Below are 144,179 nucleotides of genomic sequence, written 5' to 3'. Positions count from 1 at the left end.
AGCCTTTGTCTTCATAAAGAGAACTAAAATATTACTGCCTTTCTGAAGAACTCTTTTGCCACTGGGTGGTGGTCTAAGCACAGTAAAACTGTTCTAAATCCTAAACATTACCATCAACTCTACCTTTTTGCTACCAAATACTAAACAGGAAATATAAATAAATGTAGGTCTTTTGAGGTATGACGGGAGGGATAAGTTAATAAGTTTGATTAAGAATTAATTACAAATACTATCCCTAGGACCTAGTCTCATTACATAAGCCCGAGCGCTCTCTCTCTCTCTCTCTCTCTCTCCCCCCTCCTTCAAACTTTTCCCCAAACACTTCTTCTCTTGTTTCTGAGATTAGTAGGCTTAAAGTAATCTATGATGCTTACAGATGGAATTCAATATAAGGTCTTATTTGTATCATCCAAGGTCTTCTAAAAAGTTGAGAAGATAATAGAGAAAAGGCAGAGACTTTCCAAATACCTTTATAATAATGCCTCAGAACAAATTTGGGAGTGGCAGAATCCACAAAAGCATGGGATGAAACAGCTTATAAGATTAGCAGGAAAGGCTTGTTGCGACAGGGTGAGAGTGGAGCCCATTCCAGTGCAGGCCACAGCAGCACAATTGTTCCCCTGTAAACCAGAAACAGATTTTTTGGGAGGGACTGAATTAGCAGTGGCAGTGATTGCATCTGGAGCCCATAGACAGTAAGAATGCGAGACAACTGGTAAGGAGATTACAGATTTCTTTGCTGGTAATGGGAGCAGGACTCTTTTGCATTGCCCGTACTTGGATCTGGGTAGCAGTTCTGGGTGGCAGTCTTAGGATAAGGAGGAGCAGCACTAGAACACCAGAGCCTGTGGCTATAGTACAGCAGAGACCCTGGTCACAGTTGAAGGGCAGAAAAGTATGCTTGTGGTCACTCACAGACCAGAGTACAGGCCAGGAGAGGACTAAACATACCTCTCCTTAGATTATGCAGCCTTGGAAAAACTGAAAACTTATAGAGTCCCAGTATTAGCTCTGAAAACCGCTGCACAAAAGCCTTAAGCATGGGAAAGCACACCCTCCACCCTGGAAGCAGAACCCCACTTTAGCACAGAATTAAGAGTTGAGAAGTAGACTGGAAAAATGAGCAGACAATAGGGAAAAAAAACTGTGAAAAGTTACTATGGTGACAAGGAGGATCAAAACACACACTCAGAAGACAACAAAGTGAAAACTACTACATCCAAAGCCTCAAAGAAAATTGTTCAATTGGTCTCAGGCCATGGAAAAGCTCAAATAGAATTTTGAACATCAAGTAAGAGAGATAGAGGACAAATTGGAAGAGAAATGAGAGTGATGCAACAAAATCATGAAAAAGAGGCAACAGTTGGTAAAGGAAGCACAAAAAAAATAATGAAGAAAATAACATTTTAAAAAATAGGCTAGTCCAAATGGTAAAATAGATACAAAAATCTGATGAGGAGAAGAATGCCTTGAAAAGCACAATTGGCCAAATGGAAAAAGATCCACAAAAATTCACTGAAGAAAATAACTTCTTAAGAAGTAGAACTGTGTCAATGGGAAAAGAGATACAAAAGCTCACTGAAAAAATAAGTCCTTAAAAAATTAAAATTGGACATGTGGAAGCTAATGACTTCATGAAACATCAAGAAACAATAAAACAGAATCAAAAGAATGAAAATATAGGAAAAATGTAACATATCTCATTGGAAAAGCAACTAACCTGGAAAATATATCCAAGACAGATAACTTTTAAAATCATAGGACTACTGGAAAGCTATGATGAGAGAGAGAGAGAGAGAGAGAGAGAGAGAGAGAGAGAGAGAGAGAGAGAGCCTAGACATCATCTTTGAAGAAATAATCAAGGAAAACTGTCTGATATGCTAGAACCAGATGGCAAAATAGAAATTGAAAGACTCCACCTATCTCCTTCTGAAGGAGACATCAAAATAAAACATGCAGGATTGTAGCTAAATTCCATAGTTCCCAGTTTAAGGAGAAAATATCATAAGCAGCGAGAAAGAAATAATTCAAATATCATGGAACTACAGTCAGGATAACACAACATTTAGCAGTTTCTACCTTAAAATACCAGAAGTCTTTGAATATGATATACAATAGGTCTAAGATTAAAACCAAGAATCAGCTAACCAGCAAAACTGAGTATAATCCTTCAGGGGAAAAAATGGACATTGAATGAAATGAAAAATTTTCAAGCATTCCTAATGAAAAGACCAGCACTGAATTGAAATTTTGACTTTCAAATACAAAACTTGAGAGAGGAATAAAAAGTAAACAGGAAAGGGAAATAATAAAAGATTTAATAAGGTTAAACTGTTTACATTTTTACATGAGAAAATGATACTTGTAACTTAAAAATGTATCTTATTAGTAGGCCAGTTAGAAGCAGTGTATACACAGACAGTAGGCATGGGTGTGAATTGAATATGATGGGATAGTTAAAAAAATAATAAGTGGTGAGAATGAGCAATGCTGTGGGAGAAGGGGAAAGGGAGTGGTAGAATGGGATAAATTATCTCACATAAAAGAGGTACAAAAGCTTTTACAGTGAAGGGGATGGTGTGTGTGTGTGTAGGTGGGGAGTGAGAGAACCTTGCTCTGATCACAATTGGCTTAGAAAAGGAATAACATACGCACTCAATGGGATATAGTAATCTAATTTATCCTACAGGAAAGTGGGAGTGGAAGAAGATAAAAGATGGGAGGATAATAGAAGGGAAGGTAGATTTAGGGTAGTTAAAAGACAGAAGCAAAACACTTTCCAGGATGGACAAGGAGAAAAAAAAGTAGGAAAAACAAGGAAAATAGGATAAAATAGGAAAATAGTGATCATAACTGTAAAAACTTCACAGCAAATTTCTTTGACAAAGACCTCATTACTCAAATATATAGAGAACTGAGTAAAATTTATAAAAAATAAGAGCCATTCATCAATTTTTAAATGGTCAAAGGATACAAACATACAGTTTTCAGAGTAATCAAAGCTATCTACAATAATACAAAAATGTTCTAAATCATCATTGTTTAAAGAAATGTAAATTAAAACAACTCTGAGCTATGACACCATACCTTTAAAATTGACTAATATGACAGGAAAAGAAAATGACAAGTATTAGATAAAACGTAGGAAAATTAAAATAGCATTGGTAAAGTTGTATGCTGATTCAACCAATCAAGAACAATTTGGAATTATGCCCTAAGAGCTATAAAACTATGCATACCTTTGACCAAGCAATGCCACTACTAAGTCTGTATCTCAAAGAGATTTTTTCAAAAAAGGAAAAGGACCTATATGTACAAAAACATTGGAAATTGAGAGTATGTACATCAATGAGGGAATGGCTAAACAAGTTGTAGTATATGATTGTGATGGAATAATATTGTGCTATAAGAAATGAGTAGATCACTCTCAGAAAAACCTGAAAGGATTTCAATGAACTGATGCAAAGTGAAATAAGCAGAATGAGGAAAACATTGTGCACAGTAACAACAATATTATACAATGATCAACTATGAATGACTTGGTTATTCTCAGCAATATAATGATCCAAGAAAATTCTGAAAGACTTTCAGTGAAAAATGGCTGGCAGGACCAAAGCCAAAAGTTAGTTCTTCTATTTTTCCTCAGGTTTCCTGTGATAGATTTGTACATTAAATTAAACTTTTATTTTAAAATCTTTATGTTTTAAATTCCATATTAAATATCCCTATGTATATAAAACAAGTGGAAGCTTTGCTCTACTATTTCTCTCCATCTGGGAATTCCTTTTTCTTGTCCAATCTGCTGAAATACTACTACCTGTGAACATTCTATTGCCCAGCAAGAATTCACCTCTCCTGAATTCATAGCACTTAGACTAGACAACACAGAAATCACCTGCCACTTTGTGCCTTTTTTTACAGATGGTAGAATCATTGAACTTTAATGCTGGAAAGGGCCATTGAGATGACCCAGTCTAATGATAGATAAAGTGAGGGCCACAAAGTTTAACTGGTTAATCCAAAGTCTCATAGAAATGACAGAAATGAAGAAAATAAGCTTCCTCATTCCCAGTCTAGTTCCCTTTCCACTAAATCATAGTTTCCTACAAGACTATAAGTCTTTGATTAGAAAGAACAGTTTCTTCATCTTAAGATTCTCTACAATGCATAGCACAATGACTGGCATATACTATATTCTCTGCAAGGATTAGTAAATTCTCCATTTAAAATAAAAGCTGCTTGTTTAGCTTTTATACCCTGTCACTAACACTTAGCATAACCCCTGCCATATACTGCATGCTTAACAAATTCTTATTGATTGATTGGTTTATATTATATACCATATGAGTAAATGGATGTTTTATGTATAAGATCATTTCAAAATGTACTTATTTTACCTTGTATATTAATAACTCCCAAATGTGTGTGTGTATGTGCATATATTATACACACACTTAATATACATTTATATAATACATATATTTGATCTCATACAAACATACACACCTGTGTATGTTTCTACATATATATGTATGTATGTATGTGTGTGCATTTATATGTATTTACATAAACTTTTCTTTAGCTTTCTATTATCCATATATGAGGAGAGAAATAGAGAGAGAAGAGAGACAGAGAGAGACACATACAGAGAAAGCATGAGAGATTATGGTAAAGGAGCAAGGAATTTGCTTAGCATTTTTTTCAATCCTGTGTCCTGCTTGGGGACAAATGATAAAATTACACACACACACACACACACACACACACACACACACACTGACATTTTCTATGGAACTTATGGGCAGATAGATCATATGAAGATTGTAATTTTGAGTTCTAATTTAAACACATGAGGGAGCTATATGCCTAAACAAATTTGAAGGAAATCAGAATGAAGGAAATATCAGTCTTCTAATTCTACTATCAAGTGACTTATGCTTATCTAATTGATGATTAACTATCCAGGTAAAAATTAATAAAGTTTGAGGGGCATAAACATCTCTCCCCTTCCTCTAGTTTCCTTATTTATACTATTCTTTTCTCTCTTTTTCTTTTGTTTCCCTACATTTACTTTGATCAGTCAAACAATATCACTTAAGAATATGAAAGTGGGTAATTTTTGGAGAGCTTTCAGGAAACTTGGATTATGTAAAAATGTCTTCATTCCAGAAATTTCTTTTTAAATTAAAAGAATAGTAATAAATATTTAATCTCATTGATAATTTACTACTGTAAATATAAATTAAAATGCAAATTATTATAAGAAAAATAAAAAATCTGAACTATAGTTAATTTGTATATATTTATATGTACACTGGCATATTGTCTATCTCACAGAATCAGTCAACATAGTATTGATGCTTGACTGTATGCACTATCTTACCCTAAATTTTCCCAACTCTCTCTACCCAGAGGAAGAAAGCATGTTCTATTATATACCACCTGGAACCAAGATTAATTATTATATTGACTTTCAATTCAGATTCTTTTTAGTATTATTTTATTTTATTTTATTTGAATAGCTTCATATTATTATTCTGGTTCTGCTTTCTCCATTTAACCTTTAACATTATTCATCAACTTCCTAAGATTATAAATTAAAGAGAAAATACCAATTGTCATTTGTTCAGTGGTTTCGGTTTCAGTCATGTCCAACTCTTCATGACTCCATTAGTTTTTTTTTTTGACAAAGATGCAAGAATCATTTGCCATTTCCATTTCTATCTCATTTTACAGATGAGGAACTGGGGCAAGTAGTTTTAAATGACTTGTTCAGGTTCACACAGCTAATAAGTGTTTAAAGTCATATTTGAATTCAGGTCCTCCTGACTCCAGGGCTGAAACTCTCTCCGCTGTACCACCTAGCTACCCCATGCCACCTATTGGCTCCATTCTACAATTCCCTTCTCCAGTCAGTGGAAAGAGGTCATATGGCCCTCTGCAGGGAAGTAGAATCTTCAACTTTATAATGAATCACATCACATTTTTGGAGAGTTCTAGATGTTGGAAAGACTTTTTCCCCACTCAATTTTGCTTCTGCAATGTCATTTTTTAAAATAATTTATTTATTTTTAGTTTTTAACATTCACTTCAATAAAATTTTGAGTTTTAATTTTCTCCCCTTTTCTTGCCTCCCTCCTCCCCAAAAGGTCATGCAATCTGATATAGTCCTTGTACTTTCATATTAAGCATATTTTCACATTAGTCATGATGTAAAGAAGAATTAGAAGTAATGGGGAGAACCATGAGAAAGAAGAAAAAACAAAACAACAAAAGAAAAAGAGAGTAAATAGTATGCTTCCATCTGTATTTAGACTTAAAAGTTATTTCTCTGCACGTGGATAGAATTTTCCATTCTGAGTCATTTGCAGTTGTCTTAGATTCTTGCATTGCAAGTTAGACATCACACAAAATGGCTGTTACTATGTACAATGTATTCCTGGTTCTGCTCATTTCACTCAGCATCAGTTCATATAACTCCAGGTTTTTCTTTTCCTGAAATCCACCTGCTTATCATTTCTTACATATCTCTCATAGAGTCATTTGCTTCCATTTGCCCAATTCTAATTTTTAATGAATTGTTTACTTCTTTAAGATTTTGTACCTACTTTTCCATTTGACTATTTTACTTTTTAAGGAGTTCTTCTTTTCAGTGTGTTTTTGTGCCTCATTTTCCATTTGAACAATTCTACTTTTTAAAGAATTGTTTTCTTCACTGTACTCTTTTTTTCCCAATTGGCCAATGGTATTTTTTAGGGAATTGTTTTCTTCAGTCTACTTTTTTTTCCCAGTTTGCAAATTTTTATTTTTAAGCACTTATTTTCTGCAGTTAATTTTTGTCCTTCTTTTTCCAAGCTATTGGCTCTCTCTTGCATACCTCTCATTTTTTCCCAAATTTTTCTTCTGCCTTTCTTATTTGACTTTAAAATCTGTTTTGAGCTCCTTCAATAGGGCTTGAAACCAGGTCGTATGCCCCTTTGAGGTTTCAGATGTGGGAATATTGACAATGTTGTCCTTTTCTGAATTTGTGCCTTGATCTTCCCTATCCCCATAATATGAATCTATGGTCATTGTCCATTTCTGCTTTTTGCTCATGGTGTTTGCTTATTTTCTGATATTTATAAAAAGTTGAACTTTCCTCCTAGAATGAAAGGGACATTGACCCAAGCATCTTGGGCTACAAGCTTGGGACCCAGTCACTGGCTTTGTATGCTAACACACAAGGTGCTGGCAGTTGGAGATTGCATGGTTCTGGCAGCTTTCTGGTGCTGGGCTGGTGTCAACAACACTGGAGCTCTCAAGGTTGGGGTGGGGAGTTTGGCCCTGGAGTATGCTTGCTTACCTGGGCCTTGCAGTTGAATATTTGGCTCCTAATCACCTGTGCCTTGCACTCATATATTTGGCTGCTACAGGATGACTGTTAGCCTGGAGCTTTGCCTATTGAAGTTGTGCTTCCCAGAGTTGTGATGAGGCACTGGGAGATTTGGCTGCTGTCACATATGGTGTTTTTCTGAGCTTGTGTATTACTGGTAATCCTGCCTGTACTGAAGCACTCAGGGGTCCTGGTATTGGCACTTGCCTGCCCTACCACCCTGGGGCTCAGGACCTCCCGCTGGTATGCCAAGGTGGGGATTGCTGCTGGCTTGCTGGGAAGCCTTCTGTCCTGTACTCCTCCCTCTCCTCCAGAGTGAGAAGGGTCTTTCTAGTTAATTTCCCAAGCTTCCTGGGCTACAAGGTTGCTGTACCCCATCTTTCTGCTGGCTCAGCTGTTCTAGGATTTCTCCTGGGGCAACATTTTCTGAGGTTTCAGAGCTCAATAAACGAGGGTGTGAGCAACTTACTTCTTAATCCACCATCTTTGCTTCTAGAAGTGGAACTCCTTTTGCAACTCATAAATGTCTAATTGTTTGACCCTTTAGGGACAAACAAAACAAAAACAACTTTAGCTCTTCTTCCCATTGTAGTCTTTCAAATACTAAACAGTCACATTTCACAATGGTTAGAGCACTTGACATGGAGTTAAGAAGCCCTGAATTAGAATCCTCTGACACTTATCTAGCTGTGTGACGAATCACTTACCCTCTCTGCAAAAGAAAACTTTCCTAATCTGTAAAATCAGGATTATAATAGCACTGGCAACAGTACAATTATGAGGGTATAATTAGATTGCATATATAAAGTAGAATGAAAACCTTAAGAGTAATATAAATGCTAGTAATTATTGATATTAATAGAAAACTGTAATGTATCCTTTAAGATTCCTCTTTTCAAGACTAAATATTCTTCCCAGGGTTTTGTTTTCTTTTTTCCCAATCAATCATTGCATGTCACAATCTCCAGTAATTTAATTATCCTGGTCATCCTCCTTGAACTTAATCTAGCTTGCGATTATCCTTCATAAACTGTGGCACATAGTACTGAACCCAATGTCCTAGATTTGCCCTGACTTGGAAACTACATAAACCTCATTATGTCTACTATACTTGTTATAATGCATCCCAAGACAGCATGAGTATTTTTAGCTGCCATGCCATGCTATTGATTCATTTTGGTCATTTTCACAGGAACTATCAGTTAGCATCTTCCCCATCTTGTACTTGTGAAGTCTTAGAACTCTACATTTATCACTCCTATAAATGTATTAGATTTATATCATCTTATTAGCCTGATGAGGCAATTTTAGATCCTAACCCTGTCGCTCAAGGTGCTACCTATTTTTTCCAGCTTCCTGTCATCTACAAATTGGAAGTAATCCTATATATGTCTTTAACAGTTCAATTCAACTTCAAAAAAAGTAAGATATGCATAATAAGCCACTTCTATGTACATGGCAACTGTGCTATTTGCTAGGAATATAATGGTTTAAGTGAAGTATCTGCCCTTCAGAAATTTACTTCTTCATCCACATTATTGTTAAATTTTTAAAAAAATAAAATAAATTCATAGTACTGTGCTCCTAGAGCTCTTTCTTTAAGACAACATTAAACCAATAATTACTAGTCTTGGGGTGAAGTCATTTAATCACTTCTGAATCAATCTAACTATACTATCAGGTAGGACAGGATTGAGTTGATGCAAGCCTGTTAACAAACTCATGAAAGAATGCTAAGAGTTCTTTTTTTTGTCTTCCTAATTATCTTAGGTATCAACTGCCTATGAGCAATGTGAAAGGGTAAAACCATGATGGAAAGCCATTTAGAATTATACACAAAAAGTTAATAAAGAGCATATGACATTTGATCCAGATATACCACTACTAGCCCTATGTTCAAAAGACATTAAAGAAAGGTGAAAATGTCTTATGTGTTCAAAAATATTTATAGCAGTAGTTTTTGTGGTAGCAAATTAATTAATTAGCTAATTAATTAACAATAGGCAAATAAAACCCCTCATAAACTGGAAACAAAAGGGATATAAATCAAATGAAGAATGCCTGATTGAATTGTGATATGTGAATGTTATAAAATGTTATTGTGCTGTAAGAAATTAGTAAATATTTGATTTCAAAGAGACATGGAAATCCTTGCATTTGCTTTTGCAAAGAAAAATTACTGGAGCCAGAATCATAATTTATGCTATGATTTTGACGTTATAGAACAGAACAATTCTGAAGATACTTCCAAACTCTTGAGCAATGAAGCAAACCACACCCAGAGGGCCCTTTATATAATGAAAACAACACTGTAGAGACAAATAACTTCAAAAGCTGAAAGAACTATTATTAATGCAATGACCACTTCTGATTCCAGAGGACATCCAGAGGATGAAACATACATGTGCAGTTTGAGATGCGTGTTTATGTACATATAATATTATAATATATAACTAATATATAATAGCATAATTAAATCATATATATGTGTATATGCATACATGTATGTGTATGTTGGGGAGACAGAGAGAGAAAGAGAGAGAGAGAGTGAAAGAGAGAGAGAAAGAGAAAGAGAAACAGTGGAATTCTTTTCCCTGATTATGCATTACAGGAATTACAATAGAAGGACTTTTTTTTAAAGCATTGGGGTGGGAATGAGAAGGGAAAAAAAACAGATTTTTGGTAATTAAAGAAAACAATTGTAAATAGAGATTGGGGGCTACAGACGTAACACTTTTAAATGAGGTCACAGTATTTTTTTTTTGTTTTGTGTAATTGTTTTACTCTGTTACAAGTCCTCCCATGCCTTGAAGTAATCTGGAAATATCTGCAATGTAAAAACAAAATATGTCAATAAAACTTTTTAAAGCCTCCCTATCAGACATTTTTGTTCTGTCCTTTCCCATATGAATATCATTTTCCTTGGTGGCAAAATAAGAAGTAAAATAATAATTAAACAATTCTACTTTCTCTGCTTTGTCCAATTTCACAATCTCCCCTACCTGTTTTTCTCAATATAGGGAAAGAAAAAATAAATATTGTTTCTGTTATCCTTAGAATTTTATTGTCAGAAACCTCAGCTCATATTAAGTTTAATGTTCTTGACATTCATTTTTTAAAATGTGGCCATGTTTTATTTTTAACATTAAGCATATCTCAAAATATGTAAATTATTGCCATGTAAACACTAAAGATCAAAGACACAAAATGTTACATGATGACAACTGTGCTACAACCACAACCACCTATCTATATAGAATATGTTTCATCCTGAAGCTTCTCAGAAGACCTTAAAACCAAATAGACTTAAAGCAGTTCTCTCTCCTGTAGAATTAATAGGCATTTCATGACACTTTCTGTGTTGTGTCATGCCATGGTCTTTTAAAAAAAATCATTCCAACAACTATTTTCTCTGCATGTTTTCTCAAGTCTAAGTTTAATTCTGTAAGTGATAAAATTTTCTTTTTGTGTTTTTTTTGTAAAAGAAGACTCAATCATTTGTATTATTCTACCCGTCATCATGTATTCCCTACTATGCCCATTTATCCCCCCAAAAAATAAATTCTTGTTAATGCCTAGCAACTGATTTGACCATTCCTAAAAACCCTAACACACTTCTGAGATTATGTATAGCTACTTATACAAACTTATGACAGAATCTTAAATCCATTCTACTAATCACCAGGGCTTTCTTAAGTACATATATTTAAAGAGTATGGGGCAATTCTTAAACCAATGATATTTAGACACTTAACAAAGGAGAAACTTGTGGTTACATATTACTTTAACTGAATATCTTAATTATAAGCATGATTAAAACCAGTAGTATGACACCTTGAACAAAGAGAGATTCTCAGAAGTCACAGAATACAAGAGCATAAATGATCCTGAAATCAGTGACCCTCTCATGGCAACTTCATATGGTACTGGACACACACACTTGAGGGCAACACAAATAATTTTGCTATACCAAAGAATGTCTTGTTAATAACTGGGTAGAACATTATAATTAGGTGATAAATTTAATCTTTAAAAAAACACTACTTCAGAAAGACTGCCTCCAACTAGAGGCTTTAGGGATGATTAATGTTAAGTAAATTTTAAGTATTAGGGTTATCTTCAATTGCAAACTTTGGAGACCAAAGCTCCTAACACCTTTGATTAATTTAATTATTTCCTCCAGGTCTTCAGGGAAGGGGAGTTGTGGATCCATACTGAGTTTCTGATTACACTTTACACCCTATAGGTATCTTCTCAGTCTCTCTTTTACCTGTCAAGATTACTGAATTACATTTGTCTTTGGTGATTTAGTTCTTGGGTCTGAAGAGATAATGTGTTCTACTTTCATATATGTGAGTTTTATTTCCTCTTATAAATTTGTACTATACATAAGTTGGCTCTTCAGTATGTCTAAATGTGCAAGATTATTTTATAGAACCCAAACAGAATGATATTTTATGATCATGAAGCAAAAGCTTGAAGAGAAAGGTATAAAGGTGTTTAATATTAAGAGATAACAGTTATGTCCATAAAGTCATAGAATTTTAGATGCAGAAAGAATCTAGGAGATGAACTAATATGACTGTTAGACTTTGGGGACATCATAATTGAATGAGAGAAGTGTCAGTTGAGAGTGAAAAGGGCTCACAGCTGACATAATGGGTAGTTTCAAGAATGGCCTATGGAAGATCATTCAAATTTCTCTTGTTCAGTTGAATTTGACTAGTATAGGATGAGGAGATACAGATCCAAGGGTTTTTTTAGTAAATGTTGTACAGCAAGCTCTCTGAAAAAATAATTACACAGGACACACTTTTAAATTTAATCTATATTATCAACATTTCCCCAGTACTTTTCTTAAGTCTAGCCAAAGAACAAAACCATTGAAACCCATATTCATAACATTTGTCAATTTCCAAGTTGCAAATGCTTACACTGAAAATTTGACCATCTGCTCCAACATACCACTACTGGTCTTAGGTGAAGAGTCAAGGGTGTGTGGTGAACAGATGGGAAGATTTTGCAATTGCAGTAACTGGTTCAGAAAAGGGAATCGTAACGATGAGTAAGCAAACATTTAAGGTCAGGCAATAAGGCAAAAATCCAAAGTCTTCAAAAGGTAGTTCTGGCAGCTTGTGGGTTGTGGGAAAGTTGGTTTTCCTTACCTTGAGCTAGGGCTGAGCTCTATGACCTAGCGGCCTTTTGTATGACGGTATTAGATTTGGGGGAATGTAATTAACATTCATAAAGATGCGATATCTATCTGGTAAAATTTTAGGCCCCCAGAGTTCTTTGCATGGAAAAGTACTATCTAAGAGAGCATTAAGAAGGCAGATCTGGACAAGCAGATACAGAAATTGTAGTGTATTTGATATTAACGAGAGTTTGACCTCATCTATCTTTTTACTTCATAAATGTGAGAGCTGTACAAATTAATTAGTCCCTTAAAACCTGTGTTTTCTCATATTTTAAATGGAATGAGAAATACTCAAAACTACCTATCTCATAGGACCACTGTGAGGGAACTACTTTGTAAACTTTAAAGCACTATCTAAATCTGAAGGACAAACATTACATTGAACAAAGCATTATTCTAGATGGTAAAGAAATAATACAATCACAATTAAAGACATGTTTCAAAATGGAATGGTATGCCTCAGAAGTAAGTTTCCCATTAATGGAGGTTTGGAGGTTTTTAAGCTTACAGTAAATATTGGGAATGTTGTAAAATTGAGGAAAAGATGAAAAAAGGATAGAGAATTTTACTCCTTCATTAAAGGTTATCAATATGGGCCAGTGGGGGAAAATGTGTTCTTTAGAGTCAGAGAGTTCTTGGGTTTGTGTTACAACTCTGCTTCTCACTGTCTAAGTGATTATGGAAAAGTTCAGGCCTTAGTTTTTGAATCTGCAAATTGCTGGGGTTGATTCTTATGGTCCTTTCCAGTAGAAAAATTTATCATCTTATATGTCTTCCTTGAAATAATTGGAACAGTTCTAAAACACAGTATACAAAAGAGACCTGGTTGTAAACCAATTCTAATTTGTTTTTTTCTACCCACATTGTATGACCAGGACATAACTCTGAGCCTCAGTTTTCTCATCAGAAAAATGGAGATAACAATATCCTTAGTACATTCCTTAAAGGTAATACAAGTCTTAAATGAGATTTTACACACACACACACACACACACACACACACGTGCATATGCTCACATACTATATATGTACACATATATACATACACACATATGGCAAATTACAAGTTTAAAAGTATGATGCAATGGTGTTATTTTTATTAGAAACAGATGGAACTTGATGTCATCTGAAATCCCTTCAAAGCATGAATTTCTGTGATTCTGAATTCAAAGACCTGTTCTTGGCAAACAATAATAATGATAATGATGATGATGATGATGATGATGATGATGATGATGATGATGATAACAATAACAATTCTGTGGACTGTGGTTAGTAATGATGATGATGATGATGATGATGATAATAATAATAATAATAATAATTCTGTGGACTGTGGTTAGTAATCAAGAAAAGAACAAGTCCTAAATTTGAAGTAAGGCTCAAATTCCTGGGCTCAAATACTTATAGTGTTATTAACTACCTGTGGTATCTTAGGCAAGTCATTAACCCCCTTTGGATTTCAATTTCCTCATCTGTAGGATTGAGTTGGAAAAGATATCCTCTAGGGTCCCTTCAAATCTATGATCTTTGATCCCCTGTAGCTACCATTGCCAAAATGTGTTATCACTGTTACTAACTCCCATATATTAGTTAAGAGTTTCTTTAACTCAGATATTTATTAATCTCCTCAGGGAATTTATTGGTCAGATGATATTAGCTTTGTCTTTATTGAGGGTATAACTATAATATGTTATGGTTACCAATAGGATGATTTTCATGCATAACAGAAATCAAATGTTCAGTATTGCCTACCATCTGGTTGTTTTCTCTTTATTGGAAAATACTATGAACACTTTTGAGCCAAGGGATCTCTAATATCTCCAGTAATGTAGAAGAGAAGGAAAAAGGACCTCATCATCAAATGTGGTCCTGAAAGACCACTTTATTTCTACTTTATAGAATGGAAAATCTCAGAAATTCTTTCAAATGACTGAAAATTTCTGTCATAATCATGTATAATTCATAAGCCAAGAGAACAACTTTGTTCACTTAGTGTTTCCATGCTGTACACAAATTGGGAATTTAGTAAATTCTTATTGAATGAATGGTTGACTAAATGATACAGAATATCATTAGGCTATCCTGACTGCTACTTTTCATCAGGAAAAAAAAAATGAGACCAGACTCTTCTTTGCTTGTTAATTTACCAAAGTAAAGCTATCTAGCTATGAGCCCAAATCCAATTTTAAATCATATATATTGTTGTCCTCATATTGAATGAATAAACAAAGAAGTTATATTAAATCTCTTAATCCCTGATTCCAAATTGAATTAGCTAAATAAATGATGTTCTAAATCAGCCATCAGATTTTCTATTCATAAGGACCACCCAAATGGCAGATTCCATAAATTATAAGTGCTATTTAACTCTCTGCTTATGTTCATGCTCTCTACTGGAGTGATCCTCAGCTTTAGCATGGCATGAAAGTAATAATAATAACAAACATTTATATAGTGCTTTAAATTTAACAAATCATTTGAATCTCACAAGAGCCCTGGGAAGGAGGTGGTATTATTATTACCATTTTACTGTTGAGAAAACTGAGGCAGATTAAGTGATTACTCAGATTCACCCAAGTAGTGTCTGAGGCAGGATTCAAATTTAGTTCTTCCTGGATCCAAGTCCCATATTCTATCCACAATGCCACCCAGTTACCCAAGTAATGGGTCTCTAAAGGGTATGGCAGTAGGGTAAAAATATTGGCAGGTTCTACACTACTGAAAAGGCTTTGAATTTAAAGTGCCTTTGAAAAGCAATGAACTCTGTCTTTCACAAGACTAGCCCACCTAACTTTGGAAAGGTTTACAACCAGAGTAACTCCCAAGTTATGAGTCTTTTGAACCCCATCGTCTCATGAAAAGATTTTATAGAGGAGCAATGATCTGTCTTAGTAGGTGCTGTACCCATATCAATGAAACTACAGATCTTTCCAGTATTTAATTAAGTGACTATTATCATAATAAGTTTTGCTTATATAGTGCTTTATGATTTACAGAATGGTTTGCTTAGTTCATTTGAACCTCACAGAACTGTGTCATGTAGGCTAATACTATTCCCAATTTAATGATGAGGAAACAGATTTCTGGAGAGATTAAGTCACTTACCAATTGTTACACAATTTGTGTGAGGCAGGATTTGAACTAACTGAACTTTTGGATTGTTCTTTTCCACAGCTTTTTAATTTTTCTAATATAACTCTCTGTGAGATGACTACATGAAATGAAAAATTTGCTCATGAACTACTGAAGAAGGAAGGGGTAGAATATGGGGGAAAGCATGTTGGAGGTGTGCTCTGTTACATTTTGTTCCATACAAGTAGTTTTTAAAAGGCTTACCAAAATAAAATGGAAACAATCATACTCATTTAAGAACAAAAGCTTAAATAATTGGGTTAATGGTAAGCCTTTTAGTAAAAGCACGAGGATTAAAAGAATGAAAAATAAAGTAAACGTGTGTAGATGTAATCACAGAGGGCATGCGCCAGAGATCTGGTAAGATCTGGTAAGAAGAATTATGATCATCAAATGCTGACTGCAGAATGCTTCTTTTCTCTGGGGTCTTTATTTCAATTTAGAGGAACCACTTGGGAGAAAAATAAAGAAGTCTTCATTTCCCTAAGTCCTAGCTATATTTAGAAAGAAGTAATATTTAAGTTCACTAATATCGCTTAATTCATGAAATGGGAAGGTAGCAGACTCCCATATTTCCACTGAAAGTAAGGCTACTTACCCTAGGGAAGCTTAACTTAGAGTCAAATCATAATGTCTGAACCCACAAGACCTTAGTTGAAATATGTAAGCATGAGAAACTCACTTAAGTTGCTGTGTTCTTCCATTTTCTCACCTAGAAAATGGAGATAATACTTAGTTACTAATTACTTCACAGGGTTATTTTGAGGAAATCACTCTAAAAATACGAACTGTTATGTATTTTGAAAGGCTCTTACTTATGCCTAAATTTTCTGCTTTTCCAACCTTCGTTATAAAGAATATGTGTGTGTGTGTGTGTGTGTGTGTGTGTGTGTGTGTGCTACCTTTTATTTTATGCCTTATGGCAGCCACTAGAGTCCTACTACAATGCTTCATTAAAGTTTCATGATGACCTTAGATTCTTGTAGTATAGGTGAGTGGAATTCAATCTCTGACAAGTTATATACCATACTGGAAACTCTTCAAGTAGATCTTTAAGGATGAAATGTTGTATGAGGGGTTCATCATCAGAAGGGTTTCAAGTAAGCAATGATGCAATGGCTATGTGGTTTAGTTTGTTTTATTCTCATTGGAGATGAGAAGCAGCAACAAATGATGAAGCCATCGATGAAAACTAATGTTGAAAGAATTCAATCACCATTTGTAGAGTAAATGACTACACTAATGAAATAACAGATCTTTTGATGCGCTAAAGAATGATTTAATGAAAAGTCCTAATTTTGTTGAAAACAAATGACTGGATTTCTGAACTAATAAGTTTATTGCTATAAAAGCTAATGCTTAAAGGCCAAAGAGATCATCTTACCTGAGAGCAGCTAAACAAATTTATTAACTCCCCTTTGAAAGAACTTTTACAAATCAATCCAGGTTAAAGGAATATGCTAGTTTTTTTCAACAATATTTTAGTGACCCAAATATTATGATTATTATTTTTCAAATTTAATAAATAGAATGGGTATGTGGTTATTTATAATAATGCTTCCAAATACGCTTTTTTTACCAAACAAATTAAATAAAGGAAGATTTTTCTTCTTATTCCACTGCAATCAGAAAATGAGTCACTGTCTTAAGTACATCTCTCCATTTCCCACCCAGAGCAAATTTAACTTAATATCCAAAATAGAAAAAAAGTAATACAAAATTATGTGTGCTACTCAAAGTCAAGATTCATTGTTTTAAAGAGGTGTCATAAATGTGCCATGTACAAGCAGTGTAAAGGTTATAATTATAGAAATGACTGGGCAATCAGAAAGTCAGAATTATTTCTGACTCTTTTTTTTGCCAGGTGAATCAATGGAAGTTTCAACTCTTGAACAGAATTACTAGGTGGGAAATAAAACTATAAACCATTTTAATTCATCTTCATGAACATATTCTTCACAAGAAGCATTACTAATGAAAGAAATCAGGACTTAAATATCACTACAAATATAAAATTAACTGACTATTCAGAAGGTTTCACATTTTTCTGAATATCTCTACTTATTTCTGGGTTTCGTTCTATTTTTCCTAACCTGAATTCATATAATTATAATGAAAATAATAATTTACTTACATATAGCTAGGCCCCAAATTAGCAATATTAGAAGTTATAATTATGCAAAATATAGTAATTGTTTCCAACCCAACGGACCTATGCAAAATGATTTTGAATAATGTCATCACTTCACAGGACTCATTTGAATTAATTGGAGCATAGTTGATAGCATTTTACCTGTGTAGTAGAAATTTGCTTGAGGGACCCCTGATCAATGAAGTCACCTATTCTACTGACAAAATAATGAGAGTAAAAGGGAGATTAACAAGACAACGAACTGTAAGTATGGGGTCTGTTTTAGAATGTGAATGGTTGAGTTTTCAGGTTGTATGTTCCCCTTTCAGATACTTTGACTATGAAAGTTCAGGTGATATAGTTTATGACTGGGAAATATAATGGGCCTACTTGTATGTCCCTATTTGAACATACTTACTAACATGAGTGACCAGAAGATTCTGAAAGTCAAGACTTCCAGGTAGCTCTAAGGAGCATTGCTAGCAGATTACAGCAAGGAGGCAAGAGGATTGTTCTCTCCTTTCCCAGCCACTAACAATGGCATCTTACAGCACAAGTGCATGACCAGGAGTGCAAATGTATAGTCAAGTTGGATTGGCAAGCTGAGTTGAGTCTAGAATTTTGCATAATAAATTAATTACCTTAATGCCAAAACTCTTGTTAGACCTAGTGGGTAGGCTCTAGCTCCTTCTGAAAATACACAGCGGTACTCCTCTGATCCAGGATGTTATCTAGCCTGAAGTTAGAGGCAGTGGTAACTTCAGCTAAGCAGTGAAGCAGCCTCCATCTGAACAATATTCAGAGTGTTTAGTGCAGCAGAATCAAGCAAAGGCCACTAGAGCAGACTAAGGTGGCAAGACTGGTGACAGCAGTGAGAAAACATCAGTAACACTACAGCATTACAGCATAAGGCCCATGTTGGCCCTTATCTCATGTACCTCAGTCCTATGTGTTCCCTATGTAATGATAATCAACCCATGTACAATGCTCAGAGTAATCTTCCTAATTCTGTGCTGGCTCAGCCTTAGTTATATTACTGATAACTCATGTAACTTAGTTCTAGAAAGTGTGGGTTCTTTGCTTTTTAGTAACACAGCAAAATCCTATAGCTGCCAAGTTGGAAGTGCCCATAACTCAGTGGACCTTATAAAAGGACAACATGCTCCTGCTTACTCTTACTTCTACTCTTGCATGTCTTAGAGAGTAGAAGTAAGATAGAGAGATGTTTCTGTCCATCACAAGACTCTTCTTGAGTCAGTCAACAAGCATTGAGTAACTACTATGTGCCAGAAACTGTGTTAAGTACTGAGGATTAAAAGAAATGCATCAATAAAAACAAACAAACAAGCAAACAAACAAATAAATAAATAATACTTGTTCTGAAACAGCTTACAATGAACATAAAGAAACTGTATTAACTGAGATGGCATAGTAGTAACTATTTCTCCACCATAAGGTTGAGGCACACTCTTCTATAGGTACATAAAGCATCATTTTATAGAAGATTAGATACACATAGAAATAGCAATACACATAGCTATAAGTAGTAAGAGGCACAGTTAGATGGTTATTTGGTTTAAGGTGAAAAGTTGAAATATAATAATAACAACAACAGTAACTAATATTCATAAAGTTATTTGAGGGTTTCAAAGCACTTGACCAATATTATGTCATTTTATTTCCACAACTCTGGGAAGTGCTATTGTTATCCCCATTTTACATATAAAGAAAATGTGGGAGAAAATGCTTAAGTGACTTGCCCAGGGGAAAGTCCAATTTAAACTCAGGTCTTTTTTTACTCCAGGCTGGGCACTCTATCCACCTGGCTGCCTCATAAACACTTTGCAAATGTTAACTCAATTGATTTCTAACAGGAAGTGGTTTTCTCTAAAGGGAAAAAATACAAAAATTTATCTGGATCTGTCTCTCAGGCTAAAGTTAATGTGTAAAATATAAGGTGCCTAGCTGAGGAGGTGGAGGGGTAGAATTGCATAATAGGAGCTGGTGATCCAAGTAAACTTTGCCATTGTTTTCTCCCTGATCATGTTCACTGGACAGAAGGTGCTGGCCAGTTTGGAGGAGAGAGATGTGGTGTAAAAACAATGACCACTCCTGCATTGGAAAGACAGAGGCTGGAGGAGAGAGTAGATATTTGTACCCAGTGAGCCAGCTAGGTACACAGTGAATAGACCGTTGGACTTGGAGTTAAGAAGTCCTGAGTTCAAATCCATACTTAGTCACTTGCTAACTATATTTCAGCTTTTCATCTCAATCCAAACAACTTTGTCCAGCTGTGTCACTTACTGGTTACACCTATGTGTGTTCCTGTCCACTTGTGAATTCTATGTCTATCTATTCTTTCAAGCAATGCTTTGTATATCTGGGGAAGGGTATACTCCAAACTTACAGTAGAGCAATAGGTTGCTATCTTTTTTGTTTTGTTTTGTTTTTGCTATATATCTCAGTCAGTGCCTCTTCTTCATGCTAATTTCTACCTGACTTTAAAGAGCAGACAAAACTTTGATCTTTGTAGTTTTTTCCCCAGGTGCCCCAGCCTATGAGCTTGAGTTGGGGGTGGGTGATTAGCCTAAAAAGCACACAACGTGTATTTCATCTCAATAGATTCTTATAGCAATCCTGTCAGGAAAGTTTGAATGGTTTTATTAGCCTCATTTTATAAATGATGAAATTGCAGTTTGGAAAGGTTAAGCAATCTTGCGCTTAACCAGAGTAAGAGTTAGAGAAAGAATCTCAACCCAGATCCCTTTGGATTCCAATTTCAGCATTTTTACTATAATGTCAGATTATCCTGTTCACACCTATTTCAAAAACTGAGATCAATCCTGTCTTAAAACAGTGCAAATAGGCCAGGAGCTCTTGGCTTAGCCAGCAACAAGTTAATCTTGGTGCTAGTATCATCTATGAACTTGGGTCTTCTGTTTTCCAGTACCTGGATTATTGTTTTCCCCCTTTTATTGAATTACCACCTGGTGTTCCAGTCTCTCTAGAAAGAAGACTTTCTGGTCTTAAATACTAGATTCTATATCACTATGTCCCCTACAACTGATGCCTTATCTCTATGATTACAACCATTTGTCTTCCTCAAATTCTGATAATTGTCACTTAGACTTCCTTCATGCCTAGATAAGTTTTTTTGAATATTTATCCTGGAACTGAACTTGATTTGAAACTGAAAAATTATACTTGTTTCCGATCAGTCTGTTGGTCCTGTGCACTGATCTCCTCATTTTGAAAATGCTTTTACAATCAATCTCAGTGACATAAACCATCCCTCAAATCACCAAAATATTACAGTATTTAGAAGCAATGTAACATGGTGGAAAGAAGACTGGTTCTGGAATCAGAGGATCTAGGTTCAAATTCTACCTCTTACCCTTACTACCTGTGTGAACTTGGGCAAGTCACTTAATCTCTATGGGCCTCAGTTTCCTTATCTGGAAAAATGAGGGGTTGGATTTGATGTCCTTTGAGGTCTCTTCAAGTTCTAGATCTACAATCCTCAGATCCCACGTTGCAACATATGACATCTTAGCCTGTTTCCCTGGCCTCCACCTACTGAATTCATTTGTTTGCCAATGAATCACAAAGTCTTGTTCCAGTTATTTTCCCTAAGGTAGAAGATCTAATACTAGATGTGTTCCTGACAGCTGCAAGATGAGGATCATATGAACTCTAATAGTAGAAGGATGTACTCAGAGAGTATATTGCCCAACCAGCACTGGAAGAAGATTATCCTATGGATACTTCCAATGAGAATTGACCCAGTACCTAAGATAGCCCACTCAACTTTTTTGACAATTTTTATCATTAGAAAATTCATTTTCCTTTTCTTTATTTTCCTTCACATTAAATTTAAATATGTCTCCCTTTAACTTGTGTCCATTATTTTGAACTCTGCTTTCTGAGGTCAAGCAGAGTCAACAAATAACAAATAACGATTGTTCACAGTTATATTGTACTTTAAGGTTTACAGAGCAATTATATGTGTTATCTTGGTTGACACTCACAAAGATTGATACTATTCTTGTTTCCACTTTATAAATATGGAAATTGAGGTTCAGCCACATGGTTTAATAAGTGATATTCCCAACTCAAAGTCTAGTTCTCTATCTATTGTGTCACCCTGCCTAGCAGTCTTTCAAACATTTGATGATATGATAGTTTTCCCTGAAATCTTTTCATCTCTAGGGGATAAGAAACCATGCCTCAAGCAAGAGAAGCTTGAGAAGGGCAGAAAAACAAAAGTGAGTGTGATTTAATTTGATATTTGTTGAATACATATTGTAGGTAAGATACTGAATGAGGCATTGAGGAAGATATGAGAGGAATAAAAAATAGATTCTCTCCTGTTTATATTGGATACAATTGGCATAAGAGTAGGAATTTAGAGAATGGACTGACATCTTCATCACTAGAGGAAGTGAATGTTATCACTAAAACTACAAATTCATTTAAGTAACTTTATGAAGAGAGACAGCATGGGATTGTGGATAGAAGGGTGGATTTTGAGGCAAGAAGTCCTGACTATAAGACATACTAATTCTGTGACAAAGGACAAGTCTCTTAACCTCTCAGTATTTCAGTCTCTCTAAGACAATGGAATCTTCACAGTGGGTGTTTACTGTATCAATGAAATCATAGCCTCAGATTTATCTTCTTAATAAATAAATTTTTAGAAAAAGAATTGTAGAGGATAAAGTGACTCAATTTCCCTTTCTGCTATGGCAGAAATCTAATTCTTTGTTTGATTTTGTAGAATATATAAAATTTTAACCAGACCAAATTCCCAATTTTTTTGGTGACCAGATAGGGCCTACAATAGGTTTTTTTTCAATATGTATGAATTTCATTATGTGATGGTATTCAATATAACCCTAAACTTTTTGCAATTGTTCAGTCATTTCATGACCCTATTTGGAGTTTTCTTGGTAAAGATACTAGGGTAGTGTATACTTTCCCCCTCCAGCTCATTTTATAGATGAGGAAAACTTAGAAAAATGTATGACTTGACCAAAGTCAAACAGCTAATACATGTCTGAGGCCAGATTTGAGCTCAAATATTCCTGTCTCCAGGCCAGGCACTCTTATCTAGTGCCACCTAGCTGCCCTAGTCCTAAGTTACTTATAAATATTTTCAAAATCATGTAGTCAGGAAAGGTAGAGAAGCCTTTTGCTACTTTTGTTTCAATCTGGTTAAAAATCAAATGAAATTGAAGAAGGTTGAATAAGACAGAAGTATATACTGCTTCTTAAAATTGACCTTAACTACAGTATGCTTTTCATTGTTTCATTTTGCAGTGTGGAATTTATAATTCCTCAGTCCTTTTAAGATAAACCAGTGAAGGACTTTGCTAAACGACCAATGGAAATCATACCCTGAAGCCTTGACATTTGAATTGTAAAAGAACAAAAGGTAATGCAGAGTGGGGGAAGGCAGTATCTCAAGATGGTAAAATAAGATGGCCAAAATGATGGCTAAGTGGTATCTGAAGCATTTGGAGGCATATACAGGGTATGGAATTCCAGCAGGGCTTGATGTAGACAGGATGATGTGTTGTATTCAGCTGTTCAGTGCCTGATTGTTTTTGATGTGTGCTCAGAGTGCTGGACATTCATCAGACTTACAACTCTTCCTGCATAAGAAGCAACTCCTGAAATCACTGACCTTGCAAAAATCCCAAAGCTATTTATTTTAACATCCTTGAAACGCTAATCAAAATAAATATACCTATGAGATTCAATGTGTCAAGGGGAAATTTTAGAATCATAGCTATACATTGAAATAGTAACCTTAGATGTGAAATATTACAAAGTGCACTTCAATATATAACCAATTCAGCATTTAAAATATAGGTAATATGAAAATGTGGTGAAAACTCATGTACACAATAAAGAAAATTACCAAGTCATAGAAAATATGAAGAAAAGAAACAAATTGGGTAGCCCTACATTAATTCACAACACATTTTGTAAAGCACCTTTCTAAAAACTAGGAAGTAGAAGGTCCTTGAAAGACATTTTGAAATGAATCTTCAAGACCTATTTTAACCTAGATAAAAGCATTGCCACAAGGTCACAAAAAATGGTGAAATTAGAATAATCAAATGCAAATCCAAAAAGGAATTTCATTAGTACATTCAGACAAGTAATGATACAAATGAAAGTTTTCAACTACGTGAAGAAAAAAAAAGAGGTAATGGATTAATCTGACAGCATTATATATTAAGGGAGACACTAGTTATAAAATAGTAAAGCTAGCTGAAGCTGAAGAGTTTCAGTGTTATTGCAGAAACTGTGCAAAGTAGGTTGCTTACTGGGGCAGAAATAAAAATATTTCACAAGTGTAGGAGGTGGAAGAAAGAATAAAAGGATTTTCTTTTCCCACAAAGGTGGGAAATTCAGAGTTTAGCAGTGAAATGAGATTAAAGTATAATAGTTTTCACCAACATCTTTTCTTTCTGGATATTAGGACTCCGAAGACTATTTCTGACTTGATGACCTAATTCTCAGGAGAATATGTTACCTGGGTGTGTTCATTGTGACACCCACAGAGGCATTTTGCTACTGTATCATTTCAAGTGCCTCTGTTTTCTACCAGCAAGCTTCTATAAAGGAAGATAATATTTTAGTTTTATTTTACAGATTTAACTGTGAAAAGATTAAACCAAGAAAAACTGTGGTTTGACAGGATTAGTCACTGCATGATAACTTGAGAGAGTGAGCATACAAACTACATACATATAAAACAATAGATTTGAATATTGTTGTACAGAGAAAAGGAAAAAAAAACACTAAAGAATTTATCTTCAAGGTAGATCAAACAATGGACCCAAATCACTTTGCAAACTTTAAAGTATGTTATAATTTAGTTATAAGTTATAACTTTATAAGTTTATAATTTATAAATTATAACATAAGCTTTATAAGTTAGTACCCAGGACTATACACTATACTTTAGTTGTTGCAGTTTTTCTATCTTTCTCCCTCCCTCCTTCCTTCTCTCTCTCTCTCTGTATTTCTCTACACAAAAAATGAAACAAAGTTATTTAACAAACATTATTAAAAATATAGTGGTATGAAACATGAAATTCTGTGATTTTCAAGAATCATCCAGGTCAATCAATACCTGGAAAAAAAAGAGAAAAGAAAAAAAAAACATTGATGACTAATAAAAATAGTTTTCTTATTCTAATCTAAGCATTTCTGCTTTCTACAGAGGATTAAAAACAGACAGGACCATCCTGTGACTTGGATAACTCTTTCTCAAAAGTCATTTTTCAGTCACAATTTATGGTATTCATACATAATTTATAAATAAAATTCAGCAATGAGATAAAATGGTTACAATGTTCAGGATAACCTTTATGTTACATTTTACTTCTTCAAGCAGAATAATAGGCATTTAACTGTCTGCACTTCTTTGTAGATTCATTTTTCAAAACATAAAAACAATTAAACAAATAAAAAATGTCAATCCCTCTATCACTGTTCCTTTTATGGTTATTTCTTTCTATTATGTCAAAGGCCAATTTAAGGCGCAAGTTCATTAATTGAGATAATGAAAAGCTGTTGTTGCTGTTGTTTTCTTCCTCTTCTTAGTCATATTGTTACCCAAATCCATTAAAGTCATGGGAGTATAGGCAATGACCTTAACTACATTGCCTGGTTACCACCAGTTTTCCAGTTTCTGGTGCCTTACCTTTTATTTTTAACCCCTTTTCATATTTTCCTAAAAGAGTAGTTAGATGTCAGATTAGGTCAGACTAAAAATGTTTTCTTAAAATTTCTACAAGTAGGGCAGGTTGAAGAAGGAGCGGAGAGGCGGTCAGTGTGCCTCCATTCCAGGGTCACAAAGCTAATAATTAGGAGAGGTGGGGATTGAACCCAGGTTTTCTTGGTTCCAAGTCAAATGCTCTAGCCAGATTGGCATACATACAAACATACACACATAATACATATATGTGCGTATATAGAAATACACACACATATGCATATGCAATATATACATATATTTTTGTAGACATATGTTCATTTAAAATGTTAACTAATGATTTTTCTGCAAGGTAAGTTTGTATTTCTGTTGCAGTCATCCTCTTCCAACTCTCCCTCCCCCCTTTCATCCTATGTATCAGTTTCAGTTGTAGATAAAATAATGAGCATTTTTTAAACCTTAGAAAGTTCCTAAACGAATGCTGAGTTGTTGCTGTTATTCTTGTGAGAGATGGCCCAAAGTGCAGTTCCCTCAGGCCTAAGTCCAGAGTTGAGTTTTACCTTTCTCAAAAATCCATGTCAGCACAGGCAGTCCCTGGTCACTCCCGCTTCCTGGCGCACGCATACGTCTAGTTCCCAAACATGGGTATGTTTGCTTCTATTGGGTATTAGTTGTCACGTTTACATTGTATGCCTTGAGTACCCAGCCAGTGGGGGAAAGAGGTAAGAGAGTGGGAGGGGGCACGTATTAGGGCTATAAAACTTTGCTTCTCACAGACAGCGGGCGTATTCCCTGGCTGCCGCTGCTTGAATGGCAAGGGCTGTGTCCTTTCTCAAGAGAAAGGATAAAGACCTTTTTGGATCTCTGATTCAGACTCCAAACTCTTGATTTTGGTAGTCACTGTCCCACACGTTGTTGTTGTTGTTATTGTTGTTGCTGTGTCTCTGTGTGTATTTAAAGTTTGGGAGATAGGACTGAATTCATATCACTGATTATGAAATCTACTCTGGAAAAAATACACACACACATATACATATATGCATACATGTATGTGTTCTACCTTTTTAGTTGTGCTTGACTTTTTTTTTTAATTTGCATTGTGCTTGACTAATGTACCTGGGAAAAGATTAATGATCATAACTCGTTACAATACCTCACTTGCCATTAAACACCTAAATTTTATGAGAGGAAGTAAGGTGAAGGCCAGATAATAAAGATTAAGGACATAATGGAAGAAGCTATAGAAAGCTTACAATGGGGCAGGGCAGGGATGGAAGGTGCATAAGAAAACAGCTGCATAAAAGTCAGTTTATCATTCATTAGTTGGTTCCTTCAAAATCTTAGTATCCAAACACAACAAAGGGCATCTTTAAACCCCTACCCCATTTTTTCCTGTTCCAAAGATACGACATTTATTGGAATAAAAGACGGATTTTTTGAAAAGAAAAATGCACTGGAGAAATTGTCTAGTTGCCAAAGTCATAATTGAAAAGCAGAAGGAGAAAAGGAGATCAGGGTTCATGGTTAGTCAGAAAACTCAGCTTAGCCAGGAAAGAAGATACAAAGAGGAGTCCAGAGGATGGTTTGGCATGAGGTAAAGGAGAGAAGGGAAGGTGGTAAAAAGCAATGCCAATTATAATTTACATTTATAAAGCATTTCATCATTATAAAACCTTTGGATTCATTTAATCATTTGATATTCATGGTATCCCTGAGAAATAAATATTATAGATATTACCATTCCCATTTTATAGATGAAAGAAGAAAGACAGAGAGAGGTTGAGTGACTGGCCAACATCACATGATCCATTTTTATGTCCAAAACATAAAAATAACTCCAACAAGGAAAATTAAAATATTGCACCTCTCTCCCTTCTGTGCTAAGGTGTAGAATACTGATGTGGTACTCTTCATACACCATTAAATTTGGTTGATATTTTAGTTTTACTGAACTGGATATTTCCTTTGCTTTTTTTATTTGTTACAGCAGAGAAATATCAGAGTATGAAGTGAAATATTTATATTTAGATCAAAGTTATATAAAACAAAATCTCACAATAATTTTTTTAAGAAAAAATATAAAGAAGGGCAATATGTTAGAGGGAGAAGGTACTTCCCCCTTCCAGAACACATTGGGTCAATGATGGCATAAAGGAAATAATCAGTATTTAATATGTACCCTGATAAAGTTGCAGGATATAAAATAAACCTGCATATATCATCAGCATGTCTGTATGTTTCCAACAAAACCCAGCAGAAAGAGATTGAAAGAGAAGTTCCCTTTAAAATAATTGCAGACAGTTAAAAATATTTGGGAGTCTACCTACCTAGACAAACCCAAGGTTACAAATGCAAAATGATTTTCAGTCAAATAAAGACAGATGTAAACAGCTGGGGAAATGTTAATTGCTCTTGGGTAAGCCAAGTCAATAAAATAAAAATGAAAATTCTACTTAAATTAATTTGCTTATTCAGTGCTATACCAAACTACCAAAGAATTAATTTATATGTCTGGAAAAATAATAATAAAATTCATCTAGAAGAACAAAAGTTCAAGTATATAAAAAGTAATCAAAAAATGAATAAAGGTAGTGACCTGATAGTACCAAGTCTCAAACTATACTACAAAGCAGTAATCATTAAAACAATCTGGTACTGACTAAGAAATAGAGTGGTTGATCAGTGGAATTGGAGAACAATTAGTGTTTATGTGCAAAGAGCCATGAAACTACATACTCTTTGACCCAGCAATACTACTACTACTACTACTACTGAACCCCAAAGAGATCAAAGGAAAAGGAAAAGGATCCACTTCTATGTACGAGCATATGTTTAATAATTTTTTGTGGTGGCAAAGAATTGGAAACTGAGGTAATGTTGCTCATCAATTGAGGAATGACTGAACAAGCTATTTTATGTGATTGTGATGGAATACATAGAGTGCTGTAAAAAATGATGAAAGATATCTTTTGAGAAAAACTTGGGAGGACTTACATGAACTGATATAAAATAAAGTATGGAAATTGGGAGTACACCATACACAATAACAACAATATTACAACAATAATAAAGTATAAAAGAATGGACTACTCTGATCAGTAAAACAATTTAAAAGAATTCATGATGAAAAATGTATCTCTACATTCCTGCAGAAAAGCCACACTTTTTCTGAAAGGAAGGCTAATGGGAGAAGGAAGAGAAAGGTCAGTGGCAGGGCAGAATGAGAGCAATGATAGATGGATACACACACAATTACATATAGTATAAATGTAGGTTTGTGTGTGTGTGTATATACATATATAGACATTTATAATATATAGTATGTGTACGTGTATATACACATTGACATTAATATAGTAATGAGGAGGCAAACAAAAGTTAAGTAATTTCTGCAGAGTCAACCAGTAAACGTCTGAGGCTACATTTGTTCTCAGTTCTTTCTGACTCCAGATCTAGTGCTGTATTCGCTACATGATGAGAATATCTCTATACAATACATACATGCATACACACATGTATGTATGTATGTGTACACATCTTGTCATATGGTATCCTTCTTTCCTACCCCCTCCAATGTTACCTTGTCCTATCCTTTCCTCATCCCTCTCTTTCTGCCTTCCCCCATTTATTTCCTGATCCCTCTCCTGCTTTTCCCTCCCATCCCCTCTCCTCCTATTCCCAACTTTGGCATATGAAGAACAATGTCCACTCTTCTTTTTATTTACACATACATGTATGCAAGTGTATATATGTATAATATATATCCATATATGTATATTTCATATATATGAAAAGTATATTGTGATCATGATCTATTTATGTATCTATCAATCTATCTATCCATCTATGAGAGACAGAGAAGACCTTCATATCCCAGTCATGAACATTGGTAATGGTAATCAGTTTATCTGCATTAAAAGGATGCTTTGGAAACACCTGATATAACCAATGATTCTTTCTCAGTTTTGTACATGTAGAATATTCTTTTGTTGGTAGCTGCCATTCTTGTTCTCAGTCTAGCAAAACAGATTTTGTCTCATTTCCATATTCTGTCTCAAATAAATGAATCTTCCATATAAGATTCTCACACAGCAGCCTGACTGGGTTGCAGCATTTATTCTCAAATGCAAAAATGTTATTATTTGATCTGGTGTGTTTTCTTAGCATATCTTCTTTGTTTCTCCCACACCCTCCAGTAATAGTAGAGGAGACAAATGTAACGGAATAGAAGAAGGACCAGATCACTGAACGCATTGACATTCTTAGCCACAGCTGTGTATGGAGATATAGTCTCATCTGACACTGACACCTTTTAGGATAAAACAAATGCTTTCTTGACATACTGATCTTTATAATTCTATTTCTGTATTGGTCTTTTTATCTTTTAAATGTAGTCTACGTTAATGGAGGTAGGTAGGCATTTTAATGAGTAGAGAATAGGACCTGCAGCCTGGAAAACCTAGGAGTGAGTTTAAATCCTGCCTTGAATACTGATTACTTGTGCAACCTTGGGCAAGTCTCTTATCCTCTTTCAGCCTCAATTGATTTATCCTTAGAAAAATGAGATCATAACAGAACTTATTTCAGAGAGTAGCTGTGGGAGTCAAAGGAGATGCTATAAATCCAGCATTTACGTACTTTAAAGCATCATATACATATTAGCTTTATTGTTACTAATCACCTATTTGTGGAATAGGTAGAACTTATCCATTAAATACTTCATTGAGTTATAAAACATAACTTTTTGAACATTAAAAACATTAAGCTCATAGTTAATGAGTTGACAATGAATTTTAAAATGACTTTAAATTGGCATCAGTTTAAATAGTGACACTTCTATTTTTTGGCTGGTCTTTAAAGAAAGTTTAGTGAAATCACTGTCAAAAAAGCAATGTTACATACATATACTGGAAGTAGAATATCTACTACAAGGAATGTGATAGTTCCACGGCTATCTGAACACATATGGAATATTGTATAAAGTAATTAGTTGCATTTTAGGAGGTATATTAAGAAACTGGAACATCTCCAGAGAAGAGCAACCAGGATGATAAAGATATTTGAAAACATGCCATATAAGGTTTCATAGAAGTAGACAGGGATATTTAGCCTGGAACAGAGAAGATTTAAAAGATATCTTGGTTGGCAAATATTTAACAAGTTGTTGCTTGAAAAGAAAGAATTTGCCAAACTATTTGGTTATGAAGCAAAAAGTAGCACCACTGTGTAAAAGCAACAAGGAGTTAGATTGTACTTAAGTAGAAGGAAGGATTTGTTATCAAGCTGTTTAAAATGTAATGGGCTACAAACTTCTTGCAAGATGGCTCCCAACTCAAAAAAAAATCCAAATAAAGTAATAAAAACAACAGTGATGAGAATAAAAAGGAAAAAATTCTATACAAAGTAATTCCTTGGGGAAGACAACATTAGAATAATAATAACAGTAATAGAACATTTCTATATTGACTCAATACTTCTAGTTCCCTATTCTTTGTGTGCTACACTGTACCCCATACCTGAAATTCTGTCTGTGTGCTTGAGGAAACTATGTCAGTATCCTTTCATTAAAGACGCAATCAGTTCTTTCTACTACATATTGGGTGCAGAGTTGTGAATTCAGTTTGTCTGGTGATTAACTGTGGATAGTGGATATGGCACAACAAATAATTATGCAGGCATTAGCCAGGAACACTAGAAAAGGAAGTCATAGGGCACTGAAAAGGAGAATCCTCAAGTTTTACTCGTTGAAAAACATCATGATCTAACTTCAGAAGTAAATTGTGAAACATCGAATATTGCAGACAATCAGGAGAATTTCTTTATATAGCATAGACAATTAATCCAAAAATTTTAATAACTTTTTATTATAAATCAAAGAAAACCTGAAATATGTCATCCTGAATAGTAAAAGAGGTTGTTTTTCATCTCAGAATAACATGTCCTGCTAAACTGAACTTAATTATCAATGAAAATGAATGCTCTTTCATAAAAGTGGGAGAATTTAAAATTTTCCTTCATAAAAAAATAAGCAGGGCATTTTAGATATAAACCAAATTAATAAAACAAACATAAGAATGTTAAATAAATCAGGCAACAAGAACCAAGAAAAGAGTAGGAAATGAAATTAGTATTTTCGTATTTCAAGGACTAGGCAAAAAAACAATATGCTTGGGTTTTTTAACTCACATTCTTTGAGATCCATTGAGGAAACAAAGAAAGGATTTGTGTGACTAAACATTTATTTAAAGAGTAAAAACAATAAAGAGGAAGGAAGAAGGAAAATTGAACAAAAATTTATTACACTAGAGAACCAAGATCACTGATTAATAAATCACCATTTTTGAAGGTAGTAATCATGGAGAAAGTTTTTTTTTTTTTAGCATAGAAGGGGGATATATGAGGAATCTAGAGACACACATTCAATTAAACTGAGATTGAGAACACTAGAATCTTGGGATTTACCAGTATGTCACCCTACTTGGGAGTCTTTCTTAAAGAAAGGAGGAAAAATTGATGGGGAGAACCCCAAAATGTGGAAGATTGCAGAAATTAGATGCTTTCATAAAGACAGAATTTTCAGAAGGCATCATGGCATATCAATCAATCAATGTTTATTAAGTGCTTACTGTGTGCAGACACTGTGCTAAGTTCTGAGAATACAAAAGATGGTCCCTGTCCTTGAGACACTAATTTAATGAGATAGAAAATATATAAACAACAATATACAAACTATATTATAAAGGATAAATAAATAATTGAGAAGGAAGGCACTAGAGTTAGGAGAAAGTGGAAAAAAAAAGACCTAGTGTTTTAAAAAATGTGTTTGTAGGTGGGACTTCAAGTAAGCCAGGGAAGTCAATACATGGGGTTGAAGAGAGAGAACATTCTAGGGAGAAGGGGCAGCCAGAGAAAACGGAGATGGACTGTGTTGTTCATAAAGCAGTGTAGAAGCCAGAGTCACTGAATTGAAACATTCATGTAGGGATTAAGGTGTAAGAAGACTGGACAGGCACTGTGAAAAGCTTTGAGTGACAGGAGGCATTAGGGAGTCACTGGAGGTAATTGAGTAGCAGGGTAACATGGTTGGACCTGTGCTTTAAGAAAATCACTTTGGTGGCTGAATGGAGGATGGATGTGGAATGGGAGGAGACTTAAAGCAGGCAGACTCACCACTAGTCCAATTATGAAGTGATGAGGAAATGTGCTATAGTTGTGGCAATGTTAGAGGAGAGAAGGGAACATATATGACAGATGTTTCAGAGGTGAAATTGACAGGCCATGGCAATATTTTAGATATGGGGGGAGGCAGTGAAAAGTAGTGAGGAGTCTAAGAAACTGCCAGATTTTTGCCAGAGGGACTAAAAATATGGAGTATGGTGTTGCCCTCTGCAGTAAGAGGGAAAGCAGGAGAGGAAAAAGTGTTTTTTCTTTTTTTTTGGTTTTTGTTTTTTGGAAAAGATAATGAGTTCTGTTTTGGACATTTTAAATTTAGATACCTATAGACATCTAGTCTGAGATGTCTGAAAGGCAATTAAAGATGTGTGACTGATGGTCAGCAAGTCTGTTGGGTATATTTGAGAATCATTATCAGAGAAAGGGCAATTAAATCCATGGGAGTTGATGAGCTCACCAAATGAAGTAATATAGACAAGAGAAAGAAGAGGGCCCAAGACAGAATACTGAGGGACACTTATAGTGAGAGGGCGTATTCCAAAAGAGGCCATCATTTAGCAGGTGGGGTGCAACAGGCATTGCAAGGCAAAAATTCAAGAATTTAAGAATTAGAAAGAACCACATGTGACATATACTTCAATTTCTTATCTGATTAAGAATCATATTTAAAATATACCCCATTTATATACTTGCTATATACTTGTATTCCAGCCTATGTTGACTGAAGGGGAAAGCTATTACCTTTCCAGTCAGCTTGTTCCAATTTTAGATAGCACTAATGACTAGAAAGCTTTTACTATAAATCAAGTGTAAATTTACCTGCTTGCATTTTTTCCTATTACATTTCATTAGTAGATTCAATCCAATGCTGTCTTATCAAGAACTGTCTGAATCCTAACTTCTTTCATCCAGTGTCTTATCTATGCCTCCCAGGCTTATGTCATCTGCAAATGTGATAAGCCTGTCATCTATTCTTTTCTCCCAAGTCATTAATAAACTTGTCAAACAGAATAAGGACAAGCAGATTCCCTGATGCACTCCATGGAGACCTCCTGCTAAGTTGACAAGAAATCATTAAGGACCTCACACACATGTACCACACACATATATTTTGAAAAATCAGTATTATTCCAGAAATCTGTATATTTGTAAATCATAGAATACTTAATCTCTCTGGAGGATCAAAATCATGGATCAAACAAATAGAAATGAATAGATACTCTTTAGGCTTCAAGACTGCAGAGTGTCACCGAAGAAAATGTATGCTCAAGGTTTGCCTTTAAAAATCATTCATGGTTTATGTAGCAAAGTATAAGAGATGGTTAGCCTAAGTGCTTCACTGATATTCTTGTCATTTTAAAAGATCTGAAAAAGAAGACTACCAACATTTTAGGTAGAAATTTGATAGTGAACTTATTGAAGAATATTGGCAAAAAAAAAAAGGCCCCAAATAATGAGTGTCTGTACTGTGCTCTCTGCATGACTAGAAGGAATACCCTAAACTATGAGATCTCTTACCTGGAAAGTCTTGCTGCAATCAAATATTTTACTTTAATATCTCTTATGAATTTATAGTGCTAGGTAAGCCTCTGATTCTTTCTACAAATACTTATTAATTTGGTTAATAGCTGAAATAAGATGGGAAAGTCTTCATAAGCTTCCTCACAAACCTGTAAACAACATTTGGTTTGAGGATCCCATTTTAGTCCAATTCTTTAAGGTATAAAACAAAAGAAAACATGAGACACAGACAAATGAAGTGGTATGTGCACACTAGTCCTGAGGTTTAATTATCTAAAGACACATTCATTATTAACTATGTCTATATCCACAGTGCTCTTTTGAAATTAATTTTTCATGAATTTTAATTAAATAATGTTCACTGGAGCAGGGTCAGAAGATTTGTTTGGATAATTGTTCAGGAAAAAATGGTATCTGAACAGTCAAGTAAAACCTTGTTTAAAGGTTTAAATAGTTTAGATGTGTTATTGAAATGTTTATCTGAGTTTCTGGCTACTGTCTTATAGCAAAGGTAGAAGAGCCAAAAAAAAAAAACCTACATAAAATAGCTTTTTATTGTGTAACTGTCATTCAAACTCCATGCTTAGTTCTAACAGAGTTTGTATCTCTTAACTGAACCACCAGCCAATTTAAGGTTTCCTTTTATCACTAAGTTGAGTTTTAAAACAAAAGCTTAAGAAAATAAAATAAGCCTTTTAAATATGGAGGAAGCAGGATGGGAGAAGCACTATGAAATGTAGAGAAAAAAAAAATTACCCTGAAATTTACTGAGTTAGCTGTCCTAGATTAGTCTGCTTCTGTGAGTGGAAAAAAAAAAGACACTGATAGAAGCCACAAAAATATCCACTTACTTTTGGCCCCTAACACAAGTTGGGAAGTGGGCCTTCAAGAAATGCAGTTTAATCTGCTTCTCATTTTGTATTCGTGTTTTGTTTGTTTAGCATTTGGATTTCTGCATTTTTTTTCCCCCAGGGAGAAGGCTGTCTTTATTTAGCCTAAGCAGTAATAAAATGATTTGGAATAAGGACTAGGAAAGTGACTTTGGTAAATGTAGGCAGACAACACAAACAATTTGAGCCAAATAATTTTTTAACAGACTTATTTATAATCATATGAAAGTCTTGATCTGAAGTGCTTAGTGTCCTCTGAAAACTTAATGTATGCTGTGTGTGTGTGTGTGTGTGTGTGTGTGTGTCTGTGTATATATTATGCATCTATTGATGAAATGTTAAGTACTGTATCAACCAAACCAGGATCATCTTGGAAAGAAAACACATTTTTTTTTCTATTCAGGCTGACAGTAACCCAACAACAATAACTTTTAAAATGTGATATGAAAACTAGGAGCCTTAAACAATAAAAAGCATACATAGCAAATTTGACTTTTGAACAGCAGAGGCAATTCTGCATAATTGAATAGGTATTTAATCAATGCTAAGTGGTGATGGTTGGGCAAAACACAGTTTATTTTAATTCAGCAAATGTTTATTATGTGCCTACTATTTGTAAGACAGTGTTTTTCTGTACTGGAAACCCAAAGAGAAAAAAATAAAAAAAAAAAACTTCTTCCCTCAACAAGTTTCCATTTTAATATAAGAAATAATATGAACTCAGAAAAATATATAGTTAGTTTAAATACACACACACACACACACACAAGTTTTTGATATTAAAGAAGGACCTTATATGAAAATGTTTTCTCTTTTTTGTTTTTAATAGAAGTGAAAACTGCTTTCTATTGAACCATTTTCCTGCAATTACTGATATGATCATTCCGCCCCTCCTCTCCCTCCCCCCATCAAGTCATTGAGCTGATCCTTGAAGAAAGTTCAGGATTCCAAGAGTTAGAAATGAGGCGAGACGCCTTTAATGATTAAAATAAATCTAAGCCATCAATGTGGAACATTCTAAGCCCAAAAAAGCTCCTGCAGCTTGTGAATTATATACAAAAAAAGGACATTTGATGAGTGTTGATGTTTAGTTAACAGGTTCATAAAGCCTTAGTCTGAATCACATCAAAAGCTAAGTATAGAGAACAGCACGAAAAGGCAAAACTTCCATAAAGGCAGCTGCCTCTGGGAGCACAGGCCCTGTAAATACTTGGATAGTGGAATGGAGCAAACTGTGCCAAAGTGAGAGAGGAATTGGGAAGGGTGGAGAGAAAGAGAGACAGAGAGATAGACACGGGAACAGAAAGAGACAAAGAAAGATGGATGGAGGAATAGAGGGAGAGAGAAAGAGATGAGACGGAGAAACAGAAACACAGAGAGATGGAGGGAGAGACAAGGAGAGAGACAGAAAGAGACAGACAGACACAGATAGAGATAGAGAGAATAAAAAGGGAGGGAGGGTGAGGAGAGAGAGGAAGAGAGAATGGGGGATTCAAAATTGGAAGTGTTCTATCTTATTTCATAAATAAGATCATAAGATCAAAAAGAATGAAAATTTGAAAGTGAGGATCAAAGAAGGACTTTCAAAAACGCATAGGATGAACCTTAGTTTTTTTTTCTGTCTTTTCCAGCCTGTTCTGAAGAATGAATATTTATGAGGGTTAGTACAGCTCCTCATATGAAATGTGGTGACCTATCTAAAAAGAGGTTAGTTCTAGGTAACCCCTCATGCTATTATTTGACTTGTTATATATTTCATTTATTCTATCCCAAGCTCTAAATTAATCTGGGGTATGCTTATATATTTCTTCATTAAGAAAATGTCAATGAATCTATCCATCACATCCATCACTCCTTTACTTATATTTGGCCTCCTCCACTCCTGTCTCTATAGACCTCTCTTTCCACCAGGTCTCAGCAGTCATTTCACCTCAGAATATCCTTCCAGTGACACAGACCTTTGTCTGATTGAATAGTTGCTCCTGCAACCTTGATTTCTAGGAAGTACACAGTTGTATTGTCTGCCTCACTAGAATTTAAGTTCCTAAAAGACAGCTATTATCTTTCCTTTTTGCCTGTACTTGTATTTCTAGCACACAGCACAGCTCTTAATAAATGCTTTTTGACAATTCACTGAATATCAAATATAGCTATAGCTAGTATTTACATAGTGCTTTAAAGTGATGCACCTCAGAGAGACCTGAGTTCAAATCAAACCTCAGATACTCAGTCACTAGTTGTGGGCAACTCTGGTCAACTCACGTAATCTCTGTCTTCCTCAGTTTATACTTTTGTAAAATAGAGGTGCTTATATCCCCATTTTTAAAATATCTCTGAATGGTTGGGTCAAATGAGAATATTCATTAAATGATTAGCACAGTGCCTGGAACATACTAGATACTTACTAAATTCTTGTCTCCTTCCTCCTTTCCTCCCTTCTTTCCTTTTTTTTTCAAAACCCAGAACTCCATCTACTCTGCCACCTAGCTGAGTCCCATGAAGCCTATAATTTAAACAACAAAGTTCATTGCCCCACTCCAATTTTCTAAACTGGAGAAACTTCTTTTCCCAATAGTAGTTATTAATTTCTCTAATTTAATCCCATAATTCCCTAGAGTTTAATAAAAAATAAATAAAAAATCAATTCAGATTAAAATATTTAAAAAATATAGTGTATACAAATCATTAAAAATAAAATTAATAACAAAACAAAGTCCTTGATGATTATTCATAATATTTCATCTGTGAGAACAATCACAACTAGAGTCACCTCAAACTTTCACTGTAATTGCAGATGATTTCCCTTTATTTCCGAGAACATAGTTCCACATCAGTTAGTTAATTCAGGATAAAGTTTCCCTGTAAGAATCCACTTCATCCTTTTTATAAGATAAATTTATAAATAAAGAAATTATCTTTACCCTTTTTGTCATACCACACTCTATCTCCTACCAGAATAAGAAAACTGGCTTTTCAAATGTAACTGTTCACTGAATGGAATTTACAACTGCTGTTCTCTTAGATTCCATGCTCTTATAAAGACAGCAATAATTTCTAGCATAGTGATGGTATGGCCGTGTGAGGCAGAGGTTAGAGAAGGCAACAACAACAACAACAACAACAACAACAACAAATGATTTTACTTGTGGGAATTTTTTCTGTCAAATCATCAAACGTATAAGCCTATTGTTTGCCAGTGTATTTCCTGTATGTCTGATTTTCCTTTTTTACAATGCAATTTCCCCCTCATCATCATGAACAAAACTCCACTCCTCTTTAGTTTGGGATTGCTTCATGGGATCACAAAATTTCAAAGTTGGAAGGGACTCCAGAGGTTACCTTGTTGAACTAGAAAACAATTTTCCTCTATAATATCCCTTAATTTTTTCATTTGATGAAATTACTTCAACAAGCAAAGCTTTTCAAAACATGAAAATGTATTGATTCCTGAAGGAGTCCCACAGGAACAGAGTATGGTATAATGAAAGGAACAACGGATTTGTTTTCAGAAAATCAGGATTTGAATCTTTGCTCTGCTCTTTGCTTCCTTTGTAACCTTTAGTGAGTCATTTAATCTCTCCAGGACTCAATTTCATCATCTATAGGAAAGAATAATCCCCCAAAGGGACAGAAGAAATTGCAGAGTTGATGTGGTTCTGGTGGGTAGACAAGCAGTTGAAGTAGCTGCCCTCCCCCCTCTTCTCCCCTCCCCCTACCTGAAGGTTTACCTTTTTTTCTTCTTCCTCATTCAAAAGGCACCAGGGAGAGATTGACTCCCTTTATATGCATACTTAGTTACAGGTCATGAAACAATTAAAAAGCTTTTCTTTACCATGTAGTAAACATGCAAGAGGCAGTCAAAGAATACTTGCAAATGTGCTGAATACAGTTCAAGGACCCAATACATTTAAGATTATCATAAAATCTGGAGTTAAGCTCCCCAAACATCCATATGGGTTGGCATCAGGCAGAACACATCGTATATATTCAAAGGACTGAGCCTCCTTTTGACAGTTCTTCATTTCTTATAAAATGAATATGGACCAATTGGATGACTTTTAAGTATCTTTCTAGCTTTAATTTTACTATCCTGCAAGTTTTAGCATTATTCAATTTGCCTCTCCGCAACTTCTACACATCAATCTGCCATCTGAAGCCAAATAATAGTTGCCTAATCTCTTTCCCTTCAAATAGGGAAGACAACAATTATTCCTCCATCATGTCTTCTATTCTTCTGGCTAAATATTCTCAATTTCTTCAACCCATCTTCTTATTGCATTATCTCCAGTTCCTTCAACATTCTTCTGCTCTTCAATGTCCTTCTTGAAATGGAGTACTCAGATCTAAACCTGATCTGATCTAGAGGTGGTCTTGATCAAGGTATTATCTAATAGTCCTATTACTTCCATTGTTCCAAACACAAAGCATGTCTTAATGCAGCCTATGTTCACATTAACTTTGTCACACTTTAAATTATATAATGCTTGTATTCCAATAATAGTCTTAGATCTTTTTTAAAAATTTTTTTCTATAAATTGTTGTAAGTATTAGGACCCTGCCTGCTGACCCTGACATTTGATCAATTACAACTTATTACATTGTATTTGTTATAGAGAACATAAGAGCTCTCTTGTTCCCTACTTAGTTCTAGCTAGAAGAATAAGCCATGAGGAACTTAGATATTTCATCATGACATTATTGGATTGAAGAGGCAGCTTTCTGACAGCAGGCTTGGACTTCTTTGACTGAAAACTGACTATTGTCTGACTATGCACCTTCTATCTTCTGGTACACATATCCTGAAGCTTTTGGAGAGACTTCTATCTGTGCCAGTACAAGGCATTGTTCTCTTCTCGGTGCCTATCTGATTTCCCAAACTGGTCTGTGGAGAACCTCCAGTGTAAAGAGGAGCAACCTTCTTTTTGACCTCAGGCCTTTCATTTGCTACTCAACCTGTCCCTTCAGAGAAGAAAAAAAAGAAATTTGGTGAGGAGTGAGACTTCCTCTACTGCTGCACAGTTTCCTGTCTAATCTCCAGACATCAGAGGGAAGAACAGTAAGGAAATCTGACCTTCTCTGTTGTTTAACTTGCCTCCAGCATAGTTTCCAGCGTCTTCTGGGAAGATAAGAGGAGGCTTCTTCTCAATGATGAACATTTTTACAATGGGTACTACCCTGCACATCCCAATGATTCTGAACCCCTGCAGGTCATTATCTAAACCTTATTCCACATTCCACCAACAAGTCTTATCCCTATCCTCAATAATTCCAAAATTTCTTCATTTATCCATTATCTATTGGTTCTTCCCCTCTCTGTCTTCCCTTATCAAACCCTGCTCTTTGTTCATAATATAATCTTCAATCTCTCAAACCTTTGGTTCTTTCCCTCGCTGTCTTACTTTTAGAAGCCACACTTTTATCTCTCATCTATATTGACCCTTCAGTGAAATGGTTCACATCACACTGTCCTTTTCTCTAGCCTATATGCCCTTTATCATATTGATGACTGAGCCTTGCCCAGCATGAGCTTTGGATGATTTCCACCATCTGCTGCCTTCTCTCCTACATATGTGATGCTGAATGAAGGTGGAGTAAATCACAAAACTGTTCTGATTGGGTCCATTACAATTTTATGTTAAATAATCTCAGTTAGGCTCATACTGCTGCTATCCCACTTACTATCAATTTCTATTCCTCATTAGCTCACCATCCTACTCTTCACGGCAACTCTTCTAAACCTATTCTACCCTTCTTATATGCCCTATGACTTTACCCTATTATGTGAGGATCTTGACTGATATTTTACAGTAAAATTCAAGCTACTCATCATGAACTCCCCCCCCCATCTCATATCATGCATATGCCGTCTTCTATTGTCTCCTCCTTCACTCTTGTCTCATATGAAGAAATGGCCTAACTCCTTCCCAAGGCTAACCCTTCTACCTACTTAATGGATCGCATTCCATCCTATCTTCTCCAACAGATTGCCACTTCTGTCATCCCTACTTAATTTTTTTCTTTCTCTTTCTAACTACTAGCTCTTTCCCTATTGCCTATAAACTTGCCCATATCTACTCCCTCCTCAAAAACCCTTACCTGATCTTTCCATCTCTGCTATCATTATTTCTCTTTGCCCTTTGTGACTAAACTCCCTGAAAAGACTGTCTGCAATAAGTGCCTCCCACTCTCTCTCCTCTGTCTCTCTTCTTAACCCTATACACTTTGGCTTCTAATCTCATCATTCCAACAAAACAACTTTCTCCAAAATGACCAATGATCACTGAATTTTTAAAATACTGTTGTCTTTTTTCAATCTTCATTCATCTTAGCTTCTTAAGACTTTAACAGCATTGATAGCTTTTTTATCCTAGATATACTCTTTTCTTTGCATTTTCAGGACAGCATTCTCTCTCCCTCTAGGTTCTCTCACTTACTGGACCACTTATTCTCAGGCTCATTTGCTAGATCTTTATGTAGATCATACCTTCTAACTGTAGGTGTTCCACAGTCTTCTGTCCTGGACGCTTTTCTCTTTTCTCTCTGTACCACTTCATTTGGAGATCTTGCCAGCTTCCATGATTTAATTAACATCTCTATGATGATGATGATCCTTAAATCTACCTATCCTGCCACAACTTCTCTGATTCACACTATAAGCACTTAATAAGAATTTATTGGCTGACATTGCATGGCTACAAGAATCTCTGTCTATTTTTCTCTCTCCTATTTTCTTTCACTGTCTCTGTTACTTTCCTCTTTCTTTTACTATGTCTCTGTTCCTAACTCCTTTCTTTCTGCCAGGATTTTAACCAAGTGCCCTACATAGTCTGGTGTCAGAGTCCAATGGAGGCTCAGGAAAGATAATTCAATTCCATCTTTGCTAATTACAAGATTACTTGTTTGCCTTTAGGTTAATATTAAGGTTTATATTCTAACTTTATGCATATATGTTTGGCACACATGAATAATTGCATCTAACTAGAAATTTCTCCAAAAGTCTATGTGTTGGTTTTCACTAAATATTTATCTCTGTTTATCCCAAGAAGAATTATCTGTTTATACAGTGAGGTTCCATCTCACAAGCATCTTATTTATCATTTCTGAAATATCCCATTGTAAGAGAGGTAAGAGGACAGAGCTGAAAGACAAAATGTAGGTAGTGTTTGAAAATGGAAGATGAAAGATACAGTGTTAAGTACAGGATTCCTTATACCTCTAGTCACAACTCACCTGTCCTGTTTTTCTTCATTTATTCATACATTATTTCAGTAATGTATGAATGGACTAAGAGGTGCAAGCAGGCACTTGTTTTTCATCATTATCTTTTGGCAAATAAAATGTATTGAAGGAAATGGGTTGAAATAACCCACCACAGATCGCCTTGACTTGATTTCAATCACTTCCTACCACAGCAACAAGATATAACCATCAGGGGAAAAAAATCCATTTACTTTTTGAAAATGTACATTAATTACCCATTACCTCATATATTGAAGAAGAAAATGGATGTTAATTCATTTGATAGCTGTTCTAAGTGTCATATACCATGAGGCCTGGGAATCATTTGTTTTCAATTTTGCATTTTAAATAAGTACTGGTTTATGTGACTATGGACATTCATATTTCTTAATTCCATTTCACACTTCAAAATAACAATTAAAGGCAAACCAATGCTTCTAAAATAGATAATTTCCCTTGGTTATGTTAAGTATAAAGTACATGTTAAACAGAGCTAGGCACACACTTTCTTTTACCTCATGGTGGAGGGAAGAGATGTGGCCTGCATGTTCTTTAATGCAGTTACTTCTATTACAGAGAGTAGAAAATGAAAATAAATTTTGAAATAATGGCACACATTTGATTTTACACTGTGGTGTAAAGTTTCTATTGACTTTGGAGTAAATCAGTGCATTCTGGATTATATGCTGTGGTTTCACTGCAATAAGAGACTGAAAGGACAACTTTGGACATTTTGCTAAATTCCTAATTAGAAGGTGAAATGATGTTTTAATGGCTCAGTAAAAAGTTAATGGAGAGTAACTTTAAATTGCCCTGTGATCAATTTTGAGTTTCAGTGTGAATTTATTATGGTAGACAAAGGTTGCATAATAGTCTGAGACATAGCATGCATCTACAGAACATCATTTGTCAGAGGTAAACAGCTGAGCCTGAACAGATACTTGTGACTTTATAAATTGTTAAAGAATGATTTGTTCTCTTTTTTGGTCCAATATCTATAGTAGATTATCAAGGCTTTCTTCCATGTTCTCCCTCTTTCCCTTAACAAAAAAAAAATCCCAAAGAATATATAGAGAAGTAAGGGTTGTAATTTATATCATTGGAGAGAGCATTCAAATATATATGGTCAACGATATATTGAGGTCTGAGGAAATCACTTCTGCGTCTTCTGAAAACTGAAATTAGGGCCTCGATGGCTATATATTTTAATTAATCCCTTAATGCTTGAAGTTAATGAACTAAGTAAAATAAATTTAGGTCAGGGATTGTCACATTCACAGCTGCAATATGTCCATGATTGATTTTTTCCCTCCTCATTAATCATGTTTCACTGGACAGCACTGGCATCTCAGCAGTGTTTTCCTTAGAAAGTCAGACATAAATCTTAAATTTCAACAGCTGTGTTACATACATTTGATTATTCAAATAATAAAATAAAAGTCTTCTTGAGATTTTAGTAAGAATTAAGTATGCATGTTCCTATAGAAAAAAAATGGAGTTAAAATTAGGTGAAAATTGAATTCAGTGCAGAGATGATTGAAAATGATTCAGAGCTGAGAGGACATTTTATGAAGAAATATTTGAAGAGGGACTATATATGGAAAACTTGCCAAAGTACATGGCTAATAGGTGAAATAATTTTGTATGACTCTAATGGAAAGGTAGCAAATAAGGGGTAGACTCATAAAGGGTCTATGAATAGAGAGAAATAGCTAAAAATTTCTTATTGAAGGAAAAAGAAATGTGAAAAGTGGGCAGCTGGAAAAAAGAAGTGGCAATATAAGCTGTTGTATAAATTTGTCTGAAAAGGAACAGCAAGCTTAATCTTCTGAAATTATTGGATTTAGTGAGACATTATAAAAGCTTTTGCACTCTGTGCTAGGGTTAAGATTAGGAGAGTGGTAGTGTTAGGAAGGCCTTGGCTTGGTAGGCCCACAGTAACATATCTCATAACACATCTGATTCCATACTTACATTTCTCCCTATGGTTACCTTGTTCTTCTAAGGCAACAGTGGAAAAATAGAATGTATTGGTGTGTAGCCTGAAGTAGAGGTAGGGACCCTAGAGGCTTAATGTGAATATGCGTTTAAAAATATCTGAAGAAAGTGAACTTGGGAAAAACAATAAATTCTTAAAAGCAGGCCTGCATGTTTCCAAATTATCTTTCTATGAATTGCTATATTGCTAGGGTGTGGGGTGTGTTCAGGAAAAAAAATACCTCTGCTATGAGGGCTACTTTCCACCTTTGGTGTCTACCTGATTGACCCAGTTGTCACGTATGGCTCCGAGAAGCCATGATAAGCTATTTTGGCTTGTGGGTTATACTAGATTGAGGGTAATGAAGGTGGTCTCAAAACCACTTGGGGGATATCTATATGTGAAGATTTCCCTTGGTGGCATGGGTGGATAAGAACAAATTGTACTACTGACCACGAAAGCAGCTGAAACAGGCACTTGAGTAGTACTGGAGACCTTAGAACTTGCTTAGACACTGAAGGTGCCAAGGTCATCCACTGCATCTTGAGCCATCACCAGTCATCTTGACTCTTTCCTGCCGTTAGATTGTGATGCTCTAGATGAGTGTGAGGTTGATCACTTCATGCAACTCTGCCTCACTTCAATTCAATTTACGCATGAATCAACAGACATCACCCATACCATTTTACTTGTTTTTTTTAAAAACCTCTCAAAATCCTGTGGTAACAGGAAAGTGATGAAGCAGCAAGTGTGAATACAGTGGGAGCTGTAGTCACAACCCTACACACAGGCAGCCCAGGCTATAGAGTCATTTTATTCCTAGAAGTAGCAGTGGGATTAGGTATCTGAACAGCCATTTAAGGACTGTCATGCTCACCTCCTGCTGTGAGGAAGGGGCTAGAAAAGGTGCCCTAAAAAGTGTCTCCTTATCTAACCCTGGCCAGTTTATCTCAGCAGGTGGGGATCCCAACTTATGGCCAAAGCACACACAAAAAATGTACAAAAACTTCTGCAAGGATGATTCCACTCAGATAACTTACAGACAACAAAAGACAGACCCAAAAGACAAACAGCTCTTGTGAGAGAACTCAGCAGGTATTGCATCCTGCTGTGAAACAAGGCTGGAAAATGAAGGCCAGCTTACTGCAGGCAGGGCTGGATACATATTTGTCTGGAATGCCACAGTGAAGGTGAGAGCTGTGAAGTTAGCATAGTGTTGCAATCAAAACTAATCTAGTCAACAAGCTTGTATGCCTACCAAAAGGAGTAAATGACAGGCTCATGACAATGTGACTGCCACTTGCAGGAAAATGTCACACTGCCACCAATATTGCCTATGCTCCCACCATGAGGAACTCTGATGAGGTCAAATAAAAATTTTATGAACACCTGAAGATTCTTATCATCAATGTGTCCAAAAATGATAGGCTTGTAATTCTGGGAGAATTTAATGCTAGAACAGACTCAGACTACCAGATGTTGTGGGGAATCCTTGTGAGGAATGGAGTTGGAAACAGCCACAGCAATGGTCAATTACTACTGAAGACTTATGCATCTCATGATTTTCTCATCATCAACCCTGTCTTCCATTTACCTAAATGTAACAAAACTTCATGGATGCACCCTCACAGCAAACATTGGCTTTTAATAGACTATGTAATTGTAAAGAGAAGAGAGAGACAGCAGTGGCAAAGGAAATATGTGGTGCAGAGTGCTGGACTGATCATAGACTTATCCTCCCCAAGCTAAATATTCACATTCAACAAAAGCAGCCAGTGGCCTTGAGGAAAAATTACTACCAGAACACTGGTGGATTAGAGTGTTCCTCTGCATGGGAATAATTCATTGCCAACTTGAAAGGAAAGGTGAGCCAATACATGGTTGACCACAGTGGAGCAGAAAAGGAGTGGGCAGCTTTCAGCGATTTGGTGCAGACCTGCATTTGCTCATCTGGGTCAGAGCACTCACAAACATCAAGACTGGTTTGATGAAAATTATGGGGAAATTTAGAAGCTGATGAATGAAAAATGAGAGCTCTACAGGGTTTGCCAGCGGTATAGTTCATCCATCTTTAAGAAGGCAGCATTTAACTCCATCAAAAGTAAAGTGCAAGTGAAGCTTGGAGAGGTACAGTATGCTTGGCTCAGTAAGAAGGCAGATAAAATGAGGTTCTATGCTGATAGTAGCAATCCAAAGAGCTTTTAGGATGCCCTAATGGATATTTATGAGCTAAAGATCCATAGTACTTCTCAACTCCCCAATGCTGATGGAACCACAGTGATTAGGGATAAGAACATGTTACTGGAGAAATGTTCTGAACACTTCCATAGTGTTCTCAAAAGACTGTCATCAATCAGTGCTGAAGCCATTGACTGTTCACCTCAGTTTGAAGCCAATCTTTCTAGACAAATTTCCAACTGAAGAAGAGTTTTGAATGCTCCTCTCCTATGGTAAAGCACCTGGTGCTGATTTGCTAGGTGGGAAGTTCAATTTTCAGGTTATTTGACAAGAGGAGATTATCCCCTAGAAGTTCAAGGACACCTCCATTGTCCATCTCTATAAAGGTAAAGGAAATAGATTATCTTATGACAATCACAGATGAGAGTATGCGTCTCTTTATTAGTCATCGCTGACAAGATTCTCACCAGAGTCCTCTTTAATAGGCTGATCCTTCACCTGGAAGATGGCCATCTACCTGAGAGCCAGTGTGGTTTCAGAAAGGGCTGAGGAATGGTCGATATGTTGTTTGTTGCCCAAGAACTACAGGAGAAATACCAGGGGCAGAACAGAAGTCTATGCACAATATTTGTCAATCTCACCAAGGTCTTTGATACTGTCAGTCCTGAGGACTTATGGACAATCATTTGAAAATTTGGTTGCCCAAAGAAGTTCATCACTATTGTAAGTTAATTTCATGACAGCACGCTTGCCTGGGTTTTGGATAATGAACAATGCTCTCATGCTTTCCCAGTCACCAATAGAGTGAAACAAGGTTGTATGTTTGCTTCCATGTTTCTTAACATGATGTTTTCAGATGTGTTGTCAAGCACCTTCAATGAGGATGAATACAATATCGAGGTTAGTTATCCCCTTGATGTCAAATTATTCAACTTCAAAAGGCTTCAAAGTGGAAGGAATGTTGGTGCATGATTTTCCCCTAGTTGATTGTGCACTTAATGCAGCCTCTGAAGTTGAGATACAACAAAGTATGGATGGATTCTCTGCTGCTTGTACTAATTTTGACCTAACAAGTAACACCAAGAAAATACAGGTCCTCTATCTACCAGCACCACACTATTATACATGGAAACATCAGTTACAACAAATAGAGAAGTTTTGAAAACTGTGGATAAGTTCACCTACCTTGGCAGTATACTTTCCAGGGGTGCACATATTGAAAATGAGGTTGATGCACACATTGCCAAAGCTAGTTCAATATTTGGGAGGCTCCAAAGGACAATGTGGAAGTGAAGAAGTATTAGATTGACTACCAAACTGAAAGTCTACAGAGCCATTGTGCTGACCTCATTGATGTATGCCTGTGACACCTGAACAGTGAGCCAGTGACATACCAGGAAATTGAACCATATTTGAACTCTAACAATGGTCATCTTGACTTTATTTGAAGATCTGGTTTTGGGAAATTCATCTCTAAATATCAGAGTGATGTTTCTTATATCAAGCTGGAATTGGCCTCCCTATAACTTTTATCCTTTCCTTTTAGCTCTGCCTCACATGGCAGCCCTTCACGACAGACCTTCAAGCATCTGAAAACTGCTCTGATCTCAAAGTCTCTTCTGCAGGTAAGCTATCTCTACTACCTTGAACCTTTCCTTTAATGGTAGAATTTCCAGGGCCCTCCTCATTCTGAGACCTTCCTCTTTATCGAAGTCCTTTCTTAGAAGGTATAATCTAGAACTGAAAATAACACCTAATTGTGGTATTAAGAGAGAAGGATACCATGGGATTATCACTTTCTTAGTTTTGAAGAGTATACCTCTCTTAACTCAACCATTGTCAACAATGTTAAATATTTGCTTTTATCATCCCTGATGTCACATTGGTAACACATATTGAGCTTGGTGTTCACTAAAACCACAAGATCTTTTTTACATGAACAATTTTTTTAAACCATAGATTGACTTAATTTTCTGAACCAAAGCATAGTATTTTGCATTTACCTTAATTCAACTCCATTTTATTAGATTTGGCCTGTCTGGAACTTTGTGGATCCTATTATTATCATCCAACATTTTAACTTCCTTCCAATCTTTTTTTTAAAAAAATTTATAATATGCTATTTCTTCAGCTACATTGATAATATGTTAACTAGCAAAGAACCAGGGACACATACATGGGAAATTGTACAAAAACCTCCATCCAGTTTGATGTAAATCATATGATTTTAGATTTAGAGGTAAGAAGAGCTTTAGAGTCTGTCAGTTCTAAACCCATCATAGAGAGGTTAAGTGACCTGTCCAGCTTCACATAGCTAGTAAGTGTTTTATACAGTATTCAAACTAAAATCTTCTGACTCCTAGTGTAGTGTCTTATCTACAATGCTGCATCAATATATTAACTGCTCATTGGATATAGTCATTCAATTAAGAGATTGTCGATAAGTCCAGAAAGAAAAGTTTCAATAGAGAAGTAATAATGTTAGCCAGAATTAAAAAAAGATCGAGGAGTTCTGTAGTCAAGGAAGTGTAAGAAATAAGTAAAAACAATTTTTTTTCTCAAAATTTGGTCATGAAAGGGAGGAGAGGTATAGGATAAGTTGAGGTGTTGGCAGGGACAAGTGATTTGTTTTTTAAAAGAGGGCGTAGATACATATGTTTATAAACATCAGAGAAGGATTAAGAAAAATTAGAAAATGTTAACGATAGAGAAAGGATGGTTGACAGAACAAATTCTATTGAAAGAAGAGTGGAAGAAAAATTGTACTCTACGTTGTAAGTATAAGCATCATAAACATTTTTATTAGCTTATTACTATTAAATGTCAAGCATATTTTCTAAATATATAGATAGATATTCCAAAACTGACAGACTCTCCTTATTCCATTAGACATCTCTCTCTTGTGAGAATTTTTGATGTTAAATTTATAGGATTCTTGAACAAGGAAAATTAATTTGACAATATAATAAAATTATGGTTACAAAACTCAAAAGTTAAACATTTTGTTTCATCAATTCAGAATCACTGAATCTTAGAGAAACTTTGTCTTAAACCTTAAAAAAGTCATAAATCCTAAAACAATCTTTCTATGACCAGTATCATTAAGGGGTCTCCCATACAACTGGTAACAGGATGCCTAAAGATTTCATTCTTTGCTTAGATGGACCACAATTGTAATCAGGGAATTGAAAAAGAGTGTATTGAACTTCAATGGACACATTAAGGGCCTCTTTTCCTTTTCCTGCTGTAGTCATTACCCTAATTATTTCAAAGGAGGAATTTTTCCTGTTATCAGAGAAAGGGAAGCAGGGAATTATTTGGGAATTATTTAGGAATTAATAAAGCCAAAAAATAGATGGCTTCTCTTTTAGATTAGTTCAAAGGCTTCAGAGTAGGATAATTTGGAATTTATTGTTAATATTTCTAAAAAGAGAAAACAGGGATTGGGGGAAAAGGGTCTTTGTCTGCTTCCAGAGGATTGTGGGAGGTGTTCCTGAAAAAATTAATTGTAGAAGTCCTTGAATGCCAGGTTCAAGACTTTTTACTTTCTTCAGCTGGAAACAAGGACTTAACTAGTTTTTATTGAGCCATTCTTATATAATCAAGATTATATTTTAGAAAAATTAATTTCTGATAACTGTGGATGCAATATGATCATTCATTAATGAGCTACTATAGCGAGTAGTTAATGATTGCCTAGAGTCATTTAGTGACTGGGAGTAAAAAAGGACATTTGAAACATAAAATTCATTGAATTTAGAGAACAATGTCGGTATAATGTCATAAAATCCAAAGGAAAAAATTTAAGAAGGAACAGACAGAAGTATCAAATGCAGAAGAAGGGAGGAAGACTGACATAGGTCATTAGATGTAATAATTGATATGTTACTGTGACCCTGACAGAGCAGGTTTAATATAATTAATTAATAGAGTGAGAAAGTAGAAGAGATTGTCAAAGCACTAGATGACAGAAATTGTAGAATAAATGCTTGGTGAGGAATCACAGGCAACGAGTGAAGACTATAGTTTGGAGAACTTGGATTATGAGAGAAAGGTGAGAGAAAGAACAGAAACCAGGAAAAGTATCTGCTGTGGATAGAGCAATGACCCTGGATTCAGGAGTACCTGAGTTCAAATCTGGCCTCAGACACATAATACTTACTAGCTGTGTGACCCTTGGCAAGTCACTTAGCCCCATTGCCTACGACAAAAAAAAAAAGTGTCAGTGCTGAAGAAAATTTTCTTTTAGGTGGCAGAAAACTGGACATGTTTATAGGAAGAGATTAAGGAGTCCGAAGTGAGGGAGAGAATGAAGAAGCCAAAGAGAGAAGGAAAAAAATATATATACATATATAATATACTTAGGGAGAGATAGCTATATAGATATAGATAGATGATAGATAGATAGATAGATGTAGATAGAGATAGAGATAGAGATAGAGATAGAGATAGAGAGAGAGATAGAGAGAGAGATAGATAAAGATCAAGGCCCACAAGGAGAAAGTTGGATGTATCAGAATGGAGGACAGAATTGGAGGGGTTATGCTTAGAAATGAGAAGGAACCCCTCCTCCTCTGAGACAGGAGAAAATGAAATAGATGGGTCAAGATGCAGAGATGCTTCATGGTCATTTGTAACAAATGAAGATGCATTTCAGGACTTCTAGGGAATCAATAAGATTTAAAAGAGATTTTGTGATTAATTCAGCAAAGAGTCCTTTAAAGATAAAAGACGAAATTAATGTGACGACAACAATTAAAAATATTTTCCTTGAAAAATCTCTTGTGTTGAATATCATGGTATTTTTTAATTTTACAAATGAAGAATTTGACTCCCAAAGAAGTTAAATCAGTTGCAAAGACCCCCACAGCATGCTAGACTGCCAAGCAGCACTGACACTAAAGATATTTCATTGTATGATTTTTGGTGAAACAACTCAGTACAGGTCTTGTGATCTTGTCAGTCTAGAAACAAGATCTGAGGAACAGACCCTTGGGTCCATGCTGTGTTCAACATTGTCAAGAAAGTTACTGTGGTAGGACAAAGATTCAAGGGAATCTAAGGTGTTTAACAGGTCATCATTGAAATAGCTAATGGTGAAGTCCAGCATGGGGAAAAGTGCAAAGGGAGACAGAAATGGACTGATTGCCTGGGAAAGTAAGGTGGGTTTTGGTGATTGGAGGTTAAATGTAGAGCAAAGAGTAGGTCAAGTACAAGAAATACAAGGAAAGCAGGTTGTTGTTAAAGAGGGAGATTTCAAAATTTGAGAACTTGGAAGTGAAACACTTTTGTGTGATTACAAAATTCATTGTAGTCATTCTTGTAAACAGCAGAAACATAATAAGGTAGATAAGGGGCAGCTAGGTGGTGCAGTGCATAGAGCACCAGCCTTGGAGTCAGGAGGACCTGAGTTCAAATCTGACCCCAGACACATAACACTTGCTAACTGTATGACCCTGGGGAAGTCACTTAACTCCATTGCCTAGCCAAAAACACCCACAAAACTATGAAGTGGGTAAGAAATTTGTAAAGTGCTTGGCACAGTGCCTGGCACTTAATAAGTACTATACAAAAGTGAGCTATTACAACAATATATATTATATTAATATAATGATATTTATAATAATGCTTATAAATAGTAAAATCAGATGTAGAATATCAAAAACATTTCAAATAGTATAAAATAGTAATATATAACCATATTATATTACGAGAATAATTATGATTGTTTTCCAAAGTAAATCTTACCCTGACCACTCCTACTTTATGAGAAAGAGAGGAAATAAGCATTTATTAAGGTACTATTATATGTCAGGTACTGTGCAAAACATTTTATAAACATCATTTCATTTTATTCTTACAACAACCCTGGGAGGTAGATGCTATTATTATCATTCCCATTTTATAGCTGAGGAAAATGAAGTACACACAAGTTAAGGACTTGCCCAGGGCAACACAGTTAGCAAATGTCTGAGGCCAGATTCGAACTCAGATGTTTCTGACTCCAGGTCCACCACTCTATCCACTGGGCACCTAGTCATATCTAATGAGGTAGTTAAATCAAGAACGCATTATTTTGTTACCCTAAAATAAAAATGTATCCCCTAAATTTCGATCATTTAAAAAAATTCTGAATTCCTCACCGCCCCCATATACCTCTGCTGAACCCAGAATATAATTTGCCAAATAGCCTATCTGTATACACGACATCACAGGTGAAACATGAGTCTTGCAGATTTTGCCTTGGTGTTGGAATGAATGTATTTTCGAAATTGCAGTGAACTTGAAAAACTTCCCCATGAGTAAATGTTTCCACATCATCAAACTCAGGTGTGGAATAGCAGGGCCACTTCAAGACCTTGCCAAAGTGCAATGTGTGAGAAATGATGTACAGTAACTTTGAACACATTCCTATGTCTAACAGTGAAATTAATCTTTCCTTTTCATGAATAGTAATTTTAAATTTCCTCATAAATTTTAGAAAAGAAAACCAAAAACCTGCTTTATGTTTGTGAGATAGTAGCTAAAACTGTCAGAAATAGGTGAATTTATAGCTAGACACTATAGTAAGTTTTTTGGCAAAGTATAACAATTTCAGAAAAAATTAATCTTGCTTTTCAGACAATAATAATTAGTTTCAAACACATTTTCTAGTAGCTGTGAAGAAGGGAGCTATTTGTGGATACTGTGTATGTGTGTATTTTTGTTCCATTGGTGGGGATGCCATATTCTAAAGATAAGAATTTATAGAATACTACCAGTATCAGTATTCAATTTGATTCAACTAGTATTAATTAAGTTCCTACTATACTATATGACAGATGTGACAGGCACTGTCAGACAAGCACTGTGGAGGACCAAATGAAAGATTTCCTGACTTCAAGGAGCTATATTAAACTCACACACTGATAAAGTAAATGTAAATTAAATGCTCCTCACAGCAGGCCCAATTTGCCCACTTACTATTGATGAGGGACCACCACAGTCAGAATAATCTCTCCTTCCTCTCTTCTGTACTAGTCCTTCATTTTTTTTAATATGTTTCAAATGGCACTAGCACAAAGCTGCCATTTCATTTGTTAGAAATCTCATTCATTGGCATAGGACTGAATGCAATTTTGTTTTTTGGGGGGACACAAAAAATATTTTAAAAAAGACTGTGGTTAGGGAACCTCCCAGCTGGCCCTGAGCTTACTCAAATTGAATAAGGGCCCCAAATACCCCAATATAATTACAGTTCTGTCTCTTCTAATAAAGCATAAATTCCTTGGGGGAAGAGATTTTGGCTTATGTACCTTTGCATTTGTCACAAGTACTACTACAGAGAGATTAAACTGTTGGGTTTTTTTCTGTCATATTTGTCAAGTAAATTAATTTAACTCCTTTTTTAAAGATAAGGAAATATTGCTACAAACCTTAATGAGAGATGATTAATTGGGGAAGAAATATTGTCATGTTGGATGTAAAGATCAGGAAATAGCACACTTAAGATCAATATTTTATTAACAACAGACTCAGCAAGTTATATTTATTAGTGAACATATGAAGGCAAATATAGACGTGTGAAACCACCAATTTAATTTTTATAAGTTGTATCGCTGTATTTGTCATTACCACGCAATTTTCCACTCTGACCCCTGTGGCTTGAAGCTTTTTTGTAGTGAAGAAATACAATTAAAGCAACAATATTCTGTACAGAGACTGTGGCTGAAAACATATCCATTATTCTCAACTAGTGGCTCCTTCCTTACTGATCTTCCAGGAGGGAGAAGGTATGTGAAAATATGGATACAGAGGTTGTTTACCTGGTATGTTCAGGATGCAGTTTAAAACTCATCAGAACAAAGAGGTTTGTTGCTGCTGTGTTGATGGTAACTATTGCAACAATCATTACTTCAATAGCAAACAGTTTCATTACTATTTAATGGATGCTCAGATCAGAATGAAACAGAGTCCAAAAAGAGGTTTTCCACTACTAATGAAAGGACGCATGGTATAAGTATGAAGAATACTGGATGTGGATTTAGAAATCTTGGATCCAACTAAGGCCTCATATATTTACTGATTATTTAATCATGGGTGAGTGATTTAATTAGTTTCAGTTTCTTCATTTGCAACATAGGGGTAATTACATTTACATCTTTTCCACAGGTTTTTCTTTTTGGAATGTACTTTGCAACCTTTTAAGATAATACATTAATCCATTGTTACCTGGCATATAGCCATGCATCAAAGGGGCCACCATCACACTATGCCTTTCTTGTAACTTACAACTCCCTTGACCTGTGACCAGAACCTCATCCTGAAAAACTTCCAACAGTAACTCTCTCACAACCAAACCAATTTTAGGCGGCTTCTCCAAATTTAAGTTACCACCCTACAGTTGGAAGCCGATATGCAACTTAGAGGGCTCAGAAGTAGGAGTAGAAGTAAGAGTAACTTGATTGTTTTGGATTGACTATAATCCCTTTTCTCCCAGTCCAGGTCAGCAAGTCTAGCTGTTCTATTCATACAAAGGTAGACTTGGGCATACCTAGAGATACCTGTGAAATACAAAAGTAATATTTATCTAGTCCTGTGCATTAAAAATCTCAAAGGACTACCCCTTGTTATCCATGGTATGGAATACTGAGCCTGGGCACAGAATATTCTCATCATATTGCCTTCTCAATCTTACCTGTAGTGTAACTCATCAAGGTTTGGTATATAATAAAAGTAAATATTTATAACATATAGACAATGAATTAATGAAAGGAAATAGATGACTTAAGTGATTAACTGAAAGGTACTGGACCAGCCAAATTATAAATGAGGAACTTATAAGTCCTGATTATACTGGGCCAGTGAAGTCATAAATGAGGAATTTATAATCTATCATTTTTTTTCTGACTGTGAGTCTTGGTTTGGAGTATAACCTCTTTTTAAACTATTTATCTATTTATTTTGTATTAATTTGCATATTTCTGGGGGGGAAAAGACTACTGACATCTTATTCCCCAGGTTGTACAGAAAAAATAATTTGTTTTTGCAAATTCTTTTAGTTTTGAAATGCATTCCATAATTATAAATATCACTAATTGTTCACATTATGCTTTTCTCTTCTACAACTGAATAGCTCTATTTTAATAAAAGTTTTTCTCATCTGTAAAATAAGGAAGTTTGACTACATGATCCTTGAATTCTATTTCAACACTAATATTCAGGGATCTGCCGTTTGCAGCACCTACAATAGCTCCTTTAGACTTTTAGGGCACTAAACATTGAAATATTTCACTTAATTCTGGTGTCTAATCAAGATAATACTCAACCAGTCAATAAACATTAATTGTCTACTATGTACCAAGTACTGTGCTAAATGCTGGATATACAAAAATAAACAAACCACAAAAACAACAACCAAAAAGCAAAGGACAGTTAGTCCCTGTTCTCAGATCACTCAGAGTCTATTAGGGGAGATAGCATACAAATAACTATGAACAAACAATCAGTATATAAGATTAATTGGAAATAATCACCAGAGGGAAGGCACTAAAATTAAGAAAGGTTCAGATTGGCTTTCTCTTACAAGTTGGGATTTTATTTAGTAGTTGAAGGAAGTCAGGCAAGCCAAAAGGTAAGGATAAGGAGTAAGAATATTCACCTTAAAAAAATTTGACTCAAGGAGCAATAGGATTAATTAATAAAGGGTTTATTGCTTATTTAATGCTTTTCTACTGGGTGGTGTGTGTCCATACTCTTAATAAACAAAGCTTTTTGGCATCAGATTTCTTATGTATTAGTAAAGCATGACATACTAGAAACAACATCCTAGTAACTTAGCAATTGCTTCTCCACTTCCATTCTTTTCCTATACTCTGTACCTTCTTGGAACAAACTGAAGTTCTGACCACTCACCATGACACCTTCCCTCTTTCCTCAAAAATGTTGTCATATTAAAATAAATCATTTCTTAAGGAAAGTCCCCACTAAAAATCCTGAACCATGCTTGAAAGATGCCATGATTTAAGGCACTGCAAGGAAGTACATTGGACAATTATTAATCTTTCCCTGACATTTATTTCCACTCTTTCCGTTCTATATGGTCATTCTATGTAACTTAGATTGTGAACCTAGTGAAAGGAATCTCCTTATTGTAAGTCAGTGGAAAATAAATTCAGAAATATTCCCCTTTTTGTTCAAAGCAAATGAGACAATTCTGGAAGCAAGCCAAGGAGAAACAAGCCTCTTTGTTATAAAATCTATAAGTAATACTTGCTAATTTTGGTAACCCTTTGGGTTTTCCCTGTGATCATCTTGCATAGTGTAGCCATAGAGTTCATAAAAGTGAATTGAAGTGAATTGAAGATGAAATGAGGTAGACTTGTACCATCTGAACAACTAGTTTAAGGAGAATGAGATGTTGCCTAGTCAACCTGATAAGATTATAGTGGATGAGTTTTAGAGGGATCCAAGGAACATCTCCCCACAGAAGAGGAACATGTCCACAACTGCCTTGCTATCAGGTCACAGTGAACTCAAAGTGAATTGGTTAGCTCAAGTGCATAGAGTTTTATTGGAGAACTCACTCTTCAGCCATGTAAATAAAAAGTGAAATTTTAGTCTGAATCAGTTCTTTTCACTCTAATTTGAACTTTGTTATTCTCTCCTCACCTTACCTCTTCAAGAGTACTCAAGAATGATAATGTGATAAGATTAGACTTTCTCATTTGATAGCAATATACAGCAGTAGTAGATGGCAGTGGTTGACATTTGTGTGTGTGACCTAATATAGTAATATATGAATAGTGCTCTTTAGTAACAAACTTCTGTATAATAGAAGCAGGGATTTTGCTACTCCTAGGCAATATGATAGACTGATTTCAGAAGAGGAGCATTTGCCAGGTAACTGGAAAGTTATGTAAAGGATAACTGTAAGTTCAAGAGTTCCAATTTCAAGAGTTCTAGAATCTGACCTTTCAGTGAGAAGGGAATTTTCTGATTCAATATGGTTCTTGGATGAAAGGACAGTACACATAGTTTTTTACATAGCACCTTATTTGGAAAGAAAAGCCTAGTGCTAAATCAGTCAGCGGTGATCTGATAGAAAGTGGATTGCTTGATTTTGGGGGGAAGAGCCAAGATGTCAGAGTAGAGAAAGCACTAAGCTGAGCTCTCCCAATATACCCTTCCAAACAACTTTAAAATAACATCTCAAATTGAATTCTGGAGTAGCAGAGCAAAAAAAAAAACGGTCAGAATGAGATTCTTCAACCCAAGGTAACTTAGGAGGTTAGAAAGATATATCTGTCTCATGGGGGTAGAGGCTGAACCATGCAGATGAAAGATGAATACTGGGACTAGATGGTATGACAGAAGCAGTAGCAACTTCTGCAGCTCTCAGGCCAGAGATAGTAAGGGGATCATGCAAACTGGCAACTAGTCAGAAAGAAATTGCAAGGAAGCCCAGTGCTAGCACTGGAGGCAAGACCTTGATGTGTTTGGCAACTCCATTGCCTATATCCACTTCTGCATCATAGCTCTAGAGGGTGAGGAACATTTGCCTTCAAGAAGGAGTAAAAGCCCTGAAGGACAGTATTGCTTTTGGTCACAAGAGATCAGACACTCTGAGTAACAGTATCACCTCGAGTCCCAATGAAGCATAGACCCTGAGGAGCAGTATCAATCAGAATCAAAAGGAATGAGGGGTACTTCTTGAATAACCTGAGTGAAGACAAGGACAGTAGGGACCACACCTCTTCCCAGATCACACCATCTTGGAAGCAGTAAAAAGTTTACATACCCCTAGAACTAACTCTGAAAAAGAGCAGTGCAAAAAAGCCTGAAGCTTGAGAAAAATGTCCTTCCTCCAGCCTACTCCCATGCCATGGACAGAGAATAACTTTAAATAAAGTTAAGTTCAAAATCAACAGAGTGGAAAATGAGCAAACAACAAAAAAAGTGATCATAAAAAATTTATTATGAAGACAAGAAAGATTAGGACATAAATGGAAGAAGGCAATGAGGTAAAAAAAAAGCTATAAGCAAACTCTCAAAGAAAAATATGATTTGGACACAAGCACAACAAGAATTCTCAGAAAAGACTTTTTTTAAAAATTGATTTTAAAATCAGAGTGGTAGAGGAAAAATAGATAAATAAATGAAAGCAAAGGAAGAAAACTATAAAAGACAATTAATTGGTTGGTAAAAAAAAAAGGACACAACAAATACTGAAGAAAATAATACCTTAAAAAAAGAATTGGTCAGAGGTGCAATTAGAAAAAGAGGTGCAAAATTCATTGATGAAAATAACTTCTTACAAAGGAGAATTGGACATATAAAAAAGAGTTACAAAATCTTAACTGAGAAAATAATTCCTTAAAAATTAGAATTGGGCAAGTGGAAGTTAATGACTCCATAAGACACTAAAAAACAATAAAATTAAGTCAAAAGAATAAAAAAAGAAGAAAATATAAAATATCTAGAAAAACACTGACCCGAAAATAGATTGAGAGAATAAAATGACTAAAGAATTATTGAACTATCTAAAACCATGATCAAAAAAGAATCAACACATCATATTTCTTTTTTAAAAATTAATTAATTTATTTTTAGTTTTCAATATTCACTTCCATAAGCTTTTCAGTTTTAAATTTTCTCCTTCTCCCTTTCTCACCTCCCTGGATGGCATGCAATCTGATATAGGCTCCACTTATACATTCATATGAAGCATATTTTCCCATTAGTCATGATGTTAACAAAAAAATTAGAACTAATGGGAGGCAGCATAAGAATGAAGCAATAAAAGAAAACAACAAATAAAAAGCAAATAGTGTGCTTCCATTTACATTCAGACTCAAGAGTTATTTTTCTGGATGTGGATAGCATTTTCCAATAGGAGTCTTTGGGAGTTGTCTTAGATCCTTGCATTGCTGTGAAGACCTAAGTCTCTCGAAGTCAGTTATTGCACAGTGTGGCTGTTACTGTGTACAATGTTCTGCTGGTTCTGATCATTTCATTCAGCATCAGGTCATATAAGTTTTTTCCAGGTTTTTCTGAAGTCTGCCTGCTCATTATTTCTTATAGTACAATAGTATTCCATTGTATTTGTATTCCACAACTTGTTCAGCCATTGCCCAATTGATGGGCATCCCCTGAATTTCCAGTTCTTTGCCACCACAAAAAGAGCTGCTATGAATATTTTTGTACATGTTGGTCATTTTCCCATTTTTATGATTTTTTTGAGATACAGCCCTACAAGTGGTATTGCTGGGTCAAAAGGCATAGCCCTTTAGACGTAGTTCCAAATCGCTTTTCAAAATGGTTGGATTCATTCACAATTTCACTAACAATGCATTAGTGTCCCGGTATCCCCACATCTTCTCCAACATTTATCATTGTCTTTTTTTGTCATGTTAGCCAATCTGAGAGGTGTGATGTGATACCTCAGAGTCATTTTGATTTCCATTTCTCTAATCAATAGTGGTTTAGAACTTTTTTCATACGACTACAGATAACCTTAATTTCTTCCTCTGAAAACTTCCAGTTCATATCCTTTGACCATTTATCAACTGGAGAATGACTTTTATTTTTATAAATTCAAATCAGTTCCCTATATATTTTACAGATGAGGCTTTTATCAGAGACACTAGTGGTAAAAATTCTTTCCCAGTTTTCTGCTTTCCTGCTAATCTTGGATGCATGGGTTTTGTTTGTGCAAAAACTTTTCAACTTGATGTAATCAAAATTGTCCATTTTGCATTTCATAATGTTCTCTACCTCTTAGTTGGTCATAAAGTCTTCCCTTCTCTATAGATCTAAAAGGTAAACTGTAACTTGGTCTTCTACTTTGCTTATAGTCTCAGTCTTTATATTTAAATCCTGCATCCATTTTGACTGTATCTTGGTATGTGGTGTAAGATGTTGGTTTATGCCCAGTTTCTGCTATAGTATTTTCCAGTTTTCTCAGAAGTTTTTGTTACATAGTGAATTTTTCTTTTATTCCAGAAGCTGGAGTCTTTGGATTTATCAAATAGTAGGTTAATATATTCATTGACTGTTGCCTACACATCATATTTCAAGAATGTTCCAAGGAAAACTGCCCTAGTTTGCTAGAACCAGAGGGTAAAATAGAAATTGAAAGATTCCATTGATCATTTCCTAAAAGATATCCCAAAATAAAACACCCCAGCAATATTATCACTAAATTCCAGAGCTCCTAGGTCAAAGACAAAATACTTCAAGCAGCCATAAAGAAACCATTCAAATACTGTGGAGTTACAGTTAGAATCACTCAAAATTTAACAGCTAACATGTTAAAGGAGTGAAGGGCTTGGAACATAATCTTCCAAAAGGCAAGAGTTGGGATTACAACCAATAATAACTCAGCAAAACTAAGTATAATCCTTTAAGGGAAAAAAATGGGTTTCTTTTTAGAAAAATAGTAGAATTTCAAGCATTCCTGATGAAAAGGACAGAGAAGAATAGACAATTTGACTTTTAAATACAAGAATCACAAGAAGCATAAAATAGGTAAACATGAAAGAGAAACCATATTGCACTCAGTAAGGTTAAAATGTTTACCTGTCTTTATGGGAAGATGATACATATATCTTTTAGGAAGTTTTTAGGCAATTAGAAAACAATCTACAAGGAAAGAGGGTGCAGAATTGAGAAGATAATGTTGAGATAATGTAAAAAAAATGTGTAGTTGAGAAAGATAGATGTCCTTGGGGAAAGGGGAAGGAAGAGAAAGAATGGAGAATATCATCTCACATAAAAGAGAAGCACAAGGAAGAACTTTTACAATGAACAGGAAAGTGGTGCTTGGGCAATACTTGAACCTTATTCACATCTAAATTGGTTCAAAGAGCAGAATATGTGTGTGTGTGTGTGTGTGTGTGTGTGTGTACGTGTGTGTGTATACACACACATGTATTCGTATATACCTACATTCCAATACATGTGTGTGTATACACACACATGTATTCGTATATACCTACATTCCTACACACATACATATATACATATATATTTCCCTCATATACCCATATTCAATTGGTAATAGAAATATATCTTAGCAAAGAAGTAAGAGGGGAAGAGAACAAGAGAAGAAAAAGAGAAATGGGGGGTGATAAAATGGAGGGAAAATAAAAGAAACCAGTGATCAGAAGCAAAACACTTTAGATGAGGGACAGGATAAAAAGAGAGGGAGAAAGATAATCAGAAGAAAATTGGATGGAGGGACATGCATAGTTATCAATCATAACTGTGTATATGAATGCAATGAACTCATGCATAAGATGGAAGTGGATAGCAGAATGGATTAGAAACAGAATCCAACAATATATTGTTTACAAGAAATACATGTAAAACAGAAAAAAAAACATACTGAGCATAAAATAAAGGGCTGGAGCAGAATTAATTATTCAACAGCTGAAGTCAAGAAGTAGAGGTAGCAATCATGATCTCAGACAAAGCAAAAGAAAAGTTAGACCTAATTAAAAGGAATAAACATGGAAACTACCTCTTGCTAAAAAAAAGACTTTAGACAACGAAGTAATATTAATACTAAACACATAAGAACCAAATGACATAGCACCATAATTCTTAAAGGAAATGTTAAATGAATTACAAAAGGAAATAGTAAAGCTATACTGGTGGGTATCACAAATTTTTCTTCTCAGAATTAGATATAGTCATAAAATAAATAAGAAAGAAGTCAAGGAGATAAATAGACTCTTAGAGAAGTTAGATGTGATAAACCTCTGGAGAAAACCAAATGGGAAAAGAACAGAGTATGCTTTTTTTTTCTTAGCATATGTGGTACTTTCACAAAAATTGACCATGAACTAGGGCATAAAAACCTCATAATCAAGTACAAAAAAGCAGAAATATTAAATGTGCATTCTTCATACTATAATGCAATAACAATCGCAATGGATGAAAGGTCACAGAAGCATAGATTTAAAATTATTTGAGAATTAAATAATCTAATCCCAAAGAATAAATGAATCAAAGAACAAATTATAGAAACAATAAATAATTTCATTTATGAGAATGATGACAATGGGATAACATTCCAAAATTTGTGGGATGCAGCCAAAGTCATACCTAGAAAAAATATATTTCTAAATGTATACATCAAGAAAAGAGATAAAGAACACATCAATGACTTGGGCATGCAACTAAAAAAGGAAATTGGCAAAATTAAAAATCACCAATTTAACATCAAAATGAAAGGCCTTAAAATCAAAGGACTGATTAATATAACTGGAAGCAATAATTTAAAAAGACTAATAAATAAAACTAGGAGCTGATGTTATGAAAAAAGCCAATAAAATAGATAAACTATTGTTTAATTTGATTTTAAAAACAGTAGAAAAATAACAAAATGGTATTATGTGAAATGAAAAAGGTTAAATGCAATGAAATGAATCAATGAAAATGAAATGAAATTAATTGTTAGGAATAATTTTGCCCAATTACATGTTAGTAGAACTGACAATCTGAGAGACCCGCATAAATATTTACAATATAAACTGCCCAGATTGATAAATAAAGAAAGAGAATATATAAATAATCTTACCTTAGAAAAAGAACTTGAACAAGGCATCAATGAGGTTCCTAAGAAAAAAATTTCCCAGGACCAGATGTATTTACAAGTGGTATCTACCAGGTATTTAAATTAATCCCAATATTATATAAACTCTGAAAACAATAGATAAAGGAGTCATACCAAATTTATTTGATTGCACAAATATGATTTTGATACCTAAACCAGAGAGAATAAAAACAGAGAAAGAATGCTATAGACCAACTTCCTCATTAAATATTGATGCAAAAATTTTAAACAAAATTTTAGCAAAGAAATTATAGCAATACATCATAAAGGTCATACACTATGACCAGGTGGTATTTATACTAGGAAAATAGGACTAGTAAAGTATTAGGAAAACTATCACAGTGGACATATCAATAGCAAAGCCAAAACAGATTATATGATTATATCAATAAATGCAGAAAAAAATCTTTAGAGAAGAAAACAATTATTCCTATCAGAAACTCTTGAAGGCGTAGTAACAAATGGAGCCTTTCTTAAAATGATAAGAAAGCTATATCTAAAACCATCAGAAAGCATTATTCATAATGTGGAAAAACCCAAAGCCTTCCCAATAAGATCAGTAGTGAAGTAAGGATGTCCATTATCACCAATATTATTTAATATTGTACTAAAAATGCCAGCAACAGCAAGTAGACAATAAAAAGAAATTACAGGAAAAAATAGGCAATGAGAAAACCAAACTGTTACTCTTTGCAGATGATATGATGATATAGTTAGAGAAATCTAGAGTCTTATAAAAAAAAGTTGAAAAAAATACCAACTTCAGCAAAGTTGTTGGAAATAAGATAAATATACATGAAGCATCAACATTTCTATATGCTACTGACAAAACCCATGATGAAGAGATAGAAAGAGAAATTCCTCTTAAGGTGACTGTAGACAACATAAAATACTTGGGAGTCTGCAATTATAAAAATACTTTTTGTACAAATAAAAACAGATAAAAAAATTGGAAAAATAGTCATTGCTCATTGGTAGGCTGAGCCAATAAAATAAATATGACAATCTACCCTAATTAATTACTAAAGAATTATTTTATGGAGCTATGAAAAGTAATAACAGAATTCATTGAAAGGTCAAGAATATGAAGCGCCATGCCAAGAAATTGAATTGATTCTATTTGAATTGTCTTAGGAAGATTTTGAAGATCACCTGACAAGATAAGGTACCCACATTGAAATCTTTACTTGAATTGAACTGTCAAGATTGAAACCCTACTGCAGAGAGTGTGACTCTGATGGGCTGGCCACATTGTTTAAATAACAAATGTATGTTTACTTAATAAACTATTTTATGGAGCACTTATATAAGGCAAATGCTTTCACAGATGTCGGAAAACGTACAGGGACACTCTCAAGTTCTCTCTGAAAACCTTTGGAACTGATTGTGAAACATGGGAGAAATTGGCACAGGACCACCTAGCCTGGGGTGTTGGCATCAAAGAAGACACTGTGCTTCATGAGCAAAGCAAAGTTTCAGTAGTTCAAAAGAAATGCAAGATGGACAAATTTAGAGACATTTCTATCACAAGTATTCATATGGACTATTTGTGCAGAACCTGTGGTAGGGCCTTCCATGCTCATATCAGTGTGATCAGACACAGACACATTGCACACTGACCCCAACGTAATGATGCCATTTTGGTCCTCTTCAATTACAAAGTACAACAACCAGTCACATGTCAAAATGCTCTAAATTACTGCTGATTAGAAAAATACAAATGAAAACAACCCTGAGGAACCACCTCACACCTACCAGATTGCCTCATATGACAGAAAAAAAAAATTAAAAACACTGGAGGGGATGATTGGGATAGTAAGGCAATGTTAGTGGAGTTATGAACTAGTCATACCACTCTGGAGAACAATTTAAAACTATGCTCAAAGTGTTATAAAACAGTGCAAGTAATGAAAGGAAATTGATCATCTTGGAATGCAGATAGGTGCATGTTTTTTTTTACATTGTTATTGTTTTTTTGTGTGTGTGTTTTATTTTGAAACCAACAAGGAGATTGTTGTAGGCCCAAAAGTATGCTTACCCAGTTGCTGGAGTCTAAATCACAGGTAGAGAGAACCTTGCAAGATTCTATATGCAAGAATCCCTTACTGGAATGCCAAATGATTCCTAAATAGCAGCCTTAAGTTCTTTCAAAGGGGAGCTGATATCTTAAATTATTATTTTCTGTATCCATTTATGAGTCTCAATTAATCTTTTGTATTTTCTATGTCCTTTGTGGGTTGAAAAAAAGGCTGTCTGTCCTTTGCAAAATAAGCATTTGGTACCTTGAGTGTTTATATAGGTTCTAGTGACCTTTATTATACAAATTTAGGAAAACTGAGACATGAGTCATGTGTACCTTGAGAATGAGATTCAGTTTATGTAACCCATGATTTTTCATAGGTGCCTGGGCATGGCTTACATGGTTGTTTGTCAGATGAAAAGGTTACTTATTTTCTACCCAACAGGTTAAAAAATAAATTTCTATAGAAAATCCAGAGCTTGCAGGGGATTTATAGATATAAAACATAGAAACACATTGATTAAGTGCACTGCACACTTGAAACCAATGTGACTACAAAAGACTGATGTAAGGAGCATGCAGATTTTTGGTTTTAGATAGGAAATAAAGCAAAGGTAATCAATTTCCCTCTCTCCAAATAGTCCTTTTTAAATAATATTTTATTTTTCCCAATTACATATCAAGAAAATTTTTAGCATTCATTTCTATAAGATTTTAAGTTCCTGATTTTTCTCCCCCCCTCTCTCCACTCCCCTCTTCCTAACACGTGGTATCACATAAAACATATTAACATATTAATCACAGTTGTGAAAGAAGAAATGTATAAAAAGAAAACATGAAAAAGAATAAAGTAAGTGAAAAAGTATGCTTAGATCTTCATTCAGAGTCCATTAGTTCTTCATCTGGATGTGGATAGCATTTTCCATTATGAATCCTTTGTTATTGTTTTGGGTCTTGTGTTGCTGAGAAGAGTTGTGTCATTCATATTTGATCATCACACAATGCTGCTGATGTTGTGTACAATATTTATCTGCTTCTGCTCATTTCACTCTGCATCAGTTCACACAAGTTTCACCCTCAACCCCAGGTTTTACTGAAATCTGCTTGCTCATTATTTCCATTGCACAGCAGTATCCCATTACATTCACATGCCTCAGCTTGTTCAGCTATTCACTAATTCATGGGCATTCCCTCAATTTCTAATATTTTGCCACCAAAAAAAAGATCTGCAATAAATATTTTTGCACATATAAGTATTTTTCCTTTTTTTTTTTCATGATGTCTTTGGTAGGCAGAACTAATAGTGTTACAGCTGGACCAACAGTATGAACAATTTGGTTGCCCTTTGGGCAGAGTTCCAAATTGCTGTCCATAATGGTTGCATCAGTTCACAACTTTACCCTCAGTACATTAGTGTCCCAATTTTCCCACATCCTCTCCAACATTTATCATTTTCCTTTTTTGTCATATTAACCAATCTGATAGGTGTGAGGTGATACCTCAGAGTTGTTTTAATTTACATTTTTGTAATTCAAAGTGGTTTAGATCACTTCTTTATATTCCTATAGATAACTTTTATTTGTTCATATGAAAACTGCCTTTTCACATCCTTTGGTCATTTATTAACTGAGGAAAGCTTGATTTCTGATAAATTTGATTCAGTTGTCTACACATTTGAGAAATGAGGCCTTTACTAGGGACACTTGCTGTAAAGAATGTTTCATAGCTTTCTGCTAATCTTGGTTGCTTTGATTTGGTTTATGCAAAAATTGTTTTAAATTTAATATAATCAAACCTATCTATTTTATATTTCATAATGCTCTCTGTCTCTTGTTTGGTCATGAACATGTAAGTCACTTCACTTCTTTAAGAATTCCAATGCTAGCAGCAGCTAGGTGACACAGTAGATAGAGCACTGGCCCTAGAGTCAGGAGGACCTGAGTTCAAATCTGGCCTCAGACACATAACATTCACTAACTATGTGACTCTTGGCAAGTCACTTAACCCTGATTGCCTCACCAAAAAAAAAAAAAGAAAAAGAAAGAAAGAAAGAAAGAATTCCAATGCTATAATGCTATACCATATGGTACATGTATGTTTAGTATCGATATTTACTTCACTGTCTAAGGTACTTTTTAGTAAGATGTAGTGTCCTTCTTTATCTCTTTTAATTAGGTCTATTTTTTTAATTTGTTTTGTCTGAGATCAGAATTGCTACCCCAATTTTTTTTTTTTACTTCAGGTAAAGCATGGTAGATTCTGCCCCAGTCTCTTACCTTTACTCTGTGTGTGTGTCTCTCTGCTTCAAGTATGTTTTTTGTGAACAACATATTTTAGGTTTCTGGTTTTTGCTTCCCTCTGCTTTATGCTTCCATTTTGTAGGAGAGTTCATCCCATTCACCTTCACAGTTGTGATTACTAAATGTGTATTTCTCTCCATCTTATTTTTCCTTCTGTTTGTTCTCTATCTCCTTTCACTGTATGCTCCTTGATAGTATTTTCTTTCTGTCTACCTCCTCCTCCAGTAGGTCCTCTTTTCTGTCAGTCCTCCAACCCCAATTTACTTAATCTCCTTTCCTACTTTCATGTCAGGTAAGAAAGATTTCTATATTCGACTGAGTGTGTGTATTATTCCCTCTTTGAAACAATACTGATGAGAGTAAGGCTCAAGCAATGCCCATCACCCACGCTCCCATCTTTCCCTTCACTGAAATAGGCTTTTCATGGTTCTTCATGTTAAATAAACGACCCTATTCTACCTCTCTTTTCCTTCTTCATCCAATATACTCTTCTTTATCATCCCTTAATTAGTTTTATGCCATTCTCTCAAATTCACCTTATACCCATACCTTCTGTATATATGTACATATATATGTACATGTGTGTTCCTTCTAGCTCTTCTATTAGTGGTACAATTTTTAAGAATTATAAGTTTCACCTTGTTATTTAGAGTTGTAAAATAGCTCAGCTCCATTGAACCCCTTATATTTTCTTTTCCCTTTTTACCTCTTTATGGTTCTCTTGGGAATTGATATTGGATATCAAATGTTTTATTCAATTCTGGTCTTCTCCTTATGAAATCCTTCTATTTCATTGAATGGTCTTTTTCCCTTGAAGCATTATGCTTAATTTCACTGGATAGGGGATTTTTGGTTGTAGTCCTGGCTCTTTTGCCTTCCTGGAATATCATTTTACATGACCTCCAATCTTTTAATGTTGTAGGTATTAAGTGTAATCCTGTTTGTGGCTCCCCAATATTTGATTTTTTTTCTGGCCACTTGCAGTGTGTTTTCCTTGATCTGATGATTCTATAATTTGGCTTTAATATTCCTCGGAATTTTTATTTTAGATCACTTTCCTGAGGTGATAGGCAGATTCTTTAAATGCCTGTTTTGCTCTCTGCTTCTAGGACATCAGGGCAATTTTCCTTGATAATTTCTTGAAAGATGCCGTCCAGGTCCTCCTACTGATTATGGCTTTCAAGGATTCCAATGATTCTGATATTGTTTGTCCAGCATTTATTTTCCAGATCAGTTGTTTTTCCAGTGAGGTATTTTAGATTGTCTTCTATTTTTTTCATTTTTTTGAATGTGTTTGATTGATTCTCGATGTCTGAAAGAGTCATTAGCTTCCACTTGCCCTGTTTGGCCAATTGTGCTTCTCAAAGAGCTGTTTTCCTCAGTTAACTTTTGTATTTTCTCTTCCATTTGATCAATTCTACTTTTTAAGCATTATTTTTTTTCTTTTTCTGAGCTATTGATGCATTTTTCATAATTCTCTTGCATCACTTTCCTTTCTTTCCCTAATTTTTCTTCTACCTCTCTTATATATTTTTAAGCGGCTTTTTTGAAAAACCTCATCCATGAGTTCTTTATGCACTTGAGACCACTTCCCATTTTTCTTTGGGGTTTTGTCCATAGGTGTTTTGACATTGTTGTCCTCTTCTGAGTTTGTGTCTTGATCTTCCTTGTCACCATAGTAACTTTTCATGGTCTTATTCTTTTTGTTGTGGTTGTTGTTGTTGTTGATGGCTCATTTCTTTTGGCTTTTTTCCCCCTTTCTTTTAAATTTGAGTTCTGCTCCCAGGGTGGAAGAGGAACTTTCTTTGGCTTCTTATGCCAGGAGCTGTAGGTCCTGGCTGAAATTTACATTTCAGAACAGTTATGATAGCTCCTAGAGCTATAAGCTAAAGAGCAGGCAGTGTTCTCCCCTTATCAGAAGGAATCTACATCCAATAAGAAGAGCAGCAGATGACAGCAGAGGAGAGCAGCAATTTTAACTCAGAAGAGTTGACACCCAGTGAAGAGGAGGATACAGTGGCTAAGAGATGCCCTGCTAAGATCACCAAGATAGTATCACTAGAAGATATCAGCAGCTTTACAGAATCAGAAGTGTGAATTGCCTCAGGAATACATCCCTTCATATATATTGCTTTCCTATGTGTTTTTACTATAAATGTCATTCTCAAGTATGTTCCATGAGTATACATATTCACCTATGTAGCCCATGTCCTTGTCACATATATGTTGTGCACGTATCCTTTCTTCTAATGGTAGAATAGAAACTTGAGGGAGACTATAACTCCATGTGTAGAGTTGGGAGTGACTTTCTTGTGACTTATTTTGCTATACTGTTTAATTAAATGCATTTTTACTTTGTTCTAGTGTGTTCTCCAATATGTTTAATAACATTAAACACATCAATGGGTTACACATTTTAGTGGGTGTTAACCCCCAAATCATCTCAAACTTTAAGCAGTATTCTAAGGGTCAACATGTGATGGGACCCCATGTACACCTCTAACAATAGTAACAAATGAGAAACCTCACAATTCAGTGGATCTTGGTGCTAGCCTGAAGATAGTTTGAGTGGAAAAAAACCAAACAAGCTTATTTTTATTTTTTGAATCCAGGAATTCCAGTAAGTCATTTTTTTTTGTAGTGCCTAGTAAGATCTTTCTTTTTATATACTTAAAAGAGAGCAGTTAGTGGTAACCTGGTGGGATTTCCAATTGGGAGACTTTACAGGTTGGTGAATGAAGACTCTACCCAAATGAAATAAGGCTTTTCCTTCATTAAAGATAATCTAGACAGGATTGGAGAAAGAACAAAGGCCTTCAACAGAAATTCATGTGACCTAAACTCAGATAGAACTAAATAATCATTCCATAGTACCAGAGGGACACATTTTTTTCAAAGATTAGCACATCAGTATGCAAAATAGATTTGATCATTAATGGGATAGCTCATTAACCAGAGAAAATAGAAGTTTGTTATAATTATATTGTCATAGAAGTGATTAATTTCCAGTTGGTTATGGGAAGCCAAAGAATTTTGTATCAACATAATTCCAGACATAGTACAGCACTGATAGGCTCCTTTTCTCAATAAACACCAGGAGGAGGCATTATTTTCATTTAATAAGAAGTTTGTATATGATGATTATGGAATAGTGCTATAGAAAGAATTTCCATAGACCTATTAATAACCCCTTCAGATTCTATTCTGCTATGTTCTATCTTGCAATTTAATTAAGTGCTTGTTTCAAAAAAAATTTTTTCGTCATCCTTAATCTACAATCCTTTGTCACATTAGACTTTGACTGCATAATGTCCCCCTAATAATGTCATATTCCCAGTACTATATTTTCAGCATCCTGAGAAAGATATAAAGTTTGTAATTAGGTTACTTAAAACACGATTTTTACTTTCTTCAGCAAATTTCATTTTTTAAAAAGTAGAAATAAATGTTCAATATCATATAATTAAATCTCATATGCATTTATGAAACAAGGTGCTGTCCTAGGAATTAAGTCACAGACTTGCTAAAATACAGTCTTTGCTCTCTTGAGAGTTGTGATCTAGCAGGGGAAAAGAGTCATGTACACATACAAACATATAGTCGCATTTTGGGAGATTGATTCTTCTGTGGTCAGTGAGAGGATTCTTAGAGTTTAGTTTTGTGAGTTTCTGGGAGACATAGGTCCAAACAGAAAATGTTGCTTCCTCTTGTCCCTAGAGAGAATGAGAGAGTAGTATTTCAATGGAACACAGCTAGCTCAACTAGCTAGAGCAAGGAGGAGAGGATCTGGACTCCAGTGAGACAGAATCAGTAAGGATACTTAGCTGTGGTTGGTGTTGAGATGGATCGACTCCATTGTAGATACTACCTTCATCTACCAGTGCAAATAGATGAAGATGGAACAAGGGATTTAGCTGATTAACAGACAAAATCATTCTGAACAAGAATTCTTGAAGATGGTGAGGTGTCTGCCCTGAAGGTAAGTTGCTTAATCCAAAAATATTTTAGCATTTGTTCATAATCTGATTTAATTAATATTTTAATGGCAACTTACTTCAAATAAATTATAATCATTCATAAATCTTTAGATTTCCATTTTTGATTATTTGTGAACATGGAATTGTAAGGGAGAGGGATAGTGACTGCTCTTGATATACATGCAAAAATAATAGTCAATAAATTTCCAAATGTACTGGGAACCTGAGAATGATATGACAAAGAGTGGTATGTATTGATTAATAAAGTTCCAAAGTGGGTAAAGTTGGATTCAAGGCTTTTGCCTTTAGTAAGTAAGTCAGTCCTCACTGATGTCTTATAGTTGTCTGGCTATTGGGTCACAATGCCCTCTTTATACTCCTTTCCCATACTTCAACCCTACCATGCATACACAGAAAAATCATTCTGTGAGGGTGTAATGGAGAGCAGTGACAACATATAGTTTATGCTTGGTCAGAAAAGAAAGAGAATGCCTGGAGGAGGTAAGTTATTCCCACTTTCCAAGGGTGAGGGTCAGAGGAAGATGTGAATGTTCTCCCTTTCATTTTCATCTTCAACCAAGCAAATTTTCAGATCTTCTCAGACAAAAACCTATAATACAAAAGAGAATTAACAAACCCCTAGGAGAGCACTTAGTAAAAGGTGTTCAGACCTTGGTAGGGAGAGTTTATTTCCAGTTGTTGGCAAGGATGGATTAAAGCATGAGGCCCAGCTGAATTGGGCCTTGAAGGATAGGTAGGATATCAAATGATAAAGATGGGCCAGGGCTGAATTTTAGAAAAGTAGAATACTGTGAAAAAAGGTACAGTTGTAGAAGATTGTGATAATTAGTGAAGTGGAGCAGCTAGATGGCTCAGTGAATAGATCTTTGGACCTGGAGTCAGGAAGTGGTTGTTGTGTTGTTTCAGTTGTGTCATCATGACTCCATTTTGACTTTTCTTTGCAAAGATACTAGAGTAATTGGCCGTTTCCTTCTCCAATTCATTTTATAGAAGAGGAATGTGAGGCAAACAGGGAAGAGTGACTTGTCCAGGATCATACCACTAGTAAGTGTCTGAGGCCAGATTTGCACTCTAGTATTCCTGACTTCAGGCTCAGTGTTCTATCCACTATGCCACCTAGCTGCTTCTACTGAGTCAGGAACACCAAAGTTCAAATCTGGCCACAGATACTTATTAGCGATGTGATCTTGGGAAAGTAACTTAACTTCTGTTTGCCTTGGAAGCAGCTAGTGAATAGAGTACTGGACCTGGAATGTGTCCTTAAATACTTACTAGTTGTGTAACCCTGGGCAAATCACCTAACTTATCTTTGCCTTAATGCACTGGAGAAGAAATGGCAAACCATTCCAGTATCTTTGCCCAGTAAACCCCATAGGTAATAATATCATTCCATGGTCCATGGGATCACAAAGAGTTGGACATAATAGAACAGTTGAAAAAATAGTGCAGATGATTATTAAAAACAGAGTTCCTCATGATCCAATTTTGGATTAGTTGCTCTGTAGCTCTCTTTAACTAGTGAGATATCAGCAGTTGCTGTAAATATTCACTTAACAAACAAATAAAACTTAAAGACAAACAAAACACCTTAACAAACAAAAGTTTATTGAGACCTATATGTATAACAGTACTGTTCTTGGGCTTCAAAGGATATAATTGGTTCATAAATAAAAGTTAATAAATAAATTAGAAAAATGAGGCATGAAAATATGTGAAATTAAATAAACCATGCTAAAACATCTTTGTTTTTGCTTTTGATACAATAAAAATAAAATGAAAAGAAAAACTGTCATAAGGAACTTTTTTTAAAATAATTCTAATTATTTGTCTTAAGAGTAAAGCAAATGGGGGTGGGGAGGAGCATTATTGGATGTTTTGCAATGGCTAACCTTCGGGGAAGGCCATAGATAAAAGCAGTCTAAAGTAGAATTTCAATGATAGCTCACACTCAGTAAATGGCAAAAGAAATATAACAAAGGCAACACATAACTTTAAAAAGATAAAAGTTGTCCCATAGCTAGACTGATGCATAGCCTATAGAAAATGTCCCTGTTAGTATACACAAAATACAAAAATAATCAAAGCTTATAGAAAAGCCCCTACAACATTAAGTGGAATCTCTGTGTAGTACCTATAGAACTTCATTAGCAAAAATTTCCCATGAAGAAAAGGAATGGGGGAGTTACTCTTTGTCACAATGGAGGAAGTGCCCATCCACATGCTGTAGCAGTGTAGCTAGCAATCATTAATTGAAGTAGCCATTCAGTGTAATGAGGCAGTATGTTTAATCATCATCATCATCATCATCAACAACTAGCATGTACTAAGGACCTACGTGCCAGCCACTATGCTAAATGCTTTGTGAATGTTATCTCAATTGATCCTCACAACCCTATGAGATAGGTTCTCTTATTATACCTATTTTAAAGATGAAGGAACTGAGGCAAACAGTGGCTGAGTTATTTGTCCAAGTTCACATAGCTAGTAAGTGTCTAAAGTGAGATTTTAACTCAAGTCTTTCTGACTCTAGGCCTGGTGCCATATCTACTGTACCCACCTAGCTGTTGGTAATGAATAGAATGCTGGATTTGGTCAGGAAGAAAGGGGTCCAAATTTTACTCTTGATATTAACAAAGTCATCATGTCTCTTTCCTCCTCAGAACTACATTCTTCAGACTTAATCTCTAGAAGTCATGTACTCAGTCCATGGAACAGTCAATATACTCAAACAACTTTGAAACTCCTACCCTATGGCTAAGCAACTTGGGTTCTGGAATGCAAATTCACTGAGACCACTTTATTATTTAGTCATACCCAGAAAAGATCATGTTTCAGAGCCCATCAGCTAGACAGCTGGACCATCTTCTTATTGGACTTTTTCTCCACAGGTTCAGAGCATGTTCTTATTTTCTTTTTTCTTTTTTTTTTCTTTTTCTTTTTTATTTTTAGGCAGTTGGGGCTAAGTGACTTGCCCAAGGTCACACAGCTAGTAAGTGTCAAGTGTTTGGTCTGAGACTGGATTTGAACTCAGGTCCTTCTGATTTCAGGGGCAGTGTTCTATCCAATGCGCCACCTAGCTGCCCCATCATGTTCTTATTTTCTTCTGTAAGGAATAACTGGTAGAGACAACTGGCATAAATGATATATGTTCAAAAGTTTTCAGGTACATACACACTCACACACACAAGCACACACGCATTTCTTCAATTTGTAGCACTTTTTAAAAATGATAACATAAAAAGTTTATTGTTCTATAACCTTTTTTCCATTTTTAAAAATTAATTAATTTTTTTATTTTTCAACATCCACTTCCACAAAATTTTGAGTTCTAAATTTTCTCCCCATCTCTTCCCTCCTCCCACCCAAAGATGGCATGTATTCTGAATACCCCTTTCCCTGATCTTCCCTCCCATCTAACATCCCCACCTCCCTTTTCTTATCCCCTTCCCCTTCTATTTCCTGTAGGTCAGAATAGATGTCTATACCCCATTGCCTGTATATCTTACTTCCCAGTTGCATGTAAAAACAATTTTTAATATTTATTTTTAAAATTTTGGTTTCTAAATTATCTCCCTTTCTCCCTGCCCACCCACCCTCATTGAGAAGGCAAGCAACTTGATACAGGTTAACATGTGTAGTCAGGCAAAACACTTCCATAATAGCCATGTTGTGAAAAAACTAACTGTATTTCCCTTCATCCTATCCCAATCCCATTTATTCTATTTTCTCCTTTGACCCTGTCCCTCCTCAAAAGTGTTTGCTTCTGATTACCCCCATCTCCCAATCTGCCCTCCCTTCCATTATCCCTCCCCACCTTCCCCCCTATTTTCCTGTAGGGTAAGATAGATTTCCATACTCAGTTGAGTACAACACACAATGTTATTCCCTCCTTAAGCCAAATCCAATGAGAGTAAAATTCATTCATTCCTTCTCACTTTCTCCCTCCACGGTAAAAACTTTTTCTTCTCTCTTTTATGTGAGATAATTTACCCCATTCTCTCTCTCTCCTTTTTTTCCTTCTCTCAGTACAATCCTCTCTCACCCTTTAACTTTAATTTTTTAGATATCATCCGTTCATATTCAACTCACACTGCACCCTCTGACCATATATATTCCTTCCAACTACCCTAATATTGGGAAAGGTCTCATGAGTTACAAATATCATCTTTCCATGTAAGAATGTAAACAGTTCAACTTTAATAAGTCCTTCATGATTTCTCTTTCCTCTTTACCTTTTCATTCTTCTCTTGAGTCTTGTATTTTAAAGTCACATTTTCTATTCAGCTCTGGTCTTTTCATCAAGAATGTTTGAAGGCCTTCTATTTCACTGTATATCCATTTTTTTCCCTTGAAGGATTATACTCAGTTTTGCTGGGCAGGCAATTCTTGGTTTTAGTCCCAGCTTCTTTGACCTCTATAATATCATATTCCAAACCTTCCAATCCCTTAATGTAGAAGCTCCTAAGTCTTGTCTTATCCTGATTGTGTTTCCACAATACTTGAATTATTTCTTTCTAGCTGCTTGCAATATTTGTTCCTTGACCTTGGAACTCTGTAATTTGGGTATAATATTCCTAGAAGTTTTCCTTTAAGGATCTCTTTTAGAAGGTGATCAGCAGATTCTTTCAATTTCTATTTTACCCTCTGGTTCTAGAATATCAGGGCAATTTTCTTTGAAAATTTCTTGAAAGATGATGTCTAGGTTCTGTTTTTGATCATGGCTTTCAGGTAGTCCAATAATTTTTAAATTCTCTCACATTGATCTATTTTCCAGGTCAGTTGTTTTTCCAATGAGATATTTCACATTGTCTTCTATTTTTTTCCATTCTTTCGGTTTTGTAGTATAATTTCTTGATTTCTCATGAAGTCATTAGCTTCCATTTGTTCCATTCTAATTTTTAAGGAATTATTTTTTTTAAGTGAGCTTTTGGGCTTCCTTTTCCATATGGCAAATTCTGCCTTCGAAGGCATTCTTCTCCTTGTTGGCTTTTTTGGCTTTTTTTTTTTTTTTGCCATTTCAGTTAAGCTATTTTTTTAAGGTGTTATTTTCTTCAGTATTTTTTTTTTTGGTTGGTCTCGCTTAGCAAACTGTTGACCCGTTTTTCATGATTTTCTTGCATCATTCTCATTTCTCTTCCCAGTTTTTCCTCTATTTTTCTTACTTGCTTCTCAAAATACTTTTTGAGCTTTCCCATGGCCTTGGACTGATACATATTTTTTCTTGGAGGCTTTGGATATAGGAGCTTTGACTTTGTTGTCTTTTTTCTGGTTGTATATTTTGATTTTCTTCGTCACCAAAGTAAGATTATGTGGTCTGACTTTTTGAACTGTTTGCTCATGTTCCCAGCCAATTATTTGACTATTAAATATTAAACTCTTTGTTAAGATAAGGGTCTGCTTCCAGTGTGGAAAATGTACTGTCCCAAACTTCAGGGGTTTTGTGCTGCTGTTTTCAGAGATATTTCTAGGGACCTATAAATTTTCAGTTCTTCCAAGGTGGTATGATAAGGGGTGAGGTTTTTATTCCTTTCCTGCCCTGTGCTCTGCTCTATAGGTGACCACAAGCATTCTTTTCTGCCTTGGAACTGCTAGAAGGAGTCCCTCTTCATCACACAAACATTTCTCTTTGCCCATGGTTAAATCTTTCTTCTTGGAAAGTACTTCCTGCATTCTTCTGTCTTATAAAATATTAATTATGAATGGATTCACACCCAAAATACAATTTTTGTTCCTGGTCTCCATACCACTATTATATCTGTTTTTAAGATATGACACAAACACCATATGTATGATAACTTTTCTAAACACTCTGATTGTTAGTGCCCTCAAATCCAAACTATTTCATATTAACTGGATTCACTTTCTATTTATTCTGCATACGCTCACACATGTAGTTGTTATATCTCCTATTAGAATACAAACTCCTTGAAAGTATTATTTTATTCTTTGAATTTGTGACCCTAGCACTTCATATAATGCCTGAGAACATAGTCACTCAATATACATGCATTGCTTACTCACTTGATATTTTGCTCAAATAATTATGAACTTATTTTTCTCCATTTCCCTTTTGGTTTTTACCTGTTAGTATCTGATTGTGTGATTACAAATTTTGAAGACCTAAAATTTCCTGGACCTTTGTTTCTATCTCTGTTCTCAGAGTCCACTGCTTCATCAGTGCTGACCACTTCTGTGGTACACAGACAAATCCTTTACCTCTGGCCCTTTGCAAACATTGTTTCACTATTCTTTCTGCTGACTACATTCTGACTTATTAGGGTATCATTCATCTCAAGATCTCTAGCAGCCCTTTGAAGTTGTTCCTATCAACCCAAGCCAAGAAGATAATGCCAGAGGACTCTAGAAGAGAATATAATATGATTGTCTTATGTTTGGCACAATTATAAAGTGGAAGAAATAAAGGGTGGAAATTTCAAACCTAAAAATCTCTTAAAAGGCATACTGGGAAAATGTGTTGTAGATGATATTTTTTCAGCCTTCCTATAATGTTACGTAGGCACCTCCCTTAAATGCTTTCTCTTTAAAAAAATGACTAGAATAATATCTATTATAACTAAATAATTTACCATAGGAACCATTAAAGTCTCAGAAGAGAGACTTTAATTCCTTGTAATAAGATGTCAAACACTAAATATTAGGCTAGTATTTTTTTATTTGAAGAATTAGATTTATCTTTTTGGCTCTAAAAATGTTAGCAGGGTTTCCAAAATGGTTTAGCTTTGGATTGTTTTAAGATGCAAATTTCTTGGGGTAAAATTTGTCATTCAACTATTCTTTAGTATAATGTATCCCTAGCGTTCCATTTTCCTAGTTGATGATCAAAGGCAGCTATATATCTTTGTAATATGAAGATAGGATAGAATTTGAGTTCAACATGAAAAATTTAGCAGGAATATAATATTAGGGATCACTGAAAGCATTCTCCTCTTGACTTTGTTTTGTTTGGTCATTCTTTTTTCAATCCATTTCACTGAGAATTATAATAAAGTATGACATTATTTAGGAAGAGTACTTTTGCTAGTAAAGAGGAAAAAGTCATCTATTTGATTTTTTGAAAAAAATTGCTTTATCCAATGCACTATAATTGGGGATAAAGCAGCAAAGATTTGAGGGCAAGGGGTCTTTGTAAACATATCATTAATGTAGGTCAAGTAGCATTACAATCATATTTGTTGTTATAGAGCTGTTTCAATCATTTCTAACTCTTGACCCCATTTGGGATTTTTTGGGTTAAAATATTAGAATATTTTGTCATTTCCTCTTCTAGTTCTTTTTAGACATAAGGAAACTGAGGCAAATAGTGTTAAGTGAATTGCCAAGGGTTACATGGCTTGTAAATTCTTGAAGCTGGATTTTGAACTTAAGTCCTCCTGACTGAAGGTCCAGTGCTCTATCTACTAAGTCACCTAGATGCCTAGTTATAATACAATAATGCAGTTTTTTTTTAAGTTTAGTGCAGTTGAAAACTTTCTAACATTTTAAAGTTCTAACATATATTGCATAATTGATATTGTTAGCTACCAGTCTCTAAATCAGTGCTACCCACCAAAATAACAACTACCCTGTCATAAACAATTAAATATGACTATTTATTTCTCCTTCCTACTTAAATCCTAATATTCCATTGAACTGCATATTAATAACCCAATCCCAGAGAAGAAAAGAATCAATAAATGTATTGATTCATTGGTTTTACAGTGAACAAGGTAATTTCCATGATTATATTACACTTGATATGGTTACAATAAACTCAGTAAAATGGACACTTTGCAGCAAAGCATTTTTCTCTGATCAGCTCTCTCAGGTATTTTGCTGTAAAATAAAAAATACAAAACAAAACCAAAAAAAAAAACACCACAGAATGTGATTGAGTACTGTTGGCACTGATGATAGAAAGGAGAGATAAACTAGGCTTTTCTGTGGACATCAAGCCATCAAATGATAATTACCTCTCCTAAACTGTCTTTCCCATGTATATTTACCAATTATATTTAAAAGCCCATCAAACTTACAAACTAATGACCACAGCAAAATGGGAAAAAAAAAAGGATATGAAGTTAGAAATTGAAAGAAAATCTGGGTCCAAATGCCCAGCTATGTACTATTTATGTTTCTGTGTGACATTAGATAAGTCACTGGGAAGCTAGGTGGTATAGTGGATAGAGTGTTGAGCTTGGAATCAGGAAGACTCATCTTCATGAGTTCAAATACAGCTTCAGACAGTTAAGAACTACGTGACCCTGGACAAGTTGCCTCAGTTCCTTGTCTGTAAAGTAAGCTAGAGGATAGATATGACAAACCTTTCCAGTATCTTTGCCAAGAAAACCCCCAAATAAGTTCATGAAAGGCTCGATATGACTGAAACTACTGTACAACAGATAAGTCACTTGCCCTGTCTGTGTTGTTGTTCACTCAGTTATGTAGAATTCTTAGTGACCCTATAATCCATAGCACACCAGGACTTTCTATCCTCCACTATCTCTCAAGGTCAGCCAAAGCTCCCATTCTTTATTTTCATGACACTATATAGCCATCTCATATTCTACCATTCCCTTCTCCTTTTGTCTTCAGTTTTCCCCAATATCAGGGTCTTTTCCACTGATTCCTGTATACTCATTATGTGGCCAAAGCATTTAAGCTTCAAATTTAGGATTTGTTCTTCCAAAAATTAATTTGAATTAATTTCTTTAAGTATGGTCTGATTTGACCTCCTTGCTATCCAAGGGACTGTTATAAGTCTTCTCTAGCACCACAATGGGAAAGCATCAATTCTGTGGCACTCAAATTTCTTTATAAGCGAACTCTCATAGCTATGCATTACTACTGGAAAAACCCTAGCTTTGACTATATGGAACTTTGTCAGCAAGGTAATATCATTGCTTTTTAGTATGCTGTTCATATTTCCCATAGTTTCCTTCCAAGGAACAAGAGTTTTCGTTCTTGTTGTTTGTTTGTTTGTTTTTGTCTTTGTTTTTTTAAATTTCATGGCTATAGTCATGGTCTGCAGTGATCTTTGAGGCCAAGAATATAAAACCTGAAAATGGTTCTATTTCTGCTCACTCTCTTTGCCAGGAAGTAAAGAGACTAAAACTTAACTTTTTGGTTTGTTTGTTTGTTTGTTGTTGTTGTTTTGGTTAAGCTTCAAGCTAACTTTTACACTCTCCCCTTTCACCCTCATCAAGATGCTTATCAATTCTTCTTCACTTTCTGACATCAGAATGCTTTTATCTGCATATCTGAGATTATTATTTTTCCTGGCAACCTTAAGTCTGTCTTTTGACTTATCCAGCCTGGCATCTCACGTGATGTACTCTGCATATAACTTAAATAAGTAAGATGATATTATATAGCTTTGTCAGGGTTCTTTCCCAATCTTAAATCCACCAGTTGTTCTATGTTCAGTTTTGACTATTGCTTCTTGTTCTGTATACAGGTTCCTCAGGAGACAGGTAAGATGATCTGGTACTGCCATCACTTTGAGTATTTGCCATATTTTGTTGTGATCCACACAGTCAAAAGCTTTAGTGTAGTCAGTGAAGCAGAAGTAGATGTTTTGTTTCGTTTTGTTGCTTTCTCCATAGTTAAGTGAATGTTGGCAATTTGGTCTCTAGTTCCTCTGTCTCTTTGAAAGCTAGCCTGACCTTCTGGTAATTCACATTTCAATGATTGCTGAAGCCTGAGACAAACTGAGGCCTGAAAAAGACCTTAATTTAAAAGGACCAAGGTCATCCACTGCAACCTGGGACATCACCAACCATCTTGACTTTTGCCCTGCCACAGGACTTCAATGACTCTGGAGCACTGCATGAGAATGACAATTTTGCATAGCTCTGTCTCACTTAAATTCAATTCACATGCAAGTCAAGGCCCTACCCTCATGATGTCATTGGTCCTCTTCTGAAATATAGAATAAACAATAACAAAGATTACTGAAAACTAGCATGTGGAATCTTGAGCATAAGTTTCTTGCTTGTGAAATGAGCAACATTGTTTGGTCATTTGAATATTCTTTGGCTTTTCCTTTTTTTAAGATTGGGATGTAAACTGACCTTTTCCAATCCTTTGGTTTCTGTTGAACTTTCTCAATTTGCTGGCACATTGAGTGCAGCACTTTGACAATATCATCTTTTAGGATTTTAAGTAGCTCAGCTAAAATTCTGTTCACTCCACTAGCTTTATTGTTAGCAATGCTTCCTAAAGCCTTCTTGGCTTCATTACCCAGGTTGTATGGCTCTAGGTCAGTTATCTATTTGTACCTCATCTGCAAAGTGAGTTTTGAATTAGGTTCCTCACAGTTCTAAATCCCATCTTAGGAGACAAGAAGAAAAAAAAAACAGGGAGGAAGTGATAGAATAAGAGAAAAGGAAAGTCTTTTTCCAGGGAGCTAAAAAATTATTTGTTTACCTCTGGAAATTCATTATAGAGAGACTGATATTACTATCAATATACTGTATTAATTTGGCCCAAATAGACATTGCAACAAAACAATGTGAATGTCCCATGGAGTTCATTCTAAAGGGATTCTTCTCTATAGCAGCCATATACCGTAAAGAGGTTATAACAAATGCCTTCTGTTATTCCAAAGTATGTATACACAGAGGAACAGAAGGGTCCTCACTATCTGTGGTAGAAAAGTCATCTCAGGTCTATGGCTCACAAGGGAAATAATAAACAGACACTTACTTGGAAGAAAAAAATGAACAATTGCTCCCGGCAAAGAAAAAAATAGAATTTGGCAAAATAATTAAATGAACACATTCCTGAATATCACTGTGCCTGTGTGTTAAAAGGAATTTTTCTCACATTTGACAAAATATTTATTAAGTAGCTGCAAGGAGCAAAGTCTGTGCTAAGAGCTGGTGAGTGTAGCAAGAGGGAGAAGTTGTAACCATGGAGGAAAAAATACAAAGTAGTAGAATATATGATTCCTGCCATCAAGTGTTTATAATCTAATAAGGGAGAAAAGCCACAAATATTAGTGATGACAAGGGGGCAGGGAAGGGGAAAGGAATAAGCATTTATGAACTGCCTACCTTGTGCCAGGCATTATGCTAAGCATTTTTACAAACATTATCTTCTTTAGTCCTCACAGCAACCCCTGTCAGCTAGGGAAAGAGAAAAGGAATGAGCATTTATATGACACCTATTTTGTGTGAGGCAGTGTCCTAAGAATGCCTAAGACAGGTGACATTATTATTCCCATTTTATGGCTTTAAAAACTGAGGAAGTTACTTGCTCATACTCATGTCACTATTACATTTCTGAGGATGCATTTGAACTTGGATCCTCCCAACTTCAGGGCCAGGACTCTATCCATTGTAGTACCCAATAGCCCCAGATAAGTATTGTGCTTACTTACTTGGTCATATAATTGATGCAAACTGGAATCATAGAAACATAGGTCTAAGTGTAATAGTAGTTCAGAGGCTAGGAGGATAACTTCCATGGTTAAATAGCAAGGTGGAAAAAGTATGGGGTGAGGAACCATAAAATGTGGGTTCATATCATCTACTGGCTGTGAGACCTCAATTAAACTACTTTAATTCTTGAGGGTCTCATTTTCCTACATTACAAGACAATAATAATACCTGTTCTATCCACCTCAACAAATTACTCTGTGGATCAAATGAGATTGATAACTGATATAAATGGTATACATATTTAAATGTCTATTCTTATTTCAGGTAAGATAATCAGGAAAGATTTCATGTTGAAGGCAGAATTTTACAGAAACATGGATTTACATTTGGAAGAGACTACAAGGTTCATTGTTAGCAGCATGGAAACTGAGCCCCAGACAGCAATGTGATTTTCCTAGTGAGTTAATGGCAGAACTAAGAGGAGAACACAGATCTCTTGGAAATTATCTAATTTTGCATTCGACTCAACAATGATGTCTTTTCTTAAGGAAAGAGCTTAGAATTTTGGTGAGCAAAGATGGGAGGAAGATATTCTAGGAAGAAAGAAAGTTGCTGAGTAAAGGCATTGAAACAGTACCAATTGACTTAACTATGGAATTTCTCTTGGGTTTATAGTGGGGAACAACTAAAATTAGGTTATTGACACATTTGGGAGAGTTTTTGGATGTCACAACAAGAAAGTGTACTATTATTTGGTAGAAAATACAAATCTACAAGTTTTTAAGTAGGAGAATGACTTGATACCATTGAGGCTTAAGCAAGATGAAAATAGCAATGATATCATAGACTGGTTGAAGTGAGAAGTATCTGTGGAAAGGAAGACCATTTAATGGCATTCCCAATATTATGAGCATGAGCCAATAAAGATGTGAACTATAGATATGTCAACAGGGAAGGAGACACAGGTAAAAACTCAGGAGATCTTACCAAAGAAGACTTTGCATCTAATTGGCTGTGGGGGAAAAGGGAAGAAAAGAAATCCAAGAGCACTCAAAATGTTCATTCTTGTTGATTTGAGTGAAATGTGTCATTCAAATAAGTAGGAAAGCCATAAAAAGAAGCACATTTGTTAATAAATGCTATTATTGTGCTTGTAAAGATGTTGAAATTGGATAAGACAGATTTTTGGGAGATGTACAAATTTGGGGAAGGAAGAGGAGGAATCGGAGCTAAGGAGGCAGAGGAATGGTCAGGAAAGTAGGAAAAGAACTATTAAAATATAATGACATGAAAGTCCATGGAGCAGGGAGTTTCAAGAAGGAGATGTGGAATAGTAGTGTCAAGTTGTTATTAATTAGTTTTAGCTACTGATTACTACTTGTGGGTTCTTTGTCTATTTTCTGATTATCTTAAATTTCCTCACATGGTCTGATGGAAAGAGAGGTGTTTCCTGTAGTCAGAGGACCTGGCTTCAAGTCCATACTCTGATGAACTTGTTCAAGTCATATAAAACACATGGACCTCAATTTTCTCATTTGTAATGTGTAGGCTAAATTAGATGGCCTCTAAGGTCTATCCAAAATCTAGATTTTTAATTCTATGGTACTATCCTTGTAAATAAGTAAAGAATTTATAGACAAGGATTGAGATAATTTTACCTAATTTAGTGGCATACAGGTCAGAGGTGTTGATCTTCATGTAATATTGATATACTAATAATATTCTAATTTATTAATATACTATTATAAAAATTTACCTCCCTCCCCTGATCATTGCTTTGTCATGGTGGAGGGGCTGGTGTAGCTCAGTGAAACTATAAGCTATACAGTACAGGGCTACCCAAAACAGACAGGTCATAGTGGAGAGTTTTGATAAAAAGATCCACTGGAGAAGGAAACAGCAAACACTTTAGGATCTTTGCCAAGAAAACCCCATGGACAGTACTAAAATGATAAAAGAGATGACATTGGAAGATGATCCCCTCATGTCAGAAGGTGTCCAGTGCACTACTGGTGAAGAGCTGGTTGATTTTTGAAGAGGCAAAGGAACTAGATACCAAATTGCCAACATTTGCTGGTTGATCGAGAAAGCAAAGGAGTTCCAAAACAAAACAAAATTTAAAAAAAAAATCCACTTCTGCTTCATTGACTGCACTAAAGTCATTGACTATGTGGATCAAAAAAAAAATTTGGCATGTCCTCAAAAAGATGAGAGTACCAGATCGTCCTGCTTATGTCCTGAGGAAGCTGTATGTGGGCCAAGATTTAACAGTTAGATTCAATCATGGAATAACTGAATGCTTTGAGATTGGAAAAGGGAGTAAAAGACTATATATTGTCACCTTATTGATTTAACTCATCTGCAGAGGACATCATATAAAATGCAAGTCTGGAAGAATCAAAAGCCAGAATTCAGGTTTCTTAGAGAAATATCAATAATCTCAGATATGCAGATGATATCACTCTGATGGCAGAAAATGAAGAAGAATCAATAAGCTTCTTGATGACGGTGAAAGAGGAGAGTGTAAAAGCTAGCTTGAAGCTTAAAAACAAATAAACAAACAAACTCAGAACTTTGCAACTTGTCCCATCATTCCCAGCAAATAGAGGGAGAAGAAATGGAAACAGTGTCAGATTTTATATTTTTGGACCTAAAGATCACTGCAGATGGTGACTGCAGCCATGAAATTAAAAGACACTTGCTCCTTGGAAGGAATGTCATGGCAAATCTGGACAGCATAATTAAAAAGCAGAGACAAAGGTCTTGCTGACAAAGGTCTATATATTCAAAACTATAATTTTCTCCAATGGCAATATATGGCTGTGCGAATTGAAATATAAGGAAAGCTGAGAGGCACATAATTGACATTTTTGAAATGTGGTGTTGGAGAAGATTTTTAAGAGCCTCTTAGACAGAAAGGAGACTAAATCAGTCAATACTTATAGCAATTCAGTCTATTCATTGGGTGTAAAACACTGAAGCTGAATTTTAAATATTTTGACCACATAATGAGAAGACAGGTCTCATTGGAAAAGACCCCGATTTTGGGAAACATTGAAAGTAAAAGAAAAGAGGGACAACAAAGGATGCAATAGATGGTGTAATGGAAACAATGAACATGCTCTTTGTCAGACTTCAAGAGATAATGGAGAATAGAAGATCCTAGTATGCTATTGTCCATGAGATCATGAAGAGTTGGACATAACTGAACAACTGGATGACAACAAAAAAATATACAAATAACATCTACCAATGATGTCACCTATTAAAATATGCAATATGTTTCATATTATCTAATTGGATCCTCACAACAATCCTATAAGGTAAATTATTTTATTTTTCTCATTTACAGATAAAAGAGGCAGGATTAGTTTGCCACATTATAGAATACAGATTAAAAGGTTCATTGCTAAGATTTGGCATCAGATTGTCAAGGAAGAGTAAAGAATCATATATGACTTTGTTTTTGACCTTCTGTGAATAGATGATAAATGGTGCCCTTAACAGAAATATGTCCTATATTCAGATTGCATCCTGTCATATTAAAATTTTTAAGTGACCTGATTTTTCATTATAGCGTAGACTTATCTTGGTATATTATGGTGGTTTTCAACATAAGTTTGAAACAACTAATAATGTTCTTGTTTTCTGACTAATCAATGAGTCATATACTTTTTAAGATTGTAAAAAATATAACTTTTGGGGAAACTATAACTATATGACTACAACTACAAAACACTACAGAATTAAAGATGACTGAAATAATTAGATGAATTGTCCATGGTTAACAATGATAAAAATAATAAGAAAATGTAATTTTGCTGAAATTAATTTAAATATTCAATGCTATACAAATCAAACTACAGATTAAATTATATAGCTAAAAAAGAATATTAATTTATGAAAAAGAACAAAAGAAAAAAATCAAGGTAAATAATGAAAAAAATAATGAGAAGGAATGAAACCTAACAATAGTAAATCTCAAACTACACTATATTCCAGTATGCTTCAAATTAATTCAATGTCTACCTACAAAAATATATATACCCTCAATAGTGCTAACAAAAACCAAGATGAAATTATAATAAGAGAAATTTTATTAAGAACTAAAATATATAAAAATTAGCCTACCAAAACAAGGGTCAGATTAAAACAAATATATCTGGAAAATATACTTTAAAGAAATCAAGGTAGACTTAAATAATTGGACAGATATTCAGTGCTCATGTTCAGACTGTTAGAATATAATAAAAATGAGGACTATCCAAATTTATATGCATATATCATTTGGGACTGGCCTATGAGGTTTCAGTTCCTGCATCATGTATGAATGGGCCTTTCTTGGTGAGTTATACAAATTACGTGCAATATTCTCTGACTGACCATAATTCAGCATGTGGAGGCCCAGTGAGCCTTCTTCCAGTCATTATTAAATGGGAGGCTAAAGTTTCAGTGTTAAAGAGTCTTCTAAATGGCGAAGGAATTGAAATTGAATGCATCTAGCAAAAGTTTCAGTGCACATTCTCATATCTTTATCACTAGAGTGAGGAGCAGAATTTATAGCCAAAAAAGGGGTAGAGATGATGATGATGATGATCATGCTAATAATAATAATAATAATACATATATATACATATATAAAGTCATATAATTATATAAAATTTATAAGGTTTATAAAAACAAATCAATGAATATAGAGTCAAAGGAGAAACTTATGTAAATCAAAAGTAGAAAAATATTATTATGTCAAATATCACAGATAAAAGTCAGATATTCTAAGGAGGAATTGACACACTTGTATAAAACTAAGAGCCATTCCACAATAGACAAGCAGACACATGATTTTAGGCTAAACTCTCCATTTTACAACTCAGGAAACTGAGTCCCAAGGAGTTTAAGTGACTTGCTTAAGGTTGTATAAGGAAGAAGTCTCAGAACTGGGATGGAAACCCAGCTGCTGTGACTCCAAAGCCAGTGCTATTCTCTATTCTGTATCAGTTTGGGTTTATCACAACAATTACTTGGGGCCCAGAGGAAAAATAATCACTCAGATAAGTAAGGGAACAATGTGTGAAGACAGGTTGAACTGAAAATTGATACACATACACACACATATACATACATATATATATACATTCACATACATACATATGCACATGCATGTACACACACACACTCAATCAAAAACTGTTCAATGTGTTTTCTTACCATAAACAAGAACTACATAGGCCTTTGTGCAAATAGAACCTAAGAAACTATTGCTGATGCAACTGGTAATTGTTAAGTGTTGCTGACTACTTTGCTAAGATATGTTATGCAAGTTATATCCAACTTCCCCTACTTTATTCATTAAACTCTTCTGGCCAGACAAGGAAGTAAGTGGGAGTTTCCATCCAGTGCCTTTGGAAGCAAAAGCTTCTGTAATTAGCACAAACACTTGGTAGGACTTCTGCTCTCAGTATTGGGCTGCCCTGCATAGCTGTTCATAATTCTTCTTTATTTCTCCCCTCTGTTGGAGAAAGTATGTAGGAGTTCTTCGAACTCAGAAAGCTGATTGGAAGTGTCAGAAAGGCCAACTAAAATATTCCCTATAATTACTGAGAAGTAGTTGGTGAGAAAATGGACTGCCTAGAGTCTAGAGAGAAAGGAAAGCTTTTGGCAGATGAAAACTGCCTGAAGAAGCTTCCAGCTGAAACCATTCTTGCATGTGCCCCAGAAGAGCTGTGACAGAACTAAGGGAAATAGAGTAAATCAGAGAGGAACATTGACATTGCATTCTATGAATAAGATAAGAGTTTGAATAAGTTAATAACAGTTCAGAGTTAATTGGAAAATTATCAAATATACCTAGGTATTTTTCTTCTAAACGTTGGCTCTACCAGAACTATCTGTTTTATTGTTTATTAGTAGTTATATTTAGCTCTTAATTCTCCAAGAAAATTCTGTTCTTGTGTCTATTCTAGGTATGGAAACAAATCTGAATTATGAAAAGTCATGCTGGGGGGAGCAATTTATATTTTGACAAGTCTTAACATGACGAAAGGCCAAGAGTAGATATAGTAATGCTATGTATATTGCTGGCAAAGTCCAGAGAGGTTTATTATAAGTGTTTTGGTAATCAGAAGATTATCCTCATTCTTTTTTTTTTTTAAAGCTTATAGTGATATTTTTTTAAGGGGCAAAAGCATTGCAATCTGCATTTGTGAAGTTATACCCCACATTGATAAAACAATAAACACTTTGAAGAATAAAATACTTCATATAAGTTACATTCTTGGGGAAAAAATTAGTGAAAAAATTATGTTTATAACTAAACAAAGCCAATGCAACTAATATAAGAAGGAAAGTAGAAAACTGGGAAACAATTTTTACAACCAATGTCTCTGATAGGGGCCTCATTTCTAAAATATGTAGAGAATTAAGTCAAATTTATGAGAATATAAGTCATTCCCCAATTGATAAATGGTCAAAGGATATGAACAGGCAGTTCTCATATGAAGAAATTAAAGCCATCTATAGTCATATGAAAAAAATGCTCTAAATGATTATTTATTAGAGAAACACAAATTAAAACAATCCTGAGGTACCACATCACACCTATCACATTGGCCAACATGACAAAACAGGACAATGATAAATGTTGGAGAAGATGTGGGAAAATTGTAACAATAATACACTGTTGGTGGAGTTGTGAAATGATCCAACCATTTTGGAGAGCAATTTGGAACTATGCCCAAAAAGCAATAAAACATACATACCCTTTGACACAGCAATAGCACTTCCAGGGCTGTACCCGAAAGAGATCATAAAAATGGGAAAAGGACCCACATGTACACAACTATTCATAGCAGTTCTTTTTGTGATGGCCAAGAATTGGAAATTGAGAGGATGCCCATCAAGTCGGGAATGGCTGGACAAATTGTGGTATATGAATGTAATGGAATACTATTGTTCCATAAGAAATGATGAGCTCAGCTTTTGCCAGGCATTGCTGACTTATAGATGGACCATACATTTTAGGAGTTGTATGGCTTTATGCTGAGGTAGGAAAAAGGAAGTTGAAACTCCAGTCTTGAATAAGAAAATCCTAGCCATTGTTTAATACACCAAATATCTTTGTTGTTCATCCTTTGTTTTCCAAGAAGACTAATCTTGGGTGATGTTTTGAGTTGCATGTGAATCGTATTTAAGAGAGACTGAGTTACACAAATTCATTAGCCTCATTCTCTCTTTAAAGTCATTGAAATCCAGTGGCAAGAAAAAAGTCAGGACAATGGGCAATGGCATAGGATGCAGTGGATATCTTGGTGTCTTTGATCTGACCAAGCTCTAAGCATGTCACAGTGTCTGTTTCAGCTGCCTTTCTGTTCTCTCCACCCATTCCTCTGGGGGAAGTCTTCACAGGCTTGGGGTAGAAAACCTGTCCCCCTTATATACACTCACACCAAATATTAATAGGAAATATAAATTTAGAATCCTTTGGATTCAGGGAATGAATTAATCAATGCTCATTTAGTAATTGCCTACTATGTGTCAGGTACACTGGTGATACAAATATAAGGACTGAAAAAATCTCTCTTGCAAGAAGCTTAGATTCTACTAGGGGGAAAAGCAAGTATGCATATAAATATATGCAAAGTGTTTAAATACAAGGAAGTTTGGAAGAGAGAACACTAGCAGTTGGGAAATCAGGAAAAGTTTCATATGAAAGACGGTGCTTGAGTTGCAGCTTAAAAGAAGAGAGGGACTCTGAGGCAGAATTAATAAATGATTGTATTTCAGATGTGAGATATCTACTGAAAAGGCACTAAGAAAGGAAATAGATTGTCATGTGAGAAGAAGAAAGATGGCCAGTCTGACTAGAATATGGAATGCAGAAGGGGGAATAATATACAGTGAGGATGGTAAGATAGGTTGGATTCAGGCTGTCAAGGGCTTTAATAACAAAAGTGAGGAGTTTATATTTGATCCGAGAAACAATAAAAAGCCATTAGAATTGAGTGTGCAGAGGAATCGCATTATCAGATCTATGCTTAAGGAAAATTGCTTTGGTAGTAGTATACTCAAGTAGTGGACTTGAGTAGAAAATGATAGATCCTGCAAGATTTGTCACTCACTGTTCTTATTCATATTTCCCTGGGTGGAGGGCCCTAATCTAATTGGCCTGCATAATGACTTCAAAAACTAAGTCCACCCACTACAAAATTCACAATAATTGGGCATCAGACTTCAGCTGAAGACTTAACTAAAGGGAGGCAATTACATTCTGGATCTGCCTGTTTCCTTTTGGGATAGCTTTGTCATGAAGATTTTTCTGCATATCAGTCCTAAAGTCTTCCTCTCTGAAATTTCCATACAGTCATTCTATTTAAGCCTGCTGGGCATAACTCATCAAAAGTAACTGAATACAATATCATGTCCCCACTGCAAAAGAAAAATATGCATATTTGTAATTTTTTTTCCTTTTCCAACCTAAGCACCTCTGTGTTCCTTCAATTAATCCTTCTTTAACAGAGCGGGCTTCCCTATCTTAGTTGACATAGTCATGTGAGTCCCAGAATGTAATTACAAGGTTGAAATGAGGTGTTAAAATGACTATGAGAAGTATTTATGCCCTTGTCATTTTATCAAGTGTAAATAATAATGATTGTAGTTGTTCAGCCATGTCTGACTCTTTGTGACCCTGTGGATCATAGCACACCTATACTATCCATGGAGTTTTCTTGGCAAGGATACTAGAATGGTTTGCCATTTCCTTCTCTGGAAGATTAAAGGAAACAGAGGTTAAATGACTTGCTCAGGGTCACTCAGGTAGTAAATGTCTGAGGCCAAATTTGAATTCAGGTCTTCTTGACTCTAGGTCCAGCACTTTATCCACTAAGCTACATATTTGTTCAGAGAAAAAGCAGAATGATTTTTAATCAATATGTATGATTAGTAAAAACTGATGTCCTAATTAGGAATATACAGAACAGACCCAAAAAAGGGGAGGGCTTGAAAACACAATGAAGCAACACCCCATGTACAAAGATGTGACTTAAGTAGTAGAGAAAATCAATAAGGAAAAACCAATCTGCTTTGGAAAAAAATCCAATGAAGTTAAAATGTACCCATTTTAAACTCTCTTCCCTTTAATAGATGTGCCTGCTCCAGATGTCCTAGAATATTCATACTTAACCTAAATATTTGCTCAGTCACTATTTTCTTTTGCACTTTTTCCCACACTTTCTCCTTAGATTCTCATTGACAGTTGACTGCCCACCTCTCACTCACACTTCTGTTGCCAGCCTCCAAACCCAAACTGCCTTTAGAAATCACTAAAGAGGAATTATTCCTTTTCCACTTCTCACTGTGCATTTGGAATCCAGACTAACTTTCTTATATTCCTTCAAGCCCCAAAGATTAGTTCATGTCACTTGGTAGTAACAAATGCTTTGGCTATTACAGTAACCTAACCTTGAAAAAGTCAGAATTTTTTTTCCTTGACCACCAAGATAGTATTTCATAAGGCTACTGAATTATTATTTTCTATGTTGTTAGAGAGAGTTAGCTGTTTAGATGCTTTGATACATCCCTTCCACCATTCTCTTTGCTACTACTCCCATTTACTAGTATAGATAACAATAAATATTTTTTTTGTGAAATGATTCTGCTTTATTTTACATTTTAGTTATAATACAAAAGAAATGTTCCAAAATGCTGATGGAATTCTACAATTCTAACCACATCAGCTAAAAGTTTGGCCATTAATTATGTTATTTTTTTTAAAGCAGTCAAGCTTTATTTACCCACAGAGTGAATAAATCTGTTTATTGACTTGAGCCATGTACTTCCTAAAAAAGGAGAAAAAAAGTTGCAATCCCTTTTTATATTAATGAAAGTTGGGAAGACAGAATCATCTTAAATAACTTTCTAGCAGCTAGCTAAAAAGGAAAACAAAAAAACCAATTAAATAAATCTAAATAACTATTATTGAAGGAAGAAAAGATGTATGATCAATAAAGAGGAATCACACTTAGTCTCTTTTGCTGACTTCCACATTCACAATTTGTATCCTAATCAGGAACAAAAACAACTTATATGATTACATGTATACAAATGGACATATGGACCCACAAAGAATTCATACTTAGTATCTCAGTGCAGCACTATATATCCAGCCCTAGTCTCTCTCCTAAACTCGTATCTCACATTATCAACTACGTGTTGCACATTTCCAAATCAATGACCTATAGGCATCTCAAACTCAATATGTTAAAAAATTTAGTTCATTATTTAATTCTAAATTTCAGAATTTCTTTTGAAATTCTCTTTCAAAGGCACCATCATCTTTTTAATTACCCATATGATTAAATCACCAGCCTCAGTGACATTCTCCACATCTCACTCTTTCACACATATATACTTAATGGTCAAATATTTTCATTTGTACCTTCACAGTAGCTCTCATGTGTTTCCCCTCCACTCACAAAACCATTCACTTAGTTTTTGCCCTCATTATCTCTTGCCAGGACTATTGCAACAGCCTCCTAATTATTCTTTTTGCATAAAGTCTCTCCCTTCCCCATCCATCCTTCACACAGCTATGGAGTTTTCTTAAGGTAAAAGTCTGAATATGTCATTCCCATCCTCAGTAAACTTCTGGCCTCCTGTTCATAACAGTGACCACATATAAACTCCTATATCTGCTATTCAAAGCACTTTATAATTTAGCCTGACTTATCTATATTATCCATTCCTCTTTTTCAATGGATTTTGGTGCAGCTAAATAGGCCTTCTTCCATGACTCTCAGCCTTCTATCTGCATGTCTTTTACCTCTTGGTCCCATATTCTCGAAACGCCTCCCTCCTTACCTCCACCTCCTATAATTGTTAGTTTCCTTCGAGACTCAGCTCAAGTGCTACCATTTTCATAAATTCAAAAAGGAGACATTTCTCCCATTATCCTATTTATTAATGAAATTCCTCTTTCTTACTCCCCAAACATTTCCCCAAATTGCAGCAAAGAAAATTTGCTGCGCAAAAGTGGAATAGCCCAGATCCACTGTTTCTCTCAGCCTTAGAGATGACCCCAACAGTTGTCATATGTAGCTATGAATATGAAAACTTTTCTAATCATTAAAGGGAAAACAGACTCATCTTTAGAAGGACATAAATTCTTTAGATAAGTGTTTCTAGTAGTGCTAACGACAACTTAAATTCTGATTAATCTGCCTTTCTTTAGCTACCTGACTAAGGGCACACTTTTGCAAAATGTTTGAGTTGCAGTCTAATCTGTGGCTGTTATGCTTCTAAGCCCATCAGGTACATCCTAATAGCAGAAATAATATCAGATGATTCTCAAAGGTTTACATAGATTATGATGGCAACAAGTCCTCACATACTACTCTTAAATGATGTGAACTTTGCCTTCTCTGCCATAGGTTCCAAAGCACCTTTTCCAAAGAATTGAAGATCAATCACCATCAATCAAGCACCATCTCTCTGTGTTTGTCTCTTTCTCTTACACACACACACACACACACACACACACACACACACGAGAGACCCCCTCACTGCCTAGTGACCCAACACTATCAACCCTGTGCTTATTGACTACAACAAAAATCCTATAACATAAATCAGGACTACTTGTATCATCACTTAAATGCATTCAGCTTTAGTATAGGCAAAAGTGCTATTGTATTCTCCTGGCACAATGGACATGGCCTATTTCCTACCACCTCCTTGACTCAGCAGGGTTTTGTTGTTATTGTTGTTGTTGTTGTTGTTGTTGCAAGTTTTTTCCCCCTTTTTCCTTACCCTCATTCACATGTCTTCAACAAACTAAGTAAACCAGATCCAACTCTAATTTTCTAAATGTGTGCTCTTGCACACCTTTTTTTATTTCCTCAAGTCCCCAACTCCAAACTTTCTTACATCACTTTTAGTGGACACCCTAACCTCCTCCTTTACTGAGAAAATTGAGACTATGTGATATTGATTTCAGAAAAAAAAAAAAGCATTGCGCTGGGACATAGAAAGCTCAGGTGACAACAGACCTTACTATTATAGCCCTTGTTTAATTTGAACACATTAACTGACATTTCTGGAACCAAACTTTATTCAGGATTAGACTTATTAGTAATTAATCAATAATAAAAATTATATTTATTATGTATATAATATATCATAGTTATTATATGATGTTTTAAATAAATTATATAATATTTATTATATTATAATAAATTATATTGTGTATACTATATTATATATAATAGTATATTATATTTGTGTATTATAATTATTAATAATTATGATTATTAGGATTGTGCATAATTTTGCAACTGCAATGTATGTTAGAGGACTTCTAGTTCAAACTTCTCATTATACATATGAACTGAAGTTCATAGAAGGAATGTGACTTACCTAAGTTTACTGAAGTAGTAAATGGCAAAGCTGAGATGTAAATCCACGTCCTCTGACTCTAATCAAATGTTCTTTCTATTACACAGTGATAGTTAAAAATATTGTAATGGGTATATAGCATACTTGCAGAGAGCATTGGTTTGCTAATATGAAATCATCTAAATTGAGGATACCAGGAGAATTGTTAGGCCTTGTGCACAAATAGATATCCATGTTGATTTATGCTGCAGTTAGGAGAAGCCATTTTCTATTGACTATATTAGAATGAATTGTCCTTGAATTCAAAGGGCCTAAGTTAGAATTGGCTGGTTGTTTACTCTATTTACATCTGAGACAATAAAGTGACTATTTCCAAAATCCATGAGACCATTTAATAAAGGGCAGAGGGACTTAGCACCTGCTTTACCTCTGAGATCCCATATGACTCTTTGAAATTGGCCTCTTTCTTTGATTTTATTCATTCATGAAGGAGTCTCCAGTTTGAGCTTGGAGCATGCCCTGGATACAACATGAAATGAGCAGGACGTATGCCATGTACGAACTGAGATAAATTGTGACTAATCCTGCTTTACCCTCACGGAAGTGTAGGATGTAAGATCCATTATGTCTATGAGGTGTTAGTAATCAGTAAGTCTACGTCCTGACTTTTCACTTCTTAACTCCCTGTAGGCTGGCTTCTTAACTCAACATTCAATTAAAACTTCTCTCTCCAAAGTTGGCAGTGATTACTTAATTGCCAAGTCTAATTTTGTTGTTGTAAAGTTGTGTTTCAGTTGTGTCCAATTCATCATGATCTCATTTGGCATTTTCTTGGAAAAATACTGGAGTGCTTCTCCAGCTCATCTTACAGATGAAGAGAGACAAACAAATTAAGTGACTTGCCCAGGGTCACACAGCTAGTAAGTGTCAGAGGCCAGATTTGAATTCAGGAACATGAGTCTTCCTGACATCAGGCCAGGCACTCTAACTACTGAACTACTGGGCTGCCAAGTCTAATAGCTTTTTCTAAATCTTCATGCTTCTTGACCTTACTGCAGCCTTTTGCACTACCAATCACCTTTTTCTTCTTTATACTGTCTTTTCTCTATTGTTTCTAAGTTTTCATGGCATTTTTTTTTCTCCTGGCTGTCTCCCTATCTGACCATTCCTCAGTCTCAGTTTGTTGAATCTTCATTCAGGTTCCATGCACTAACCATGGGTAACCCTCATGGATTTGTCCTGATACCTATATCCTTCTCTCTCTGTTATTTTTCTGGGTGGTTTCATTATCTCTAATGGATTCTGTTGTCTTCTTTATGTAGATGATTCCCAGATCCATTTATTCATCCCTAACCTCTTTCCTGACCTCTGATCCTTCATGTTCAACTGACTATGGAACATTTTGAACTGAATGTCCCGTAGACATATTACACTCAATATTTCCAAGGTTGAGCCCATTATCTTTACTTCTAAATTCTGCTTTTTTTATTTTCCTATTACTGTCAAGGTTACCATCACTTTCCCAGTCACCCAAGCTTTCAGCATAGGTGTAAGAAGAAGGCTATATCATATTTACTGGACATGAAGCCAGATAGAGCAAAAGAGGCACAGTGGAGTTAACCAAAATTCCTATTTCTATCCTCTATAAAGGAAGGAATTGGAAAGAGTTTGGCATTCTACTCTGAGGAGGTGAGTTAGTAGCATGGTGATGAAATTAGAAGTGATAAGCTTAACCTGGGAGGAGCATCTTATTTTGTGGGGTTGAAAGCAGGCAGGGCCACTGACTAGATGTGCAAGAATTATGCTAAGCTCTTTACAATTATCTCATTTGATCCTCCCGACCACCCTGGGAAGTACTATTATTATTATTATTATTCCCAATTTATTAAGATAATAGAATTGAAACATACATGGGCCAATTTGGGAAAAAAAAAATATGTCACAGACAACTCACTGACAACTCTGGAAATCATTGTTAATCTAATCAGAATTCATGCAATGTTAGGACTGTACTAGGAACTTAATTTTTACAGTCTCTAATGGTAAATCACACAAAATAAATTTAGGAAAAGATAGTAGGTACCCAGAAGGAAACTGAGGCAAAAGAGTGAGTGTTTGAGGATAAATTTGAACTCAGGTCTTTCAGATTCCAGGCTCAGCCCTCTATCCATATCAAGAGCTGGCTAGTTTATAAACACTTTACACATGTTAACTCATTTGATCTCTGACAGGAAATAGTTTTCCCTAAAGGTAGACAAGGCTAACCCTGGTTCTTTGTTGGCCTAATCTTCCTTGACTTAGTTTTCTGATTACCTAAAAGCACAAAAAGTCCCAAGCATATGTAATATAGGGTTTTCTGCCTTGGTGAGTGTGTGAGACTGCCCTATTTACCATGTCCTGAGGACCTGTTGACCAGATATGTTTTCTTGAGGAGTCCCGGGAAGAATTAGCCATCAAACCTGAATATAAGTACCATTGTTTCCTTGTTGCATATCTTTCATTTGTCAGGGAAAAGTAAGCTTCTATTCAACTGTTCAATGATTTACAAGGGTCATGTATTGCTCCAAAATAACAAATGAAGAGAATGGAATTACAGCTGCCTCCAACATCCACTTTCTGAAGGAAACCTTAACCTTAGTGGATTCCTTCTGAGATTTTCTCCACTTTATTCTGTATATATCTTGCATGTAATTATTTATTTACACATTATTGTTGAGTCATTTCAGTTGTGTCCAACTCTGTGACCCCATTTGTTATTTTCTTGGCAAAGATACTTTAGTGATTTGCCATTTCCTTATCGAGCTCATCTTATAAATGAGGAAACTGAGGCAAACAGGGTTAAGTGATTTGGCAGGGTTACACAGCTAGTAAGTACATGAGGCTGGATTTGAACTAAGGTCTTCCTGACTCCAGACCCAGCAGTCTATTCACTGTGCCCTCTAGCTGCTCTATTTACACCATGTAGACTGTAAGATCTTTGGAAGTGGGGGCTCCCCTACCCTTACTTTTTATATCTAGTACTTAGCAGTTTCTGGCATGTAGTAAGCACTTAATGAATGCTTCTTGACTTATTTATCATCAAGATAGATCTTTGAAGTAAATATTCCTTTGTAAGAGATCTTCTGTTGATGAGCAGTTAAACAGAGCTGGGATGTTAAAATGAGCAGAAAGCCAGTGGAGACTTGAGACAACGTTAGGCAAAAGAGATACTCTTTGGAGCATCTTCTGAATATCCTGTCAACTTGAGGAGCAATATCACAGACCTGGCCACTAGAAAGTGTATCCAGGGGGCAGCTAGGTGGTACAGTGGAAAGAACACCAGCCCTGGCTTCAGGAGGACCTCAGTTCAAATTCATCCTCAGACACGTAACACTTACTAGCTGTTTGACCCTGGGCAAGTTACTTAATCTCATTGCCTAGATTCAAAAAAAAAAAAAAATGAAGAAAGAAAGTAGATCCAGACCAGTCAGATGAGACTATTAAAAAAAAAAGGAAAAAAGGTGATTAAAATGTGCAATATCAGTTTGTAATTTCCAGATCAAAACTCTGCAGAAGATAATCTATAATAGAGCCCCAGAGGTCTTTCTGCTCTTTCAGCCCTTCCCAGTAAATTAGGATGCTTTGAAAAAAAGTATCAAATACAAAAGATTTTCCCTTGAGAAAAAAAAAAAAAATATATATAATATACACACACATATATATATGTATATATGTGTACATATATTATATATGAAAAAATAATGTACATACTGACCAAATACGAGAAAATATTTTGAAAAAAGACATATGTACTAAAGTGAAGAAGCAGTTTTTTTTTTTTCTTTTCTCTTGCTACTGCTTCATGTTTTGAGAAAAGCAATCTTTGGTTATTTGCTTTGTTTGCATTTGTGGTTGTTGCTATTGTTGTTTTCAGTGTTAGGGTTATTTTTGCACTCTCCTTCTAGCTTAGGGTTGACCTCAGAAGGCCCTTGTTCTACTTTTCACTAACTTTTCAATCTTTATTAGGGTTGAAAGGCTCAGAAATTCTCTTTTTCTCTCTGTCTAACCAAGAGATCCACTACAGCATAAAGGGCCCCATAGAAAGCTGGGAGAGGTACTTTATTGCTTTCTCTTATATTCCCAAAAGCTCTTTCACATCAAGTTTCAGTCTCTCCTTCCATCCCTAAAATTCTTTCTGTGGCAATATATGTGCTTGTGTGTTTCTGCAACTACTCCCTTTCACAAAACTCAAGATCCTTTCATTTTCCTTCTAGGTACATATTACCTTTTCCTAAATCTGTTTATATGATTTACTATTAGAAATTATAAAAGTGAAGTTCCTAGTACAAGGAGTCCTAAGCTTATATAAATTCTAATTGGATTATCCATGATTTACAGAGTTATCTGTGAGTTGTCTGTGACATTTTCTCTTCCAAATTGGTCTATGTATGTTTTAATTCTATGCTCTTAATAAATTGGCATTCTTGTTTTCAAAAAAAAAGACCTGTAGGTGTGAGTTGTTGGATATGACATGTTAAGCTGCACTCTTACCAAAGCTAAAATATACCAAATTCTTAAGACTACTGGAATATGTGCAAAAGAAGCCTTTGCTAATCAAAGCAATCTCACTAATGATTCCAATCTACTCATGTTCACCCTCTCTCACTTGTCTGGAACAGACTCATTTCCCTCTTTTCCTTCCTTAGTCTTTCTTTTCCTGTTTAAATCCCTTCGCTTCTTCAAGGCACAATTAAGTTGCCATCCCATCCATGAAGGATACTTCTCTACTCTCAATATGCCATGTGAAATTTATCTACCATTTTCTCATTTGGTCAAATCATTTTGCCAGGCTCTTGCCTTTCACTGATCATATTTCTGCCTTTTACCACAATTATCTGTATTTATCCATTCCTCAAATATGAGATTGAATACTTCTGGAGAGTAAGCTATGTCTTGTTTTTGCTTTCATCCTTAGCATCTTAGAAGTGCAGGCACAAAATAAATGTTTCTAACATTAAAATTTGGGCACTTCTAATAGCCTAGAAACTTCTAATTTTTTTAAATTTTTTCACATTTGAGACAATGATATAATTTTTAAAAAATCATCATGTGGAGAAAAATGCCGTATGAAAAGTGTTGACCTCAGTTACTGTATTTATCTAAATAAATACTTATCTCCACAGAATCAATCTTCTGTCACCCAGAGATCAGCCAGGGATATGTTATCAGTTTTAGCACTTTGCTTAGGACATAGATCATTTTTCACTGTCATTGGTGTTAGAAGACCTATGTCCAAGTCTCAGCTCTGCTTTTTTTTCAATGTTTTTGAACTAAGCCAAGTCACCTAATGGCTCTAAACCTCATTTTTTCTCATCTCTAAAATGAGGATAATAATATTTTTTGCACCTATCTCCCATGATAGTTGTGAAGATTAAAGGAGATAATACATGCTGTACCTTTTTAAACTTCAGAATTTTATATAAATGTAAGGCATTATTATTGGGTAGACACTCTGACATCCTTTTTCACAGTAAGTGTCCCTTACAGATGACAGAAGAAAAGAGAAGAGATAAGGCTTAAACAGATAAGTATAATTTGCTTTTCAATAGGTTCTCATAAAGTGTAAGTAGTAAGAAAATCAAACCACAAGCTAAAATGTTGCTTTAAAAATCAATTGACATAGACAATAAAAGCAAGGAGTTTATGTAATAACTTGTTCAAAATTGCAAAGAGTAATGTTATCAGAAAGATGCCTAAAACTCAAGAGAGAATTTAAGGGAGATGTTAGCCATTTTTAAACATCTTTATTTTTATAATTCTTCCATAGTTATTAAACACCCGACATTTTTGTGATGTCTGGCATGGCTCAAGGTCCATGTAACATTATTCTGTCTCAGTTTCAAAATTTCCTTAATTTTGGAACAAAACTTTTTTTAAAAACTACATCACTATATTTATCAGAATTCAGCATTACTTCAATATAGCAAAGTTACTAGAGCAATCAGAACTTTTAAGGCTTATGCACCCATTTTTTTTGATAGATAATTTAAAGTCTGTTGTAGATATCTAGATCTTATAGGCTCACTTGGACATCTGACAACAATTTGAGTGTAGCCTTAAATGAAAAAGCTAATTTTATCAGTGAAAATTATCTTTTTCTCATCTTCCATACTCCATTTTTTAAATAGCTTTGCCTGTGGCAAACTTTTTAAAAATTAATTTATAGAAATGACTAACTTTTTTTTTGGGGGGGTGGTTTGTTTTTTGTCTTCTAACTTCTAATTTCACAAGGTTCATGCTGTGTACTGTTCTGGCACACTCTTAGAACAATAGCTAGTGTCCTCAGGCTCAATGTTATCTTTTTTAACTAATATCCCTGATCACTAGGTTTGCATCCCCCAAACTGACCTTATTCTAACTGAGCATTTCATTTTTCCCCCTCCCCTCATTTTAACCTCTACAAGATAGACTATATTCATTCATTATTTGAGTAAGGGTTGTTGCCTAATCTTTTTTTTTGCTTTTTAAATTTTTTTTTTCAAATTTTTAGGCAACTGGAGTTAAGTGACTTGCTCAGGGTCACACAGCTAGTAAGTGTCAAATGTCTGAGCCAGATTTGAACTCAGGTCTTCCTGACTCCAAGGCTGGAGCTCTATACATTATGCCATCTAGCTGCCCCCCAATTCTAATTTTTTAAAATTTATTTATTCTTAAAATTTTATTTTTTTAACAGGTGTTTTTAAAACTTTGGGTTCCAAATTTTCTCCCTTCCTCCCTCCCCAGCCACCCTCCTTGAAAAGGCAAGCAACTCAATACGGGTTATACATATGCAGTTAAGCAAAATATAGTAGTCATATTGTGAAAAGTAACTCTATTTCCCTTAATCCTATTCCACTCCTCCATTTATTCTATTCTTTCTTTTGACCCTGTCCCTCTTCATAAGTGTTTGCTTCTGATTACCCCCCTCTCAACCTGCCCTCCTCTCTATCATCTCCCTGCTCTCTTGTCCCCTTTCCTCCCTATTTTCATGTAGAGTAAGATAGATTTCCATACCCAATTGAGTGTGTATGTTATTCCCTCCTTAAGCCTAATCTGATGAGAATTCACTCATTCCCTCTCACCTTCCCCCACTTCCCCTTTTCTGTTTTTTTTTTTGTGAGATTATTTACCCCATTCTACCTCTCCCTTTCTCCTTCTCCCAGTATAATCCTCTCTCACCACTTAATTTTATTCTCCAGATATCACTCCTTCATCTTTAACTCACCCTGTACCCTCTATCTATCTATCTATCCATCTATCTATCTACATACATATATTTTTTTTCCCTCCAACTACCCTAATACTGACAAAGGTCTCATGAGTTACAAATATGACGTTTCCATGCAGGAATGTGAACAGTTCAACCTTAAAAAGTCTCTTATGATTTCTATTTTACTTTTACCTCTTCATGTCCCACTTGAGTCTTGTATTTGAAAGTCAGGTTTTCTATTCAGCTCTGGTCTTTTCATCAAGAATGCTTGAAAGTCCTCTATTTCACTGAATGACCATTTTTTCCCCTGAAGGATTATACTCAGTTTTGCTGGGTAGGTGATTCTTGGTTGTAATCCATGTGAGTCTTTCCAATTTTTTCCAATTCTACCTGCTCATCATTTCTGATAGCACAATAGTATTCCATTCCGTTCCATTCCATTCATACACCACAACTTGTTCAGCCATTCCCTAATTGATGGGCATCCCTTCAATTTCCAATTCTTTGCTACCACAAAAAGAGCTGCTATAAATATTTTTGTACATGTGGGTCCTTCACCCATTTTTATGATCTCTTTGGGATACAGACCTAAAAGTGGTATTGCTGGGTCAGAGGGTATGCACAATTTTATAGCCCTTTGGGCATAGCCTCAAATTGCTCTCTAAAATGATTAGATCATTTCTCAACTCTACCAACAATGTATTAGTGTTCCAATTTCCCATATCTTCTCCAACATTTATCATTGTCCTGTTTTGTCATGTTAGCCAATCTGATAGGTGTGATATGGTACCTCAGAGTCATTTTGATTTGCATTTCTCTAATCAATAGTGATTTAGAACATTTTTTCGTATGACCATAGATAGTTTTTTCCTCTGAGAACTGCCTGTTCATATCTTTTGAACACTTGTCAATTGGGGAATTACTTGTATTCTTATAAATTTGACTTAATTCTGTTCATGGAATATAGTAGCTGCTTAATAGACCTTTATTGACTAACAATGACTTTCGGGCACAAATTGGAATAGATGGCCACAGAGATCCCTTCCAACTTTCAAATTCTGTGATTCTGTAATCAGTTGGAATTGTGCACCCAGCAGTTACTAGTGCTCTGACTTTTTGGCAAAGAACATGACCTTTCTGGACTTCAGTTTCCTCTAATGTAAATTGATGGGACTGAGCAAGATAATATATGTAATTCTTCCAGGACTAAGTCTATAATTTTCTAATACAATGACAACTGAAACTACTCCCCTTAAGCACTTAATCCCACCAGTGGTTCTGAATCTCTCAACAACTTACCTCACTTCTTATTTTATTAAGAAATTCCTTCGAGATGAGCTACCTCACTTGCCCTTTTTACACTTCAGCCACTTTGTCTTTACCCATCTTTCTTCCTGACTAAGAAGCATTGGCACTGAACCCTATCAAGGGTAATCCTTCTACCTATTTGTATAATTTTTTCTCATCTTCTTCAGGGCCTTGTTCCTTTATCCATCCCTTTTCTAACTTCTACTTTAAATTTCTCTTTCTTTACTGGCTCCTTCCCATCTGGTCTAAATGTTTCCATAAATTTAAAATAAAATAAAATACAAATCGTTGTACTTCACCTGTTTCAGCTCCTGCCATTCTATCCATATTCCTAAGTAACCAGTGATTCTTTAATTGCTATATTTTTTTCTTTGCCAAATGTATTTATAGAGGCTATTCCTGCTTGTATTTCCTCACCAGTCATAACCTCTTTAACTCCTTGAAATCTGTCTTTGGTCTCCACTAATTAGCTGATGCTGCTATCTTCAAGGTTACTAAGGACTTCCAAATTGCCAAAAACAATGACCTAAATCCTCCTTGACATCTGGGAAGAATTTAACACTGTTAATCATCCCTAACTTCTTCTTCTTTTTTTTTTAGGCAATTGGGGTTAAATGACTTGCCCATGGTCACACAGCTAGTAAGTGTCAAGTGTTTGGTCTGAGGCCGGATTTGAACTCAGGCACTCCTGACTTCAGGGCTGGTGCTCTATCCACTGTGCCACCTAGCTGCCTCCAATTTGTTTTTTGTTTTTTTTTGGCTAGGCAATGGGCTTAAGTGACTTGCCCAGGGTCACACAGGTAGTAAGTGTTATGTGTCTGAGGCCGGATTTGAACTCATGTCCTCCTGAATCCAGGGTTGGTGGATCATCCCTATCTTCTTAAAAGCATTTTTTACCTTAGCTTCAATGACATCTCTCTGGATTCGATTCCTATGTTTGTACTTCTTTTTCTCCTTGACTTCCTCCTACTTCCCAGGATTTTTATATCTTCTCTAGGGCCCATTTTTCTTTTCTTTCCATTTATTCTTTGCCAGATTTTACCAACTACCCAAATGGTTTCTAGAAAAAAATAAAAAGAGTAAGCAAAGGAGAAAGAACCCAACCATAGATTACTGCTATGGGGATAGAGAAGTACATAAAAGTCTTCTAAATTCAGAAAGAAATAAGAGGGCAAAGGGGTAGGGTGGAGGGGAGAGTATGAGGGAGGGCATCTTACAGGTGTGTGTAGGTTAAAGAATAGGGGACAAGGTAGCAGGTAGAAGTAAATGAGAGCAGGCCAGCTAGGTGGCACAGTGGATAGAGCTCTGGCCTTAGAGTCTGGAGGACCTGAGTTCAAATCCAGCCTCAGACATGTAACACTCACTAGCTGTGTGACCCTGGGCAAGTAACTTAACCCCATTGCCTCATCCAAAAAAAAAAAAGAAAAAGAAAATAGAAGTAAATTAGAGGAATGAGTAGGGACAGGGTGAGAAAGTGAGAAGGATGGGTAGGAAAAATAGGAAGGGGGGAAATAAACAAATATATACACATAGCTAAGAATGTGAATAGAATGAATTTACCCATAAAATGGAAATGGATGGCAGATTTCAAATTTAAATTCAACAATATTTTGCTTTCAGGAAGCATGATAAAAATGGGAGATACCCACAAAGATAAAATAAAGGGCTGCAATAATTTTTATTATGAAAAAAAAAGGGATTGGTAGTAATCATGATCTCAGACAAAGTTAAAGCTAAAATAGATTTAATCAAAAAGAAAAACTGGAAAACCACATTATATGTCACCAACATTATTCAATATTATTTTAGACTATCTAAAACAACTAGACTATAAAATACCTGTGAGTATACCTGCCAAAACAGGCACAGGAACTACATGAACATAAATGTAAAATACTTTTTCATATAAAGTCAGATTTAAATAATTGAAATAATATTTATTGTTAATGCATAGGTAAAGCCAATATAATAAAAATGACTATTTTATCTAACTAATCTATTTATTCAATGACATCTCAATTAAATTACTAAAAATTTATTTAACTGAGTTAAAAATAATTACGGAGTTTATTTTGAAGAACAAAGAAATCAGGAGAAAAAAAGATGTAAAGAAGCAGATTTAGTTAGACATATTATAAGGCAAGAGCATTGTTATAACATAAAATGGATGATTTTGACTTTTTAAATAAAAGTAAATATTTGTATAATATATGTGTAAAATGTATAACAAAATCTATGTAGTAAAAATTAGAAAGAATGCAGAAAATTGGGGGAAAATCTTTCATAGACTATCTCCCAGATGGGATGTTATTGATTCCACAGAGTCTACCTGGAGGTGTTTGCACTTCATTCAGGCCAGATCTTAGCCCCTGGAGGTTGGGTCTTTCGTAGAGTCTTCTCAAGTTGTGTTTTGGAGGACAGCTGCTTTACCCTGACTCCTTTTTATTTCTGATTCTCTACAGTCACACTAAGGTGATCTGTCTTTTTTTGTGGAGGAAATTTGGAGAACCAAATGATTTCTGACCTAATTCTCAATCTTCCTAGAATCCTCTCCAAAACCAGATTAAAGCATAATTGGAAAAAAAAATTTAAAAATACAATAGAATTGAGATAATGGTAACATACTCACATGGGCTAATGTTTTTCAAGTTCATAATAATAATAAAATTTCTCAAAAAGCATTGGTTGAACTAGATTTGTTGAATTGAAGAATTACCTTCTTCTGAACAACTAATTAGACAATGATGCTATGATAGGGTAAGGGTGGCTGGACTTTTCCAAAAGCATTGGCTGAGATTGTTCCCTGTGCTCCCAATTAGCCTGTGCTGGTCTTTAATGTTGATGGCCTAATTCCTCCAAATGAGTTTCTTAAGAAACAAAAGAGTGCATAGATCACTAAAAGAAGTAGTCTGTCATGTTAAGTGTGAGAAAATCAGTCATTCAGTGTAAATTCTATTCCTGGAAACATGATGCCGTAGAAAGAACTCTAGATTTGTAGTCAATGGGCATGAGATCAGATTCTTGACCTGATAATTACTATTTCTGTGATTTTAGATAAGTCACTTAACTTTTTCTTGTTCATAGTTTCATCATCTGAAAATGAGAGTTTGGACTAGATGGTCTCTGACGTTAATTTACTACCTTAATCTTTGATCAAATCATTGTCTAGTTTGATCTCTCAGCTCCCTTCTTCTTCTACTACTTTGCTGCACCTTACTTACATTCTCTCTGTAGCACATGTAGCACATAGCTATTCCTGTGTCCAAGGACCTTGCTCTTATATCACTAACCTTTTCCACTTCTTTCCTTCTAGAAACCATTTGGGTGGTTGGTAAAATCTGGCAAAGTCCACTGCCACCCAAATGCCATTTCCACCCTTGGAAAGGGGATTCTAAGTTTTATTTGTGAATTTATGCCTTCCACACTCAACCTGGATTTCTATGTATAAGTTTTACTGCAGGAATTTAAAAGATTCAGCACTTTTGCAGAAGCAGAAAAGCAAGTAATTAAACTCCTAGTGGAAAGTCAAGTCATATAGCCTACAGCATTCATGAGATTATTAATGAGCTTTTCTTTGTGGTGAATTTTTCATTTAAGAAATCATAACTTAAGAGTACCATACTGCTTAAGCAAAATTGAAATTGCTAATCTTCTTAGAGCAAAAGAATGCATCACTCTCCTTTCCATGATTCTGCTATGCTTTTCTCAAAAATTTATAAGGAGCTACAATGAAATTTGAAACACTCTTGGCAGAAAGCTACTAAATAGCAAAATCTTTGACCTCCTTGGACTACAAAAGTTGCCTGGAGGGTTAGAGGTTGCTTAATAAGCCTAACATTGCTGAAGTAATTAACTGATTTTAGAGACATTCTCTTAGTGACAAATGCTTTAAACAAAGGCTCAGTCAAAAGGGCATTTTTGTTTGTATCTTTGTTTTTCAGATTCAGGCAAGAACTTTATAATTCCTGGCCCAACAGGAAGGTGGTAAAGGTGAATAATTCAAGAGAAATGCCTCACAATTCTTCTCAATCATAGTTAATGTGTTTTGTGCTTTAGCTAAAAATTGGCAACTTGGGGGCCACTATGACATTTTAGCATGAATGAAGTCAACACATGAAAAACAGATTTTTAAATGACACTGAAGAAAGCAATGTGGAAAGTTGCAGCTAAGATAGTGGCATATATGGTGATAGAGGAATGCAGCTTACCCTCATTTTCTCCAGTAAATACATAAAAAGGGAACCAGATTGAATAATGGTTAGGAAAAAGAAAAAGAGATAGCAATAAACTCCTTCATGCAGTAGAGGACTGCATATGAAGACAGTCAATTGAAGCTGCCTACGAGCACACTGAAACGGGTTCTATTAGGAAAGCCAGTACCAATGCAGGTAAAGAAGACTGAAAATTATTGATCTTATGACCAGAGACATACATGATAAGTGGAGGGTAGCAAAAGCCTAATACTTAGATGAGGAATTTCCAGAAAAGTAAAAAGCCTATTGAGCTCTGATTAGTAATGTGAGACCAGTAGATGGTATCACTCTGACTTCCCATGATTGCTGTTACTGTGCACAATGATCTCCCAGTTCTTCTCACTTCACTTTGCCTCAAATAAGTCTTGTCATGTTTTTTTTTTTTTCTGAACCCCACCACCCTAGTCGTTTCTAATAGGACAATAGCACTTTATCACAATCATATGTCACAACTTGTTTAGCCATTCCTCAATTGATAAGGGTTTCCTCAATTTCCAAATCTTTGCCACCTTAAAAAAAAAATAAGAGCTACTGTAAATACTTTTGTACATGTCAGTTATTTTCCTTTGATCTTTTTGGGGTACATATTTAGTAGCAGCATTGCTGTGTCAAAGGGTATGCATACTTTTATAGCCCTTTGGTCACAGTTCCAAAATGCTCTTCAGATGGGTGAAAAAGTTCACAACTGTACTAGCAGTGCATTAGTGTACCCATTTTCCCCTCCAACATTTGTCATTTCTGGTAGGTATTATATGGAACTTCAATTATTTTAATTTATATTTATCTAATCAATACTGATTTAGAATATTTTTATGTGGCTATAGATAACTTTGGTTTCTTCTGAAAATCCATATCCTTTGAATATTTATTAATTGGGGATTGGCTGATAACTTTTATATAATTTGACTCATTTGTCTACTTATTTCAGAAATAAGGGCTTTATCAGAGAAACTTGCTGTAATTATGTTTTATATTATGTCCTTGTTTATGGTACCTTTTATCAAAATGTAGTTTCCCTATTATTTCTTTTAATTAAGTATTTTTGCATTTCCTTTGAGATCCTGATTGCTATCCCTGTCTTTTTTATTTCAATTGAAACATATTACATTCTGCTGCAGCCTTTTATTTTAACTCTGTGTGTTTCTGTTTCTGTTTCAAGTATGTCTCTTGCAGACAACACGTTGTTAGATTCTGATTTCTAATGCTTTAAACTATCCACTTCTATTTTACGGGTGAGCTCATCTCATTCATATTCACAGTTACAGTTACTAACTATATTTCTTTCTATCCCATTTTTCTTCTGTTTCTTCCTCTCTCTCTCTCTCTCTCTCTCTCTCTCTCTCTCTCTCTCTCTTCTCTCTCTCTGTCTCTCTCCTGTCCCTCATCAAAAGACTTTTGCTTGTGACCACTGGCTTAACGCACACATCCGTTTTTCATCCCCCCTCTTCCTATCACTTTCTCTTGGCCCTTTCTGCTTGCATTTCCATATTTGGTAAGATAGATTTCTATACGTAACTGGATGTGTGTGTGTGTGTGTGTGTGTGTGTGTGTGTGTGTGTGTCTGTGCGCACGGGCATATGAATTGTTCACTTTGAAGAAATTCTGATGAAAGTGATCTTCAAGCCCTGCCCACCTACTCCTATTTCCCCCTCCATAGTAAAAAGCTCTTTCTTGAGGTGGTGCAGTGGATAGAACACCAGCCCTGGAGTCAGGAGGACCTGAGTTCAAATCTGACCTCAGAGACATAACACTTACTAGCATTGTGACCCGGGGCAAGTCATTTAACCCCATTGCCTAGCAAAAAAAAAAAAAAAAAAAAAAAAAAAAAAAAGAAGCTCTTTCTTGCATACTGTTTTTTGTGTGAGAAAATAATCCCCATTCCGCCTCTACCCAGTACTCCCAGTGAATACCTCTTTTTACCCCTAAATTTATTTTTAAAATCATCCCATAATAGCCAATTCACAGCCATCCTCTGTCTTTACATACTTCATCTAACTGTCTTCATGATGATAAATTTCTTAAAAGATATGTTTCATTTTTCCTTATGGAAAGAAAAATGGTTCCATTTTATTGAATCCCTCATGCTTTCTCTTTCATGCTCACCATGTTATGCTTCTCTTGAGTTTTGTATTTGAAAATCAAATTTTCATCCAGGAGCGAAGATGGCGGAGTGAAAAGGTAGTCGCTCTCACTCTCCACTATCAACCTCTGAAAACCCAGAAAATATCACTCCAGAAAACAAAAACCCTGGAACACTTGAAGTAGGAAAAAGATGAGGAGCAGCAGTGCAGCAGCCCAGCAAACGGGTCTCTCAGTGCCTCAGCAAAAATAAGGGAGGCAGAACTACAAGGGGCCCCAGGCTGATAAGTACCCTGCCGCATTCATCTGAAAGGAGGTGAAGAAAACAACCTAAAGGCTTCCTAAAGCCTTGGCCTTGCTGATTCCAACCCAACACCAGGTGAGCTGTCCGAACCCTGCAGCCTCCAATTGTGAAGAAATCCTGAAGCCCAGGTGTTAGAGCAGGCAAACACCAAAACTTGGACCTTGGAGTGCCTGGGTGGGTGGGTGGGGAAATGGTGGAAACCAGCTCAGAAAACCACCAGGATCCTTGGCATTCCACCACAAAGGAGTCTCCTGGTGCATTAGCAGAAATGAGGGAGACAACACTGCAGGGGGCCCCAGACAGCTAAACACCCTGCAGCACCCATCTAAAAGGAGCTGAAGAAAGCTAAAGGAAAGGAAAAGCAGGAAACCTAATATTGCCTGAAAGTTCCAGCCTTGCTGATTCCAGCCCAACACGAGGTAAGCTGCCAGAAACCTACAGCCTCCAATTCCCAGCATAAGAGACCCCAGCATGCAAAGCCAGTGACCAAGACCTAGGCTCCCAACACAAGAAGCTTGGGTCAGTACCCTCTGTTCCCCAGCAGGAGAGCTCAATCTCTTTAAAGGCCAAGGAATAAAGAAACACCAGGAGTAAAAAAGAAATATACCATAGATTCATATTATGAGAAGAGTGAAAATCATGACAGAAATTCTGAAGAGGGCAACATTGTCAACAAACCCACATCTGCAACAACAAAAGGGAATATGAACTGGTCTAAAGCCCAAAAAGCCTTCTTAGAAGAGCTCAAGAAGGATTTTAATAGTCAAATGAGAGAGGTAAAAGAGTCCTTCAAAAATACAATTGGCCAATTGGAAAAAAAATACACTGAAGGAAACAAGTCCCTAAAAAACACAATTGGCCAGCTGAAGAAGGAAGTACAAAAACTAACAGAAGAAAACAATCTGTTAAAAACTAGAATTGGACAAATGGAAACTAATGTCTCTATGAGAGAGCAAGAATCAGTCAAACAGAAACAAAAAAATGAAAAAATAGATGAAAATATAAAACATAAAATACCTCATCAGTAAAACAGACCTGGAAAATCGACTCAGGAGAGACAATTTAAAAATTATTGGACTACCTGAAAATCATGATGAAAAAAAGAGCCTGGACAGTATCTTTCAGGAAATCATAAAGGAAAACTGCCCAGAAGTCCTAGAACCAGAAGGGAAAATAACCATAGAAAGAATCCACAGATCACCACCTGAAAGAGATCCCAAATTGACAATGAAGAAATATATAATTCAAAATTCCAAATTACCAGATGAAAGAGAAGGTGCTGCAAGCAGCCAGAAAGAAACAATTTAAATATCATGGAACCACAGTCAGGATTACACAGGACCTTGCAGCTTCTACATTAAAAGACCGCAGGGCATGGAACATGATATTCCGTAAGGCAAAGGAGCTTGGAATGCAGCCAAGGATCAATTACCCAGCAAAAATGAGCATCATTTTTCAAGGGAGGAGGTGGATATTCAACGAAATAGGAGACTTCCAAACTTTCCTGATAAAAAGACCAGAGCTCAACAAAAAATTTGATCTTCAAGTACAGGACTCAAGAAGGACTTAAAAAGGTAAATGGGACAGAAGGATACAATATGTTGTTAATAAGGGGGGGGCTTTTAAACCCTACAAGGGAATATGAGACTTGCAACCCTTGAGAACTGTATTGTTATTACACCTTGTTAAAGGAGTATACATAAAGAGGGTGGATATTAGTTGACTTTGATGTAATGATAAAAAAAATCTAATCAAGTGGGTTAAATGGATCCAAATAAGTGGATCAATCTGATCTTAGAAAATGTACTGAGAAAGGAGGAGGCAGACAAGGGTAAATTACATTACAGGAAAAGACACAAAATCCTATTACAGCAGAGGGAAAGAAGGGGGGGAGCATTGTTTGAACCTTACTCTCATCAGATTTGGCTCAAGAAGGGCATAATATAATCAGTTAGGTATAGAAATCTAACTTGCCCTATAGGCAGTAGGAGGGAAAAGGGGAAAGAAAAGGGAGGGGGAAAGAGAGGGGGGGAAGGGAGGGAAGCAGCAGTAAGACTAAAGGGGAAGAAAAGGGAAAGGGATAATAAAAGGGGGAAGGGACTGAAGGAGGCAGTGGTCAAAAGCAAAACACTAGTGAAGGGAGAAAGGAAAAAGGAGAAAGAAAAGCATAAATGGGGGGAAAGGATGGAGAAAAAGACACAGATAGTAATCATAACTGTGAATGTGAATGGGATGAACTCTCCCATAAAATGGAAATGGATTGCAGAATGGATTAAAAACCATAATCCTACAATATGTTGTTTACAGGAAACACATTTGAAAAAGAGTGACACATACAGGGTAAAGGTAAAAGGCTGGAGCAGAATATATTATGCATCAGCTGAAGTGAAAAAACAGGGGTAGCAATCCTGATCTCAGACAAAGCAAAAGCAAAAATAGATCTAATCAAAAGAGATAAGGAAGGAAACTACATCCTGCTAAAAGGCACCATAGACAATGAAGTAATATCATTACTAAACATATATGCACCAAATGGTATAGCATCCAAATTCTTACAGGAGTTCAGGGAGTTACAGGAAGAAATAGACAGCAAAACTATACTAGTGGGGGACCTGAACCTCCCCCTCTTGGCACTAGATAAGTCTAACCACAAAATAAACAAGAAAGAAGTTAAGGAGGTGAATAGAACATTAGAAAAGTTAGGTATGATAGACCTCTGGAGAAAACTGAATGGGGATAGAAAGGAATATACTTTTTTCTTGTCAGTACATGGCACATACACAAAAATTGACCATGTACTAGGGCATAAAAACCTCACAATCCAATGCAGAAAGGCAGAAATATTAAATGCATCCTTTTCAGATCATGATGCAATAAAAATTATATGTAATAAAGGGCCATGGAAAGATAGACTAAAAAATAATTGGAAACTAAATAATCTAATCCTAAAAAATGATTGGGTCAAACAACAAATCATAGAAACAATCAATAATTTCATTCAAGAGAATGACAATAATGAGACAACATACCAAAACCTATGGGATGCAGCAAAAGCAGTTCTTAGGGGAAGTTTTATATCTCTAAATGCTTACATAAATAAAATAGAAAAAGAGGAGATTAATGAATTGGGCATACAACTAAAAAACTAGAAAAAGAACAAATTAAAAATCCTCAACTAAACACCAAATTAGAAATATTGAAAACCAAAGGAAAAATTAATAAAATTGAAATTAAGAAAACTATTGAACTAATAAATAAAACTAAGAGCTGGTTTTATGAAAAAAACAATAAAATAGATAAGCCTTTGGTTAATTTAATTAAAAAAAGAAAGAAGAAAACCAAATTACTAGTATCAAGAATGAAAAGGGTGAAGCTACCACCAAGGAAGAGGAAATTAAAACAATAATTAGGAATTATTTTGCCCAACTATATGCCAACAAATTTGACAATCTTAGTGAAATGGATACATATTTACAAAAATATAAATTGCCCAGATTAACCGAAGAGGAAGTAAAATACTTAAATAACCCCATCTCAGAAAAAGAAATTGAACAAGCCATTGATGAACTCCCTAGGAAAAAATCTCCAGGGCCAGATGGATTTACATGCGAATTCTATCAAACATTTAAAGAACAATTAATTCCAATACTATATAGACTATTTGGGAAAATAGGTGAAGAAGGAGTCTTACCAAATTCTTTTTATGATACAAATATGGTGTTGATACCTAAACCAGGAAGAGTCAAAATAGAGAAAGAAAATTATAGACCAATTTCTCTAATGAATATAGATGCAAAAATTTTAAACAAAATACTAGCAAGTAGATTGCAGCAACTTATCACAAGAATAATACACTATGACCAGGTAGGATTTATACCAGGAATGCAGGGTTGGTTCAATATTAGGAAAACTATCAGCATCATTGAGCATATCAACAACAAAACCAACAGAAACCACATGATCATCTCAATAGATGCAGAAAAAGCTTTTGATAAAATACAACATTCCTATTAAAAACACTAGAAAGCATAGGTATAAGGAGTCTTCCTTAAAATAATAAATAGCATTATCTAAAACCTTCAGCAAGCATTATATGTAATGGGGACAGGCTAGAAGCATTTCCAATAAGATCGGGGGTGAAACAAGGATGTCCATTATCACCACTGTTATTCAATATTGTACTGGAAACCTTAGCTTTAGCAATAAGAGAAGAAAAAGAAATTGAAGGCATTAGAATAGGCAAAGAAGAAACAAAGCTATCACTCTTTGCAGATGACATGATGATATACTTAGAGAATCCTAGAGAATCAAGTAAAAAACTACTTGAAATAATAAACAACTTTAGCAAAGTTGCAGGCTATAAAATAAACCCACATAAGTCATCAGCATTTCTATATATTACCAACAAAGCCCAACAGCAAGAGATAGAAAGAGTAATCCCACTTAAACTTACTGTAGACATTATAAAATATTTAGGAGTCTACCTCCCAAAACAAACCCAGGAACTCAAAACACTTTTCACACAAATAAAATCAGATCTAAATAATTGGAAAAACATCAGTTGCTCATGGGTAGGCCAGCTAATATAATAAAAATGACAATCCTACCTAAGCTAATTTACTTATTCAGTGCCATACCAATCAAACTACCAAAAATTATTTTATAGAGTTAGAAAAAAATAACAAGATTCATTTGGAAAAACAAAAGGTCCAGAATATCAAAGGAACTAATGAAAAGAAATGCAGGGGAAGGTGGCCTAGCAATTCCAGATCTTAAATTGTATTATAAAGCAGCAATCATCAAAACTGCTTGGTACTGGCTAAGAAATAGGGAGGTGGATCAGTGGAATAGCTTAAATATGCAAGACACAGTAGTCAATGACTATAGTAATCTATTATTTGATAAACCCAAAGACCCAGCTTCTGGGATAAGAACCCACTCTTTGAAAAAAACTGCTGGGAAAACTGGAAAAGAGTATGGCAGAAACTAGGCATAGACCAAATCTCACACCATATACCAAAATAAAGTCAAAATGGGTTCAGACTTAGATATAAAGGCTGATACCATAAGTAAACTGGGAGAACAAGGAATAGTTTACCTATGAGATCTATGGAGAATAGAAGAATTCATGACCAAACAGGAGATAGAGAACATTATGAAAAGCATAATGGATAATTTTGATTACATTAAAAAGTTTTTGCACAAACAAAGCTAATGCAACTAAGATCAGAAGGAAGGTAGAAAATTGGGAAAGAATTTTTACAACCAGTCTCTCTGATAAAGGCCTCATTTCTAAAATATATAGAGAATTAAGACAAATGTATAAGAACACAAGCCATTCCCCAATTGATAAATGGTGAAAGAATATGAACAGACAATGCTCAGATGAAGAAATTAAAGCCATCTATAGTCATATGAAAAAATGCTCTAAATCATTATTGATTAGAGAAATGCAAATCAAAACGACCCTAAGGTACCACATCACACCTATCAGATTGGCCAACATGACAAATGATAAATGCTGGAGACGATGTGGGAAAATTGGAACACTCATACATTGTTGGTGGAGTTGTGAAATGATCCAACCATTTTGGAGAACAATTTGGAACTATGCCCAAAGGGCTGCAAAAATGTGCATACCCTTTGATCCAGCAATAGCACTTCTAGGGCTATATCCCAAAGAGATCAAACAAATGGGAAAAGGACCCACATGTAAAAAAATATTCATAGCAACTCTTTTTGTGGTGGCAAAGAATCGGAAATTGAGAGGATGCCCATCAATTAGGGAATGGCTGAGCAAGTTGTGGTATATGAATGTAATGAAATACTATTGTACTATAAGAAATGATGAACAGGCTGACTTCCGAAAAACCTGGAAAGACTTATATGGTCTGATGCTGAGTGAAGTTAGCATAACCAAGAGGACTTTGTACACAATAACAGCCACATTATGCAATGACTAAGATTGTTAAACGGAACCCTTCTCAGCATTACGATGATCTAAGATATCTTCAGAGGCCTCGGGACGGAAAATGCTGCCCACATCCAAAGAAAGAACTATGGAAGTCGAATCGCTATCACTTATTTTTACCTTCTGTTGAGTTTTGTTTCTGATCATTCCTCTTATTGTCTTTAATTTTTACTTACAACTTCACTAATGTGAAAATATTTTTAATGGGTATGTAAATGTAAAGCCTATATCAGATTGTGCGCCATCTTGGGGAGGGTGGGGGGGAAGAAGGGGAGAAAAATTTTCAACTCAAAAGCATGTGGAAGTGATTGTTGATAAATCAAAATAAATTAATAAAAAAAAGAAAATCAAATTTTCTATTCAGCTTTGGTCTTTTCATCAAGAATCCTTGAAAGCCCTCTATTTCATTTTTTTCCCTTGAAGGATTGTACTCAGTTTTGTTGGATAGGTTATTTTTGGTTTAATCCCAGTTCTTTTCTCTTACAGAATATCATTTTTTCAAACCCACTGTTCTTTTGATGTGGAAGCTACTAAATCTTGTGTCTTTCTGTCTATTTGAAGCATTTTCTTTTTGACCTGGGAACTCTCGTATTTGGATATAATGTTCCTGGGAGTTTTCATTTTGCACTCTCTTTCAGAAGGTGATTGGTGGATCCTTTTTATTTCTATTTACCCTTTGGATCTAATATAGTGAAATTGTTTTCTTTTATAATTTTTTTTTTGAAATATGATATCTAAGCTCATTGTTAATCATGGCTTTCTGGTAGTTGAATAATTCTTAAATTATTTTTTCCTACATATATTTTCCAGATCAGTTATTTTTCAATGGGATATTTCATATTTTCTTCTATTTTTCAATTCTTTTAAATTGTTTTATTGTTTCCTGATGTCTCATGGAGTTATTAGCTTCCACTTGCCCAACTCTAATTTTTAAGGAATTATTTTCTCCAGTGAGCTTTTATATCTCTTTTTCTTTTCCCATTTGGCCAATTCTGCCTTTTAAGGAGTTCTTTTCTTTAGTTGATTTTGTGCCACTTAACCATTAGAGTGTTTTTTTTAAGGTATTTCTTTCTTCACATTTTTTTTGGTGCCTCTTTTCCTAAACTGTTTAATTCTCTTTTCATAATTTTCTTGCATCACTTTAATTTTTTTCCCAATTTTTGCTATGTCACTCTTATTCTTTTCTTTGGCTCTTCTAAGAATTCTTGTCATGTTTGTGTCCAATTAACATTTTTATCTGAGGCTTTTTTGATAGGTTATTTCATATTGCTTTCTTTTAATGAGTTTATGTCTTGTTCTTTTCTGCCACTATAGTAGCTTTTTATGATTAAATTCTTTTTGTTGTTGTTCTTGTAGTTTGCTCATTTTTAGGGGGTAGGAAGGCAAGCTTTTTCATGCTGCTGTTTTCAGGGCTAGTTGGAGGGAGAGGGGTCGGCAAATTTTTGTTGCTTTAAAGGTGATGTGATCAGATGAGAGGTGTGGTTACTGCTCTTCTGGTCTGGTCTCTGGTCTCTACCCAGAAGGGCCAATGCTCCCTTGTGACTGATCACAAGTGATCCTTTTCACCCTGGGATTGTGAACAGAAATAATTAATGGGAAAAAAAAATCAGCGTCAGCTGCCATCAGTGTAAGCAGATGATTCCCTGTAATCTCTTTCTGACCAGTTGTGGATCCCTCTTATTGTCTCTGTGCTAAGAGCTATCAAACCTGCTACTGTCACCACTACTGCATATGCCTACAAGGTCCACCTCTGATACTCCAGTACTGTTCCAGGCCAGCTTCCAGACCTCTCCTGACCCCTGTTGTGTACATATTGTGTACCAATTCACTCTGGTTTGTCAGCTTTATATGAAAACACTTTTGATTGCTTAGGTATAGCTACAAAACTTTATTAAGCACGCATCATATGCTAGGCAAGAGCAACTAAGTAATGCAATATATACACCATCAGGCCTGGATTTAGGAAGATTCATCTTCCTGAGTGCAAATCTGGCCTTAGACATTTACTAGCTATGTGACCCCGGGCAAGTGACTTAATCCTGTTTGCTTCAATTTCCTCATCTATAACACAAGATAGACAAGGAAATGGCAAACCACTCCAGTGGTTTTGGAATACAGTGGGTGATCCTTGGCATCTTTGATGTCTAGCTGAACTCTAAGCACTCCATAGTACCTGCTTCAGCACCTTCATAGCCCTTTGGAACACATTGTTCACATTCACGTATTCTGCTGGGAGATGTCTTCACATGCTTGGGGTAGATAACTCTCTAACTCAGTATTCTGACCTTGGGCTTGAAAAATGTCTCACTGATATTTTGTTGTTTGTGCTGCTTTATTTGAGAAGTTATTTTAAAATCATTTAGACCAGAATGTTGGAAGGGCTAGACTATAAGGCTTCCTTACTCTGCTGTCTTGGCTCAGTCTCCAATTCTCTTTCTAAATGAATTCTATTTACTAAAAATCCTATAGGATTTTCTTTATAGTTGCCATAAATCAGAATCAAAACTTGGAGAAGGGAAAAGGAAGAAATATTTATTAAATGCTTCTTACTATGTAAAATACTTTATATATATTATCTCATTTGATCCACACAACTTCTGTTTTAGATCTTACTAGCATCCCAGTTGTGTAATTGGAGAAAATGAGGCAGGTAGAGAATAGGTGGCTTGGCCAGGGACACACAGCTAGTAAATTTCTTAGACTGCATTTGAACTCAGGTCTTTCTGATTCCAGGCTGAAGTTTATATACATTGTGCCACTTTTAAACTATCCTCTAAGTTGAACTAATTCTAGTCTTCATAAACTTCCATGAAGTTTCACAAGAATTAAGTGAATGGCAGAATGCTTTTCTTATTGAATGAGAGCATTAGAATTACATTGTACAATGACTTTTGTATTTAAGAGAAACAGTAATAATTATCTCCCATTTTTTGAGAAGCAAACTCTTTTGGAATGACCTTATTCACAAGCTAAAGATTTTGCTTTCTCTGCAGTTTTGTAATTCCATCTTCCCACATGTTTGAGAAAAATTAGGCTAGATAATTTGTACATTCTTTTTAATAGAAATCATAGTTCCAATCTACGCTGTGCTATTTTTCAAGCATTAGTTTCTTCCCCTGAAAAAAAAAGTGACCTTTTTTTTCCCCTTTCTTTTTCCTTTCTTGTTTCACTGGACTGGGAGGCAATGAATGGAAGTGAGATGTTTGAGAATCACTGTTCTCTCCTTAAAAGCACACCCTGACAATATTATTACTCTGAGAAATGGCTAAAGAAGGAAAATTCTTTGGGAAGAAATTAATTATTTAAATATTCAGGACATAATGGGAAGAAAATTCTTAAAATTTGGGTTGCTGTTTGCTTAAGTAGATTCTGAATGAGATCTTCACTGGGATTGGAGTGTGGAAGACCTGGGTTAAAACTTCATCTCAGACAATTACTAGTTGAATTACAACTTATCAGTCACTTAATGGCTCTGTGCCTCTGTTTCTTTATCTGTAAAATGAGGAGTGAGGACTCAAAGACATCTAAGTTTGTTTCCAGCTTTAAATTTACAACATAATGAAATAGTATTTGTAAAGCATTTAATGTAATGTCTAGCACATAGCAGTCACTTATTAAGTGCTCATTCCCTCCCTCTTTCTGTACTGTGGTCCTCAGATCTCCAATAGATTCATCAAAAGGAACTTTGAAATTCTCACATGTGTGAGGCGAAATTAGACAACAAAACAAACAGAAAAAAAACCCTTTACATTGCAGAATTTACTCTTTTTTCTTTTCCCTCTCTAGTCTTTGTAAATCCATAATTTAAATAAAAATCTGAAAATAATTATTAATATTCTATAGCTTCCTTCATCTCTATGGAATATGTTGTTTGAAAGACATGAAAATAGCTGAAGTAGCAACTTGTTACTTAGTGTTATTTGACATTTTGGTACCAGGGTTCTTGATTTCCTGTTTTGTTTATACATAAACTGGAAAAGATGCCTTTGAGAGGGTGGGATAAATAAATTTTATAATCCAAGAGAATAGGTAAGGGAAACAAAGTAGATTATGGAAAAGAGGGGAAAGGAAAAGGAAAGGAGAGGAGGAAAGGAGAGAGGAACAAGAGAAAAGAAGGGCATGGGTGTGAGAAGGAACCAGCATTTTTTTTTTATTTCATTGCTGATTAAATCATACCATGAAAGTTATTTTTCAATGCTTATGTCATTTTGGGCCTCCAAATTTATATCAATTAAAATTTGGCATTAAACTTAATGGGATACCAATAAAGCATTTTAGTCCTAACTATATAATTAGAAACAATTAAGCAATGTACCAAAAGGAGTGATATTGCACAGTGAAAAGAACACTGAACTTGAATTAAGATTTGGTTTGAAACTTTGTTCTGATATTTATTACCTTAGGCAAGTTATTACAGCTCACTGGACCTTTGTTTTCTCATCTGGAAATGGAAGATGTTGAACTAGAAGCCCCTCTAAGGATCCGTCCAGCTCCAAGTCATATGACTTTGAGAAATAATATCTGGCTCTGTATTTACAGACAATAATTTCCCTGCTTACCTCAAAGGGGTTCTTTCCTAGAACGTTCTTGCAACTTGTATATAGTCAGAGTATATAATTGTCAGTGCTAGCAGATGAAACATGATAGTTACTCCAAATTTACTATTATTCTGCTTTACTATCATTCTCCTGGAAGGGATATTTTCATGACAACAAAATCATGCAATCTTTTAAGTCAGTTCTAGAAATCAGACATCAGTCAGTGAAAAAAAAAATCAGTCAAATCAGTTGTTTTACTAAATCAATCCATCATTTCTGCCAAAGTAGTTTATCTGGTAGCCTCTCACAGATACAGCCTAAAGTATTTGTAAAGGACTACTGTGAGACCTGCCAGCAGGACTGCACTGAACACTGAATTCCCACAACATGGAACCCTGAGTTTTCATTCATTGATTCACTAATTTATCACAAACTGTCTAACTGTTTGCATTCCCTGAGCTCAGAGAAAATGAGTCATAACAATCTTGTCAGCCCTCCCACCAGGCACTGTTTCTTCTTCTATTCCACATATAGGAGATTAATAGACTAGATAAGAAGAATAAGACATAAATATTAGAAAACATGTCATTTGTAGGATATGGGAATTAGATGGTAAGAGATGTACAAAACTGAATAATTGAGACTCTCCTCTTTCTAGTATTAAGTATGTTATTACTCAGACTTATAACCAGGGATTTTGGAAACTTTTGAAAGAGGACTCAATGACACAGTAGAGTCAAGCATGAAATCTGCCCCCCAAAACAACTTTTTAAGATATACAATGGGGAGGTGATATGCTTAGATGTGAGGGGAAGAGGCCCACAATTCACTGCTTGGTATTAGGGAGATAAAACCATCAAGACAGTGGGCCCTCTGAGAAAAGACTTCAGAATCTGCTATCACAGACACAAATTCAGTTGAAGAAGTTGGGATGTGTTAAGAAGGAGCTCACCTGGGATATAAACAAACCATCTGGCCATTTACTGTTCTAAATCATTATTCCTGCTAATTTGAGCCTATGCTCAGTCATTTTTGTCTACTGAAAGATGGCAAAGTTCAGTCTCGGGAAAAAAGCTCTTATAATCTTGTTCTGATTAAAACTCTCAGATTGTGAGCTCCAGTGTTGTCTTATCATCATCATCATCATCATCATCATCATCATCATCATCATCCAAATTTCTATAGCAATTTAAGGTTTATGAAGTTCTTTCCACAGGGATGTGGAAGTAGGTAAAGCAAGTATGATTATTGACCATTTATAACTGAGTAAACTGAGAGACATTTAGGCATTTGCCCATGGCCACAAGCCATTAAGATTCAGAACTAGAGTATAGAATTGGATCTCCCCTGACTCTAGGTAAAGTACTCTTTCCTCTAAACTGTGATGGTTGTTAATATATGAACTCGAGCATCCAAAGTGTGTATGTAACAAAGTCCTTTTTAGTTCTGAATCTAAGGAGGTCACTTAACTTAATCATCTCTCATTCCACATGACTCTGGCACCAAGGTAATTTCTTTTAGCTCCATAGATTGCTCATTTTTATTTTAAAATGGTCCTAGAGTGACATTCATACATTAACTCTCATAATACAATTTGCCATCTATGTTTACTGTGTGCAACATGTTTTAGGTGCTAAGTGAGATACATACATACATACACACATATATCAAAGTCTATGCCTTAATATGTGTGTATATGCATGCATGTGATGCACACAGAAATGTGCTTACACATTTAAACATACTCCCATGTATGCATAAACGCACACATATCCATGCATGTATATGTACTGTGCATATATTTTTGTATACACATGCATGTGCTTGCATATGCACTGTAAACATATATATGTGTGTGTGTGTATATATACACATACATACATACATACATACATACATATATACATATATACGTAAATTAATCAAGAAGGGAAACCCCTATTTTGGATATGATTCCTTCTTACAAAAAAGGAACAGCTTTTGCTAGTATGGAAAAGTTTGGAACCTTGGGGGACAGTTATCTTTCCATCTTGAAATTTGGGATAGAGATGAGGAAAGGTAGACTGTGACATGTGCCCCTGATTTTTAGTAAGCTGGCTTTGAAGGGCTCAGAGAAAGTCTAGGTAGGTTCCCATACATGAAAGTACACGTATGATATCTATATATAGTATTTATGTATATAAAAGTATTCCTTTTCCTAAAATGTTAGTTCTTATCTGTTTGAATTTCATATTCATACACATATGTGCATATATGCATATATACACGCACACACATATATGTGCATATATACATACATAGACACATACCTAGCTATCTTTATAAATGCACAAACATATAAAACATTCTTTGATTTTTATTTTTTGTCATGATTCTTTCCATTTAGATTATTGTAGTCATTGTGTATATGGTTTTGCTGGTTCTGCTTAACTGAATTTTCATCACTTTATATGTCTTCTCATGCCTTCTTGTATAATTTATTTATAGTTATGCTTTTTATGATGAAATAATAACCCATTTCATTCCTATACAACAATTTGTTTAACCATTTCTCAACTCTACTAGCTCTTTTCTACTACAAAAATGTCAGTTATAATATTTTGATGTATATTGGACCTTTCTATCTTTGACTGTCATGGTATCTATCACTAACAGTTTTCTTCCTTTTGGAAAAATAAAATTATCATTATGTCAAGTCAGGAAATTAGCAATATTTCCACTTTGGGCAGAGAATGAGTTTTAGAAAATATTCAGCTATTCGAAGACATCAGTCACTATTCTAACATACTTCCATCCCAGGCTCTTCATTTATTTCTTCTTTCTGTCCAATTAGTTTGTAGTATAGTTCAATGTCCATATCATTTCTGCTTGTCTGCTAATATTAACATCTCATTAATATACAATTCTAATCTACTCCCTCCCCTAACATATGTTTTTAATGTTTTTGTCTCTCTCTCTCTCTCTCTCTCTCTCTCTCTCTCTCTCTCTCTCTCGTTGGTAGTAATGGTAGTGTTTTCCTTCCTTCCTTCTTTTTTTCCTTATTCCTTCCTTCCTGCCTTCCTTCCTTTCTTCTTTCCTTCCTGCCTTTCCTCTTTTCTTTCTTTCTTTCTTTCTTTCTTTCTTTCTTTCTTTCTTTCTTTCTTTCTTTCTTTCTTTCTTTCTTTCTTTCTTTCTTTCTTTCTTTTCCTTCCTTCTTTTTTTTCTTTCTTTCACAGTATACCCATCCAGATTAGTTTCCTTTGTCTTGCCAAATCTCAGTTATAACCTGTGAAGTCAAATTTGTTTTCTCAGATTAGGGTTTCTGGTTTATCTAGTTGCTCATATTCTGGGTATTTTTGTGTAGGCATTTTAATTTAATTGTTATTTTTTAAATTTTTCCCTTCCATTCTTAGATGTTTTAGTAGAGGAATCTTATCCACTGAATATAAAATTTTCTGACCAGATTCAGTTGCTGGATAGGTGACCTGAACAACATAGAAAGGAGATAGTGCTCTGTGGGGAGCATTTAAAAACCATCTTGGCTGCTTTTCTATCTTCCAGTTTGGCAGGCAGCCATTGAGCACAATGATGCCTCAGACCTCTAAAGACATGGAATTCCAAGAGTACTGGATAAATGCCAAGGCCTTCTAAGCCAGGTAAATAAGGGAGAACGTAACGGCTGTTACAATTTGTCCTTCATCATCCTGGGATCAAATTATCTTACCTGAAAGCATTTTGTAACCAATTGAAAATGTGGAGTGAAGTTAAGGTCAGGTTGATCAGTAGACCAGAGGAGTATACTTTGTGCTTTCCTACACTTGAATGTCTGGTCCCAGTTCACAAGCAGGAAGAAACAAGGTTTCTATTGTTGTTTAAAAATGATCTCACAGTATACTACTGATGCAGAACTTTAGAGTGCATAGAGAAGGATTGAGACAAGGAGGCAGACAGGAGCTTATTATAGTAGAGTAGGGTATCTATAGGAGTTAGGTGGATCCAAATGTCTTTCTCTTTAAGACTGTGAGTGGCTCTTATTTATGTTGTGTTCTCTGGAGAGATCTGATGTTCTGGCACATGCTACTTGAAAACTTGAGCAGAAAGTGCACATGAAATGTGGCCTAGATACATCATTGCTTCAAGATCAAGAACAGTTGCTTCCTTCTATGCTATTCTCTTTTCTTTAGTACATATCTGTATTAGAGATTGGATGACTGTAATTCAGAGGTGAAGTAAATTTAACATTAGTTCTATGCTCGGGAAGCAATCAGAAGAAACCCTTCTTCTTCCCCCCACCTCACTTTTCCAGCTTTCTTTTATGTACTATCTTTCACATTAGAATGCAAACTCCTTGAGGACAGGGATTATATATAATTTTTATTTCTATTTTTATCCCCAGCACTTAGCATAGTGGCTAGCATATAATAAGTTCTTAATAAATCTTAGTTAACTATTTAACTTTGTAACAGTTTGGTTAAAGTGATGAGGATTTTTACCACAGATGTGGTTCCAATTCCAGGTTGAGAATAACTCCAAGATTGCAAACTTATTTTACTAGAAGAATGATATTAAGAACTAAGCAAGCAGCTTGGGTTTGGGGCTAAAGATAGTTCTGTTTTGGACATATTGAATTTGAAAGGCCTGTGGCACTAGCTGTCCAATAGGTAGATGATAATATAAGACTGGCACTCAAGAGAGACATAGCCGCAAGACATGGCAGTCATCTTCAGAGAGTTAATAATTAAACCCATAGAAGGTAATGGTATCCATGAGAGGGAGTGTAGAAAGAGAAGAGAGCCAAGGAGAAGAGAGGCCATATAATTGTGTGTGTGAAAAGATAGAATATAAAAATGAAGACTGTGTGCCTTCCCTCTAAGGTTATGTCCAGTTTATCCTGCTAAGCACTGAGATACATAATTTCTTCCATGTTGTCTTCCTTACTAGACTGTAAGCTCCTTCAGAGAAGGGACTGTCTTTGGTCTTTCTTTGTATCCTCAGTGCTTAGCACAATGCCTTCCCTAGAGTAAACATTAAACTAATATTTGTTAAATTGACATGTTAAGACAGGCAAAAATATTTTTCATTTTGGTTTTTTTTGTTTGTTGTCTTTGTTTTTGTTTTTCTTCAGCATATGTTATTCTGAGGTAGCCTCCATAAGGGATAAAGCATTAACATTAGAGTTGGAAAGATCTGGTTTCAAGTCATGCCTCTCACACATAAAAGCTAAATCTCAGCATGTCACTTAACCTCTCGATGCAGGCAACTCTCTTCATTCAGTAATTTGCTGAGCAAGTGCTGATCTACATTAGTAGAGGAAGTTCCTCACTGAATATTTTCCTAAGTCATTGAAATTGCAGGTATAATTTAGATGCATACCTACATACATATGTGTACAAATGCATATACACATGTGTGTGTGTGTATATATATATATATAAAATATATGTAATATATTATATATATGTATATATATAATATATGTAATATATGTATATATATGTGTATATATATATATATATATATATATATATATACACATTCAGGAAAATTTTCATATAAGTGAAATATTTGAATCAGAATTTTAAAATCTCAGTTAGATTTTTTTTAAATAAGAGGCACTAAATCAAATCCTCTGGGTAGGAGGCCGGATCTTATAGTGGTGGTTTTATCACATAGCAGTGGCTGTGATCTGGGGCTGTATAGCTGTTTAAGTTTAAACAAGTTTGGGAAAGGTGAATTTGGCCTAGTAAATGTTATATGTTTTATTAGACTAAATATTTCAGTTGAAAGACCGAATCACAAAGTCAAGTACCTATCTGAGAACTATCTGGGATGCTACAGAAATTAGATCATGCTGAAACAGCTCCACATCCAGTTTTTACAATTGCATAAATCATTGCACCATTTGGACAAATTACATCTGGAGAATTCTTTGTGGTTTACATTTAATAATTGATTTCATTCATAGACTTATTAACCATTAGAGGCATGAAGGACTTTCCAAGATAAACCAAATCAACAAGCATTTATTAAGCACCTATTGTGTGTTAGATACTGTGCTAAGTAATAAGGATATGGAAAAAAAAGCAAAACACAAAAATACAAAAGGCCCCTACTATTAAGGTGCTAACAGTTCAATGGAGGAGACAATGAAAACGATGATGTTCAAGATATATACAGGATTCTGTGATACAGTTATGTATCACAGAGTATTGTATGATAGAATAAGGTACAATTCTGGAATGACAGAAGGGAGTCAGGTTATAAAGAGTTTTGAATGGCAAGAAGATTTTTTATTTGATTCTGGAGGTAATAGGGAGCCACTAAACTTTATTGAATAGGGGAATAACATGGTCAGACTTGAACTTTAGGAAGAATAATAAAACAACTGAATGGGAAATTGATTAGATTGGAGAGAGACTTGGGGCAGAGAGACCAACAAAAAAGCTGTTGTAATACTTTAGGTGTTGAGAATAAGGAAGTGTCAAGGGGGAAAAGGGGCATGTACAAGAGATGATAGGAAGGTAGAATTGCTAGGACTTGGCAAGTGATTGGACAGAGAAGTGAGTGAGAGGGTGAGATATAGAAAGTGAGGAGCTGAGGATGATGCCAATGTTCAGAGCCTAGGTGACTAGTTGAGTGGTGGTGTTCTCAAAAGTAGTAGGAAAGTTAGAAAGAAGGGAAGACTTAAGGGGAAAGATAATGAGTTCCATTTTGGACATGTTGAGTTTAAGATATCTATTATCTAATAGGCTGTTTGAAATGTGTGAACCAGGGTTGTTTTGTGGAAGTGGCATTAGATTCTTCTAGTCACTTGTTCTTCCAGTTGGCAGAACCAGAAGCAATGGTTAGAAATTTCAGAGAGGTAAAATCAGAATTGATGTCAAGAACACTTTTTTGATAGAGGCATCCAAAAGGTCAAGTTCAGAAAAGATCATGCTTCTGAGGTTTTAAGCTGACGCTACAACATATCCTCTGGTAGGGATTCTTTTTCAGGTCAGTCTCTTCCAACCCTACAATTCTCTGATTCTGTAATGGTGACACAATGGATTGGCTTTATAGTAGGTCCACATATGCAGGTAAGATGTTACTCAGATAAGGAAGTTGTGATAAGAAATCAAATGATTTTCCAAAGTTATTCATGTAGGAAATAGTGAAACAGGAATTTAAACCCACTTTTTTTTTTACTTAAAATCATTATTAAGTGGGGGATTCCTATAATTAGCATGTTTTTAAGTGATTGGCATGTCTTTTATAAGAAATCACTAGTGTATCTGGATAATCAAATGATTGGTGATCAGAAATAAAAAGAGATTATTATGTTGCAAGCAAGTCAACCTTAATATGTATCACATGATTGCTTTTATTAAGGTATAATATACAATTCAAAAATGTTTTCTAATCATTCTAATTTTATGACTTCATCTTTTAAGAGTAAATATTATATATGGCATGGTGCATAGTTTGCTGATTTTGAAACCAGCAAGGCCTAAGTTCAATTCCCATTTCTGACATATATTGGCTGTATGATATTGGGTAAGTAGGAAGGACAATTACTTTGAACGTCAATGACCTGGGTTTAAACATCACCTGTGAGTAAGACTATTCATGCGCTCTTGGTCAGGTCACCAAACCACCCTAGGCTTCACCTTCACAATGTGTAAAATGATGGGTTTATACTAGATAGGTTTTCTGGTCCCTTTCATTCTATGATATTATGACTACCTTAGGAAGCTTTCCAAGATTCTAAGTTTCAGAGAACAAGCTAACTTTTGTTGATAAGATAGAAGCAATTTCCTTACCAGAGGAATTCCTTGTTTTCAAGGTAATCACAAATCTAGGTGCTGTACCTATCTTTCATGGGTAAATGTTGCCTTGGCACTCAGGCTCACTGGATAGAAGGTAATAAATAAAGAGCTCTCTGGGTAATCAATACTTATGCCTCCCAGCTCTTTGTGAGATGTTAGGCAGAAGGATTTGCTTAGGTGAAGGATCTTGTAATGTCCAACAATAATGACCCCATTTCTCGTAAGTCTATATTTACTTTGGAATAGAAGTTCCAAGAGAAGGTCAAGAGCTGATAAATTGTTCTATGTAGCACTAAGTACAGCACACTAGTAGCAGAATGTTGTTCAGTTATTCAGTCTTGTTCTATTCTTCATGATGCCATGGACCATAGCATGCCAGTACTGTCTATAGGGTTTTTTTGGTGAAGATACTGAACTGGTTTCCTAGTTCTTTCTCTCACTTATTTTATAGATGAGGAAACTGAGGAAAATAGGTTTAAATGACTTGCCGAGGGTCACTCAGCTAGGAAGTGTCTGAGGCCAGATTTGAACTCAGGTTTTCCTGACTCTAGTCTCAACACTCCATCCACTGAACCACCTAACTGCTTCTGGTGGAATGTTAGAAAGTGAATAATCCTGGATGGCCATGTTAACCAGAGGACTTTGTGGTTCTTCTCTGTCCTAACTGATTTCCCTGCAGATTTTCCCCATTATTTATTTAAAAATCACTTAGGTTTCTCCATCCCTTGTTGAAGCGTCTTGAATAGGTGGAAAGTGGAGACGTTAAGATGAGATAATACTTTGAGAATAAAAAAAAATAATGTGAGAGTCTCTCAGACTAAAAGAAAAGCAGCCTTTAAGTTATCATGACTGAAACCTATGTGATTTAGATAATTTGGAGCTAAAGAACACTAGAGATACACAGAGTTCAGGATAACAAACATGGATTCAGGGTTATTTAAGAGAAGTGTTGAGTCCAGAAATTGGGATTTACTAGCCTTAAGAGGAGCTGCTGTGAAGTGATTTGGGAGAACAAATTTATTTTGGTCTTGGGTAATTAGTCCCATCAAGCTGGAGAACAGCAGGTACCAGGATGGGAAATAATTGGGCTGCCAGAGCAGAGCAGCAATCAGACCGCAAATCTGGGCAATGACGGAAGCAAGAAGCGTCTGTGTGTGTGTGTGTGTGTGTGTGTGTGTGTGTGTAGTGGTGGTGGTGGTCTGCACATGATTATACCAGCACATTCTTATTTCCAGCTGTGCCTGCACTTCTGTTCCCAAGTTTGGAATTTAGAGGCATTGGATTATATTCTGATGTAAAATTAGCTCTGAGCAGAATTTAGCACAAAAAGCTGATTTAGTTTTCTTTTTTAAAAAGGCTTAAAATTCTGAATAGGCTTGTGGGGGAGGGGAGAGAGAGAGCATGTCCTGAAATTGGTATCAGTGATTTTATTTTGGAAATGTCATAAAATGTCAATAGTTGTCTTTTGTTGACCTTATTATGCAGATCATGTTTTTTTTTTCAGTTCTTAAACAACCTTCTGAGATTGTATTGGAAGCTTAAGCATAATTAGAGAGACAGTCTTCACAGTAGATAGAGGGATAACCTTGTCATCTACAGGAAAAGGAAGAGGAAAAAAAAAACCAGGCCCATTAAGATTCTTAGCATTCGTATTTTATTTCAGCCATTTAGTTCTTTAGCTAGTCCAGTGTGAGTCACTGGACAAGGAGGAAAGAAAAAAAATTTCTGAGGAAATTAGGAAAAGAAAAATAGAAAGAGTGATTCCAATTCCTCATCCTTAAAATAAAGAAACATTGTGACCTAGTAGATTTGTGGCCAGATCTCAAATCAGACTTCCAGTTCCGTCTCTTGCCCAGGCTAGTGGTGTGAGCATGGACAAGTCACCTAGTATCTTAACCTCATAGGCAACTCCCTAACACTGTAAATTACAGATGAAATTTCCATCCTGAAGAGTTCTTCACACTTATGGAATCACAGACCTGGATTATATACAAAAGAGAACAGAAATGATAACAACAAAAACAAACACATCCCAAATCATAATTTGAATAATAACTAAAGTATGTTGTGAAAACTAAAAGTATTATGACTAGTAAAATAATCTATCTTACAATTACTTTATCATAATATTTCATGTTCTGAGATGTTACCGATGGTGGTGACCATCATCTATGTGAAGGAGTGATTGAAAAGAGAAAAAAAGAGGGCTGACTGAATTTTTTTATAGCATATATTTGCAGGGTCTATATTCTATTGGTAATTCCATCCATCCATCCATCCATCCATCTATCTATCTATCTATCTCTCTCTCTCTCTCTCTCTCTCTCTCTCTATCTATCTTATTATCTATCATCTGTATGTCTATTTGTCATCTATTAATCTGTCATCTGTCTAGTTATTTGTTTAGTTTTGTAACCACAAGATCAGAATAATTCACACTGCCATTGCACTTTAAGGTATATGAAGTGCTCTGTTTACAATGACCTAGTGAGACAGAGCAAGTATTATCTCTGTTTCAAAGATGAGGAAAATGAGTCTTGGAGGGTTAATTTACTTCCCCTTAACATTACCAATCACTATCAGAGTTGAGATGTAAACTCCAGAGTCAGCATTTTTTCTACTATATCACATTTTCTCTCACAAATTATAATAATTGTTAAGGTGAAAGTACCTTACAGATGATCTAAATTAAAAGTCCTTAATCTGGTGTGTATGAACATATTTTTTTAAAATTTTCATTTCAACATTATTAATTTTCATCATAATCTTATGGATTTTATTTTATGAATTTAAAAGGATTATTCTGAGGATTCCATGTGCTACATCAGACTGTCAATGGGATCCATGACACACACACACCCCCACCCCCACACAGACACACACAGACACACACACACACACACACACACACACACACACACACACACATGGTTAAGAATCCTTGATCTTGTTTGAACCTCTAACTTTTACATATATATTTAAATCCCTCAGGAATTCACTGGTATTTGCAGTAGTTCTTGAAGCTATGCTTCAGTGTACACTCAAAGAATTTTTTCTGTCCACCCTACTTACTGTTCCTTTATTTCAACATGCCATTCTACAGCATTTTAAAGACCCTTCTGTCTGTCGTTAGTACTTACAGAAGAGAATCTGACTGAATCTCTAGCCTTAAGGGAGTTTTTTTTTTTATCATCCTGTGCTATGAGGCCTCACCTCATTTCAAATGAACTACACAGTCTTATCTTAAAGAGAGGACACCTTACAATTTATGTGTAAGGTGGGTCTAGCAGATTTATTTTAAATTCAACATAACTTCAGTACTAACAGACACTTTATGAATCTGGATCTTATTATTGTTGATGTTGATGATTATGTGTTGATGCCTCTTTATAAAGATAGGTTCATAAGCCAAAATTCTTTATTAATGGACTCTCACAGATAGGTGTTGGACATTTAACAGTGTAGGGGGCAAGAAACTATGCTGGCTCCTTCCTGTCAATGTCACTGGCTAGCTAACCTATCAATCAATGCCTGAGAGATTTTTGATCCAGTCTTGACATTTGTATCATGATGGCATTATAGGCATAAATTCTAAACTAATGGACTCTGAGAGATATTTATGGGGATGTAAAAATGTACAGGGGCAAGAGGCCGTACTGGTTTCTTTTCTTTTTCCTTTCAGTGAAACTTGGTGGCCGAGCAATTAATCAGTATCACACTATTGAGCAATGCTTTTAATTCATTATTACACCATGCCAGCTGGCTTGATGCTGAGTGATAGCTCTGCCAGCCAGGCACAGGAGATGTGAGAATGCTAGAGAATGTTTCCACATTCTTCTCACCTTTCACTCCAATTATCCAACGTAATAAAAAGGATTGAGGGGGTGAACTGAGAATACAGCTTCCTCCTTTGTTGTAAAAATATTAGAGCAGCAATATTTTCTAAAAATTAAGTCTGATGATGTTGCTTTGTTGCACTGAAGTAGCTAGTTGAAGAAGGGGTGTTATCAGCTGGGATCTAGCCATCTGAAAATGGGGCAATCCCTACTCAAATATCCTAGTGCAGATGCCCCCCTTTGTTAGGTGTGACTTAGATGAACATCTACTTTTTCATGTTTTTTATATTTAAATTGAGTCTGCCAGACCTAATGGCTACAAATGCACAGTAAAATCTTAGTAATTTCATTTCTTGACATTAAAGTATGTAATTATCTCCCAGCAATTCTATAGGGCCATGAATCATGGAATCACAATGATGGTAACCCAAAAGGTTGCTGAAAACAACCTTATGAGCACAGATAGGCTACAATATATTATGAATGCTGAACTATGAAGAAAAAAAATCTATCAAAGGAATAGAGATGTGTATAACTGGAAGAAAAGTCAAGGTGGGCAAGAAGCAAAAAATGAGTAACATCATTTGGCCAATTGGAGTTCAACATTGATATTCCAAAGATACTTAACACTAGGAAGACCAGGCAAGTCAATTGATGCCAGTATTTTCTTTGAAGAACAAGAGAAAGTTCTTTATAATATTTATATATATTACTCTTAATATATGTAATGTATTTTAATATCAAGTAGATACTTTATAAAGCATTTATAGAAAGAGGTAGGGGAGAGGAACACAGGAAAAAAAACTTCATGGAGTTGATGTGGCCGCACTGAAGAAGCAGATACAAGGAAGAGGTGATAGAATCATTTAAATATCACAGCAGATAAACTATAAAAGAATAAATTAAAAAAAGATATCTTGTGCTACCAAATCTTTTGCAGTAACATATTAAAAACATTAATATATATGTATGTTCATTTAAATGAATCATTTATAATTCAATATGTAGGTGACATCTATTGAAACTCAGAAAACAAGAGAAAACAACCCTTTAGGGAAAATGGGATGAAAATGAAAAGATGCAATATGAAGAATAAAAGAAAGGATAGTCATAAGAAAAAAAAATCATCTAACCTTTTATTGTTCTTTTTTTAGATGCATATTGTAGCATTAGAATTTCATCAAAAAACAAACAAACAAACAACAACAAAAAAAAAACCCTCTGAATTTGTAGTCATGGGGTCTTGGTGTAAAGCTTGCTGTCCCTGAGTACCTTAGGCAATTCACAACAAAAATGGGCCTCTGAATTCTGGTCTTTCAAGAGAGAGTGTTGGATAATGAGATCCCAAAGGGGCAGCTCAACTCAAAATCCACAGTCCTTTAGAATCTACATTTCTAGAACACTGGGCTTGGAGTTTAGGTCCTACTTCCACCAATTACTAGTGATGTAAAATTAGTGCAAGTTACTTAAACTCTCCAAACCTCATTTTCCTTTTCCATAAAATTAGGGTGATTTTGAAGAAAGCAATTTGTAATTGGTAATATATTACACAAATGTGAGTTTTAATCATAATTCTTTTGTCATGGATGAAATTGCACTGGAGCACTTGGGAATATTTTCCTGTGTGTGAAAAATTAGGCTCCAAATTACTAAAATACATACAACTCCAGGCTGCGGTTCACTATATTTTTTTCAAAGGGAGAGTTTTCAGACTTTTAGAAATGTAAATAGTGTTCACTAAGACCAAGACTATACATGGCTTCATCCAGGACAGGTCATTGGAAAGCAGGCACATTGAGTCACTGCTGGAGCTGTGATTTAGTACAATCCTACTGGGAAGCAGTCTTGCTTAATAACTTGTGCTTACCTTTTAACACACTACTAAGCTTACATTTCAACCAGAAAAAAGAAAAAAAAATCCTATATGTACAAAAATATTCATAGTAGTACTTTTTGTAATGACAAAGAAGTGGAAATCAACAGGCTACACATCTGTTGAGGAGTGGTTGAATAACTATGAGTGTGATGGAACATTGTGCTAGAGTAAGGAGAGAGAAAAATGAAGAAAGATTTGTGTGAACTAATGCACAGTGACATAAACAAAAATAATCAAAAACACTTGATTTATCAATATTACATTAATAATTCTGAAAGATTTAAGAACTATGATCAACTATGGTTCTAGAGCAGTGCTTCTTAATTTGTGGGTTATGACTCCATTTGGGAGGCTAACCCACGGTTTAAGAAGTGCTGAAGGAGTCACGAGTGTAAAAAAAAACATTTAAGAAGCATTGTAGAGGACTGACGATGAAGAATGCCACCAATTTCATGACAGATTACTGCTGGACTTATATGCAGAATGAGACACACATTTTTGGATGTGGCCAATATGATTATTTGTTTTGCTTTATTATCTTTATTTGCTACAAGGGTTTTGTTTTTAAGTGTTCCAGGGTGACCTTAGAAGCTTGTAGTAGTAGTAGATTTTTTTTTTCTTCTACTGCTGTTGGTCCAAAATCCTACTGAATGTTTCCCCCCTTTGTTAGGGAGGTAGTGATTTAACCGCTTAACATCAAATTAACTTTTACGAAAGGATATTTACTTTAAAGATATGGTAAGAACACTCCCTTCCCCTGATACTTCTGGGGCAAACTGCATACTCTTGCCCCTAGGATAATTTGCTCCAAATTTAACTAAATTCCCAGAAAGACTTTGACCAACTAATTTCAATCACTGTCAGTGATGACTGCTAGAAGAGACTGAATCTTAGCTATCACTGGGTATCAATCCTGGAAGCTATTCCCAGAAATTACTGTGTTTGTGACAAATTTAAATCTAGAAAGTTAGATTATTTAGAAGCAGTCTGGATTTTTTGAATTTACAAGATCATAGACTCCACTTCATCACTCACTGAGATCTCTCAAAAGTCTGGAGGGGAAAAGACACAGTCACATATCACAGGTTAAAAATCCTTGCTTTTAGAAGCTTGATTGATCCTTTATAGGTAAAAGGGGCCAGAACTACTTTATTTACTGGGTCCAACTTCATAGATTAGGTCATACAGCCAAAGATCATCTATTGCAAGACCATGCCTTTTATAATAAGAACAGAAAGTTTGTATCTGTTTTCTGTTGGGTTTTGTGGGAATCTATGATTTGGCCTTCTAAGGACTAGTTTCCTCTTCCTGTCTAAAGTAAGAGCCCAGATGGTGCTATCTGAAAGAATTAAGAGTTGTAGTACTGATCTGCTGAATAATCCCTGTCCCCTTACAGGGGGCCATCCCTTCTGCCTGGAAGCATCCACTTGTTTTGAGCCTTCTGTTTTTTTATTGCTCAGAACTGAGCAGATGTACTGCACAAGTTTGAACATGGGGTAGGTCATCTTGAGGTTAAGCAGACCTGAGCAGTGCTAACTCCTTAGGTGGCCCTCTCTGAAAGAATAGGGAGGAAAGAAGACATGTCTATGTAAAAATCTGTGGTTTTTGTTATTAATACAAAATACTAATAAAAAGAGATTATCCCTTAGCACCCTGGGTAAGAAATACCATTAGAATTCCCCTTCCCCAGGACAGCAAGCAATGTGATATAGGTTATACATGTACAATCATGTTAAACATATTTCCACATTAGTCATGTTGAAAAAGAAGAATCAGAAAAAAGGGGAAAACCACAAGAAAAAAAACAGGAAACAAAAAAATGGAAATAGTGTGCTTCAATCTTCATTCAGACTCCATAGTTTTTTCTCTGAATATGGTTAGCGTTTTCCATCAGGCGTGGTTTGGAATTGTCTCAGATCATTGTTTTGCTGAGAAGAGCTAAGTCTATCATAGTTGATCATCACACAATGCTGCTATTGCTATATGCAGCATTTTCTTGGTTCTACTCACTTCACTCAGCATCAGTTTATTTAAGTCTTTTCAGGTCTTTCTGAAATCCACTTGCTCATCATTTCTTATAGCACAATAGTATTCCATTACATTCATATACCACAACTTGTTCATCCTTTCCCCAATTGATGGGCATCCCTTCCATTTCCAATTCTTTGCCACCACAGAAAAGGCTGCTATAAATATTTTTCTACACATAGGTCCTTTTTTCTTTCTTTTGATTTCTTTGGCATACAGATCTAGTAGCAACTTTATTTTTTAGCACAAAAACAGTAAGCAAAATTATAAATAGTTATGTGGCTAGATTCTAGGAATTTTCCCTTGGAATTACAAAATTTTATGCAGGAAGCTTGGGTACAGAGTATGAGTTGAAATGTGAAATGTGAATAATTACTTCACTTTTTTTTCTAGTTCTTGTTTGCTAAATATATTTCAAAATAATATGAGATTAAAATAATACTATTAGAAGAGAGAAAAAGAAATAGTGGTACTTAAATTCTCCTATGTATTATTTTAATATTGAAGAGATATAATGTAGAAGTGTCAAACTCACAGCCTGCAAGAGACCTACAAAATTCCCTACCACATCCAGAACTAGATTAAAATGTCATTGGGAAATGTTTACTAAAATTTGTAAAAATATAATACAACATAAATAATTTGGCTTTCTAATTCAATATGAAACTACATTTCTGTTTGAGTTTGATGGCACTTGTTAATAGAATGTGGTTTATCTCCACAATTTTGTTGTATTGATGCTATACTGCTGCCACTAGTGTATGTATATTGTTTAATCATATTCTCCCCCTTATGTCACTGTTCTCTCCATTTCCTCTTACTACTAAGCAAGGGACTTACTTCACTTTTAGTTGGGAGTGAGTTATTATCATTGGTATTTTAATTTGTCTTATCCTTAGGAAGCAGATTTCATTTAACATTGGCATCAACTTCTCCGCAACCAACTTAATTTCTTTCTTAGCTCCTGCATTTGCCAGTGACCAATTTCCTCATGGAAGAAGTATATGCACTTTATCTCTCACAAAGGGACGTGCTTTTTGGTTTAGCACTTCCTCAATATCCCTCATGGTGAGGGTACATTACTGCAACCACAATTTCAGTACAACCACGGGAAGATGGTTTTTGTTATACTTTGGTTTACTTTGGTTTTGGTGGTGGTATTCAGTCATTTTTTAGTAGTGTCTGACCCTTCATGACACCTTTGGGCTTTTCTTGACAAAGATACTTAATTTCCTTCTCCAGCTCATTTTACAATTGAGGAAACTGAGGCAAACAGAGTTAAATGACTTGCCTAAGGTTACAGAATAGCAAGTATCTGAGCCCAGATTCGAACTCACATTTTCTTCAAAATATTATGAGATTAAAAAAATACTATTAGAAGAGGCTCAGTACTCTGTGAGCCACTTAGCTACCCCACTTTGTTTTTATCCCTATCCTTTTGTTTTTACTTTTTTTTAATTATTATTATTTTTATTTTTTGGAAGCAATAGACCTGATAGTGAAAGCCACAGATGCAGGTATCTTACTGGCTGAAATGCAGGATCTTTCTCTTTTTTTCCTCAACAGTATGTTTATCTTTCTTCATGGATAATTTGGGCAAATTGTCTCCTTGAGATCTAAGAATTTGTTAGGAAAGAGGGTGGCAGACCCTGACTATACGGAAGAAGCATAAGTGATCCTGCATAATTTGAGCAAGGGAAAAGTTTAGTGGGGTACATGGGAAGTTGTGGCCCAGGAGTGGAGAATCTGCAGCCTCGAGGTCATATGTGTCCCTTAATAAAAGGATTTGTTTTGAGGCCACATGTGGCCTCAAGGCCACTGGTTTCCCACCCCTATTGTGGCCTAATTAATTCTTGGGGAAGGAAGGAGGAAAAAGTATTTAATAAGTGGCTAATATGTTCCAGACATTCTACTGTAAAAGTATTATTTCATTTGAACCACACAATACCCTGTGAGTTAGTTCCTCCACTCACTCACTTCCTATGACCTATGCCTTCATCTCACCTCAGCTTCACATAAAAATGGACATATTCTTCACCTTGCTGTCACCCACAAATGTACTGCCCCCACATTTAATAATTCAGAAAGCCTGCCATTCAACCAAAATCTATTAGATTTTAACCTCTCTCTCTGCCTTCCCTTTAAAAACCCTAATTTTTGTCTATATTGTGACCTCCAATTCCTAGACTCTTCATTTTTCCTCCCTGGCCATCTCCCCTGTACTAGCCACTTTTTTTTTTTTGCATCTCATTCATTTGGTGAACCAATTCAAATCTACACCACCCACTTCTCTTGAATCCGTTATTATTTTGCCAATTGCAGCCCTAACAAACTTCAGGCTTGGATCACTCCCACCATCTGTTGCCTTCATTCCTATGCATGTGCTACTGAACAAAGGTGGAAAAAAAATCACACAATAATTCTGACTGCGTCCGCTACAAATTTATGTAGCATAGCCTCAACTGGACTCTCATTGCTGCTAGATAATTCTACTATACCTTCCTTATCAACTTTATAACCCACTCTCCACAGTGGTTCTTCCAAATGTTTTCATCCCTCTTTAAACGAGCCATGGGTTCCACTCCTCTTTAATTTTTTCAGCTGCAAACCTTGCCTCATATTATATAGAAAAAATTGATGAAATTTGTCATGAGCTTCCTTTTCTCCCCTCTTCCTCATCTCCTATCACTCATATTTTCTGCCACTATCTCCTTTTTCAGCCTTGTCTTACAAGATGAAAAAGCCTTGCTTCTTACCAAGGATAACTCCTTTACCTAGTGAAGTAATTCCATTCCATCCCATATACTCCAACATATTGCCACCTTTGCCATCCCCACTATATCACTTATTTTCAATCTCTTCCTGTCTACTGACTTATTCTTTACCGCCTACACCAACACTCATGTCTCCTCAATTCTGTTAAAAACCTCACTTGATATTGCCATCGGCACTAGTTATTGTCCTATATGTCTTCTGCCCTCCGTGACTAAACTCTTTTCAAAAGCCATCTATGATGCCTCCACTTTTTCTCCTCTTACTCTTTTAAACTTTTGCAGTCTGACTTTCAACCTCATCATGCCACCAAAGCTTTCTCTCTCCAAAGATGCCAATAATCTCTTAGTTGCTAAATTCAATGGCCTTTTCTCAATGCTCATTGTCTCAACCTCTCTGCAGCTTTTGACCCTATTGATCACCTTCTCCTCCCTGATATTCTTTTCTCTCTATGTTTTCAGTCTATCACCCTTTCCTGCTCTTTCTCAGTTTTCTTTGCTAGATCCTCCACTATATCAGGCCTTCTTATGCTTTTTTTTTCCACTTGTGACCCTTTCAACACATCTTGAACTATGGGTCATGACCCCATGGGGTCATGATCCACAGTTTAAGATTCTAGATCATACCTTCTAATTATAGGTGTCTTGTGAGGTTCTGTCTTGGGCTCTCCTCTTGCCTTTTAATACTTCACTTGGCAATCTTATCACCTCCCATGGATTTAATTGCCACCTCTATTCTGATGATTCTCAAAGCTACCTATCCTACCATAACCTCACTGGTGACCTTTAATCTCACATCTCTAACTTCTTTCCAGATATATTGACGTGGATATCCAGTAGACACCTTAAATGCAATACATACAAAACTGAACTCATTACCTTTCCCCTTACAAACTTCCCCCTTCCTAACTTCCCTATTACTGTAGAGAGCAGCACCATCTTCCTAGTCACTCAGGCTCACAACATTGCTGTCATATTCAACTCCTCAGCATCTCTCATGCCTTATTTAATCTGTTGCCAAGGTCTATCAATTTTACCTTTCCAACATACCTCAGATATGTCTCCTTCCCTCCTCTGACACTGCCTCCACTTTAGTGCAGGTCCTTATTGCTTCACTTCGGTCTTCCTGTTTCAGTTCTCTCCTAACTCAAATTCCTTCTGCATGCAGCCACTAAAGTGGTCTTCCTAAACTAAAAATGGGCAGGAAGGCATTTAAAGTCTTCTATCCCTTCTTTACCTTTCCATCTTCTTTAAAAAAAAAGTTACATTTTAGGTTCTGAACTGTCTCTCTTCCCACCCCTCACTAGAGAAGGCCACCGTCTGACACAGATTTATAGATAAATACAAAACTGTACTAGGTACTTCTATTTATCAGTTCTTTCTTTGGAGGTGGATAGCATCTTCCTTCATAGGTCCTTTGTAGTTGTTATCAGTATTTAAAGTACTCAGAATAACTTGGTAGTTTTCTTACTCCCCAACACATACTCCAGTGACACTAGCTTCCATGGTATTGCCAGACAAAACATTCCATCTCTGCTCTGGGCATTTCTCTGATTATCTCCCATACCTGTAATGCTGTCAATCTTCATCTCTGCCTCACGGCTTCCCTGGTTTCCTTTTAGCTCCAACTAAAATTGCTTCTTCTACAAGAAGCCTTTCCTCAGTTAATCATTTCCTATTTATCCTGTATCTAACTTGTTGATTCACAGTTTTTGTTTGTATTTTGTCTCTCCTATTAGATTGATAGATTAAATACGAAATAGCAGAGTGAATATAGGAGAAATATCTCAGCCTAAGAGACAAGTTGCAAGCAAGAGATTATAAATCCTTAACTTCTGCTTCCAAATATTATATTCCCAGATGTTTTGATGCGGAGACATTCTTCAAATCCATCTGGTTCCAGAATGGATCTGGTTGAATTTCCTCTTCTGGATTACTGTCCTGCTGGGTTCTATTGCCAATTGACCATTGGCCCTACCATGATCTCCTGACCAGTTTATGACCAGACAACACTACGGCTGCTCTGACTTTGGGGAGTAGTTGCTTTTTATCTTTTGCTGGAACCATGTCTTATGTCCTTTCCCTTTTTGCATATTATTTGTTAATAATTAAAACTGAGGTCTGGGTAATTCAACACCAGGCAAAAAATGTGCTCTAGGACCTGGTGTGACCATCACAAGATGGAAACTAAGGAGTTTACTATCTTAGTTGTTATTCATTCTGAGTCCTGCAGATTAAACTTAGGCTTAAAATTTTAGACTCAGACTAAAACTGAAGCTTAATTCAGGAGGAATCCTTGTAAACCAATTATCATAAACCAATTAGTTCTTTGGATGTGAAGAATGGTTAATTTCAATATTTCAACGTGAGCTATTATTGTTATTGACTTTGCTGAGTCTCCATGGATGGTGGCATAGAGAAAACTTGATGAACATTTATTTACTTAGATATGCTTAGTATTTATTTGCATTTAACATTTTTTTTCCCTTACTGATTTATCAAGATTCTCAGTTCTCATTTAGGGCTGGTGTTCTCCTGGCTTCATCAAGTTTTTGGTAAACTTATTTTGCTTTGTTGCTCCCCTTCCATTGACTTTCAATATTTTATAAATCAATTTGGTTCATAAGCAATACTATTTTCTTTAAAATTTGAAAAATGAATTTGTATGTTAAACCAATGTTGCCCTTGACTGACATTTGACAAATAGGTCAAGCGTTTTTGCTGAATTAGCTGGCTTCTAGACAATTTTGCCCTCTACATTGGTTATTAAAAATGGTGATTGTTTAAATTGATATCTGTTCTTTTATCTGGGTATTAGAGTTCAAAAGTCAACTTCACAACAACATGAGGCAGCAATGGTTGGTATACTTAAGTTTTTTTTTGTCTGCTTTGTGTTTTGTGAAAAAGATCTGGTTGTTTTAGAAGCGTATAATCTTAATAGAAATCTATGGTTTGATATGGAAGTGAAAAAAGTAAATACTGAAGCTGAATTGAGAGGCACAGCATTTAGAATGACAGAGGTGAATATTTACTATCTTCTGCCTTGTTCACACTATATATAGAATATTTCGTTCAGTTTCAGGCATCACATTTTGGCAAGATATTGACAAGATCTAAGATTCTCTTAAATCTAAGATTTAAGAGAACATGACAACAAAGGAAGAAAAGAAAAGGCTATTCCATATGAGGATCCCTTGGAGCAGAGAAGATTTGGGGAGGGAAGTGATGATAGCCATCATGTGGAAGAGAGACCATCCTAGTTTTGTCTAGCCCCAAAGGACCCACAAGTGGTAGTTTTCACTTTGCCTAAGAAAAACTCCCAACTTTTAGAATCCCAAAAGTACAATAGGTTATGATAGAAAATATTGTTGCCTCTATCACAGAAGGCCTTCAAGAATAGGCTGGACAAGGGGCAGCTAGATGACACAGTAGATGGAGCACCAGCCCTGAAGTCAGGAGGACCTGAGTTCAAATCCGACCTCAGATCAAACACTTGACACTTACTAGCTGTGTGACCCTGGGCAAGTCACTTAACCCCAATTGCCCAAAAAAACAAAAAAAGGAGAAGAAAAATAGGCTGGATGACCAATTTGGGTGGGAGGAGGCAGGAAGGAGCACTTTTATGAAGATAACATGGTGTTTTAAATTGTTTCTGTAATCCCTTCAAAATTTGAGAGTCTATGAAATCACTGCATATAACCTAAATCAAAGACTTAAATAATGGAAACTGCTTAAATTTGACTATGTGCATTCTAATTTATTTGAAAAATACTCATCTAGGGCAATGACACTCTCATTTTCAGTCTCTTAGTCTATTATTAGGTTTCACTTTCAATTTAATCTGAGGTGCGGATGGCGCTGCTTACATTTTAACATGTTAACTCCTTAAATACACTTCACAATCGCCTTTCATATTTATCCACTACCTTCAGTTGGCATACCACCAAGAAGCTTAATAATGCTGTGGGTTTGAAACACATCTCCCCATCTCAATTCTTCTGAATCACTTAGTATTTTTGTGGGATCTGGAGAATATTTTCAAACAGAATGTCATTTTGAATAAAAGCCCTCACACTCCAAAATAGAACTTAACTATTACTAAACTATTCAGAATTATCTTTGGCTGTAACCACCTGTCCTAATAATTAATCCTTTGTTTGTAAGTTTTTAGGATTTATTCTGCTCTAATTTTTCAGTTTTGTGAAAATGTGTAGCTTTATGTATATTCAGACAAATATTATTTAAAAGATACATATATTTTTGGTCACATTTCTCTGTGATTTGGTCAGTGTACAAGAAATACCTATTTTTTTTTACACATGTTCTTTTACAAGCTGCTACCCAGAGACATTCTGAAGCATCATTCATCATTCCTTCTCTGTTCCTGCATCCTTCACATTCTTCCCTTTCTACTTTCCAAGTGACCTCCTTAGTGTTCCCTATTGTAATGGTAAGCAGATCAGGTCATGAGTAAAATTCAGATTTGCAAAGAATGAGAGAACAGCTACCCAAACTTGACCTTTGGGTTCTATATCCCATGGGCATTGGTTTTCACCAGTCGATCATTAAAAAGGTTTTATTAATCGCCAAGCTGTGCACAGGGTTGTGCTGGAAGGGGCATTGTATTAAAGCAACTTGAATGGGCCTGATTCTTTAGCCCTGGCATAGGCCCCTCACTGCTTATTATTTAGCAAACATTAAATGTCATTTGTTCTGGTTTTATACAAAGCATATAAAGACCTGCTTTCACAGACCTTAATTCTTAAGAAAGTTTGGGAAAAAAAACACATGTCAATACCCACGACGGAAATGTACAAAATGCGAAATATACTGTGATGCCTTCACTGTTCAATCGATTCAAAGTTTTTAGGTAAAGAGAGTAAGAGAAAAGAAGATCCCAGAAGTTCCTTCTTCTGCCCTTTTAGTGGTATGCTGGTATTATATCATTGACTACAATAGAATAAGAGAGTG

Source organism: Phascolarctos cinereus, unplaced genomic scaffold (assembly GCF_003287225.1).
Source record: "Phascolarctos cinereus isolate Bilbo 61053 unplaced genomic scaffold, phaCin_HiC Scaffold_726;HRSCAF=1367, whole genome shotgun sequence".
In the NCBI taxonomy this organism is placed as follows: domain Eukaryota; kingdom Metazoa; phylum Chordata; class Mammalia; order Diprotodontia; family Phascolarctidae; genus Phascolarctos; species Phascolarctos cinereus.
Note: the sequence above shows the minus strand (reverse complement) of the source record.